The 116699-nt window shown below is 39.1% G+C and overlaps 18 protein-coding genes across 27 annotated transcripts; 10 read left to right on the top strand and 8 right to left on the bottom strand.

Moving 5' to 3' along the window:
* Positions 1 to 23111: 23111 nt before the first annotated feature.
* On the top strand, positions 23112 to 24125 carry LOC126617229 (copper-transporting ATPase PAA2, chloroplastic-like). The gene has a single exon (XM_050285258.1). It carries the CDS (start codon positions 23112 to 23114, stop codon positions 24123 to 24125), a length of 1014 nt encoding a protein of 337 aa, XP_050141215.1.
* A 5493-nt stretch (positions 24126 to 29618) lies between these two features.
* LOC126614849 (uncharacterized protein OsI_027940-like) lies at positions 29619 to 31934 on the top strand. Of its 2 annotated transcripts, none has more exons than XM_050282521.1 (6): positions 29619 to 29759; positions 30225 to 30411; positions 30521 to 30677; positions 30785 to 30828; positions 30918 to 30981; positions 31449 to 31934. In XM_050282521.1, exons 1-6 carry the CDS (start codon positions 29755 to 29757, stop codon positions 31565 to 31567), a joined length of 576 nt encoding a protein of 191 aa, XP_050138478.1. In that variant the 5' UTR covers positions 29619 to 29754; the 3' UTR covers positions 31568 to 31934. The 2 variants fall into 2 exon arrangements, with proteins under 2 accessions (XP_050138478.1, XP_050138477.1); XM_050282520.1 differs by having other exon boundaries at positions 30782 to 30828.
* Positions 31935 to 34118: 2184 nt separating this feature from the next.
* Positions 34119 to 36843, top strand: LOC126614840 (WD repeat-containing protein GTS1-like). Its single transcript, XM_050282508.1, has 8 exons — positions 34119 to 34373; positions 34583 to 34790; positions 34892 to 34987; positions 35313 to 35387; positions 35538 to 35648; positions 35723 to 35814; positions 36051 to 36132; positions 36338 to 36843. Exons 1-8 carry the CDS (start codon positions 34246 to 34248, stop codon positions 36701 to 36703), a joined length of 1158 nt encoding a protein of 385 aa, XP_050138465.1. The 5' UTR covers positions 34119 to 34245; the 3' UTR covers positions 36704 to 36843.
* Positions 36844 to 36982: 139 nt separating this feature from the next.
* Positions 36983 to 39055, bottom strand: LOC126614854 (probable U6 snRNA-associated Sm-like protein LSm4). 2 transcript variants are annotated; one of them, XM_050282532.1, is made up of 8 exons: positions 38897 to 39055; positions 38707 to 38751; positions 38494 to 38535; positions 38263 to 38361; positions 38082 to 38159; positions 37715 to 37754; positions 37348 to 37512; positions 36983 to 37226 (listed from the first exon to the last, which is right to left on the bottom strand). In XM_050282532.1, the coding sequence occupies exons 2-8, from the start codon at positions 38707 to 38709 to the stop codon at positions 37204 to 37206; spliced, it is 450 nt and encodes a 149-aa protein (XP_050138489.1). In that variant the 5' UTR covers positions 38710 to 38751; positions 38897 to 39055; the 3' UTR covers positions 36983 to 37203. The 2 variants fall into 2 exon arrangements, with proteins under 2 accessions (XP_050138489.1, XP_050138488.1); XM_050282531.1 differs by having other exon boundaries at positions 38844 to 39047.
* Positions 39056 to 40733: 1678 nt separating this feature from the next.
* On the bottom strand, positions 40734 to 43342 carry LOC126615118 (thiamine pyrophosphokinase 1-like). 2 transcript variants are annotated; one of them, XM_050282867.1, is made up of 6 exons: positions 43082 to 43342; positions 42882 to 42978; positions 42334 to 42406; positions 42004 to 42105; positions 41513 to 41762; positions 40734 to 41110 (listed from the first exon to the last, which is right to left on the bottom strand). In XM_050282867.1, exons 1-6 carry the CDS (start codon positions 43212 to 43214, stop codon positions 40992 to 40994), a joined length of 774 nt encoding a protein of 257 aa, XP_050138824.1. In that variant the 5' UTR covers positions 43215 to 43342; the 3' UTR covers positions 40734 to 40991. The 2 variants fall into 2 exon arrangements, with proteins under 2 accessions (XP_050138824.1, XP_050138825.1); XM_050282868.1 differs by having other exon boundaries at positions 42882 to 42983; positions 43082 to 43218.
* Positions 43343 to 45011: 1669 nt separating this feature from the next.
* LOC126615117 (uncharacterized) lies at positions 45012 to 55126 on the bottom strand. 3 transcript variants are annotated; one of them, XM_050282864.1, is made up of 27 exons: positions 54706 to 55126; positions 54309 to 54537; positions 54040 to 54149; positions 52244 to 52360; positions 51977 to 52123; positions 51170 to 51843; positions 50908 to 51029; positions 50682 to 50773; positions 50275 to 50494; positions 50086 to 50155; positions 49265 to 49413; positions 49094 to 49167; positions 48827 to 49000; positions 48671 to 48742; positions 48132 to 48236; positions 47959 to 48048; positions 47641 to 47716; positions 47458 to 47554; positions 47306 to 47375; positions 46993 to 47172; positions 46748 to 46870; positions 46576 to 46659; positions 46139 to 46323; positions 45901 to 46039; positions 45713 to 45772; positions 45528 to 45632; positions 45012 to 45422 (listed from the first exon to the last, which is right to left on the bottom strand). In XM_050282864.1, the coding sequence occupies exons 1-27, from the start codon at positions 54781 to 54783 to the stop codon at positions 45309 to 45311; spliced, it is 3756 nt and encodes a 1251-aa protein (XP_050138821.1). In that variant the 5' UTR covers positions 54784 to 55126; the 3' UTR covers positions 45012 to 45308. The 3 variants fall into 3 exon arrangements, with proteins under 3 accessions (XP_050138821.1, XP_050138820.1, XP_050138822.1); XM_050282863.1 differs by having other exon boundaries at positions 50275 to 50500; positions 54706 to 55125; XM_050282865.1 differs by lacking the exon at positions 52244 to 52360 and having other exon boundaries at positions 50275 to 50500; positions 54706 to 55125.
* A 6071-nt stretch (positions 55127 to 61197) lies between these two features.
* On the top strand, positions 61198 to 66076 carry LOC126614974 (translocase of chloroplast 159, chloroplastic-like). 2 transcript variants are annotated; one of them, XM_050282684.1, is made up of 2 exons: positions 61198 to 62301; positions 62623 to 66076. In XM_050282684.1, exons 1-2 carry the CDS (start codon positions 61413 to 61415, stop codon positions 65853 to 65855), a joined length of 4122 nt encoding a protein of 1373 aa, XP_050138641.1. In that variant the 5' UTR covers positions 61198 to 61412; the 3' UTR covers positions 65856 to 66076. The 2 variants fall into 2 exon arrangements, with proteins under 2 accessions (XP_050138641.1, XP_050138640.1); XM_050282683.1 differs by having other exon boundaries at positions 61199 to 66076.
* A 755-nt stretch (positions 66077 to 66831) lies between these two features.
* LOC126614975 (stress-related protein-like) lies at positions 66832 to 68090 on the bottom strand. The gene is made up of 3 exons (XM_050282686.1): positions 67930 to 68090; positions 67450 to 67674; positions 66832 to 67361 (listed from the first exon to the last, which is right to left on the bottom strand). Exons 1-3 carry the CDS (start codon positions 67963 to 67965, stop codon positions 66945 to 66947), a joined length of 678 nt encoding a protein of 225 aa, XP_050138643.1. The 5' UTR covers positions 67966 to 68090; the 3' UTR covers positions 66832 to 66944.
* Positions 68091 to 69071: 981 nt separating this feature from the next.
* Positions 69072 to 71645, bottom strand: LOC126617228 (uncharacterized). The gene is made up of 7 exons (XM_050285257.1): positions 71378 to 71645; positions 71199 to 71273; positions 71008 to 71055; positions 70660 to 70745; positions 69870 to 69917; positions 69641 to 69753; positions 69072 to 69159 (listed from the first exon to the last, which is right to left on the bottom strand). Exons 1-7 carry the CDS (start codon positions 71643 to 71645, stop codon positions 69072 to 69074), a joined length of 726 nt encoding a protein of 241 aa, XP_050141214.1.
* Positions 71646 to 71995: 350 nt separating this feature from the next.
* On the top strand, positions 71996 to 74307 carry LOC126617227 (uncharacterized). Its single transcript, XM_050285256.1, has 8 exons — positions 71996 to 72125; positions 72246 to 72317; positions 72396 to 72458; positions 72708 to 72761; positions 72847 to 72932; positions 73070 to 73120; positions 73605 to 73699; positions 74073 to 74307. The coding sequence occupies exons 1-8, from the start codon at positions 71996 to 71998 to the stop codon at positions 74305 to 74307; spliced, it is 786 nt and encodes a 261-aa protein (XP_050141213.1).
* Positions 74308 to 77244: 2937 nt separating this feature from the next.
* On the top strand, positions 77245 to 81001 carry LOC126617226 (uncharacterized). Its single transcript, XM_050285255.1, has 4 exons — positions 77245 to 77286; positions 77766 to 77887; positions 80438 to 80538; positions 80698 to 81001. The coding sequence occupies exons 1-4, from the start codon at positions 77245 to 77247 to the stop codon at positions 80838 to 80840; spliced, it is 408 nt and encodes a 135-aa protein (XP_050141212.1). The 3' UTR covers positions 80841 to 81001.
* Positions 81002 to 82731: 1730 nt separating this feature from the next.
* LOC126616519 (xyloglucan 6-xylosyltransferase 2) lies at positions 82732 to 84421 on the top strand. Its single transcript, XM_050284593.1, has one exon. The coding sequence runs from the start codon at positions 82903 to 82905 to the stop codon at positions 84247 to 84249; it is 1347 nt and encodes a 448-aa protein (XP_050140550.1). The 5' UTR covers positions 82732 to 82902; the 3' UTR covers positions 84250 to 84421.
* A 926-nt stretch (positions 84422 to 85347) lies between these two features.
* On the bottom strand, positions 85348 to 86065 carry LOC126616520 (translocator protein homolog). Its single transcript, XM_050284594.1, has one exon. It carries the CDS (start codon positions 85997 to 85999, stop codon positions 85421 to 85423), a length of 579 nt encoding a protein of 192 aa, XP_050140551.1. The 5' UTR covers positions 86000 to 86065; the 3' UTR covers positions 85348 to 85420.
* A 2586-nt stretch (positions 86066 to 88651) lies between these two features.
* On the top strand, positions 88652 to 91927 carry LOC126614327 (dol-P-Man:Man(5)GlcNAc(2)-PP-Dol alpha-1,3-mannosyltransferase-like). 2 transcript variants are annotated; one of them, XM_050281920.1, is made up of 12 exons: positions 88652 to 88867; positions 88946 to 88980; positions 89074 to 89211; positions 89313 to 89381; positions 89713 to 89870; positions 89950 to 90016; positions 90096 to 90199; positions 90383 to 90517; positions 90670 to 90786; positions 91134 to 91267; positions 91353 to 91727; positions 91836 to 91927. In XM_050281920.1, exons 1-11 carry the CDS (start codon positions 88702 to 88704, stop codon positions 91421 to 91423), a joined length of 1194 nt encoding a protein of 397 aa, XP_050137877.1. In that variant the 5' UTR covers positions 88652 to 88701; the 3' UTR covers positions 91424 to 91727; positions 91836 to 91927. The 2 variants fall into 2 exon arrangements, with proteins under 2 accessions (XP_050137877.1, XP_050137878.1); XM_050281921.1 differs by having other exon boundaries at positions 88653 to 88867; positions 90096 to 90149; positions 90429 to 90517.
* A 2530-nt stretch (positions 91928 to 94457) lies between these two features.
* Positions 94458 to 95926, top strand: LOC126617480 (heat shock factor-binding protein-like). The gene is made up of 5 exons (XM_050285571.1): positions 94458 to 94615; positions 94939 to 94992; positions 95127 to 95150; positions 95227 to 95269; positions 95555 to 95926. The coding sequence occupies exons 1-5, from the start codon at positions 94613 to 94615 to the stop codon at positions 95698 to 95700; spliced, it is 270 nt and encodes an 89-aa protein (XP_050141528.1). The 5' UTR covers positions 94458 to 94612; the 3' UTR covers positions 95701 to 95926.
* A 334-nt stretch (positions 95927 to 96260) lies between these two features.
* LOC126617479 (rapid alkalinization factor-like) lies at positions 96261 to 96747 on the bottom strand. The gene has a single exon (XM_050285570.1). The coding sequence runs from the start codon at positions 96729 to 96731 to the stop codon at positions 96390 to 96392; it is 342 nt and encodes a 113-aa protein (XP_050141527.1). The 5' UTR covers positions 96732 to 96747; the 3' UTR covers positions 96261 to 96389.
* Positions 96748 to 97721: 974 nt separating this feature from the next.
* LOC126617391 (protein LOW PSII ACCUMULATION 1, chloroplastic-like) lies at positions 97722 to 101160 on the bottom strand. 2 transcript variants are annotated; one of them, XM_050285442.1, is made up of 9 exons: positions 100824 to 101158; positions 100372 to 100475; positions 100087 to 100222; positions 99652 to 99883; positions 99027 to 99184; positions 98709 to 98897; positions 98504 to 98604; positions 98269 to 98365; positions 97722 to 98017 (listed from the first exon to the last, which is right to left on the bottom strand). In XM_050285442.1, exons 1-9 carry the CDS (start codon positions 101064 to 101066, stop codon positions 97943 to 97945), a joined length of 1335 nt encoding a protein of 444 aa, XP_050141399.1. In that variant the 5' UTR covers positions 101067 to 101158; the 3' UTR covers positions 97722 to 97942. The 2 variants fall into 2 exon arrangements, 1 of the variants encoding a protein (XP_050141399.1); XR_007621350.1 differs by lacking the exon at positions 97722 to 98017 and having other exon boundaries at positions 98504 to 98600; positions 100824 to 101160.
* A 5218-nt stretch (positions 101161 to 106378) lies between these two features.
* LOC126614661 (putative indole-3-acetic acid-amido synthetase GH3.9) lies at positions 106379 to 108926 on the top strand. 2 transcript variants are annotated; one of them, XM_050282309.1, is made up of 4 exons: positions 106379 to 106685; positions 106772 to 106873; positions 107150 to 107973; positions 108233 to 108926. In XM_050282309.1, exons 1-4 carry the CDS (start codon positions 106396 to 106398, stop codon positions 108805 to 108807), a joined length of 1791 nt encoding a protein of 596 aa, XP_050138266.1. In that variant the 5' UTR covers positions 106379 to 106395; the 3' UTR covers positions 108808 to 108926. The 2 variants fall into 2 exon arrangements, with proteins under 2 accessions (XP_050138266.1, XP_050138267.1); XM_050282310.1 differs by lacking the exon at positions 106772 to 106873 and having other exon boundaries at positions 106442 to 106531.
* The last annotated feature ends 7773 nt before the right edge of the window (positions 108927 to 116699 follow it).

The raw sequence follows: 116699 nt of genomic DNA, 5'->3' as shown, positions 1-116699 counted from the left end.
TTTGTGCATACGAGGATTTTTCTTTTTGGATGGCTGGGGCATTAGGTCATAACTAACACTTTTCTCCACTAATGCACACGTAAGACACTAAACACGATGTCAGGGTGAAACTCATTGGTCCGCTTCACTTAACACCCATAGAAAAGTCGACACGTCTTGTGGATGCAAATTTCTTCCTCCTCGATCTTGGACGATTTTGCACCTACAAAACAATTAACACCTTAGGTTAAGGCCAAGAGCCTCACGCGCCCACAATGAATGGGGGGGCTTTGGCCGAAGAACCTCCGATGCCAAAGTTAGAATTTAGAGAGAAAGAGTGTTTAGAGAATTTTGGGATTTTTGCCAAAGTGTTGGAATTGATTTTTTGATGAGAATAGGTGTCTATTTATAGAGTTAGGAGGTGGCTAGGGTTTTTAGGTTTAATTTAGGTTTAATTAGCCAATTTATTTGGCTATTTAAACATAAAATGAATGTTTTGGTGGTTTTTGGAATTAATTGGCTAGTTAATTAGGGTAATTAAAAAGGGAAAATGGTGGAAAAGGTAGAGAATATGATAGGCTCTTTTTGGATGGGAATGGCCGGACCTTGGTGTGATTTTGGGGTGATTTGGTGATGTAAATAGCCTTTAATATATTGATTATATTAATTGGTTGATGATGTTATGGAATGTTTGAAATAAATGGCTAATTGAATAAGGAAAAAATGAGGTAAAAACATATATGAAATAGGTTTTGAATTGTTACCCATTTTGGGTACTTCTGACTTGGTTGATGGATGATTCTCCACTGCTCGCGTGTAGGAGACCCGGTATGCCTCGAGGGTATTTTTGTCTTTTTTGTCCAAAAAACCCACGTGTCGCCTTGTGAATATTTTTGGCTCCACAAATGCCCCCACACCTGTTGGGCTGCTCGCAGAAAAAGGCGGCAGGTGTAGAGATTTTCTTGCTTTAGGAAACTTAGGATTGCTTCCTATTTTGATGTAGATTCTCTCTTTAATAGGAAATTAGATCCTTCTAGGAAAGGGAAATAAATTTCTCTCAAAGCCTATTTAAGTCCACCTTAAGTGGGTTATTAAATCAACTTTGGAGAGCGATTTATTCTACCCTACAAGAGAGAGATAGCTTAGAGGATATTTGTTCCCCCTCCTCTAGCAATCTTATACATCTTGCCCGTGCAAAGGACCGTCTTTCGTTGCTTTCTTCGTCTTCTTCGTGCCGCACCAATGTAAGAAAAATTTAATTTTTCTTGCCTTATTCTTGGATAGTGCTATTGCGGGGTAGCCGTCGGGGTGGTGCGGCACGTCGGCTGGCAGGGGCCAGGAGCTGGCTCGGCATGAACTGAGGAGATGTCGTGGCAGGGACCACTGCTTGGGCAGCTTGGCTTGAGCCAAGGGCAGCTTGTGCAGCTGGGGTCGAGGATTGTGGCGCTAGGGCACAGTGTTAGGCGAGCCGCATGGCTCATGTCCTTTGGGCTCTTGGACCTGACTCGGGCCAGGCTGGCGATTAAGAGAAATAAGGAGATTGCGGGTCTCATGGGCTGCTGGAATGTTGGGCATGCATGCCTTCTGCCTGATGGAATGCTGGGTTGAGCTCCCATGCTGAGTACCATGAATGTCGTTGGCTGCTTAGTCTTCTTTGCTGAAAGAAAGGTGGGCTGCTCCAGAAAGATGAGGTAAAGAGGATCAAGGCGGATGCATTGGCTCGTCTGATCGCTATCGTGGAGCTTACTATGAATGAAGATGGAAAGAAGAGATCTTCCCCGCCTGCTCATGAGATGCCTAGTTAAGAAAAAACTGAAGACTTCTTCTGCTGCTCATGAGGGTCCGCTTGCTACCGAGAGGTATGTGATTGACATGACTTCTTCTAATGGGAAGACAAATAAGGCTGCTAGATCTGAGCATGTGGCGTCTTCCATGTTGAGAATGGCTAGTACAATTGTGGATAAGATTGCTCAGCGTAAAGGTTTTATCATGCCCCCAGTGCCGAAGTCTGTACCAGGACGTTCTTTGGGAGCCAAGTCCGGTTCACCTTTGTAGAGACTTGCTATTATGAAGAGTGGTAAGGTGGACTCTGCTGCTAAAGTGGCGCCAAAGCCTGCTCCCTTTGCTGTTGAGATTGATTCGCCTCAGATTCAAGATCTTAAGCTTGCAATTTCTGAGCTTCGTTTCGCTGCTTATGCTAAGAAGGGAGTGGATGAGCTGCAGCGCGTCTGCGTTAGTCTGCTTAAGAAGAATGAGCAGCTGAAGGGTGAGAATGATGGGCTTGAGGTTTTAAGACCTTCTCTATTTCTCCGAAAGACTTGCTTGCTTTTACTTTTAAGGCTTCCATTGGTGAAGTAGTTGGAGAAGTTAGTGCCCAGACTGGGGCAGCCGGGGGTGAAGCGCCGGATGATGCCGTTGCTAAGAGTGTTACGGCTGTTGAAGGTGTGGCGACCGAGTAGTCGTGGGATGTCCAAGCTGCTGTAGTGTAGTATTTTAGGTAGCCTTTAGGATTTTCTTTGTTTTTCCTTGTAGCTCTTGTTTTGCTTGAACTCCTTCGGCCTTTGCTAGTTGTTTATAAACATGTTTTCCTCCCTTTTTCTTCATCTTCACTTCTTTTGTTCATGCCCTAACCTTTAGACTTGATAGACCAGTGGCAGGCATGCTACTTTTTTATAAGCAGACAAGCTCGCGTAGCCTATGCAGCTGTAGGTGTTGGTGTAGAACTTTGCAAAGTTGTTAGCCATAAGGTTGGCAGCCGGATGCCTTACTTACAGAAGAAGACAAGTCCGCGTAACCACTAGGCTGTTAACCTTGACTTTCTTCAATTCCGTAGGTTGCGTAGCAAGTATCACAACACTTTAGGACTTGGTGTAGGTTGTTCCGCGCTTGGCAGAGGTGAAGCTTATCGACTACATAGCATGTCGGCAGTGGATAAAACTTCGTATATGCGCGCTAGCTTGTTTAACCTTTCACAAGAATGTGCGGTTGTGTAAGTCTAGCGCGGCTTTACTGCTCGAAGGGCAAGCCGTAGGCAGTCTTCCGAAATTCGTAGGCTACCTTAGTGCACTCGGTAACAGCTTTAGGATTCCAGGGCAGCCGTCCATCGGATGTACTGCGTAATGTGCCCTCTCCGTCTCTAGGGCCCGGTTCCCCACGGATTAGGCCAAGAGACCCAAAATCCTTCAGTTAGCTAAGCCTTGAAAAAGACCATTGCGGCTACTTCTAGGAATCCCGGCGCAAGCCATCGTGCATCTAGTTATACTAGGGCAGCCAGGCTCATCCACGTCTGGATATTCGGAGTGTAAAGTTTATCCTCCCGTCTTGGAGAGCTGACCCATATGGGTGTCGGGGAATTGGTTTACCCTCTCGCACTGGAGAGCAATTAGTTTACCCTCTCGCACTGGATAGCATGGTTGGTCCATCGGGGGGCGCAATTCCTGCGATGGGTCCCTAAGAAGGGCACAGTCTTCTTTTGAAGTGCTGGAGTGATCACTTGTTGTAAGCATGCAGCCGAGCCAAGTTGTGATTACTTCTGAATTCCTCATTGAAAAACGAGTGAAACGAACGAGAACTTAGCTGTAAGGTAGGAACTGCATAACAACTAGATAATCCTCGACTTGTGAGGTGGTGCCCGTCGAGCTTCTTAAGTCTTCGGGCTTTGATGTAGTCGGAGGTCACACATGGTACTTCTTCAGATTGTAGGCGCTCCACTACTTTTCGATCTTTTTATCGTTTCATGGTAGCGGGGGTATAATTACTTTTACCGCCTATTCTGCTGAGCTTGTACGGACCTTCCCAGATGAGATCCATCTTTTTGGATGTCTCGGCCTGTCTATTGCCTTGAGGATTTCTCGGCATGGACATATGCTGCTTGATGCCATATTTTTTGAAGAACTTCGCCAAATCTTTGCCCACGAATTGCAGGCCGTTGTTGGTGACGATGGATTAAGGGATGCCAAATCGGTACATGATGTTCCTCCATATGAAGCGCTATATGTCCGTCTGAATCGTGGTCGTCATGGGCTCTGCTTCCACCTATTTGGTGAAGTAGTCGGTTGCCACGAACCACGGCTGCTCGCGAGCCTTTGTAGTTGGATGCGTCGTTGACATGCGAATGCCAGAAATCTTCATTGAGGGAATATGTGCGGCTAAAGTGTGATCGACTGCCTTCGGGGCATCGTTGGGCCGAGTTGTTACGTTCGTCAGAAAACTTTGCATCTGCCAGGGTCTACGCCTTTATCGTCGCCGGTTTGGATTCGGCGGAATAGTGCGTCATGATGATGACTGTAGGTAACTGTAGAATACAGGTAGTCGGGCCCCCAACTCTTCTCGCATGATGGTAGAGCTTATTGCTACTTTAGATACCGTGAAACATGCGAATAAGTCCTCCGCTGCTTCTAGGGAGGTGATGTCGGGTACTTCTTCAAGTCCTTGAATGTGCATTGGCGAGCCTCATCCCAAAGTGCATGCTTCTCTGCTAAAGCAAAAGAGTCTGCCAGAGTTAGATCTTCTTTCATGATCAATTTTCCGAATAGCGGGTGGTCTGCTGGAAGTCCTTTTTGGAAGGCTGCTTTAGCTATCGAGTCGTTGCATCTGACTATTTTTGCCTTCTCTACTTTGAACCTCCTCACATAGTCGCGAAGCGACTCCTTTGGGTTCTTCTTGACGTCGAACAAATGGTCAGACTTCTTTTTGATCGAGCGATAGGATGAATATTCTTTGGTGAAAACCAAAGAAAGTTCGTAGAAATTCCGGATGGATTGTGGCGGCAGGGTGTAGAACCAATCTTGTGCCTCGCCTTGTAGAGTGGTGGCGAATATCTTGCACATGAGATCATCGTTGTTTCGATAAAGGATCATTGCACTTTGGTAACGTTTTAAGTGTCTCTCCGGGTCTTCATCCCCTTTGAAAGATGTGAAATGTGGCATGCTGAACTCGCGTGGAGGCTCTGCCTGCTCAATCTCCTCCGTGAAGGGTGACCTGCTTATTTTGGTTATGTTCCGTCGTAGTGCCTCGTCGGTGACCTCGTTGCGTTGGAAATCATGCAATCGTTTGGTCAAGAGTCTCTCTACTTCTTCCTGAATTTGCCTTTGTTGGGGTAGCGGAGCTCTCGGCTGCCCCCAGTCATGACTTGCTGGTCTAGGCTGCTTTTCCATGTGTTTGGCTTGTCTATGCCGCGGATGCAGTGCATGTGATGCGTTCCTAGTAGGCGAGCGAGTTCTTCGCATGCTGCTGGTTGAACTTGAGCTGGATTGAGTGACTGCTTCTCTCCGTCCGTCGTGCTGCCTACTCTGATGTGAGGTGGAGGACGCTCCTTGTGGGCTTAGCTGCGAATAGACACTTTGCCCGGAAGGTTGTTCATGTTGACTATCGGAGTATAACCCCAACCGTGAATGTATGCTCCTCCGTGGGCCTAGTCGAGAGTGCATGCTCCTTCGCGCTCTAAGAAGGGAATGTACACTGCCCAAACGTTCGGCTCGTGGCTGCTTGCCGGGACGCTGCTGGAAATGTCCGTCTGCCCTTGTCCTACTTCGGGATACCTCGTCCGGGGCACGTTGGATCCCAATGTGTTGCAAAAGTTGATTCACCAAGGTTGTCTGTTGTGCAAGGGCGCTCGTCAACTCTATGACTTGTCGAGACAAGTGTTATTCGCCATTTGGATTGGAAGAGCTTGGAAGGAATGCGCCTCCTTGGGCAGTGAAAGGGTGGTAGACTTCGGGCGCGAGATTTGAGTTGGGAAATGTCAAACCCGCGAAAAAATGTGGTGAGAATGCCCCCGGTTCGATGGTAGGTCCGGATGGTTGAGATAGTCTTGGGCCGACTTGGGCTGCTTGGAAAGCCACTGGAGCAGGATAGGCAGTGAGAGTGGGCTGCTCATCGGGAGCAGGCTGGGTCATGAAAGCAGGCTGCTTGGCAGGAGCAGGCTGGGCCACGGGAATGGGCTGCTCGACGGAAGCAGGTTGGGCCATAGGAGTCAGCTGCTTGACGGAAGCAAGCTGGACCACGAGAGTGGGCTGCTCGTCGGGAGCAGGTTGGGTCACGAGAACAGGCTACTTGGCAGGAGCAGGCTGGGCCACGGGAGTGGGCTGCTTGATGGAAACAGGCTGGACCACGGGAGTGGGCTGCTCGTCGGGAGCAGGCTGGGTCACGAGAGCAAGCTGCTTGGCAGGAGCAGGCTGGGCCACGGGAGTGGGCTGCTTGATGGAAACAGGCTGGACCACGGGAGTGGGCTGCTCGTCGGGAGCAGGCTGGGTCACGAGAGCAAGCTGCTTGGCAGGAGCACGCTGGGCTGCGAGAACAAGTTGCTTGGCGGGAGCAGGCTGGGCCGCGAGAGCAAGTTGCTTGGCGGGAGCAGGCTGGGCCACGTGATTGGGCTGCTCGACGGAAGCAGGCTGGACCACGAGAGTGGGCTGTTCGTCGAGAGCAGGCTGGACCACGGGAGTGGGCTGTTCGTCGGGAGCAGGCTGGACCACGGGAGTGGGCTGCTCGTCGGGAGCAGGCTGGGTCACGAGAGCAGGCTGGGCCACGGGAGTGGGCTGCTCAATGAAAGCAGGCTGCTCAATGCGCGGTGCATGTGAATGCGAGGCTTGGGCTTGGGTCCACGTAAACTTGGATGGCACGGCTTGGATTGTGGTCTTGGTACCGTGAGCCTTGGATGGCACGGCTCGGGTCGTGGTGAAGGCTCCATGGACCTCGCCACGAGTGGCTACCGAAGTAGCCACCGCGGTGGTTCCCATGGTGGAAACTCGTGGTGGTGATGCCGCTCCCCTTATTGTCGCATTTTGCCTCACGGATCTCCGGGCCGTGGTGAAGGCTCCATGGACCTCGCCACGAGTGGCTACCGAAGTAGCCACCGCGGTGGTTCCCATGGTGGCCGTGGTGAAGGCACCATGGACCTCGCCGCGGGTGGCTACCGAGGTAGCCACCACGGTGGTTCCCATGGTGGAAGCTCGTGATGATGATGCCGCTCCCCTTATTGTCGCATTTAGCCTCACGGATCTCCGCAATCCCATTTCTTGAACATTAGAATTTTCACTTGTGGAATTTTCTAAATTTCTAGCCATTATATTTTGCTTATACGTTTTATCAAAGAACCTTTGCAAGTAAAAAATTCTAATAATAAGAACGTATGAAAAATATTCAAATGGACTAGAAAATAAAGAAAAAACCTTTTTGTGCGAGAGTCTTCTACGAGTATGGATTTCAGCTCTCAATGAAAGCACCAATTTGTGGATGCAAATTTCTTCCTCCTCGATCTTGGACGATTTTGCACCTACAAAACAATTAACACCTTAGGTTAAGGCCAAGAGCCTCACGCGCCCACAATGAATGGGGGGGGCTTTGGCCGAAGAACCTCCGATGCCAAAGTTAGAATTTAGAGAGAAAGAGTGTTTAGAGAATTTTGGGATTTTTGCCAAAGTGTTGGAATTGATTTTTTGATGAGAATAGGTGTCTATTTATAGAGTTAGGAGGTGGCTAGGGTTTTTAGGTTTAATTTAGGTTTAATTAGCCAATTTATTTGGCTATTTAAACATAAAATGAATGTTTTGGTGGTTTTTGGAATTAATTGGCTAGTTAATTAGGGTAATTAAAAAGGGAAAATGGTGGAAAAGGTAGAGAATATGATAGGCTCTTTTTGGATGGGAATGGCCGGACCTTGGTGTGATTTTGGGGTGATTTGGTGATGTAAATAGCCTTTAATATATTGATTATATTAATTGGTTGATGATGTTATGGAATGTTTGAAATAAATGGCTAATTGAATAAGGAAAAAATGAGGTAAAAACATATATGAAATAGGTTTTGAATTGTTACCCATTTTGGGTACTTCTGACTTGGTTGATGGATGATTCTCCACTGCTCGCGTGTAGGAGACCCGGTATGCCTCGAGGGTATTTTTGTCTTTTTTGTCCAAAAAACCCACGTGTCGCCTTGTGAATATTTTTGGCTCCACACGTCTCATTACTTGCGATGGAAATAGAACTTGTTTGATAAGTATTTTTAAATGACTAAAAGTACTAAAAAATATATTTTTGGATTTCAAAAGTTTGAAGTGTTTTATGCAAGAAGCGTTAGTTATGTGTTTATTACACGAAACACTTCAAATGTTTTTCCATAATTAGCTTACATTTTTACTAGAAATTGATTTTAAAAATAATTTTTTTTCTAAAAATGGTTTCAGTTGTTTAAAAATATTTGCTAAATGAGCTCATATACTTGATGAGCAAGTGTGAGTCTAGACGCGTTAGAAATTGCGTGGACCTAAACCCAAACTTTTCATTTTTCTCTTGTTTTTTCGATTTCAGATTTGTTTTGTTGTACATGATATATTGACTCACCGCAATGCATAAAGGCGTTGATCCAAAAAAAAAAAAATGTATACGGAAAGATTTGAGCAGCCAAACTAATTCCAAATCTAAACGACAATGAGTTCCTTTGTCTATTAGTTTTGGCTTATTTTTCCACTCGAGACGTTTTTGTTTGCGACTTTGCAACTTGCAACGATGCCAATCTATATGTTTTGATTTGGAAATTAATTTAATTTTCCCAAATTAATTAAAAAGTTGGAAATTAGTAATTATTAAAGAGCCCTTCCTAAATTACATGTCGGGTCGTTATCGGATAACCCGTTAAAAATTCGTTAACGTGTCGGGTTGGTATCAGGTCACTCGTTAAGAACCCGATATGACATCGTTCGCCAGATATAGATATGACAATTACTTGCATGATTCGTTAACTCGACACGAAACGATACGACTCATTAACGAATCAAGTCGTTATTGGATCACCTGTTAAGAGCTCGTTATTTCAACATGTTTGATATGACATGACTCATTATAATAACTGGTATAACACAAAAATGACACAAACACGACATGTTTGACAAGCTTGCTATACACCATGATAGAGTTAGACTCTCACTAATCTTTTCTCCTTTTAACTAACAATTTAGTCTACCAACGCCTTTCTTTGTCAAAAGAAAAACTTCCAAATTAGAGCATATTTAGCACAGCTCAGTACATATAAAAAAATATCAACAAAAGCAGAAATACCCACCTAACAGTCAACAATTCATCCATTTTGGTTGGTGAGTAAGACCTAATTATATTTGACAATTAGGTTTGAAATAGTTCATTATATTATAGCCTCCATCGACCTTGTGACAACACGTGATACCTACCCTCATATGCTTAATCATAGCAATACTCCTAGTCAATTCAAAATAATGATATATTTGTTAATTTATTTATTTTTACTTAATTTCTTGACTTATTTATTTGTTTATTTACCCGATAAGGACCGAGGGCCTTCATCGTGGTGGAGGATTCTTTACCCTTTTATGTCTTTCTATTTGAACGGTCACGGTTAAATCACGTCAACATCTTATATTGATTTTTTTGTAGAGATAATAAGACAAAAAAACAATGTTTGAGAAGAGAGGATGGAAGATGATGAGAATACGAGGGTAGAGAATCCTCATTCCTTGATTGTAGCTTGCAGATAAGTTGTTGGTATGTATACAATACATGTACTTGTACCTTGTTGTAGGGAATATATATATATATGTGTGTGTGTGTGCGTGCGTGTGTGTGTGTGTTTGTTTTGAGAAATATTAAAGAGACCCTCTTATAAGTAAGACTATACATGTACTTGTACCTTGTTGTAGGGAATATATATATATATATATATGTGTGTGTGTTGAGAAATATTAAAGAGACTCTCTTATAAGTAAGACTCTTCATAGATTATCTACCATTTCATGTTTTGACATAATATTTTATAATATTAGCATAAGAATTAACATTAAAATGTGAGGTGACATAAAGTTTATGAAGAGTCTAACTTTTAAATAATCTCCTTAGTATTTCTCACGTTATATACGGGGACGTATAAACGAAAGAGTAGTGCAATTCTTATCACGTTTTTCATTAGATATTTATATTACTTCTTTAATAAAGATAAAACTCACCAACATATATGAATTTCATATTTATTAAAAATATGGTACAAATATGATAGGAAAAATATGAAGGTATCATTTTTGTTGTCGTTTTATGCCGTTCTGTGATTGGACATTTTGCTTGGGTTTAGCAAGAAAAAAACAGCTCGATCATCATTATCAATAATTCGCCACCTTTCATTTGCTTTCCACTGTCATTGCATGCAAAATTGGCAAATAGTACATGTTGATTTTCGCAACAAGATCCTTAATTTTCTTAAAAAAGATTTCTTGCCGATTTTTTTTTCTAAGGATTTTATGATCGTGATCGTTCAACGTATATTATGTGATCAGTTTTCGTTAGGTACTATTTATATTTAATTTTAAATTTTAATTTCAAATGATTTTTTATTGTACAATGTACAATGAACAATCACGATCATAAAATTCATGGGATCCCCAGAAAATGAATCCGGCAAGGATCCTTTTCGAAAAGGACAAGAATTGTCTGCTCTTATGTGCCCTCTTATTTGGGTGGTCACAGTTAAGCCACGTCAACATTTTATATTGTTTTTTTATAGAGATAATAAGACAGAATGAATAGTAATATAAAATGTTGATGTGGCTTAACTGTGACCACACAAACAGGAGGGCACGGGAGGGCACCGGAAGTGGGAGGGCAGACAATCCTTGTCCAATTTTCTTTTATATAGATGTCATAGGTGCATTTACCATATAATATAAAATATATATGTGCCGCAAAAAGTAAAGCTGCAAGGGACATGAATTATGAATATCCATATAAAATAGGAAAGAGATCCGAATCTCTTTCACTAAGGCCATTGGATCAAGTGATTCAGGTCTTTAAAATTTGATCAAACATGTAAAAACAGGAGTCCCTTTAAAAGTTATAATAACTTTAGTTGTTTGATCAAATTTCAAGGGTTCAATTCATTTGATTCGACGACCTTGGTGGAAGAGATCCGGAGAGGATTTCTTTCCCATATAAAATATAGGGTAAATCTCACTTTAATACCCTTAATTTTTGTGGTTTTCAACATTTAGTACATGAAGTTTTTTTCGTCCCAGAGTCATACCTAAAGTTTTAATTTTAGAACAGTCTCATACATCCATTAGTCTGACTGCTAAGTCTCTCATTAACTGATGACGTGGCACCCATGTGGACAATAACTAGGCACAACGTGTCATTAAGGGGTCCACGTGGAAATTATTTAAAAAAAAAAAAAAAAACCCTTCGTCTTCCCCACCCTTCCATCCCCTCCACCCCCTCCATCCCATCCCTCCCTCCGTCACCCCTTCCTTCATCCTTCAGTCGTAGCTCCCTATAGTCTAACCCCCATTGCAAGGCCACAACATCGACACTCCTTCAATTCTTTCCATAACCCGACCCCCAATTTTCAAAAAAAGGTTGCCCCCTTAGCCTAAAACACCACAAGGGACACAACTTGGCACCCTCAAATTCTTTTTCTCAAATTCTCAAAAGAGTTTTGAAAATTTCTCTCAAAATTTGGAATTTGGAATTTTCTGCAAAATTTGGGATAGTTTAGTACCAATAGGTAGGAAATTAGGGATTAGAAATGGTGCTCTAAATTTGGAAGTGTAGAAAGGGGTGCCCTGCGATGCAGCGACCAGCCAGCTATTTTTGCAGTAACTCAATATGGTGAAATTGAGGCAGATTTCTGCATAAATAAATACGGTGAAATCGAGGCAAATTCGAGCCTCCTATGCTTAAATCCTAACCCCAGGACGAAAGGGAAGTGATTCATGGTCCTTTCTCCCATTTATCTTTCTCCTTCATTCCGTCAGAAGCTGCAAAAACACTTGGACCTTGAAGTCTACAGGCAACCCCGGAATAAAGCAGTTAAGAATTGGTGGTCTTTCTGGTATAACAGACAATAACAGTTCGAAGAGTTGAAATTCTTGCTTGCCACATATAACCATATCCAGCCTAGAGCCCCGAAACCTTGATTTTTTAATGGTGGGTGGTCGATGGCTCTTGTGATGATGATTGTCCCATCGACATCGAAGCATGCCCTAGGTGCCAGAGAGAGGGAGAAGGTGAGTCGGGGAGGTGAAAAAGGAGGAATGGATCGGAGAAATGGTGGCTCGGGTGGGCAAGGGGTGGGTGATGGGGGATGGGAGAAGGGGTGCTCGAGTGGAGAAGACGAAGGGGGTGGAGGGGTGCTCGGGTGGAGGGGATGAAGGGATGGAGAAGTGGAGGGGTGGAGTTGTGGAGGGGGTGGATGGGATGAAGGGGTGTCAGGTGGGGAAGACAACGGGAGTTCTGGATTTTTTTTTTTATTTATATTTATTAATTTTTTTTTTAAATACTTTTCACGTGGACCCTTAATGACACGTGGAGCTTAGTCATTGTCCATATAAGCGCCACGTCATCAGTTAACGGGAGATTTAACAACCAAACTAACGGATGTATAAGACTATCCCAAAATTAACATTTTAGGTATGACTCTGGGATAAAAAAAAATTCATATACTAAATGTTGAAAACCAAAAAACTTGAAGGTAATAAACTGAGATTTACCCTAAAATATACATGTGCCACTAAAAGTAAAGCTGTACGGGGCATGAATAATGAATATGAGAAATGTTAAGGATGCTTTCTTAAAGTGAATCTATGAATTCTCTATTATTTTACAGTTTATCATTAATTTTTGTATCAATATTACAAATATTGTACTAAAAACATAAGTAGTAGAGAGTCTATAAACTCTCACTTTTGACAGAGCCTCCTTAGCATTTCTCATATTCATAAGAAAAATGCTAAGAAGGCTCTTTTAAAGTAAGATTCCTTATGAACTCTCTATCACTTCACAATTTAATATTAATTTCCTTACCAGCATTATAAAAAGAGTGTTATTTCCCACCGTCCGATTTTTCTACCCACATCATAATTTCACCCACTATAAAAACTTAAAGAATGTAAAATCTTATTTCCCAACCACTATTATTCCTAAAATAACCTTTAAATCACAACACCATACCTCCATTGTCCTGTTTCAACCACTAGTCCCTCCTGATCTTCCCTTAGCTGCAAAATGTGTTAATTGGTATGTTTCCGTTTTAATTCTCCCTCGCTTTCGCATCAACCAAACACAACTTAGATTGAACTTTTCTATTCAGTAGATGTTATTCACTGTAAAGATTGTGTCTAAGCAAAAGTGTTAAATTGTTTTCTCCAAACTCCAACAGTAAAGTGCTAAAATGGTTCAGTGTGGTTGAATTGAGTTTGTGGTTTTATGCAGAAACAATAACTTTTTTGGTTGTGATAGTCGGTGGAGAAGCCGAGAAGAGAGATGAAATAGGAGAGAGAGAAGCACAGGGGAGGGGAAGAGAGAATGGGGGACAAAGAGAGAAGGTGGGGAGAGAAACATGATAGGGTTTAAAAGTCTTTTTCAAAAATAATAAATATGTCACTAATATTTTTATTAAAACGTGAGTGGGAAAATAAGACAACGAAATGAGTTTAACAATACTTTATAAAATTATGCTAAAAACAAGTTCCTTTAAAATTTTGGAATATTATTTACCAACTATGCAGGAGGAGCATATTTTTAGTTTTTACAATCTGAATTTTGGAATGTGAAATTATTAGTTTTACTCTTTTGACAAACAAAAAAAAAATATTAGTTTTACCGACATTATTTACCAACAATATGTTGTTAAAGAAATTATTAGTTTTACTGACAATCTTGAAAAACCGAGCCTTTTAGGGTTTTAGGATAGCTAAGAAGAGAATTTGGCGTTTTTTTTTTTAAGTTTTCGAAAACGCAGCCTCTCATGCAGCATCCCTAAAGGAAAAATTCTAGATCTGCAACCCACCTCAGTCGTTGGCTCCTTGCTCCGGCTTAGAGCCGGTGACAGCTTCTCCTCACTCCTTCCATCCTCTCCACCCTTTCTCCTAGCCCCTCCACTTCCTCGACTGCTCCCTTTCGCTTTACCCTTTTCGCGTTCTCTCCCTCACAAGTGTTATTCAACGCCACTTCTTCCCCTTGTGGGGTGTCGGTGTATTTCATTAATATATATATATATATATATATATATATAGACACTTTAGATGTGATCCCTAACTATCAATATTATTTGATTGAAACCTTGTTAGTTTTTAGTTTTTTATTGAGGTCCCTGGCATTTATATAATAATGTAAGTTACTATATTTTTTAATTAAAAATTAAAAATTGAAATTTGTAATTGTTTATATTAATGAGATTTTAAATAAAACCCATAATTTATGGGATTAAAAATAATAAAATATAAATTATACTCTCTATTATATTGTGTGTGTGTGTATATACATATATGTATGGATACATTAACCAAAATTAACAAAAAAAGTTATTGTACCAAAACATGGATACATTCTCAAATCAACGAAAACATGGATTAAAAAATTTGAATGGATTTTATATTAAAAAATGGTACATTTTACGTACAACAAATTGATATATTTGAGAATGGGTACATTTAAGATTAAAAAATTTGAAAAATTATATGAATGGGTACATTTAAGATTAAAAAATTGAGCATCTTTTTATATATATATATAAAAACTAATAGGTACAAACTTAATTTAATTTAATTTTTTATTATTTTGGAAATGTTTGAATTATAAATTAATTAGAAGTTTAATAGAGGTGTGAGTATTAAACCCTAAATTAATTACTAAGTTTTATATTAAAAAAATTATATAATAAACATGTAAATTCATTATCACATTAGTGCTAGGGACTTGAATCAAAATTTGAGAACTAATAAGGTCTTAGTCAATGAACAGTGAAAACTAGAGACCGGATACTAATTTTTCCATATATATATATATATATATATATATATGTAGGAGTATGATTATATTCCCTCTTTTTTCCCCTCTCATTCTCTCCCCTCCTGTTTGAACAGTCACGGTTAAGCCACGTCAACATCTTATATTAATTTTTTTATAGAAAGAGAAAGACAAAATAAAGAATGTGAGAGGATGAGATGAAAGGGAATGGAATGAAGAGGGGAGAAAATCCTAGTCCATATACACACACACATGAAATATGGTGTTGCATGCATGATGAGAGAAAGACTGGAGTGCCTTGTGCGAAGAAGCACAACTAAAGGCTGCAGTGCCTTGTCTTTTGGTAAAAGGCACATGTATGAAATGACTTCATACTTTCATCCATTCGGTGCAAATGAAAGAATGCTGGAAATATGAATTTGATCTTTACACACTTTCAGTCGAAGGATGTGACTTTTCTATGCACATTTTGAAATAAGTTCAACGGGTACCATATAATCTATAAATAGTCCAAGTTGGTTGCATATTCAGATATACAATTCTTCAAACAATAATTTCTTATCCTCTTTCTCTTCATCAAAATCATACAGTTTCCTTTTAGAAGATTTTAAGGGAATTTCAGTTCTTGCTAAACTAAAATTTCAAACTTTGTTGTATCATGGAAGTGATTTGCTTTAGACCCGTTAGCAAACTCATATTAGAGTGGTGGCAAATATCACTTTTAAAAAAACGTATTAACGTGCCTTAAAGTGATTTTTCTGTCTAATTCTAAACCTTATTCTTACAGTGGGCAACCTATTTTCAGATGTCCGAAAAAAGGAGACCAAATAATCCTGTTACATCAGTGAAACTAATACCTCATTTAATTAGTTGAAATGGAAGAAATTGGAACACAAAAGATAAGTACAGTAAAATATGTGAGACTGATTAAAATATAAAAAGTGGAATTTAAATAATAACAAAAATTAAACCTTTATCTGACATTTCTACCTTTTAACACAAGTAAAAATTTCTTCGTATTAGTTATATATAGCATGTAATTTTGTCTATATAAATTTATCTTACGATGCTAATCTTTAGTTCAAAAAAAAAAATGTGTCAAATAGATAGCCGACACTTTGTTCTTCACATTGAATTGCCAATAATTAGTTGGATAGCATGTTCTTCACCCAACAGATGCATTCGGTGCAATAATTCAACACGACACATTCATTGTAATTGTATAGCAACTTCGCATGCGAACATTTCTTTCCTCATATTTGAAATATTTTATCTTGTGACCATATGCATGAATATTTATATATAAATTATATGATCTTATATATTTCGGTGGTGTTATCCATGCATTCTTTTTTACCTTTCAAATACCTTATGTAAATTATTGACCTTTGATCTTCTTATTTTTATTCGATCCAATAATCACAAATTAAGAAAGGTGTGTAAAAGATAAAAAATGATATACGGATAGCACACCATATAATTTACTCAAACAACATTTTTTATCTAGGAATATGGTCCAGATTTCAGGTTCGCAAGTATCCTCCTTTCATTACAAATATTAATTACGTCACAGCTGACATTATATGATGGAGAGAGTTGAGGAAACCCTAATCTGGACGTATAGATAGACGCCCAAGTTGAAAAGATGAACACTATTTTTATTTGTTAACATTTGATTGAAGCATCCAGGAAACCAAACAAGCAAAACAACGTAGACGTAAATTTCTGTTGTGTCTTCTCTCAAGGACTGATCGAAGGGTGGACTAATCTAGTCCCCATCAGGGCCTCACTCTATATTGTCCCTGCCTTTGATAGTCCTGCGTATGGTTGGAGTTGAATGGATGATTGCACAAACACAGTTCAGACGAATTTTCAAGCTAAACATGTAAATTACAAACACATAATAATGAAAGTGGTACCGTAGTCAAAGCCCCACATGTCGTATTATTGTCTTAAAGTGTCTTTACATTGGATTCACACACTGAGCTTTCCTTTCCTTTCAATTATCTCACACTGTTCTGATGCTAGTATGTAAACAAGATTCGATGGGATTGAGACTTAGTCAAGTAGGTATCCTTTGGTTTCGAATGAATTGGTTAGGTCCTTTGATTCAATGTATCTTGAATGAGCAGATGTTAACCTCAAGTTTGTGTCCTTGTTAAAAACATAAGATGGATTAGGCATGACGAACACTTCTCCATTCTAGATGATCATCCCCCTCAAAATGGCAGTTTCGGAAAGGATAAATTTTCTTCATGGTTAATCCATTTTTAATTTACTTAACTAGGATATAAAATCGAAATTGAAGTCCACTTCTCATTCAAGATATACGTCAGATCTAGGAAGTCATTTAATTGTTCTAATCGTAGACACCAAATAAGACCACAGAGTCTTAATTCTCTAGATAGAAATTTGTAAGCTTTAGTAGGTGGACGATTGTCCAATTTCACTCGAGTCTCGCATTTATAAGTTCATCAAAATTAAATGAAACACCGTCGTAATAGTTGGACCAATTTATCGATCATGTTGGATCAGAATTAAATGCATTGTTGGACCAAATTAAATGGCTTTGGCGAAAGCTACGTTTTAAGTACAAACAATCAAAAGAGGTAGAAGAGAAAACGGTACGATGATCTGCGTTCTGAACTGCTTGTTGCAACCACTGTGTATTTTTCTTCATAAATACTTGCATTTTAGCAGATTCTTTCTTTTCCAAATAAGGATTAGAAACCCTAATATCCTATGTCCACGCGCTTTATCTGAGCATGGACCTTGGCCGAAGTTAAGCCGTCCAGTTTACCAAACACCTAATGGAGCTGACATATCAACCGTACCTGGATTCTCCCTGATATTATTCCATGCTGCCTTCAAAAGGATCCGGATTCTCTTTATCTGATATGATGCTATCAGGATTCTTTTTTTTTTGAGGATTTCGAGAATCATATGTCCGATCATCGATTATTCTGCAATTAGAAATTATGTTGAATATTTATATTTAAAATTGAACACAAATGATACCTAATAAAAACTGCATGCACGTACAATGAACAGACGTAATAAGGTGATTTTTCGAAATCCTTACAAAAAGGATCCGGGAGAATATCATCCTGAACAATGTGTGTATTTGCGGTTGTTTGTGCCAATTTTGTCTATTAGTATTTTGTTAATCTGAGCTCGTTTTTCTCTCTATTGACGTTAGTGCTTTTGTTGTCTTATGCATGTTTTTGCTATGTTGTTGAAATTAATCTAATAAATTTGTTATTTTGAGAAAATTTATCTTAAGAGTTCAGATCTCTCCAGATCTCGCAGTCCTAAACTAATTGATTGAGATATCTAAACCGTCCAAAAGAGAGGTAGAGAGAGATCTGGTTTCCTAGTTTGTGTAAGATGGGCTAGTGAAATAAACTAATGAGAGTCATATGAAAATAAGTGATCCAGATTTCTCGATCTGTTCGCACCAGACTGCAAGATCCAGAAAGATTCTCGATTCCTAAAAGTGTTCGTGAATACCATTTCGTCATTCAAAAGTCATTTTGACTCTCATCAGCCATGCCTACAAAATTTTCCGTTCAAAATGCTATGCGAAGGTGATATTTCTTTTCTTATGTCGATGTCATGCAGGCGTTACGTGCGCAAAGAAAACTTAGCCCATGCATATACCCTCGTGTTATATACATATACATATACTGTAGACATCGAAATTTCGGTAAATAAATGTTGACCGATAAATCAAAGTGTCAACGCTCATGTATTACATAAATTTTACACGTAGCGTGTGACTCAACGAAAATTGAAATGAGTTGGAAAAGTCATCAAATAGGACACGTGTCAACACCTGGCAGAAACGACTTATTTCATCTGGAATATTATATTCAAAATTAGGCCTTGGAAATTTCTATAAATACAAGCCCATTTCATTCATTTGGGGGGACCAATTCATATTACACCTTGAAGCTCTGAAGCTCTGAAACTCCGAAGCTCTCAAGCATCCAGGTGCCCGAAGAATCAAGAAAGCTCTCTTCGTTCTTCGTTCATCGTTCATCCAAGATCAAGCCCCAACGGCCCTTTGGATCAACAATCATCCACCAATTCAAGATCAAGCCCCGACGGCCCTTGAAGAAAGCACCATCGTTCATCATCCGTTCATCCAAGATCAAGCCCCAACGGCCCTTTGGATCAACAACGTCGACAAATCCACACACATCCAACCGTTCTTCAAGATTAAGCCCAAAAGCCCTTGAAGATCTGTTCATCACTGTTTCTTCAAGATCAAGCCCAAAAGCCCTTGAAGATCCGCTCATCACCGTTATTCAAGATCAAGCCTCAAACGGCCCTTGAAGAAACATTCATCCTCAAGATCAAGCCCCAACGGCTCCTTGAAGATCCGCTCAAATCCACCTTCAAAGATCAAGCCCACGGCCCTTTGAAGAAACTTCCAAACAGTTCATCCAAGATCAAGCCCCGACGGCCCTTGGATCAACGAAACACCCACCAATCAACACCTTACGGAGATCGAATCAGAGGATCAAAATAGAGAGAGATTGTAACCCAAAATCATCAAACACTTAATATTTGTTTGTGCGCGTTGTTCTTGTCTCTTTCGTTTCAGGAATTTTCCGCGTTCACAAATTGGCACGCCCAGTGGGACAATCTCTACCTCTCATCTCTTTCTCCGTTCAAGGAATCCAAGCACACCTCAAAGTCAATGGCATCAAGCAAGGGACAAGCCGTTCTTGCAACCACTGATGGAAGGATCCTAAGCACTTCTGCCGCAAACGGACAATCCATTGGCGCCACAACCGCTCCTCAACATGCCACTTCAAAATTGGTGCTGCTAAAAGAGCAAGGGGAGCATCCAAGGTGTGAGTATGTCATCAACCTGACCTCATTGGGGGCACCGAAGCACGATGTTGGGGCGCACAAGATGACATCCCAAAGCAGCCAACGACGTTCTTCATCAGCATCCTGGATGTCTAAAGGAAAGTCACGTCTATTGGTCGCACAAGTCATGACTATCGGCGTTACCTCCGTTGAAGAACAACTGGCTCAAATGAATGAAGCAATCGCAAGGCTAACCCGAACTGTGGAAGAAAAAGACTTGCAAATTGCAGCACTCGTCAATCGACTAGAGGCGCAGGACAGCGATAAACCCGACCCAGAGAATGATCCACTAAAGAGAAGAGAGGATGAAGAAGAGGAGCCTCAGGTGGAGAAAAACGACGCGAAGCCGGAGCCAGACCAAGCAGCGGCACTCATGGGATCTCTTTCTATCCAGCAGCTGCAGGAGATGATCACCAACACCATCAAGGCACAGTACGAAGGGAGCTCAAATACCTCCGGGTTGTACTCAAAGCCGTATTCAAAGAATATCGACGCCTTAAGGATGCCGAGGGGTTATCAACCACTAAAGTTCATGCAATTTGATGGAAAGGGAAACCCAAAACAGCACGTTGCCCACTTCGTTGAAACTTGCAACAACGCAGGAACCGAAGGGGATTACCTCGCCAAGCAGTTTGTGCGCTCGCTGAAAGGAAACGCCTTTGAGTGGTACACAGACCTAGAGCCTGAGTCCATCAACAGCTGGGAACAATTAGAGCGGGAATTCCTCAACCGCTTCTATAGCACCCGCCGCACTGTGAGCATGCTAGAGCTAACGAGCACAAAGCAGTGGAAGGACGAGCCAGTCATTGACTACATCAACAGATGGCGCACTCTAAGCCTCGACTGTAAAGACAGGCTCTCGGAAACCTCTTCAATCGAGATGTGCATCCAAGGCATGCAATGGGGTTTGCAATACATCCTTCAAGGCATTAAACCACGGACCTTCGAGGAATTGGCCACTCGCGCCCATGACATGGAGTTGAGCATCGCCCATCATGGGAAGAAAGAACCGATCGCCGACTACAAGAACGACAAAGTTCTTGGGACAAAGGTGGAAAAGGCTGCATGGAAACCCACCAAGGAAGCGATGACGGTCAACACAGCTCCCGTCAAAATCTCCACACGAGGCAAGGCGATTCAAACCGAAGCTTTTCGTGATCAAGAGATGCGTAGACGCACTTTGAAGGAGCTTGAGGAGAAGATTTATCCATTCCCCGACTCTGATGTAGTTGCCATGCTGGATGACCTGTTGAACAAGAAGGTGATCAGTTTGCCTGAGTGCAGATGGCCGGAAGAGATGAATCGTACCGACAACCCAAGATACTGTAAATTCCACCGCTTCATCAGTCATCCAACGGAAAAGTGCTTCGTACTAAAAGATCTCATCATGAAGCTGGCTCAGAAAGGAATCATCGAGCTAGATCTTGACGATGTGGTGAAGTCAAACTATACCACCTTCACTTCTGGCTCTTCCGACTCAAAGTTTTCACCTCAACCGCTGGGGGCATACTCCAAGACAAGCAAAGTTGAAGGATGGACTCAAGTCACTCCTAAGAAATTGCACAAGAAGCATACGTCTCCTCCAAAAGTCCGCCAATCGAAAAGGGGGCAAAACAGCTCTTGTCAACCTTCAAAGCAACGTGAACGTGTTGAAGATGATGAAATTTCGACACGTAGATCGTCCGTCCCCATCACGATGCGCGATTTCTTGCCCGAAGACTTCTTCAATCACTCGGTCAAGGCTCCTTGCTATGAAGATTGTGAGGAACGCCTCTCCAAAATTGCTTGACAAATTCACCAATGCTCCTTGTTCGCACGAGCCTAAAACTGCACGAACCAAAGCTCCTTGTCTGCAAGAGCCTAAACTGCAAGACACAAGGCTCCTCGCCTGCACAAGCCTAAACTGCACGACACCAACACTCCTTGCCTGCATGAGCTGAAACTGCAAACGGCACAACAAAAAAAAAGAAAATAAAAAAAAAATATGTATTTGAACTACGACTTGATCTCTTCTTTGGAGGGGTACGTAGGCAGCTCGAATATTCAAAATTTGAGTTCAATCACACCGAAATAAGGAATAAAGATTTAATTAAAAGTTTTGATGCTATTACAATTTCTTTGTACGGTTTCTTCGAAAAAAAATCATGAAAAAGAAAAAAAAAATATACAATTTCTTCAAAAGAAAAAAAAAAGGGAAATAAGGAAAAGGAAACATATATATATATGTATGTCTCGGTCCAGCACCAACAATGGTCCCATCCTCATTCAGCTCCTAAACCCAAGACATATGGGCCCATCAATCCCTCTCCCACCAGGCCTTAATCCCCGGACGACAAGTCGTCTTCTCTCAGCGCGCTCACCATCTCCGTCTCTCTCCGTCGTCTCCTCGATCCAGCCTGCAAGTACCGACCTCTGGTTCCCACGCAATCGATTCGACTGGCCATTTTTTTTCTTTCTGTAAGAAATGTTTGAGAGAGAGAGATTCAATTTCTATCCACCGTGTATCTATATGTATATGTGTGATATACATCCTGTATGATTTGATTTGGGAATTAGGGCTTTGAAAATCGATTGCGTGGAGGAAAGAGTGGTAGTCGGAAATGGAAGAAGGCAGCAGGTTCCGTCGTCATCATCGACATCAAGCACGAGCTTTCGATTTGAAGAAGAGGAAAACATGTCGCCACCGTTTTGGCTCCAAGCCTCTAATTCTTTCCGGCAGTCCAACCATCGCAGCAGCCGCCTCGGCCGCTCTGCCTCCTCCGTTTTCTTCAGCTCCGGTGCCTTCGTTTTCGCCTTGATCGTCATAGCTCTGCAGAAATTTGAGAAGTCAAACCCATCAACCCCACGTCAGTGGTACAATCAGTATCCAGATCGGAGTCGGACGGTCGATAATCAGAGCAGTGGTGCTACTAGCACGATGGACAGAGGAGTGAGGACCAGCAGCTTGTACCCGGATCTGCGTCAACAGGAACCTTCATGGAATGTGGTTGGGGACGAACGGTGGCGATCCCACGACGATACCCATGTGGCCGGTTATCGGATTCCGGGTTCGGATCCGCAGCATCAGCTCCACCGCCGTCACCAGTCGTGGAATGAAGAACCGGCAGAGGTTGTAGCACGAGTAGGATGTGTACTACGGACCAAGAATATACCAGTAAACACTTTTGTGATCCCTGCGGAGCAAGTTAGTTCTTCACACGCACAGATTCAGGTTATTCAATCCTATTCTCCGCCACCATCGCCGCCGAGGACAAAATCTCCGTCGTCTCCCCCGACGAGGAAGCACCGGCCATGGGCTCAACTCAAAGACCAAGAAAAGTGGCGGGTATGGTTCTCTACACTTTTCCGGTGGAGGGATTACTACAGTCGGTCACTTCACTTGCTGCTTCAGAAATCGGTCTTTTCCCAGGATTCAAAAAAGAGCTTCGTCAATCGTCACTTGAGATTTAACAGTACTTAGGCGATGTTGCCCACCAACCACGGGATCGGAGCATGGCAGTCAGAATCTGGGTCAAGAATCTGAAAGACGTAGCTCATGATGCCGATGACGTCTTGGAGGACATCAACTACGAAGTTCTCCGGCGTACAGTAGAAATTCAAAACCACATGAAGAAGAAGGAGGAGATGCTGGTGAAGAGCAGGAACAGAGTGATTTTAGCTTGGACTTTAGTGGCATTATGCTGCGGATCGCCTGCTTCTCACATTTTGCATTCTCTAGGAATTCATGCTGCTCATGGATCGTTTTGGGAGTTGCTGCATAATTCGTATGTGAAGGCGGGTTTAGCTACCGGAGCTTTGTTGGGACCTGGCCGTGACTTGCTTTTTGATGGTCTGAGAGCCTTCAAGAAAGGACCACCAAACGTGAATTCTCTTGTGGGATTTGGATCCCTCGCAGCTTTTACAATTAGTGCGGTCTCGCTTCTCAACCCTGGGCTTCAATGGGATGCAGCGTTCTTCGATGAGCCGGTCATGCTTCTTGGTTTTGTGCTCCTAGGACGTTCTCTCGAGGAAAGGGCAAGGATCAAGGCATCTAGTGATATGAATGAACTCTTGTCACTGATAAACACACAAGCAATACTTGTAATTGGTTCCCCGGAAAATGATTCCTCCAGCAACAGTGTACTTTTCTCTGATGCAATATGCGTTGAAGTCCCAACTGACGAGGTTCGGGTTGGAGACTCTGTGTTGGTTTTGCCAGGAGAAACCATACCTGTGGATGGAAGAGTTGTGGCTAGAAGAAGTGTTGTCGACGAATCCATGCTCACAGGAGAATCACTTCCTGTATTCAAGGAAAAAGACCTTACTGTCTCAGCTGGAACAATAAACTGGGATGGTCCTCTGCGGGTTGAAGCATCTTCAACTGGCTCCAATTCAATGATATTCAAGATCGTTCGCATGGTTGAGGATGCTCAAGGACATGAAGCACCCATACAAAGGCTTGCTGATTCAATAGCTGGACCTTTTGTATACAGTATAATGACTCTATCAGATCTCTCTCTCCTCTGACCCCAGGCTCCTCTTCAGCTACACCACCAACTCCTCCAGTGTTGACCACTTCACCAACCTCGCACTCATCACCTTCGGCCTCGGCGCCGACGCCAACTTCAATTGATCCTCCTCAGATCCGAGAGCCGTGAGCACACCACTATCGACACCCAACCATGGTTGTACCTCCATTTCCACCAGCCCCGTGGTCCCTACTTCCACTCCATCTACTGACTCCGCCAACTCTTCCTCTCCCCCAATCTGCGAGCGGACCAAGCAGGTTTTGGCTGATGATGTCGTGACAGATCCCGAAAAGATGGCAGATTGGTGTTTTGGCATGGATGGATCTTGGTTTTTCTTCTGTTTTGTGATAAACCGAGATGGAATGTTTAACAATTCTGGACGGTTAATTGTGTGAAGCACGTCGGCATAGCATGGCAAATAGGGCAGCATCTCCGCCGTTAAACATAAATCCTTTGCAGCGATTGGCAGTGCAACGGATGCGCAGTGGCGGTGCTCGGTGGCAGTACAACGAGTGTGCAGCAGCTGTGCTCAGTGGTTGGGCTCAGTGGCTGTGCTCTGGGTTCTAGCTGGACCCGACATCAAGGTCACCTCCACCTCCTCCGTCTCTTGCCTCGCAGCTGCCAACAACTTCAAAGACCGCTGTCAAACGACTAGCCGGCCGAGAAGCTCTTCCTCAAGCTCTAGCTCTGAGTTCGCCTTCATCCTTCCCTGCAAATTCCCCAGCCCATCATCGAAATTTATAAAAAAAAAAATAATAATAGAAAATGGGATGGTGGATCAAAGATGGGGAACAGCCCCATGCCCATGGCAATCAAAAGTTTCTGGTGGTGCATGGGCACCATGTGCAGAAAGAAGAAAAAAAAAAAAAAAAAAAAAAAAATGATGATGGAACTTGGTGCATCCAGCACCAAAAGAAAAAGGAAAAAGAAAAAAAAAACAAATGCATAGAGAGAAATAGAAGGTCCATTTTATTTATTTTTTAGGAAATTTTTACATAAATTTGCATTATACATACCTTAAAAAAATAAATAAAAAAATAAAAATAAAAATCAAAAAATCAAAAATAAAAAAATCAAATCAAATCAAATCAAATTTACAAGAGGGTATCTTCAAGGACGATTAGATGCCGCATCACCACTTGGTAGAGCTCCAGAAATGAGAGGCGCCGGAGGTTGACTGTTTGAAGCCACATCACTCGGCGGAACTCCAGGAAGAGGAGGCACCAAAGGTTGATCATTTGGAGCTTCATTACGCGGAACAGCCCCAGAAGACGAAGGCAAATGTTGTTGGAACAAACCCACAAACCTCCGATGATCAAGTAAAATCTGACCATCAGATTCCTGCATCTGGTCAATTTTCCTCTTCATATTTGTGGCATAGTTGTGTGCAAGCTTGTGCAACTGTTTATTCTCATGCTTGAGCCCTTTGATATCCTGTTTGAGACTCATCACTTCAGCCGCCAACGATTCAACTTGACGGGTTCGAGCAAATAGGCGTTGGGCCATGTTGGACACAGAACCCGCACACTGCACACTAAGAGCCAGGGACTCCTTAACAGCCAACTCATCAGACCGCCTGGAAAGTAGTCTGTTATCTTTGGGAGTGACAAGGTTCCGGGCCACCACCGCAGCGGTCATATCATTCTTCATCACCGAATCCCCAACAATAAGAGGACCAGTAGGGGATATGAAGGATGGGCGCCATATGTTATCTGGAGAAGACGGGACTACCTCTTCACCAAGGTTCAAATCAAAACGACGGTCGGAGGGTCCAGACATTTTCAAAGTGTTGAAGGAAGAAGAGATCGGACAAATCAAGATCTTAGAAGTACAAGAGGGGAGTTTTCACAAGCGAAAATTCAAGTGTGCTTTGAAACGAACTGCATGCCTCTATAAAAATCAGCACTCGACGGGATTTCAGAGATCGAAGAGGCGAGCTCAGAATTCGAAGAGGCCATTCAAAAATCGAAGAGGCAAGCTCAGAAATCGGAGAAGCATCTTGCTTTTCCAGACGTGTCGGCACCCGTCACACGCAAACTCAGCTTTAATCACGGGTAATTTGTCGAAGCGCCAATCCCAGATATCGAAGAGGCGCCAGTCTTTTTCAGCCGCGTCATCACCTGTCATATGCACACTCAACTTTGCGCAAATCATGGGCAATTTGTCGAAGATTTTCGGTGAAGGAGAAAGCACGTTAAGTTTACTGTTCAATCACGCGTTAGTTGCCGACACGAGTGAAAGAATAGTACCTCTACAGGTATTAAGGGACCTCCTATAACTGTCCACCTTCACCTTCCATAGCAAGGCAGACACACAGAGTTTTTTTTTCATCTCCAAAGATGTTTTCCCAACGAAGCCTCTCGAGTCATTCAGTGTTCCTTATTCCTTGGGGTACCTCTGCAAGCCAATGACTCCAAAGCAAAAGTATCTCATATCACCAGGGTAGAAAGCAAGAGTATCTCATATCATGTGTTCTCCCTGTCCTTTCCTTTGTCCTTGTTCTTACCTACAAAGACAAGGATAAAGAAAACAATATGCCGGAACTTCCACTCAAACTCGGGTAAGGAACCGACTGCTTGGAATCCTTCCCTGATTGCCTACCTAGCACTGCTCTCGAGTACTCACCTTCCACTGCTGCTGTACTTTTAAAGAAGCTGCCACATCTGCCTGGAGGACAGATAAGGCAAGTGAAAATGATACCTTGCAGCATGTGGAGACAAGGTGCAGAAGGAACAAGCAGAGAAGAATGCGGTCTGCACGGTTAACTCAGCAGAAGGAGTCCGAACTGAGGAACTCGAGAAGCTGCCACATCTGCCTGAAGAAACAAGTAGAGAAGAATGCAGCATGCACAGTCAACTTAGCAGAAAGAGTCTGAGATGAAGAACTCAAGAAGATGCCGCATCTGCCTGAGGACGGTGAACTCGTTTTGACCCTCAAATTCTTGGGTCGACTTACTAGGCGTTGTGGGCTGTACGTGCCGATTCACCACCCTTGAATCAAATCCTTAAAGATCAAGTCACCAACTGGAAGAAGAGCCCATCAATCTTGAAGATCATACCGTTGACCAAACTGCTCAGGTGTGAATTAGAAAGATTGAACAAAGCAACAAGTCGTCACCTTCACCTCGTGCCTGCTTGCCATGTGTTCGAGTCAGCCTTCGAGAATCAAGCCTCAACGGCCCTTGAAGAAGCTTCCAGCCAAATTCAAAATCAAGCCTCGACGGCCCTGGAAGAAATCACAAGTCCGATTCAAGATTAAGTGTCTACCACCCTTGAATCAAAACCTAGTTCAAGAATAAGCTGTGGAAAATCAACAATTGGAGGAATCCAGAAAATCCTTCAACCCAGTTCAAGATCAAAGCTGTGGAAAGTCAACAAGCGCAACAAAATACGTGTCGATTCACTCACTACCAAAGCCAAAGATCATCTGCCACATGAAGCTCCTTGTGGTCCAATTTCAACCTTCAAGATCAAGCCTCGACGGCCCTTGAAGAAATTTCAAACAAAAGTTCAAGAACAAGCCTCAACGGCCCTTGAAGAAATCTCAAGCCCAATTCAAGATCAAGCCTCAACGGCCCTTGAAGAAATCTCCAGCCCAATTCAAGATCAAGCCTCGACGGCCCTTGGATCGACATCTACAGTAAGGGACTTCAAAACGCATCTCATACACGCGACAAGCACATGTACACGACGCGACTTGAAGTGGGGGCATTTGTAGACATCGAAATTTCGGTAAATAAATGTTGACCGATAAATCAAAGTGTCAACGCTCATGTATTACATAAATTTTACACGTAGCGTGTGACTCAACGAAAATTGAAATGAGTTGGAAAAGTCATCAAATAGGACACGTGTCAACACCTGGCAGAAACGACTTATTTCATCTGGAATATTATATTCAAAATTAGGCCTTGGAAATTTCTATAAATACAAGCCCATTTCATTCATTTGGGGGGACCAATTCATATTACACCTTGAAGCTCTGAAGCTCTGAAACTCCGAAGCTCTCAAGCATCCAGGTGCCCGAAGAATCAAGAAAGCTCTCTTCGTTCTTCGTTCATCGTTCATCCAAGATCAAGCCCCAACGGCCCTTTGGATCAACAATCATCCACCAATTCAAGATCAAGCCCCGACGGCCCTTGAAGAAAGCACCATCGTTCATCATCCGTTCATCCAAGATCAAGCCCCAACGGCCCTTTGGATCAACAACGTCGACAAATCCACACACATCCAACCGTTCTTCAAGATTAAGCCCAAAAGCCCTTGAAGATCTGTTCATCACTGTTTCTTCAAGATCAAGCCCAAAAGCCCTTGAAGATCCGCTCATCACCGTTATTCAAGATCAAGCCTCAAACGGCCCTTGAAGAAACATTCATCCTCAAGATCAAGCCCCAACGGCTCCTTGAAGATCCGCTCAAATCCACCTTCAAAGATCAAGCCCACGGCCCTTTGAAGAAACTTCCAAACAGTTCATCCAAGATCAAGCCCCGACGGCCCTTGGATCAACGAAACACCCACCAATCAACACCTTACGGAGATCGAATCAGAGGATCAAAATAGAGAGAGATTGTAACCCAAAATCATCAAACACTTAATATTTGTTTGTGCGCGTTGTTCTTGTCTCTTTCGTTTCAGGAATTTTCCGCGTTCACATATACATATACATATACATACATACATACATATATATATATATATATATATTATGCATGTTTTGACAAATTTTGGGAGGGAGAGTTGCTTTGAATTCCTTCGTGTCGATGCCACGTAGGCATCACGTGTGCATAAAAATTTCATAACTTAGTATATATAGTACTGGTTTGGTATTGATGTGCTTTTATAAAAAGTGGGTACAAAAAAAAACTGAGCTAAAAAAGGTGTTTGGTAAATACTTAAAAACAGCTTATTTTCACAATTTTGGATGAAAAAAAGCTGAAACGTGAAGCGGCAAAAATAAACTTATTCTCACAGCACAACAGAAGCAGTTTTTTATTTCAAAACACAACAACACCAAACTACCCTCATGTTATGATCCATGTAAATTTTGGGAGGCATCAGATGTGCAAAAAAATGTCGTTACTTGAGCTATAAGCCCCTCCCAACATGAGGGTATATGTGCAAAGCAAAAATTAAAGTGATGCCTGCAAAAAAATGTCGTTACTTGAGCTATAAGCCCCTCCCAACATGAGGGTATATGTGCAAAGCAAAAATTAAAGTGATGCCTACGTGCCCGTTCGGCTGGGGGTTATTAAAACATACATAATAACATGAAAGATTTATTTACTCATGCACTCGAGATCCTGTGCTCAACTCACTCATTTCTCTAAACATCGTTTTGTATATTAAAAAAAATAAAAATTAACACATAATGGGCCTAGGAAAATGAGTTAATGGGCCACTTCATTTTACTGTGACTGATTTCACAGAGTTTGGGCCTTGTACGAAAGCCCAGAAAGCCTACAAGTCTAGAAGCATCGCGTAATCTCTCTTACTCTCCTTTCTTTATTGCTATTGCGTAGGCTTCCCGCAAGGCCGTAAAACTCAAGCTCTGCTCTCTCTGCTTTCTTTCCAGCTTCTAGGGTTTTACATACACTCTCTCTCTCTCTCTCTCTCCTTACCTGCAAAAACATGAGGTAAAAATCTCATCTTTCTCTCTTCAATTTTATTCAATTCTTCTGCTTTCGCCCTCTGATTTCTTCGTCTTTACATTCCTGCCATTGTTTTCTTTGGTATGCAATTTTTGTATGTTTTTTCTGATACCGATTGCTCTCTGTAGACTTGTAAACTCTGTAATTTATGGTTAAATTCAATTTTATTCGTGTTTCTATGTTTAATATTGTTCGAGAAATTGAATTAATATATGGGAATCTTTTTGCTTTATTGGGTATTTTTTATCTGTTGGATTGAACAATTGTTATAGTGATTTAAGTATACTTATTTGTCCCTAATTCTCTGTTGATATTTGGGTTCGAAATTTATAGAAAACAGAAAGAAATCACGGAGAGAATTTGATTTTAGTTTTTGTATGGGTGATATTCACTTGATTTTGATGCATGTTTGGGGCTTGTTTTTGGCTAAACGTGCTGCGAATTTCGCAGTCGTCATCCGGAGGTGAAGTGGGCTCAAAGGGTGGATAAGGTTTTCATTACTGTGCTTTTGCCTGATGCGAAGGACGCCAAGGTTAAGCTTGAACCCGAGGGAGTGTTCAGCTTCTCGGCTAGTGCTGGTGCGGAGAATCACCAGTATGAACTCAAACTGGATCTTTTTGATAAGGTTAATGTGGAGGTGAGGATTTGTATATGCAATCACAAATGCTCTTACGTTATTACGAGATGTTGTTGTTTATGCTGGTTCTTATTTTGTTGTATGACATGTATGTTGCGTTGTGTTGTAGGAAAGCAAAATTAATGTTGGCGTGAGGAGTATCTTTTGTATTGTGGAGAAGGCGGAGCCAGCATGGTGGAATAAGCTATTGAGTGGAGATGGAAAGACGCCGCATTATGTCAAAGTAGATTGGGACAAATGGGTAGATGAGGATGATGACACTGCCGGTATGCAGCTCGCATATTCTGTTGCATTTCCTCAGAATGTTTAATTTGACGAAAACAGCATGTTTGTTGTACTTTGTGATTAAACTGCCACTTCTTGTTTTCAGCAGGATCAGGTCTTGGTGACATGGATTTGGGAGGAATGGATTTCTCGGTTAGTAAATATTAAGTTATGGTGTTTTCCCTTGCCTGGATTGTTTTGATGTTTCTATATTTTGTTCTGACTCTAATTATACTATGCAGAAATTCGGTGGCATGGGAGGTGATGATATGGGAGGAATGGGTGACTTCGATGATAGTGACGAAGGTAAGAAGACTATTCGCTTAATCTTTAGTGGCATGCCGAGTATGGATAAACATCTCACTAGGAAGTGTAGGTCTAGAATTCAAAACACCAAGATATAGGATTAAACATTCCACGATATTAAAAGTTATTTCCACATTTTTAAATGTACGAATGGTGCTGGGACATAACTCTACCTAGACAGTCTCAGTCCTGAGGTTTCGGGTGCCTAGGAGGAGTTTACGTTGTGGTTTTGATGCAGACCATTGCATTGGGGTAATGCTCCTGCTCTCTAATCTTAGGGTCAAATTCTCTGTCTTAAATATTTCTACCTCGAATAAGCTCTTGCTTTGGATTTTTTGCCTGCTTATCGTTGCATGTAAAATTACTTTAATCTGTTCATTTGTTGGATGATAAGTAATATAAAGATTGCTAAAGCAATCGTCGCATGTTCTGTCTTGGTTACCAATAATGTTTGCTTTTTAATGTAGACCTAGAACTGTCAAAGCCAGAAGATGAGGCCACCGACAAGGAAGCCGAAGAGCAGGATGCTGGTAAGGACGGAGCTGGTACTTCAGAAGAGAAAAAGGAAGCTACCACGAACGCATAATTTTGTGTTACTGACCCTTGCCGATAGGGTCAGCCAAGCTCTTGCATGGCTATGGAGTGTTTTCTTCTCTTTTTTTCACCTCAGTTACTAAAGGTGTGTTTTTATCTAACCGTGCGAATCAATCCTCGCCCGTCATTCGTGTTAGCTAAATGATGAGTTCTTCTGGGTTTAGAGAAGTTGCGGTACGCAGCGTGTTGTACTTTTAGTTATTTGTTTCTCGGATCTGGATTTTAAGGATTTTAATCCTCCTACTAGTGTCCTTTTTAAGGCACCCAGGCCCTCTGAGTGATGGATATTTGATTTGTTTGCCTGCTTATGGGTTAACCCTTTTACACTATGAGTTACATTGTGTCCTCTTACCCTCTGAGTTATGTTGTGTTTGTTATAGACGTATCTTTAAATTGGAAAATTAAAAATTAATAAAAATAAAAATCGTGGGTTCAAAGCTTGGACTGAACGTTGTTTTTGATAAATTTTTAGTTATGTAAGTTGTTTATTCAGTATTTAAGCCAAAAAGAGGAAAATTCAATAGTATTACTACGGATGCTCAAGTTCTAAAAGGCGCTAGTCGGACGGGCTGTTGGAGTCTAGTGGAGTCTAGTGCATGGCGTCCGGGCTAGGCGGGATCAAGGTGACTTTTTAATTGAATGAAATTTATTTATATTTTATAATTACAGAAATATTTTGAGATATATAAATTTCATTATAGGATTATAAACTATGAAATACTAGAACATATTGAAAACGTAGGGGAACTAGCATATAATGAATGTTCCTCTAAGTATTTAACAAGTTTCTTAAAACTTTTTGAAAAAATAAAATATATGATAAAAGTTACTAATTTTTTGTCTAAGTCATGAAGCAAGTCATTTTCTTAAATAAAAACAAATAAAGCAAAAAGTCACTAAACCACCCAGCTCGCCTAAACTGTGTAGGTGGGTTGGGTGGGAGGTTAGGTAGGTATAAGTTTCTTTCTTTATGTACGCTTATAGATTAATCAGGACGGTGATTTGCTTTCAGCGTTTACACATGATCTTTTAGAATACTGCTTATGCCTAAAACGTTGCATACGAAGTTTTGTGTGTTGGTACATTTTTCGAACACACTGCATGAATTTTAAGGTTACAATGTGGCGAAAATGACACATAAGTTTATGATAGATTGGTTGCATATGACGCTTTATTGTAGTTGAGTGCTTATGTACATTAGTGCGGGTTCGACTCTATCCGATTTTCTTCTCTCTTAACAATTAAGTATCATACAATCTAATGTCATCGCTCTTCAAACAAACTAAAAATTAGAAGAGGTTTTTTTATTTTATGTATTTTTTAACAAACAATAGTATATGCACTAAGGTGTCATGGAGTGGGCTAAGCTTCACAATGAATTAGCCATAATAATGTGGTTCAAATTTCCCATAAACGAGAATCAAACCTAAGACCTCTCACTTATAAGTGAATAAGAATATTGTAGTAGTACCAAGTGGCTAAAAACTAAGAGAGTTAGGCCATTTTCAACCGAAGGATGACTAAAGGGCTCCCTTTAGCCTTATAGCCCTGCAAGAAATTATATTTTAATGAACATTGCTATGTCATATTTTATATCATCTCCAACCGATGTGGCCAAAGGGCGATAAGTCATACATAGCTCTTTGACAAAAAACCATCTCCAACCGAATGGGCCAAAGAGTTATAGGCCAAATATAATATAAATAAATGTTTATTTTGAGATATATAAATTTTATTATAGAATTATAAATTATGAAATACTAGAACATATTGAAAATGTAGGGGAATTAGGATATAATGGATGTTCTTCTAAGTATCTAACAAGTCTCTTAAAACTTCTTGAAAAATAAAATGTGAAACGGAAGTTACTAATTTTTTGTCTAAGCGAGAGTCGCAAAGTAAGTTATTTTCTTAAATAAAAGCAAAAAAAGCAACAAGTCACTAAACCGCCCAACTAGCCTAAACTGTCTAGGCGGTTGCCTAGGCAGGTCTAGGTGGGTTGGGTGGGAAGTTAGGCGGGTATAGGTTTCTTTTTTTATTTTTTTAACGTTTCGAGATTAATCGGGGCAATGACTCACTTCCAGTGTTTACGCAGGATCTTTTAGAATACTGCTTATGCCTAAAACGTTGCACACGAAGTTTTGTGTGTTGGTACATTTTTCGAACACACTGCATGAATTTTAAGGTTACAATGTGGCGAAAATGACACATTAAGTTTATGATAGATTGGTTGCATATGACGTTTTATTGTAGTTGAATGCTTATGCATATTAGTACAGGTTCAATTTTATCCGATTTTCTTCTCTCTTAACAATTAAATATCTAACAATCTAATGTTATTAGCTCTTCAAACCAACTAAAAATTAGAAGTGTTTTTTTTTTAATGTATTTTTTAACCAACAATAGTATCTACACTAAAGTTTTGCAAAGTAGACTAAATCTCACAATGAACTAGTCATAATAATATGATTTAAATTTCTCATAAACAAGAATCAAACTTTAAAACCTCGCACTTGTAACTATTCATGTCGTAGTGCTACCAAGTGGCTAAAATCTTCGAGAGTTAGCTGACCTCTACCGTAGCGGAACTAAAACCCTAAACCCCAAATTACGTTCATTTGTCCAGCCGGACTGCCGGAAAGGGAGAGACAGAGACAGAGACAGACAGAGATGGAAGCCACGGACATGGAGGTGGAGGAACGACCACCGTCCAATCCTGATCCTTTCAAGCGTATCTCCCTCAAAAACTCCATCCAAACAAACTTCGGCGACGACTATGTCTTCCAAATCGTCCCCAAGTATGTCCCTTTTCGAACTTTTACTCTGTTTGTTTCCCAGGAAAATTCTGAGATTTGAACAACTCCACCTTTGGGTTGCGTTCGTCAGCTCGCACTTTACCTCAATCTCTTCGTTTTTGTAAATTTGTTCTGAAACCAGAAGGATTGTGCTTATTTGGGTTTTATGATTATTCATTGGGTGTTGAATTTTTGTGGGGTTTTGGTGGAAGGGATGATTGGACGGCAATGGCAGTTTCGCTTTCGACCAACGCCGTGAAGGTGTACTCGCCCGTGACGGGCCAGTACTACGGAGAATGCAAGGGCCACTCTGCAACTATCAACCAAATTGCATTCTCTGGTCCATCAACTCCACATATCCTGCACTCTTGCTCATCTGATGGAACTATTCGAGCTTGGGACACGCGCACATTCCAACAGGTTCGCTTCTCGAGTTGCAGTTGCAGACATAAACAAACAATGTTTTGCATACATAAACATATGTTTCTTAACTTGTTTTTGTTTGATTGTTAATGCTGCAGGTTTCATCTTTCCATTCCGGCTCTTCTCAAGAGATTTTCAGCTTTTCGTTCGGAGGATCAGGGAACAATCTTCTAGCCGCAGGGTGTGATACTCAGGTGCTGCATTTATTGTAACAGCTTTAATTGTGTTTTGCGGCTCTGGTCATTAGTTAGTCAAGATTGTCATGTAGCTCGTTATTTTTCTAGTTTTATGTTTGTGTTATCAATAACTCGATGTTCCACATTAGTGAAGATCGTGTCAGTTATAGGCTAAAATTTCAGAGGATAGCGCGCTCAACATTCCACATTTACTCTTTAGTCTGCTAGACCTCATTGGATGCAAAACTATTTTAAGTTTTTATGCTTATGATTCTTCACTTATTTCGACAGATAATATCTCATTTGTTTTCCCCATTCTTGCTATTTGACTTGTTATACTCAGATACTATTCTGGGATTGGAGGAACGATAAACAAGTAGCATGTCTCGAGGACTCTCATGTAGAAGATGTTACCCAGGTTCGTTCTAATCCATCTTCTTCTTGTTTAACATATGGATTTGACAGTTTAGGTTAGCTATGTGAAAAATTTTCTTCCGCCAAATTGCATTATGAAGGTTGTGCAACTTGATAAAACTAGGCGGCATATATAACTTCATGTTTTCAATAGGTTCACTTCATCCCTGATCATCAAAACAAGCTTCTTTCTGCTTCCATTGATGGATTGATGTGTATATTTGATACCGAAGGAGATATCAATGAAGACAATCATCTAGATTCAGTAAGTTCAAGTTGAAGAGGTTTAAAGTTTATAGTGTTGCATAGTCATGACATTTTACCTTCTAAAATATGTAGGTACTAAATGTTGGCACTTCGATTGGGAAGGTTGGGTTTTTTGGAGAGACATATCAAAAGCTTTGGTGTTTAACCCATATTGAGACCTTAAGGTATCTCTTTCTATCAATTGATCATGAATTTACACCCGTCATACTATGCACCACTTTTATTCTATAGTCTCATAAACATGTATTGGGTTGGTTAGTGATTTGCATCTTTTACCCCAAGTGGAGTAACTCGCGAAACAGGATCGAAGTTAAGACAGATGGCTTGGCTTTTGAGTACAAACATGTACTTGTGCTTCTTATATTTCCCCTGACTTATAACCTGATAACCGCTCATGTAGTATCTGGGACTGGAAAGATGCAAGCGAAACGAGCTTCCAGGATGCTCGTTCTCTGGCTTCTAAAGGCTGGACACTCGACGATGTAAGTCATTCTTTAACAGATTCTGCTCTTTTAGTCTACTAGTTATTGATTAGCCTTAATTGAAAATTTCATATTATTCGTTTGATATGCATCTTGTATGCTGTTACATTGGAGGATATCGATAAACTTCGTATGCATGCCATCATTTTAGCGTAGGAAAGTGCTTTTCTTTTTAGCCAAGCCAAGTAAAAACTCCGTTTGGCAGGTCGATTATTTTGTTGATTGCCACTACTCAAGAGAAGCAGAAAAGTTATGGGTAATTGGTGGCACTGATACTGGCACTTTAGGTTACTTCCCTGTAAGTTATGAAGGAAACAAAGCTATAGGGTCCGCTGAAGCAGTTCTTGGAGGTGGGCATACAGGTGTTGTTCGAAGCGTGTTGCCAATGTCGAGCACGCCCAGCGGATCCAGCCAAGGTCACGGCATTTTTGGATGGACTGGCGGTGAAGATGGCCGGTTATGTTGCTGGTTATCAGATAATGCACCCGAGATAAACCGATCATGGATTTCAAGCGCGCTGGTTTCAAGATCACCTAGGACCCGAAACACAACACGGCACCAACCCTACTAGAAAAAAAGGATGTTTTGAACTCTTGAATTTCTGTTTCGGTAAGGATAGTGGTCGCCTGTACCATATTTGTATGATTTATTCACCATTTACAATGTTCTAAAGTTTCAATGGAAACAGATGAGAGATTGATCCAAAGAAAATTGAATTCATGTCACTTGTTTAATTTTCCAACTATGTACCACCCTGACCGATCGAGAGGTGGAGTTGTAAACCTCCTCGTACTGCTAATTAAAGTTTACCATCTCACACTGGAGATACTACCACCAAGACAGATTGTAATAAGAGTGAAAAGATGAATATATATCGTCAACGTCAAATTTTCAAACATTTCTTACAGAACAGAAACACATCGGCTACGTTTTTACTGAAAGAACCATTCCATATAAATTGCATTACCATGATAAGAAGCCTTCCTTACAACGACAAAAACCCAGCAGTTGACACAAGCGTTGGGCTAAATAAATGCCTTTAAAAGTAGCAAATTGCCCATCTAAGCTGAATCAAGCTCGGCCTCGACCCCCACCTGACAGAAAAACAAAGAATAAACCTTGAGTCCAGTATATGGATTCATAATGATATGACTTATAAGCTATGAACTTATCAGGGTGTCTGTTGAAAGGGGCGGATGAGAAACAAGTGTTTACCTCTGCTTCCTCCGGCCTTCCCACCAGGTCCACCTCTGCCTCGGCCTCCACCAGCACCTTTAGCACCATCATCCAAGCCACGTCCAATGCCTTTAGCCTGTCGTCCACCAGGACCATCCTCCCTACCTCTTCCTCTTCCACGACCTACTCCAGGTGGTTTCCTATCTGGGGAAGTTTATCAAAGTACACAACGTTAGAGACCAATTTCTCAATGGATAAAGCTATATCATGCAGATAATATAGATAGTTGTCTAATGTCGAAGGCATTCGTATAAAGAATGGTCCAAGAAGTCTCCTTTACCCATTTTGGATGCAGGGAGAGAAAATAAAAAGATCTACACTACCAAATGAGATAACAATATCATACCTGAACGATTCTTGGTTTCTTCCTGGACTTTGTCAATCACCTGAAATACAAAAGGCAACAGAACTAGATCAATTCAATAAGCTTCTAAAGTATTCGAACAAAATCAGAGCAAATAAAGCAGGATGAAATCAAAACTCCTATTGCATGTGTTATCCTTGTACACTATACAGAAGTAATTGATCAAAACGTAACAAGGTTGTGTCAGTGTATTTTTATAACGTTACACATGGCTCCCCTTAAACCATAATCAAACTTTTGTTCGGACTTTTTGTCCTTAACCAGCACGAACCATACTCCAGGTCTGATGACAGAAAACGAATGCTGGGAATAGTAAAGACAAAAAGTTTATAGCAAGCACAAAGCATACCTCATCGGGAACCCTAAGATACTTAATAGTATTCCCACGGATGTAGCATTCAGGCATTCTCCAAAACCTATCTCCATCCTACACAGTATTCGAACAAAAATTTAATGAAATTCTTCGTAACATCATAATATAACAATTCAAGTCCACCAAAACTTAACAATATGAGTGAAACGACCCTTACTTTGGAGGTACAAATAACTTCTCGAAGATGGATGTTCATCCAAGTATCACAGTTGACCAAATGCCCATTGTAAGTCTCCCCATTTTTTAGTTCTACCAACTGGAACAGCACACGAAAACCCACAAATTACAATTCTCAGTAGACAACAAATTGAAAAAATGGGGTTATGTCAAATTGTGATATTAACTCCAGAATCATCACAAACAACAAAGGCACAATACAAGATCTTACCATAGGGTGCCCTTGGGCAGTCTTGAGCAAAGAAAGAGGAAGCTGCAATAGTAAAAATTAACAAAGTGAAGCAAAAATATCCAAAATTTCAAGCTCAAAAGGGGAAAAAGCCCTAAGATTTGTGTGGTTTCATATAATTTCAGCTCAATTCCCTCCGTTTTCCGAGAAACCAAACAAAAATCACAAAACAAGAAATCAGGGAGAGTAAGGTACCATTTTTTAGGGCTCAGAAATCGAACCTAGAGAAAATCAAGAGGCCTGGAAACAAATTAGGGAGAGAAATTAAGCAAAAAAGCAATAAAATAAAACCCTAAAAAAATTGAAAATTATGAAAAGGTCAGAGTTCTTAGGTAGAAGACGATGATGCGGTACAAAACCCTAGCTGAAGAATGTAGAAGATTACCAGTACACAGGCTTGGATCGCGAAGAAGGACCGAGCTTTTCGCGGCTGGCTTCTGCTTCCACTTGCCCTCTCTCTCTGAGCTGAGCGGTTATCGAGCGGGTTTTTACAAGTCAAAACAAAAAGAGTCGGCCCCTTTCACCAAACTCAACTCTTCAAATACAAATACAAATTTGTTAACTTAAGTAACAATTTGAAGACCAAATTTTGCCACTTTACAATCACGCTCCAACCGACTCCACAATATTTTTAGTATTTTATTAATTTTCATCATTTAATAATAAGAATCGAGTTGAGAAAAATAGGGTTGGGCACGGTTTGAGTGAAACCGAAATCAAAACTGAAACTTTTTACGGTTTGGTTCGATGAGGTTTTGAAACCAAAACCGAAATGAAACCAAATCGTTTGGTCCAGTTCGGTGCTGTTTCAGTTCGGTTTTTAAGAAAGAAATGTACATTTTAAAATACACACCTATCTACCCATAAGACGGTATCATTTTCTACACAATACATTAATTAATGAACGCATGTGTGAGGATGTTTTGATAATCTATTTCTGTTTGAAATTAGGACAATATATGCACAAACAAACCTCCAGCAACTATATATGCAGCAAGCAAACATGCAGTAAATGATGAATGATGATATTCTAATGTTGTTGAGTAGACACTAAGGGGGGTGTATTCAATTGAAAATGTGAGAGATTTTAATGGATTTATAAATCCATGGATTTTTATAGAGTTTAATTGATTTGTAGAGATTCCATATAAAATTTTGATTCAATTCCCTTGAAATCTCATGGGAAGAGGTGAGATTTGTAGATGCTTAAAATACACTACGAAATCTCTCTAATTCTCTCTAATTCCTCAACTTTCTCAAATTCTTTAAAATCAATTTCTAATTGAATACACCTGGAATGTTATAAACTTCTTTAAAATTCTAATTGAATACACCCAGATTTCTAAGGATTTTAATAAACTATCTTAAAATTCTAATTGAATACACCTAAAATTTCAGAGAATCACTTGAAATCCTGATTGAATACCCCTAGATTCATTAAAAGAATTAAAATCCCTTAAAATCCCAATTGAATACACCCCCCTAAATGTTGAAACTCTAACAAAAAACCAATTAAAACATGACATCTCATATGGACATCTAATTAAATGTTTTTTAGTATTTGCGGTGCGGTTCGATTTTGATGTTGTTTTCAAAAGCCAAAATTGAAACCCAACCGATCCCTACAATGCGGTTTGGTTTCAAAACCGCAACCAAACTGTTTGGTGCAATTCGATTTGGTTCGTATTTCGGTTCCAAGTGACAATCTCTAGACAAAAATTATTTTGTGTAGGAACAAGTTGACATGGCATCTTTTAATAACTGAAAAAAAATTCTTCGTCAGATAGTGAGTCTCTAAATTTAGAGAGTGGGCAAAAACTTTAAACTTCTAGAGTGAGTTTCTCAATTCTATTAGAGCAGGAAAAATCTTACGTGGCACTTCAGATCTAACAAACAGTTACATTTGTAGTGATTAGAATAGAGAAAATTGTAGCAATGGTCTCTCAACTTTAACTCAATTAATGTAATGATCCATCAACTAAAAATCATTAACCATTGATCTCTTAACTCATCAAAACATACAGCTATGAACTTTTTCGTCAACTCCCTAAGAAATTCCGTCAAAACCTTGCCCCCGGTGCCTACACACTATTTTAGGCTCTTGGTCAATGTTGATGCCACTGGGGGCAAGAAGAAAAGGAAATGTGACAACAAAATTTAAGCCGAAATTGAGAAAAGAACACAAATTTGCAAAAGATTGTGTGCAGAAGGACTCCAACATCTTCTTCTACATAGTAAATATGACTTTTATTTAGAATAGTTACAAAAATACAATATGATATGGATGGAGTTTAAACAACGTTACAGAATTCAAAAGAGGGGAGCGAAAACATGATGCAACGTTCTTCGTATAAGGATCGCCAAAAACCAATGAAAATTGAACCCGAAAACAAACTTACACAGCTAAGTGAAAGGAACCTTGGAAACGGAAGGAATAGATTGTGGGATCTGCAGCTTTGCCCACCTCATCTCCAAATGCACTACATCTTTTTAATGCTTATAGTCCAAAGAAGATCTGAATCTGACTGCACTGTTATTTTCTCTCCATTGACGATATTTGATGTACTTATCAGACCACCAAACCTCATCTCCGTTTCAGCTGGAAAAGAAAAGTAAAGCGCGAGTTAGGCTCCGGTAATAAATTGCACAGCTACGAACAGATCAAATGTTTTCACCATGTCATCCCAATGATACCACACTGTAAAAGAAAGCCCTCAACCCAAGTCTCAATGCAGTTCCCACCAACAAACCATATGTGACTTGCACATACGTTTCCCACTCAAATTAGATAGAATATGTGACCAGTGTCTTGCCGTACACGGGCTGTTAGATAACTCGAAACATGAACAATGAAATCAATATTAGACACACCTTTACCCTTTTTGGTCACATTTAAGCAGGTCAGAACTGGAAGAGGTGACCAGAAAAGTATATGCTAAGTGAACCCCTAATACAATAAAAGTAAGCATTAACTAGCCTTACGCTCTTAAGAGATACTCACCGAGATCCCATTGAAGTCCAGTGGTTGTAGTACTTCCAGATGGCATCCCAATGGGTATGAGTCCACAATGAGGGCCTTCAACAGAAGACTGAATATGGATCTCATGGCGGTGTGTTCTTGGAAGAAGATGGATGAGGCAATCATCAGATATGAGAATTATTCGAATGTTTGAGAATCGACATAACACGTTGATGTTTCCAATCTCGTGGTCAAACCGTCCACCAAGTGCCCCAGCAACCAGAATGCATAGCTGGCAATACATCGGGAAGAAACTCAGTTCATGTATAGAGGTGAAAAACAAACTAGCAGTCTATTTAGCAAAGTGTCAAAATCTGTAATCAACAAATTTGACTACCCAACTCACAATAAGTTGCAAGGAGTAAGGACACAGTTTTAGTTACCGAAAGTTATACGAAAGCACCTACAAAATCAGACTAAATTCCAGTAGAAAAACAAAACGAATGTTGGAAAGATAATAATACACAACATACATTAGACTTATCTAGGTTTGGTGCCGAGTCACATATGTATGTTATACACTTATGCAAATCGGTTGTGTCCTGATCCTCAGATTCATTAATAATTTGAGTTCCCTGCATTCAAATAGCAAAAGAGACATCCTGAGAAAACTCCAGAGCACCGCATGTATGCAAATCAATTAGCAATTTAGCAACAGTACCACCGCGACATCAAATGCAACATAACTCCAAGGATGACAACATTAACAAACAATTCCACAAGTTTGGTAGATATGACAAGGAATGACAGCTAAACATACTAAGAATTACACAGAAGATCCGTGTTCAAACAAGCTCACTTACCATACTAGCATAAAATTCCAAGACATCCTTTCGGATTGAATCCATGTCGCCTTTAATAACATCGGGCTTGTACCTGGCACAAACATCAGCACTTAGTATCAAAAAGCGGAAATTCGTCATCATAAACACAAGGGAAAATTACACTCCACCATATGCCTTCCAAACAGCACCCCACTTAAGTTTCAAAACTTCAACAGATAGCTAAAGAAACATAAAATTTCGAGAAAAATCGAGCAAGTAGAAATTGCTTCAAACAACAAAAAGCGGTCTGGAAAAAGCAACGGATTTGAACAGCTTCAAAAAGCAATCAACTTCAAAAAAAATTCGAGAAAAATCGAGCAAGTAAGCAGAAATTGCTTCAAACAACAAAAAGCGGTCTGGAAAAAGCAACGGATTTAAACAGCTTAAAAAAGCAATCAACTTTTACAATTAAGCTAACACAGTTAAAGAATCGAATCAATCAAAAGCCATACTTTACAATTTACTTACAGTAAAAATCCCCCAAAAAAATAATTTAAAAAATCAAGGAAAACAATAAAAAAAAAAACCTTTTCCGAACATCTACGGCGTTTTCGTGCGGCAGCAGAAGGGGCATGTCGTCGTAAACGCGATTGGCACCGCCATCGGCACACATACGTAGTTGTGCTGCTCTACACAAACACGCACCACAAAAAAGCTCAGAGAAACAAAATCGAAAGCTGAAAATTTGAAAAACGAAGAGGAAAATGGAGAGGTGGAGGATAAGTACCGTGGTTCCAGAGCAAAGGAGCGAATCTCGGGAGGCTCTGGTTGAGCAAGACGAGCGCGTAGGTGGGAGACGGCGTTTGGTTGGGCGGGATCGTAGGGAGGAGGAAGGTGGAGGAATGAGACATGAGGTCCATGGATTCGGAGGTCCTTGGGCGGCGACGTCGCGCTTTGGTTGCGTGATTTGTTTTTCTGGTAGTTTGGATTTGCGCGGTGGACGAAATGCAAATGCGAATCGTCACGTTACGCAGTCTGAGTCAGCTATCTGCACAACCGCACACCCTTTGTCTATTTATTAGTGCTACGTGCTGACGTGGATTTTTAAAATATTTTTTTTGGTTTTATTCACATATAAGTGAAATATCTTATATGAGTATAAAAGTTCGATACTAACTTATACTTCTGAGGGGTGGAGACCGACACACTGCTCGTGTCAACTTGACCCACGGCATGAATAATCATGTTGATGTTAGAACTTATTTTTGTTCGTTTGGATTCTATTGATTGAACACAAATTTGAAATTTGAATCCTCTTTGAACTTTAATGTCCGGAGCCTAAAAACAAAAAATCCGAGCCCTTGACCCCGTGTAAATGAGAAATCGGTCGAAACCCTTAGTTTGTGTAAAGTTGGAACCCAACTAAAGCTTCCATGCAAATTGTAGAGAGCAAAGTTGTGGCTACTATGGCAAACCTGTTCCGAAGGAGATCTGCCCCATCTCCGTTGTGCCCTATTTGTCTAAAACAGGATGAAACAATTGTGCATCTATTTTTGCAATGCCCGTGGGTGGAGGCTGTTTGGTTCAGGGGAAGCTTGGGTATGAGGATTAACCAGACGGATACTTCGTCTTGGGCGGGCTGGCTGCTCCAGAGGTTTGATTCAGCGAGGGGGGCGAGTGAGGTGAGGAAAAATATGCTATCGTATATTGCATTCACTTGTTGGAATATTTGGAAAGCCCGATGTAATTTGCTTTTCAACCAGCAACCAATTCATCCTAGGCAGGTTATTTTGGTCATTTCCTTATCGGTCACCTCATTTAAAAATGCCAGGGATGGTCCTAGGATTACGCCTCATCCTCGGGGACAAGTGCAGTTGGTTGAAGCTTGTTGGTCTCCTCCGTGTCAGGGCTTCGTTAAGATAAATGTGGATGCTAGTTGGGGTTCATGTGATGGAAGGGGATTCACGGGAATTGTTGCACGGGATGAGGCAGGGAGGTTTCTTGCTGCCAGTAGATCAGGTGTATTGGCTACTAGTGTGGCTATGGGTGAGGCCTTGGCAATCTTGCACGGGTGTATGCTTGGCAAGAGGATGGGTTGGAGGAGGATTAGTATTGAGTCCGACTCGTTGGAATCGATTTCTTGCCTGAGGGACATGGCTAAGAAAGGCAGTTGGGATGTCTTCCCTGTTCTTCTGAAGTGTGTTAGATTGGGGAAGGAATTTCTTGATTGCCGCTGGTCTTGGGTTCCAAGACTAGCCAACTCGGCGGCGGACCTAATGGCGTCGCGAAGTAGTAGGGAAGTATGTGATCATGTGTGGGTAGATAGACCCCCATCTTCCTTGATTCATGTATTATGTAATGATGGTTTACCTTGTCCACCTTAATGGTTTTTGGTTTTGCGTGGAGGGGACGCTCTAGCATTGGTTGCGGCGTCGTGTTTTCTCTGTAACCTCTGCGCTCTACCCTTTCCTAGTAGTTGGTGGCTGTTTGCCTCGGTGTAGGCTCTCTTTGTTCTGTTTGGCATCTTTGCCCGGTTATTGTTGATTCTGATTTCCTAAAAAAAAAAAGAGCAAGCGAAGGCCATTCACCCACCCGACTTGCCGGCTTCTTCCGCCGCCGATTCAAGCGTTCAGATTGTTCATAATTTTCGCTACATTTGGTTAACAAAAGCAGGACCTATTCAAGCACTCTAAACATCACCGTTCCGTACACCGATCGACAAAAATACAGATATTAGAACATTGCAAAATGTTTTCCACTTATCAGTTAGTATGTACAGGCAAAAGGAGGACCCATAACAAATAAAAAAGGCATTCGGAACGACATTCCTAACTGATAAGTTAAAATTTATATCGAAACGGGCGAAAATGAAGAAGAGAAAACCTATATATATCGTACAAATGGGGGCGTGACCTTCGCCGGGAATTTCCATGGATATCTCTTGCTACGCCTTATAAGCTCGATAAGGAAGAATAAACCGAACAAAGAACTATACGCCGAAAAAAATACCTACTCTACATAAAATAACTGAGAGACGTCTTCTTTCTTGATCCGCCTTCGCCATATAGGTCATTCCATTGGAGGAGCTCGTTCATATTTGTCGACTCTGATGACACACTTGCACATACCTGCATTGAGTTCGATATTAGACCGGCAGAGCCCCGAAACACAACTGAACGCTTCCGACCAACACAGAATACTACAAGAAGTAGTAATATTAGATCGCAAAGTACCTGCTCATGCGCATGTTTAAAGTCCTCCATCTTCAAAGGACGAATGTCGGTACTACAGTACAACTCGGGTACAGGTCTGTTCTCCGCCAAAGCTAAACTTCTCTCCTGCGATGTGCGGAGAAAGAACTACTTAGTTGTAACACAACACTTCGAATTCAAAAACCAAAAGTACAGTGCAAACCAACCTTTTTCTCTTTCTCTAAAATTTCCCTGATGGGGAGGTGAGCTGCAGCAACACACAGATTCTGCAAGCACAACAAAATGGGGACACAACCGATTACACAAATATTCAAAACTACATAGAATATAACCATTAAAATAAAACTACGTTCGTAAGCAGCATGGATAGGTTTCAGAAAAATTAGTAGGCAACCTTTAAGTCACTTCCTGAATACCCATCCGTAAGATTTGCAACTGCTTCCAAATCAACGTCAGCTTCCAAATCTTCCTTGGCTAATATAACTCTCAGTATTTTCTCTCTGTTCTGGGCATCTGGCAAGTTCACCATCAATCTGCACATAAGATTAATTTTGTACACAGGAAGTCAATGATACTTGCACTGACATATAACAGACGCGGTAGCTGCAGAACAATCAAACAAGCGATTTTACCTCCTTGGAAGCCGCCTAATAACGGCCTCATCAAGGTCAAAAGGCCTATTAGTAGCAGCAAGTACCAATACACGTTCTTTATCCTTTGTACGCAAACCATCCCAGTTCACCATGAACTCATTTTTCATTTTACGCATAGCTTCATGCTCCCCAGGATTTTCACGTCTTCCTAACATGCTGTCAACCTACAATGGTAACCATAAAAAATTAATTTGCACGGGAATAAAATTGAGTGAAACCACATGAACAAAGGATTCTATAAAAAACTCTCATAAACTGACATGGTCTCTTGCATAGCCCATCATGTCAGCTTGTAAAACAGTTCCAGAAAACTCTTTGTATAAATATTGTTTTCCGATTTGAGAAAACTCAAAGGGAAGAGAAGAAATAAGAAGTTCCCTGAACATAGCACAAATATATGGATGTATTGAACCAACCTCATCAACAAAAATGACGCTAGGGGCAATTTTACTAGCTAAGGAGAACACAGCTTTAACGTACTTCTCTCCTTCCCCAAACCACTGCAACAAAAAGTTAAAAGGTGTCAATATGGATTCAAGAGATGTCACAAAATAAACATCCAACCACCACGATAATATGCAAAAATACCTTTGAAGTAATACTTGACATTGAAATGTTAATAAAGTTTGCACCAGCTTCAGTTGCAACAGCCTTTGCAAGCATAGTTTTTCCAGTACCCGGAGGACCAAATAGCAAGATTCCTTTGCAAGGCTGTAGAAGAAGTAACGGTAATCAGAAGGGAAACATGAAAGAGAAGCACCAACATAGTACTGTTTCACTTTCCACAGGGGAGAATGAAAGACAGAGAAGCGAAAAGTATGTCATGTTTCTACCTTAGTCAATTGTCCTTTGCTAAACAATTCAGGCCTCTGAAGAGGAAGCATCACCAACTCCTTTAGGGTGTCCTTCACATTTTCCAAGGCCCCGATGTCATCAAAACTAACCCCAATATCGCTTGGTGGAATAACATCAACAAGAAGTTTTTTCTCAAATTCGTTTCCGGTAACCACATCCTGAAAAATCATGTTGTTAAATCCAATACAATATACACTTAAGTTCTTGATCATAGAAAAACTAGTTTACGTTTCATCTTCAGAAAGTCGGAAGCAAGGCATTTATGGTATGCCCCCAGAATAATCAACATACCTTAAGTGATTTCTTCATGCTCTTGTTTTCATTTTGAATGCCGTGTAGAATGTTTAGTCCATCCTTAAGGCTGTAAGCATAGAATCATAAAATATGATTAGAAAACATAATAGACGGTATGTTTAAACTACTGTCCTAAGAAATAGTACAACCTTTCAGTAGAAATAACAAGTTTGTCATCTTTAACTAAAGCGTCCGAACAATGCATAAGATGGTGACTAATAGCCCAGCCTGCTACTTTCTCAACACCTGTTAAAGAAAAGATTATACAATGAACCGCATAAGTGAATATTTAAGTCAACATTCCCTGCAAATTTGAGTTCAAGAAAACACACTTTCAGTTGTAAGCGCTAGATCATTAATGCAGAGACTTTCAAGGTCAGGGCAATCCACAGCAACTCGGTTAAAAACCTGAAAGCATCAGCCTTATGTAAATATACAGCAATAGCATCGAAAGCAGTAAACACTACATTAGCCACTAAGATGCAGATGTGATCACGCTGCATATGCTGTTAGCAAGCACATGTGCATCAATCTTCAATTCCTTGTAATTTAATAAGTTCACAAGAGGGTGTAAGAACAGTATACATGAGAAACATATTTAAGAGAAAGAACAATAGGAACAAATAGCAGATGTGATCAGATGTACTTACTGAGCGAATGGTAACGATATTTGACTGGGCTTTCAAAGTTTCACCATCACGCTCCAACTGCTGCTTCCAGTCCGATAGTAAAGCTTCATCCTGCCAAAATAGCCGACAAATATTAACGCTTTCAATCAATAACAAGTAGCACAATGACCATACAAGAAAAAAAGGCTGATTACCTGGGGCAGCTGTATGGTCACTTTGTTGGGGAAAATCCGAGAGAGTTGCTTCATAGTTTTAGGAGTTTCCTTGCTCCTATCATGCAGCCTACCACCAAGGTTATCCTGAACACAACCAATAAATGTGTCATTTTAAGAAGGAAAGTACCATCTATGAACAAGAGGGTAACAACTAGTGATAAACATTGACGACAAATTCCAGACTCCCTGCTGGAAAAATATTTGCACCGATACAGATGTGATCCTAATTGATGAGAAAATATGGTTGAATTTATATTTCAATGTGAACAAAGCCCCCTCATCACCGTTTCAATTGACCTTGGGGAATTTGTGTACAGTTGCAAGAGAAAGAGAAAGGACGAGACAGAATTCAATATAAATCAAACAAGAAACAGATTTTAAGAATTAAATTAATCAGATAAGAATATAGTTACAGAATCAGCATGATTATAGATGCAGATATGAGTGGTTAAAACTTGCATTAGCATTACATGCCACCAAGAAAAACAAAATGGAAAATATAATGGCAACTTACATACCGGAAAAGCAAGATCAAGCAAAGCCGTTTGGTTGAAGCCAAATTTTGTGAACAGAAGGCTACCAGGATGGGACTGCAAACATAAAATAATGCTTTAATGTCAAACTACAATAGTGAGTTCAAAATCAGCTAACTGATAAAATCCTCAGCCTTTTACCTTCTCCTTGCGAGTGTCCAACTGGGTATGAGAGCCGATCACAACAACATTCTCTGGCAAGTTTTCAAGCTTACTCTTCAAGACACTATATGCATCTGGGTTACCTGCCATAACCTTTTCTATATCTTTCAAAAACACTATCAAAGGAAGACTTTTACTCTCATGGGATGCAACCTGCACAAGTTTGGTGCAGATATTAATACCAGATTAACTGCAACTATATTGGTATAGTAAAGGGCAATCTTGCTATAGTACAGGCGATTGTACCTCAAGAAGTTCACCAATAGCGAGCTTGTCAATATCATCACCTCCAGAAACATCCAAGGGAAGTAAATGACTAGCTGCATAGTAAATATTAATTATTAACAGAAAAATACAGAAAGTAAAATAAAGCAAAATCATGCACTAACAGGAAGAACTCATGACATCAGAAATCACCAGAGCAAAAAAAGCCATGATCTTCTTCACATAGCCCACCAAGATCATTGCCATCTGGTATTGATTTATCAAATCTAACCCCAATTTTTGCAGCCTCATTTTCTTCAAAAGCAAGAACAACTTTGCCTCGACAACCATATGATGGTCCCCTGCAAAATTTAGAACCAAAATCACTTTCCAATCAATGATCCATGAAATTCATACAGCATGCTTACTGTTGTTTTTCCCATGCACTATTTTTCCTCTTCCGTTTCAAACTCATTAGAAAGTTTATATAGTGGCAATTATATTAAAGAAATTTGTAAAAATTTCCAAATAAAAGAAAGAAACCCTTCATCCAACAAATTCAAAATTCTGAAGTGCAAGGAGTTTTGTGGAAGACATACTTTTATAAATCCAAGTAAAACAACTGTTAAAGGACTATTTGAACAAGGACTGCTACGAAAACTTGCCACAAACTGGCACGGGAGCTGAGAATCAATTTCATATGTACCAACTTATCACATATCAAGTGCCTTTGGCAGCTCGTAATTACTTGCCAAGGCATTGCCATGGAAGAATATTTTTAACTGGTGTTCCACCAGCATCATTTCTCTCAACTTAGGTGCCACAATGAACTAGTAATAAATTCTGCAGTTACACAATTAAGTAAAGATGAAATAAAAGGAAGAGAAAAGATGGAAGTTACAAAGAGATGCCACATCAAACATTGAGGCACCAAACCCTCTTCTTAATTCAGAAAATGATATATACAAATGCCACTTACGAATATCAAATTACTCAGAAATGTAACATTTTATACCATCATGCAAATCGAGTACCTTAGAAGAGGACAACTCTGCAACTGCAGAGGACCAGAAGATATGGCACCCACAAATTTGACCTTGTCACCTGGATAGATCGATAAGGGTCAGCACATCAAAGACAGATAGTGTTAAGTTATAATTCTGGATCAATAAACTAATAAGAAATCCACTGAACATTCGACACTCTAAGAACAAATATCATGCCTTGTTTAAATGTAATGCCTCTGGATGATGCAGTAGAAGTCTCCTGCTTTGGCAGTGCCTGAGAACTCACAGTGGATCCACCAGTAATTTCAGCCTCAACACTAGAGGTTGGTTTCTTGTGCTTGAACCCAGCAGCATGAGCTGCTCGTTTCGCAAAAATGGAAACTCTTTCAGGCCTTGGTACTTCTTTAACAGAATCAGAATCCTTGGGCGGTGGTGCCTGAACCTATTAAGAAGTATATTTCAAGAAATATTTAAAAGAAAAATCCACAATTCTAAACTTGAATTCCTAAAATGACAAAGAAAATCAGCTAGAAAAATGAAGACCAGAAACAACAAATATATGCTTGTAAGCAAAGAAGATTAAAGTTAAAAAAGGGATCAAATGGGGAAATTAAGGAACATACACCAGGCAGGAGAAGAGAATCTACAATTAGTAATCTAGCACCAAAATGTTTCGTAAGTGCCTTTGCCAAGGTCTCCTGATATATCTCAGAACCTACAAAAGAATAATTAAAATAAAAACATAATGAATTAATAAGGAAAGGAAAAGCAAATATAAAATTTCAGAATTTACAAGCATCATCAACCACAGAATTATAAGCATCACCAACCATAAAATGGTAGAAATACCTGCTGGACCAGATAATAATATGCGCGGGCTCCCAGTAGGTAGTGATGAAAAGTACTTTCCAAACTTACTACATTTCAAATTTGGGTGGGTGGATGCAATCAAAACCTTCTTTGTTGTTTCACTGTAAAAATGCAAAATGAGTAAAGGTCTGAGTGCAGAATTTACCAATAAGAGTCCAACTAAATATGGACAAATCACAATTAGGGAAGTTAATTCAGTATTATATGATGATCTAATCGACATAAAAGGCAAATGCTGCACCTTAGGTAATATGGGAAACTTTCAAAGGAGACATCAATATCATCAGGACTTAGAATTCCTTGTTGTAGTTTTTCTTTAAATGCTTGTCGCCTAGTTGATATCAACATTGGAGGGTCAAGATTGTGGAGAAGCTCTCTGATTTCCCTTTGCTCGTCAAACATTTTAGAAATGCTGCCAGTTAAGTCAAAATTGGTACTAGAAGAACCGCCAAACATACGGAGGAGTGGCCTTAGTTGATGAGTTGCCCCAGAGACCTTCCTGGTTTCAGTATCCATATCCAATGCAACGCTATCAAGATTGGGGTTTTCTTTCGCAATGTCAGGGTACTGAACAATATCTTTATCACCTGAAACCTGATCATTAATGTTAGTACTCTCCTTCATCACAATGTCTAGAGTATGGTCATCTGAACCTCGACATGCAGAAGGAAGAGAAGTCATCTCTGCATCTTGTTGCAGCTCGTCACCAGCTTTAGCAGGTTCTGGAAGTAGTGACAAGTCATTTGGCACATTTGACATTGACGCTAATATTGATGCCCCATCAACAGCAGAGGGGTCCCCTGATCTTGCCTCCATATGCATCCCATTAACTGGAGCATTCCGGGTTTCTATAATGCTAATTGAAGGAATGCCCTGAGCAGCTATATTATTGTCATTTGTCAGCTGCTGGAAAATCTGATTCAAGGTTAAGGAATCAATTGAACAATACAAGACATAGCATTAGGTTAAGGGAAGGGCTGAAGTCCAACAGAGAACATTATATGTCATAATTACTATACTCTAGATGGTACTACAGCGAAAAGGATACATATGCATGTCTTCCAGATGAGCTGAATACAACCTCATCGCCTCCATTAAGAATTACCTTCGTATCCTTTTGATAAGTCTTCTCATTCACCTGAACATCACCGTTACCGCCTATAATTTCTAGTTCTGCAGTGGACAAACCTTCACGCTATTCAAAAACAAATTGTTTGAAAGGAAAATAATATCAGTCAAGAGCAGCTTTTCACAAACCCCAGTTCAACAAATATAACCAGTCAAGATTTATGTAGAAGCTATATGAAAGAAATACCTTAACATGTTTCAGTTTACACAAAGTAGTACTAATGGATGGGTCTTTAATACATAAATGGCACTCACGACTTTGACCAACAGTGAAAACAGTATCACAAATGAACAGGTGCGGGTTCTGGAAAGGCATTAGAAACAAACATATAATTAGATTAAAATAACAAGAGGACACCTTGACCAAGTAAGAATCATTCCTCAATAAAAATATATAAAAAAAATCAGTAACTTGCTACTTGATAACATTCAAAGCACACAATGAGCCACAGAAAATGCAAAAGAAACACTTCTTTGGCACCTAGCTATTTTATACGATGTCTTTCTATAAATAAAAAGGCATAGAGATGAAAGATATGGGAGAAATGAGGGATGACAAAGGGTGGTAGAAAAGAGATGGAAGAAATGAATGTATATTGAATGGTACATTCTCTTTCATATTTCCTCCTCCCTCACACCATCCACATTCACCCTTCTCCCTCCTTTCTCCCACACATTGTTCCTCTACCGGTAACAAAGTAAAAAGGTGCTGAAAAACCAAAAACATAAAGATCACCAGACATGCCCTAAATAATCCAATATAATCATCAACTATTTTTACTGAATGCACTCCAACAACAATGTTAATGAGATCCTCACAACTATAAAGTTACCTTTAAGGAACCACTGAAGAGTACTATGGTCCACGTTGAAGGCATGCAAAAGCAATGTATGACATCGTCATATTGACAAATGGAGACTGGTACTTCATATTCTTTCCTACAATCCTACTTCATATTGAACTTAGGTATGCTAAACTGCCTTCGTTCACAAAAGTATAAAAGAGAGATATCTAAGCTCAAATATGAAGTCGGGAAGAATAAGAGAGATATCTTGAACCATCAATATCTACCCTAACAGTGAATATAACAACCGGATTTCTATTGTGAGGACTGATGGACACAATATGACTGCTTGTAGGTGTTGACGGAGGCATAGTACTCAATCAATTACACATTCTTGGTTGTCATACCCTAAACACTGTTTTGGCCCTCTCCTAAGACAATTTAATCCATCATTCCATCACTCTTGAGGAAAACTTGCCCACTCACCCAGCTACTCTATGTCATGTTGTACTGCATTTAACAAAACCTAACACTAGCTAAGATATCTGTCCAACTGATTGAAAGGATATACCCGAAATAAGATCTTTATTGAGTGCTATCATTACCTCAATATAAGAATTTGATAAAGTCATCTCTTTTAGCAAAACAAAGAGTATCAAGCATAACATAATCAAGTTTTATATCTTCTACAGGCTTTATATTTAAAATAACCAACAAATTCTGTTTTGTGGATCAAAGAAATCAACAACAACAACAACAAAGCCTTTTCCCACTAAGTGGGGTAGTACTCAATCAATTACACATTCTTGGTTGTCATACCCTAAACACTGTTTTGGCCCTCTCCTAAGACAATTTAATCCATCATTCCATCACTCTTGAGGAAAACTTGCCCACTCACCCAGCTACTCTGTGTCATGTTGTACTGCATTTAACAAAACCTAACACTAGCTAAGATATCTGTCCAACTGATTGAAAGGATATACCGGAAATAAGATCTTTATTGAGTGCTATCATTACCTCGATATAAGAATTCGATAAAGTCATCTCTTTTAGCAAAACAAAGAGTATCAAGCATAACATAATCAAGTTTTATATCTTCTACAGGCTTTATATTTAAAATAACCAACAAATTCTGTTTTGTGGATCAAAGAAACCAATGATAACAAATGACATGGAGAAAATAAGCAACAAAACACACCTTTGAGCACTGCGAAATAAGCATTCCCCAAGCAGATTTCGAATTCAACTTTGCAGTCTTCTTTGGAAGCTTCTTAGCCCGCTTCAAACCCGCACGGACTGCAGTTTCCCCTGAGAACCCCCAACAACCGAAATTCGAAATCAAACCCAAAACCCCAAAACAAACCAAAATTCAAACCCTAAACCCAACGTATCCATGCAATTAAAACCCACATACAAATACAAAAAAAAAAAAAGACATGCAAGGAGATAGAGAGCAAAGATTGGTACCCAAAGGCTGCGGCGAAACCAAGGCCTCGCCTTCCGGTATGGCATCGGGGGATCTCTCCAGCGCGGTGGCATCAGAGCCGTTACTTGCCTTCAACGAATCAGTGGTCGGCGGATCAGAGGGTCGGAGCTCAAGTTCCGGAGATTGGGACCCAGATTCCTTAATCGGACCCAAAGGCTCCGCCGGCGGCCCACTCCTAACTCCGTTGTTCGACGACGAAGCATCAGACGCCTAGGATTTCAATATTAACCGATCAATCAAGCAATTGGGAATCCCCAAATGAACAAAAAGATCAAATCTTTCACCCCGAAATCCCACATGCAACGCAAAATTCAAATACCCAGAAAACCCATTTCTGCAAAAAGGAATTGAATTGAATTGAAATGGAAAAGAACGAACCTTTGAGCGTTTGGGGTTGGGAGGAGGGGAGGCCGATAGGGCGCGTTTGGAAGAGGAGCTGCGCCTGGTTTCTACCATGGTGAAGTTGGCGCTTTTCGTTCGAGTTGGAGCTGGGTCTTCGTCTCTGATCCAAACAAGGTAGAGAGATGAAGTAGAAAGAATGAATGATTGAAGGGATTATTATTATTAGTTATCAGAAAAGAAATTTGAGCTTTTTAATTTGTTTATTTTTCAATTCTCTCTCCCTGGTTTTATAAGGTTTCTAGAGAGAGAGTAGAGAGAGAGAGAGGAGGACAAATGGGGGAAAGTAATGAAAGCGGTGGTGGAAGCGATGAGCCTTTTGTGTTTTGGTTCCGGTTTGAAAAATGTTTGTAATTTTATTTGTATTTAGAAAGCTTAACTAGCTAGATACAGAGAGAGAGAGAGAGAGAGAGAGCTGCTAACACAAGTTTCTGACTCTCGATTCCGAAACGTTTCATAATTATTCAAGATATCGGCTTTTGGAGTTGGAGAGATTCGCATTTCGGATTATGTATTAACTAGCCTTCGTACTCACGTTCGTGCCGTAGATATTTTTTAAATTACGATGTATTATGCACGATTTATATGTTTTAAATGTATTTATACGTGTGAATTGACAAAATCAAATCAAATATTTGAAGTAAATAATAATCTTAGATCATGCTAGAAAAAACTCCTCACAAACCAATCAAATCAGCTGAATTTAAATAATAAAATCGGTTTTTCAATTTTCTATTTACATTTTATTGAATTTACATTAAGAATAGATAAAATAATATTTAATAACCTGATTGAATCACATTATTGCTAGTCTATTATAAGGCTAAGCCCACCCTCCTACCCTTAGTGTAGATAATATCGTTTGTTAAAACAAAAATCATTTGACAACTAATTTAATCACATTATTATGCACATGTGAAAGATCTTTTTTATAACCGGCATTACACACTTCTAAAAATGTTTTGAACGTGTTTAAAAATAGAGAAAATAGTATTTAATGAACAACTAATTGAATCACATTATTAGCCTATTGTGAGATATTAATTAAAAAAATTGTACAAAAAGAATTTATTATTAAAAAAATACTATTAAAATAACGAAAATACCCCCTACATTATTTGGTGCATTATTTTGGGTTGCTTTTGAAATTTTTTGCTTTGAGAGCATTTTTGTTCAAAAAAATTTAGTGAAGCTTGTGACCCCAAAAGAGGTTGCTGGCTTTATATATATAAATGAAAATTCCAATTACCAAAAAAAAAAGATGAAAATTCCATAACAAAGCATGGGATTTTCAAGTGAAAGTAAAAATATCATTTTCCATTTATCGGTAAGATGCATTACTATTTACTATTTCGAATTGGAAGCCTAATTATTCACAATTCAACACCATAGATTGTCCAGTGATTATGGACAAATTTCTAACTCATACTTTACAAGTTACATCATGTGTTCGATTTCTGGCACTTATAAATCATACAATGAATTTATAGATGACCTTTTACTGTTGTTTTGTTGATGCAGAATTGGCGTAATTTTGTACTTGCCAAATTGCAGTTTATGTCGACAAGATCACATGCAGAATGCCAAATACTCATAGTGTTTTAACTATTAAATTTTTATTTACAAATTCAAAATCTAAATTTAACAATTAAAATACCGAAAATACTGAATACTCCAAAGCATCCAAATATTTTCATCATTAAAAAACTCCAAGTGATAAGTTATGTGCATGCAACTAGCTCCAACCATGTACAATCCAACATCCCACACCAAACACCAACTGATTAAATTGATCAACCAAACTGCATGAATTTTGCACAGATCAACAGTGTTTTGTACATGATTCGGATAGCCTTCCATTTAATTTCTCACCTTCTTTTTGTACATGATTCGGAGAACCTTCCCATTTAATTTCTCCCCTTTTTTATTTTGTTTTATTTGGTTTGGCTAGTGGGTTTTAGGGGGACGAGGGGCGTTTCATGTGGAAATTTTGGGGCATGTAAGGAATATGAATTGAAATAATTTGGTTCTTGAGTTTCTTGCGTTTACTAAAATATAAGTATGAGAATCATTTCAATTCTTAATTTTTCCATGTGTTTACTTACAAGTAAGAAATCGAAAAAGTGTAAGTTTCTCTCATTTTTAGTTTTCCGATTCCTTCATTTTTTTTAAGTAAACATGCTTCGGTTCCTTCCAACTGCTATGAGTGGAAGGAAGGGAGACTTCACTGCTAAAACCCGCATGTATAGTCTTGCTCGCCTAATTCTTGATTGCCTTGGCGTGAAACACAAGGAACCCAACTCTCTTTAGTTTTAGGAATCCTTTCATAGTTGTATTTCTTGTGTATTAAGTTATTGTCTCTTGTACGTCAAGTATACACGTGTATATAATCGCACCTTGTGCTATCAATAATATTATTCATTCAGTTTTACAAATCTTCATGAATAAAATTGAAGTTCAACCATAAAATCAATTGGCAATATAAGAAATAGCTCAATTACTTATAAGTTCATGCAAGGTCTCTTATTTTCCCAATGTGGGATCAATACTCTCAATACACCATCTCACGTGTCGCAAATTGTCAAGCCTACCACATAGATAATACAAATCGGGCAACATGAAGTACGATGGTCGTTGGGCTTCACACATAAACAACTTGCTCTAATACCATGAAGAAAAAAAATTGAGGAAGTTCCACAATATGAAAATATGCAGGCAACTTGGTTTCTTGTCATACCAAGTTACCAACTAGTGCAAGGCTGTAAATACTAAATAGAAGAAGAATATGCGCACTCGCCCGCAAGATTTTAAGGTCATATGGCCACGATTCTATGTCTTGTCTCCTTGTATGTTAGGCTAGTTCATGATTTTCGAACGAAATTTTTTCTTTATGTGCTTTTAATTCATCGACTCCATGTACATATAGGTTATTTAATTATAAGGAGTCGAGCAGTGTTCCATATGCATTCATGGTGTTGATGGAAATGTGGAAGTGCGTCGTAGTTACTCAAACTTTGGTCATTCCCGTTTCCATATTGTTGTGCATTTTAAATAGCAATTCCAAGGTTGATCTAGTTATTATGATATGCGAATTACATATTCATGTGTTGAGTTTATACTCATGTACTCATGTGTTTTGAGTTCAAAACTTTTTTTATCTTAAATTATTGTAATAATTTAGAATTCTCCCACCCCTAATAGTAATAATTAACATAGAATACATGGACCTTAGAAAGTGGATAAGGATCACGCAGATTTGATCATGAATTTAGGGTTTTGTTTTTGATGATTAGCTTTAATCATTTGCACATGTGCCTCACCAAATATCTAATTGTTAATTGTCTCCACACTAGTTGAATCTTACCCTCCATTTTCAAGCTTTTTCGGACATAATCGAACTACATCGTGAAATGTAAGACTCGTTTCATAATTATTTTTATCAAAAAAAAAAGTATACAGCGAAAAAGGTTAATGAAAGAGTAAATGATAACAAAATATTGAATGAAGTGATATTAAATTGGATCCTACTATTTATATTCTATATCCCTCGTTTCTCACATGTACATCCCCTCCATTTCTAACACAAGAACAAAATCCAAAAATTATAAACGATATATTTATCAAAAGAAATTTAATGAGTTAGTTGGTATTACGATGTGCAATTGGAACAAGCATAGCCAATTAACATATAAGTCATAATTGTATTTTATATAACAATGTTCTATTTCATGGTGTCTATGGTTGACATACAATTGACCAACAATAATAGATTGCATATCAAACTCGTTATCCATATGATTCGGACTCAAAACTTTTCAACTTATAAGTGTAGAGAAATATACTAGACTGTAGTTAGTTACTAGTGGCAATAAATTAGGTGAACTTTTGAGTCGAACTAATAGTATATACCATAGGCGAATAGATGATACACATATACACATACTTTTAGTATGTTCGTTACATTGTCACTTAGTGTTACTAGCGTGTTTAGGTTATAACATGCATATTTATTTATTGATAATGTATCTTAAATTTATAACATATCCATGCATATTGTTAGACATTCGGCAAACTTTGGGTTCGTTTGGACGTACTTTTAATACAACTGAAAGCGCTTTTAGTGAAAGTGTTTTTGGATTCCAAAAGAACTTTAAGTATTTTTCCAAGATTTACTTTTATTTTTACTAAGGACTGATTCTAAAAGCAATATCATAAAAAACGTTTGCAGTCATTTTAAAAACACTTTTAAACGAACCTTTTGTCGTTTGCATGCATGCATGCATGAATGATGAACCTACTCTTAAGATGGGACATGAGATTGGGTCTGAACTCAAGCTTAGTTGTTCTTGTCCGTCCACACTCAACCAATGTCGGCCACCAACTTTGTACCCTAACCCAATCAACTCATGGACTCACATGCCCCGTACCTATAACTGAAAATGAAATGGTTCTCTAGCTAATACATTGAATTCAATTTGATATAACAAGTAATTTTTCGATATGAATATCACTATAATATCATTTTGTTACATATGTGCATTGATTGTTAATGTTTGGGCATCAGTCATTCGTTAATACCGTCACATCATGTTACATACGGTATTGACTTGACCTTTGGTAGTATATAAACTAAGCATTGGATCAATGTAGAAGGTGGAATAGACCTTTGGTGGATATATCAAAACCCTAACCCTAACCCTAAACCTAGAAGGAACTGAGTCATGGCCATCCATTTGCAGATGAGGAATAAGAGGGAGCAAATGATAACACGTAGAGACCAAGAAACAACAAAACTCTGCTCTCTGCCAACAACCCAATCTTATTCTTTCACTCCCAAACGTTATCTTTCAAATGCAAACAAACAAGGGGCAGTCCAACTGCTACCGACAGAAACAAGAAAGAAACAAAAAAACCCTAATCCTGACAATTACTTGTTACCTTTCGATCGAGTTATCTTTCAATCCTTTGGGGAGGGGATGGAAATGTTGAGGGTTTTCTAATCTTTGAGGATTTTGATTGCTCTTGGATGAATCAACTGTATGTCGAGTGAGCGACTGATTGTACCAATTATTACTAATCAAATGGTTGTGGCAAATCATTTGCTCAATCTCAAACCTAGGTAGGTCGGGTGTTCCTTGTAGGTTTAAAACAACACTCAACCGTTTTATACAATCAATCACGTTCATGTTATGTTTAGTTTAATTACAAGCTCTCGCTATTGGGCTTGGCAAGCATTTGGTTAATCATATTTTTTGTAATTACATAAACCTAATACCTATGTGAACTAAAATTCTTAAGGAAAATATTTCACATGGGAACCAAATATCTTTTGTGCATAGTGCTTAGCAAGCACTCATGTACTAAGATGAAATACATATAATTATACCTGGCATTTAAAAACAAATTACTATTATTCAAGAAGAGGGAAGATTCGAAATTTTACAATAATTTAGGAGGGAGGAGAATTTCGGAGCCCACCATTTTTACTTCCCACACACCTCCTCAATTTTCGACGGTCTAATTACATGAACTGAACAAGATTAAAAGACATAAATTAACAATGAGTGTGTGAGTAACACAATCATCACTTAACGTGTATGAATTTTTATTTTATTTTATGGAAAAATAAATTTATCCAAAGAGAGAAACTTCAAGTACAACTACTTCAAGTACAATCAAAGAGAAACATTTATAGGATAAGGATCTATCTTATATATAAGTATCATGAAAGGAGTGCCCAACTCTATTAATAACATCAACTAGAATATTCGTCCATCCAGAAAAACCTGGGCCCAAGTTATAAATGAAAAAGATAATGCAAGTAATTTGATGTCCTCAATCACCAAGGCGGTCAGCACTTGTTAAAACGTATGAATCGACTTATAATATCAAATCAATTAGGGCAATGTTAGGCAGATCAAATTTTAAAATAATTGTAGATTGAATGATGTATTACTAATAAGAAATAAATTCGTTAACCAACACTTAAGTAATAATCCAATAATCAACAACAATATTATTTAATTTATTAGATTTAGTTTAAAAATTTAGTTTCCGTAACATCACTTCATCAATTAATTTTCTCATAAAATTAAGGGTTGTTTCATCAATTTCAAGGACGAAAATAACAAAATTTGATAAAATTTGACTGTTAAAGTCAAATAATAAAAAAGAAAACTAATGAAAAGGGCTTGAAAACTTTGAGTTTTAATGATAAGGACAAAATAAAGGGTAAAGTGAATAGTATTAGGATTGACTTTTTAGTGTAAAAATGTGGTTTTTCGTTAAAGTGAACAGTACCGGGTGCTTTTCGTTAAAGTTCCCATAATAAAAATGCAGCAAATGAAGATAAAAAAAAAGAAAAGAAAAAGAAAAAAAGAGTAAAGGCAACAAATAAAATAAAAAACCTTTGGAGAAAGGGCAATCCAGTAAATTCACGAATGGTGCGAACATCGGATGGAACTCCCACGCCCAGTCCTCTCTCTACAAACAAGAAACTTGGAGGAGAACCCGTGACGCCGTCTCCTCCCATCTCTCCTAAAACCTTATCTCTCCCACTCGACGCAGTCCCACAGTCCCTTCCACAAAACCCAAATCCCGAAAACCACTCTCTCTCTCTCTCTCTCTCTCTCTCCAGAGGGTGCAGCAAAACCCTTCAATTTTCACCTCACAGCCAGCAGCCTCCGATGGAGTCCAAGCTTTTTGCTTCAGAGGAGGAGGCGCAGCACCTCTCAAACGCACCAGGTTCTTCATTTCTTTCTTCTCAGTACTCTGTTATCGATGATTCATCGAAAACCCATGTTTCCAAAATTGATAATGACGAGAAATTTAGCGGGGTTGGTGGCGGTAGTGACGGTGGTGGGTCCGAGACGGAGGAGGGGTTTGTAAGCGGGGAGGAGGAGGATTTTGATTCCGAGAGGGCGTTTGTGAGAGGCGGAGATACCGTGGTGGTTGGAGGGGTGCAGGAGGATTCCGGTGTGAAGTTTGTTAACCCGTCGGAATTCTTCTATCCGACGAGTACGAGTGGTCTGCGGCCGATTGCCAAGGTATCGGTGGATGATGACGACGGCGAGGAGGATGCTGGGGAGGAAGTGTTTATGGATTCGAAGAGTTTAGAGGGTGGGAGTCCTAAAGGTGTTGTTTTGGGGGATAGTGGGTTGGGGAAGAGTGAAAATTTGGGTGAAGTGGTCAAGGAAAATGGTGTTAGTGGTGAAGAAGAAGATAAGGTAGTTGAGAATTCGAAATTGGTAGAGGGTTTGGGCTCGGTGGTGGAGAAGCCGGTGGAGGTGGCTGAAGTAGATGATAAGAAGGCTGTAGAGCAGCCGAAGGAGGAGCATGCTTTCAATGGCGAAACGGAAGTTGTGACAGAGAGTAAAGAAAATTGTGTGGTGGTGGATGGGCCAGCTGATGAGAAGTTGGTTGAGGTTGAAGAGAACGGAGTGGAAATTACAAGTGGAGGTGACTCAGTTGTGCGGGATATACATGCCAATTTGTCTCAGACAGGAGCAGCTGTTGTCGTTGGTGATGTAGAGACGATTGAGGAATCTGAAATAAAAGGCTTGGAGGTTGATGAAGGTGTGAGTTTGGATAATGGTTTTGATCAAATTAGCCCTGAGACTGAAGAACCAAATGACTTGGAATCTGTGGCTGTGGATTCTGAGGGTTTAGGGTTTAGGGAAGTTGTGAGAGAGAGTAAAGAAAATGTTGTGGCGGTGGATGCGCCAGCTGATGATAAGTTGGTTGAGGTTGAAGAGAATGGTGTGGAAATTACTAGTGGAGGTGACTCAGTTGTGCAGGATATACATGCCAATTTGTCACAGACAGGAGCAGCTGTTGTGGTTGGCGATGTAGAGACGATCGAGGAATCTGAAATAAAAGGCTTGGAGGTTGATGAAGGTGTGAGTTTGGATAATGGTTTTGATCAAATTAGCTCTGAGACAGAAGAACCAAATGACTCGGAGTCCGTGGCTGTGGATTCTGAGCGTGACAGAGCGGTTGTTCCCAAGTCTGGGAATGTAGAACTTGATGGAGAGAAAGCTGCTATTGTTGCTGGTGCTGATGAAGTTGATCTTGAGAAGAGGCCAGAAAGGAAGGATGAACTGAAATCTAATTCCGAAACCAGAGAGAAAGGGCTGGCAACGGAATCAGGTGCTGATGTGATGTCAGATGACAAACCATCGGTAGGGGATGGAGCTGAAACAGAAACTGTAAACTTATCAGAACATGAACCGCAGATAGAGGCAAAACCGGAGAACGGTGACTTGAATGCACATGATGAAGTGCATGAATTGGAAGCGGCTGTCTGCGGAAAATATGTGGCACCTGAATTTCTGGATTCAAGTTCTGATAGCCACAAAGTAAAGCTAGTTGAGGAAGTTGAGGAGAAGCATATCCCAGATGAAATTGGCATTGGATCTGTGGATGCAAATTCCATTTCAAACAGAGAGATAAGAGTTGAAACTGACGATGACGGTGATAATGATCTTCAATATGATGATAAGGATCTTCAAGACGATGAAGGTGAGAATGAAGGTTCAGTTACAGATGCGAACAATGAAGGTATGATTTTTGGAAGCTCTGAGGCTGCTAAACAGTTTTTGGAACAGTTGGAGCGAGGATCCCGTGCTGGTTCTTACTCAGGTGCTGACAGTTATCATGATCATTCACAGAGAATTGATGGCCAGGTTGCCACGGATTCAGATGAAGAAGTGGACACTGATGAGGAAGGGGGCGGAAAAGAGTTATTTGATTCTGATGCACTGGCAGCGCTTCTGAAAGCAGCAACAGGTGCTTCCTCAGATGGTGGCAATGTTACATTCACCACCCCAGATGGATCCAGGCTTTTCTCTGTTGAGCGTCCTGCTGGGTTGGGATCATCAGTCCGGTCGTTGAAACCTGCTTCCCGACCAAACAACTCGAACCTTTTTTCATCTTCCAATGTCACAGTTGGGGGCAGTTCTGAGAACTTGAGTGAAGAAGAGAAAGCGAAGCTCGAAAAGTTTCAGCAAATAAGGGTTAAGTTCTTGAGGCTCGTGCAGAGATTAGGTGTTTCTACAGAAGAGTCAGTACCAAGGCAGGTTCTATACCGCCTAGCTCTTGTGTCAGGGAGGCAAAACAGTCAAGAATTTAGCCTTGAAGCTGCAAAGATGACCGCTCTTCAGCTTGAAGCAGAGGAGAAGGATGATTTGGACTTCTCCTTGAACATACTGGTTCTTGGGAAGACAGGTGTTGGGAAAAGTGCCACTATAAATTCGATTTTCGGTGCAGAAGTGACCCCAATTAATGCTTTTGGACCTGGAACAACTGCTGTGAAAGAAATTGTTGGAGTGGTGGATGGAGTCAAGATTAAGGTTTTTGATACACCGGGTCTGAAATCTGCTGCAATGGAACAGGGCATCAATCGCAAAATCTTATCTTCTGTGCAGAGGCGCATGAAAAAATCCCCCCCAGATATTGTCCTCTATGTGGATCGGATGGACTCCCGAAGTAGGGATCTAAGTGATGTGCCATTGTTAAGATCAATCACTAATGCCTTTGGTCCTTCAATTTGGCGAAGCACCATAGTTACTCTGACTCACAGCTCTTCTGCTCCTCCTGATGGACCATCAGGTTCCCCTCTGAATTATGAGATGTTTCGTAATCAGCGGGAACAAATAATGCAGCAGACCATTGGACAAGCTGTTGGCGATCTAAGGTTCATGAATCCGAGTATGATGAGTCCAATATCTCTTGTAGAGAACCACCCATCTTGTCGGAAGAGAGATAATCAGAAAGTTCTCCCTAATGGTGTAGCTTGGAGATCCCATCTATTGCTCTTATGCTACTCTATGAAGATCTTGTCTGATGCGTCTAATCTCTCCAAACCTCCGGAATCATTTGATCACCGTAAGCTCTTTGGTTTGCGTTCCCGTTCGGCTCCTCTTCCATACTTATTGTCTTGGCTGTTGCAATCTCGTCCGCACCCAAAACTTGCTACCGATCAAGGTGGTGAGAATGCTGATTCAGACATTGACTTGGCTGACTTGTCTGATTCTGATCAAGAGGAAGAGGAGGATGAGTATGATCAGCTTCCGTCATTTAAGCCTCTCAAGAAGGCTCAGATTGCTAAGCTTAGCAGAGAGCAGAGGAAGGCGTACGCTGAGGAGTACGATTATAGGTTTAAGCTCCTCCAGAAGAAGATGTGGAAAGAGGAGTTGAGAAGGATGAAAGAAATGAAGAAGAAGGGCAAGGTCAGTGAAGAGGAGTACGGTTATTTGGGTGAAGAAGATCCAGAAAATGGTGCTCCAGCAGCTGTGCCGGTGGCATTACCTGATATGGTTTTGCCGCCTTCTTTTGATGGTGAAAATCCAGCTTACAGGTACCGGTTCTTGGAGCCGACTTCTCAGTTCACGGCAAGGCCAGTGTTGGACGCGCAAGGCTGGGACCATGACTGTGGGTATGACGGTGTCAACCTTGAACATACTCTGGCCATTGCTAATTCTTTTCCCGCAGCTGTTGCTGTTCAGCTTACAAAGGATAAGAAAGAGTTCAATATTCATTTAGATTCCTCGGTTGGTGCTAAGCACGGGGAGAAGTGGTCGAGTATGCTAGGGTTTGACATTCAGAACATCGGAAAGCAACTTGCATACATTGTCCGAGGAGACACCAAAGTCAAAACTTCCAAGAGGTTCAAGAATGCTGCCGGAGTATCTGTGACATTCTTGGGTGAAAATGTGTCCACTGGATTCAAACTCGAACAGGAGTATGCGGTTGGCAAGCGCCTGGTATTGGTGGGTACTACTGGTACTGTCCGATCTCAGGGCGACTCAGCATATGGAGCAAATTTGGAGGTGCGGCTGAGGGAGGCAGATTTTCCGATTGGCCAGGATCAATCCTCATTGGGTCTGTCTCTCGTGCGGTGGAGGGGTGACTTGGCCCTGGGGGCAAATCTCCAGTCCCAGTTTTCCCTCGGCCGCAACTACAAGATGGCTGTTCGTGCAGGGTTGAACAACAAGCGCAGCGGACAGATCTCGATCAGAACAAGCAGCTCCGAACAACTCCAACTTGCGCTCATTGCCGTGATTCCGGTTGTCAAGGCTATCTACAACAGCATCTGGCCCAGAGCCAGCGAGAACTACTCCATCTACTAAGATACGTTCTATTCATTTTGTCATCTGTTTCCGTTCTGTTATGTTTACGACGTCGATGTTTTGATATTTTGTCAAATAAAGCTGAGATTGCGCGATTAGTTGTATCGAAAACGAGATGGAACCTAGAGAGCGAGTTTATTCAACGAGATGGTGCTGTAATAATCTCGGATTATGTATTAATCATTCCTAGTTAATGACAAGTTTTGAGTTTATTCAGTTAATACTTTTTCTCTCCCATTGATGCCCTAAATCTTTGTGATATCTTTCCACTTATATTTGCTTCCCTGACTGCTGGTAATGGAGTAATTGTAAGAGCCAAAATTTTCTGTGCAAGATATCCGTTCTTTAGGTACCGTTTGGTATGGGACGGAATAGAGTGGGACGAAGCGTTCCGTCCCACATTTTGTGCGCCTAAAATGGGAGGAACGAGCTGTTCCACGAAACGAATTTTGGATGAATTTTCGTTCCGCCTCACCTCCTGCAACGACTCGTTCCACATCCGTGGAACATAAAATTATAACCTGACCGTCTCTTTCTTCTTCCTCCTTGTTTCCATCCGAGGGCATATTTGCTCCCTCTCCGTCTCATTCCGTTTCGTACCGTATGCATACCAAACGATACCTTAAGATGCTTCGAGAATATGACATTTCTAGTTTATGCGGCTTTGGTACGATGAGGTTGATTGATCCCATTTAGGGTTCAAAGATCGCAATTTAGAGCTTAAATTTTAGAAATTATACTCTCATATTCGTTAATCCCTTAGAAGCTCTAAAGAGCAATTCTACATTAATAAATCGATTCTATTGTTAAAAGATTAGTGCTATTCACACATTTTTGTTAGTTTCTATTATTTTGATCTTCTTTAATTTGTTCGATTCTTTAATTTGTTCGATTTAATAGTTAAAAATTAAAAACGATGTAAAAATAAATAAGTATGTGAATAGCACCGCCCTCTCTGAAATCGATAAAAACGCAATAGAGGCACCACTTCAACTCTTTCTTTCAAAACGAGCCCAAAATAAACTTCACATTCGGAAAATAAAGAAAAAGCTAAAAGACAATAAAGCCCCCAGCCAGGATCAACGGTAATCACTGCTCCACTGCAACAGAGCCACCGTTCGTCGGAACGGCAACCACGTTCTCCGCTTCAAACACCTTGGCAATCCTCTCCGTCGGAATCAACGGCAGATACGCCGCCACGGAGTAGCCTCTGTTGGCAGTGTACCCGACGGCCCGATTGTACTTGCCGGACCAGTACGACACGGTTGGGACTATTATCTGAGCCACCAATGGAAACAGCGGTAGCCGGTTTAGCGCTCGCCAAGCCGACACGGCGTACTGCTCCGCCACCGGCTCGTACTTGTAGTACACGCTCACAGTAATATTCTTAGCCGTGCTCACCAAGCCGCCTTGCTCCACCTCTCTCGCCACCGATAGCGCCTGGCTCGACGCCTGCTTCACCAGAACTGGCACGTGACGGTCCACCTCGCTCAATGACTCATCCACCTGCAAATCACGTGACCGTGATCGAGAAACTATCAACTGTTTACAGTGTAAAATCAAGGGGCGGCGGAACGTAGGGTTTTAGACTGACCTTGCGATCGACGAATTTGAGGAATTGGAAGGGAAGGCCGTGTAACTTCTCGTAGACCGGTCCGATTACGGTTCGGACGGTGCCTTCCACCGTCTGAACCCCTGGTTTAAGCGGACCGGAGTTCTCCTTTGCGTACTCGTACAGGCTCGAGAAGCACACCACCACGTAAATCGCCGCCACCTGAACGAATTCCAAATACTTGAGCTTCTTCGCGTCCACTCGCACCTACAAATCAAGATCCGAAAGGAAAAAAATTAGAAACTTTCCGTCACTTTCTCGGCAACCAAACAGAAAGTTTCCAAATCAAAATCAACAGAGCATAAATTCAAAAAAAGAAAAAGAAAAAAGGCTTTTCTGTCACTTTCTCGGCAACCAAACATAACAGTATCAAAACCAACAGTTTCATAATTCCGAAAAGAAAAATAATCGAACTTTTCTATCACTTTCTCGGGAACCAAACAGAACGAAGAGAGAGTTTACCGTTTCTGTAGACTGCGATGCTTCAGAATCTGCCATTTTTGCTCTGCTTTCAAAACCTTCGATGCCTTTCGACTCTTTCGAAATAAAACGGACTCCTTCAAATTTATAGGGATTCCAAAGTGGGCGACAGTCTCCAAAAATCAACAGCTGGAATCAGATGTTCCGCACCACGTGGCGCTTCGGAAACGGTGGATGTGGTCAAATGCGTCAACGGGAGGCTTTCCAGGCTTGGTTTGTAATTTGTAGTGGTGGTAGGAATAATTCGACGGGTGCGACGAAGTGCGGGGGAAGCATGGGGACGTCTTACGCGATGACGACACGTGGACCTCTAAGGATGACACTGCGACGTTACGTGTCGGCTTTCGGCGAGAGGAAGAGGATATATTCTCTGCATGGGCTCGAAAGGCCAAGCGAATGCCCATCCCTTGGCGCGGCACGGCGGCCGAGGCGTCTATTTGGTTGCACTCAATCATAATCGTCTACGACGACGCTGCTCATACGGCGGTGCACTGCGCTGACCAATGGGAATTTTTTTAGAAAAATTTATGAAAATGATTTGAAAATTTTGAATTTTAACGAAAAAGCAAAAGGGTTGCAAGTGAATAGTATAAGAATTGATTTTTTAAAGTAAAAATGTGATTTTTCGTTAAAATGAATAGTACCGATAACTTTTCGTTAAAGCTCCCGAATATTTTTTTGGATAATGTTTTTGTTGGAAAATAAAGTACCCATTTTACAGCTGTCAAAAAAGTGATTAAAAGAAAAAGAGAGTATATTTGCGCACCATCATCTAGTGTGATGTATGCTCATCACTTTATTTATCATCGTTAGATAAGTTTGAATTTTCAGATTCATGTAATAAATAAGAACAAATCTCAAAATTTAAACTTATCTAACAGTAATAAATAAAGTGGTAAACATAGATCATACTAAATGGTGGTGAGCAAAAATGTACTCAAAAAGAAAATTTGACATTTTCATCCAATTAACGCAAAGTAAAAAGATCGGAGCTTATAACAATGGATGCTGATAACCAAAGAAATTCTCCGGCCGGCAAGTGTTCGGCGATTCGTCGGACAGCAAGGACTTGGAACGGGGCGATGGATCCGATTCCGAACCCACCCATTCAGCTCCTTCTCTCCTTATTGCCAGGTGATCTTTCTGTACCTCAACGTATCTTCAACTCTACTCCTATCCTCCTTATCAGATGATCTTTCTGTAGGTTGAGGACTGCAAGATGAGAAAATTCAACAACTATTTTCTATAATTCAATCAATATATCATAAGAAGAAGAAAAATAAAAGTAAAAATCACGTTCACAAATTCACAAAAGCACGTAAAATGTGAAGAAAGTTGAGATTACTTCTACCATAAAACTAACTGATAATATAAGAGTAGCCTTACTTAATTACCTATGGGCTTATGCAAGGTCCTTGCTTCTATTAATGTAAGATTCATTCTCAACACGCTTCCTCACGTGTGATCAATTTTCAAGTCAAACACGAGGATAACACAAACAGAGTGACGTAGAACACATGTGGCCCTTGGACTTTACATGTAGGATAATCTACTCGGATATTATGAAGAAAGTTAAGGTTCTAACATAAAATTAATTTACAATATGAGGAATAGCCCTACTTATAAATCATGCAAAGTTCAATTTTGTGATATTCATTCGCAACAAATATAAGATAATCTAAAAAATACTTACACGTAGAGTTTCACAAGAGTCTTTTTCAAGGAGATCTCGTAAGCTTCGCTCTCCCAGCTTTTACGGGTTATCTCAGCAACCTTTTTCCCATTTTGATAGAAATGAAACGTTGGCTACAAAAGGTATATGAATTGTATATTAAAAACAAATTAAGGATAAAGGATAAAGATATGAGCAACTAAATCGTGGAGCTAAATTAAGAACATTCTTAGCCCCTCAAATAATTTACCGTACGGGGAATATTAAGATTTTCCAGTATGCTTTTGTAGTTGTCTTCCTACATATAGAGACTAAACAATGTTAGATTAATTAACTAAATGATCAGGCATAATAAGATATCATATTTGTTCTTTAAGCAGGCTCACATATGCAGATGGCAATTACAGCATGGTACATGACCTAGCTAACAAACACATTTTAACTTATACAACCGATCGGCAATATGAGGAATGTTTCAATTACTTATAAGCTTATGCAAGGTCCATCTTTACATCAGTGTGAGTTTCATTCTCAACCGTTGCTACTGGGAACATTCAAAAATCAATCAGATACAACACTAATATTAGCCTTATATAGTTCCAGGAATCAAATTCTAATTTGAGGGGTCTGGAGCAGATTTATCAAAGGGTGGTGGTATCCGCACATTATTTTTTACCTCTTACATATCCTCTTAATTTTCAGCCGTTAGATTGAATGAATTAAAGAAAATCAAATGACAAAAATTAACAAGATATGGTAAAAATGGGGGTATATATGGATAACACCACCCTTATCAAACATGTGGTAAACTATTTTTTCCATTCTCAGACCTATATGAAACAAACAAGAGCCTCTTTAAATTGTTACATTCGTCATTTTAAACTGTAAATTACTTTCAGTTTAAATACTAAACAACCCCCTATGTTGTTTTGACCTTATTATTAATTCTTTAGTTTGGATTAAAAAACTTAGCAGAAACTCAATAGCTTCCCGAAGGTAAAAAAAATGGGATAATAGAAAACTGGATTACAGTGGCACACCTCAGGATCAAGGAGGAACTCATATGCTATTACATGTGGGAAAGGCTCACACATTTCCATAAACATATCAGAAGTGACATGAGACACTGCACAAGAAGAGTACATCAAACACTGAGTTGGAAAAGGAGCGCAGTTTAGTTTAGGGCAACGATAATCACACACATTAGTTTTCTTCCCACACTTCTCTTTATTTACATGCGTCAGATTGAACAAATCAAATCGAAGCAACACAAATGATTAAGAGGGTTGTGTAGGGGAAGAAACAAGGTGTGTGATTATCGTCTCCCGATTATATCACAAAGAGAAGCAGCTAGCTTGATTAAACAAAGTAAATTCATTTGAACTTACTGGCCTCGTAATAGGTCGTGAATAATATAATTGCCGGCAAAGATTGGTCTGTTCCAATGAATTAAAAAAACTAATAAAACAAACTGCATGAAACTTATATTTTCTTATATTAAACGTACACAGTTTCATCTAAAAAAATCTTCAAGCAAACATTTAATTCAAAAATAAAATAAAAAACTATAAAACACTACCTTGAATTGTTTTAACTGCGCTGACATACTGATCGTAATGATTGTGGAGCAAAATGAGAGGAATGTCTGAGTAACCTGAAAATAAGAAAATTGTGAAAAGAGTTAAGTCAGCGGCGGCAAGGCAACAACAAAGGCAGAAGATTTGGGGAAAGAGTTTTGAAGAGAGTCAAGTCACCGACCCTTGTAGTTGATAGACCAGCGGCTATAGGACCCAATAATAATTTCCTTTTTTGAGCTGGAATCAAGGGTACAGAAGGGTTTTGAAGAGGAAGGAATTGCCGGTGGGGGTGGTCGTGGTGGCAAAGATGGTGTGATTGAAACTGAAACTGGTAGGGTTTTGATGAAACTAAGAGGATGCTTATGGTTATGGTGATGAAGAAGAGCTGCGCAGGAGTTTAGGGGATTGCCAAGTAACTGTCGTACTAAAACCCTAGAATTCCTAGCCATTCTCTTCTCTCTAGCAATTCGCTTCCAAATCCCTTGAATTCCTCGCTTTATTCACCAAAATTCGGGTTTTATAGGGAAATATAGGTATAGTTTACGCTTTATTGACCAAAATACCAAAAATAAAAATATCTAAAATTCGGCTTTACTGACCAAAATACCCAAATTCTAAACCCTAGCTAAACACTAGATAAACCAATAACGAAACCTATATATGTGTGTGTGCCTTCGCACTAAACTTGTCAAAATTAACGTACTCGATCTCATAAAATCATTGTAGAAGAAATCCCGAGGAGGATCCTCGTCACCCAAGAATGAGGAATTCAAGGGTTTTGGGGCGACAATTGCTTCGAATGGGCAATTGTAAATCTACCCAAACCCTAAGTCTAACTTCAATAGCAGCTGAACTGTCTTCACCACCACCAAACCTTGATTTTCTGCAACACAGAAGTCGCATCAAGGGCTTTTCCTCCTCCGCTTCAGGCACGTAACCCGGCCTCTTTCTCTTCAAGGGCTTTTCTTCTTGCCTTGCCAACGCCTTAGAATTTTTTATCAAATTTTTGTTTTCAAGCCCCTCAATCTCAGACGTTGAATGTATTGTAGAATATCCTGACTGGAAGTGGAACAAATTTTGGTCCATGCACGTTCCATGGGAAGACCGGCGCCTCTTCGTAGGTACTCCCTCTCTCCTTTACTTTCTGTTTCCGATGTTCCTACTAACTTTGATGTAACTACAAAGATTCAATATTTCAGTTCCGCCAGAAATTTACTTGTATAAAAAGGATGAGTATGATTTGGAGCTTAAAAGAGTTCAAGGTAATATCTCTTACTTCTTCGGGATTATACACACACACGGGGTAAAGTATTGTGCCCTGGCCGGCATTCTATCAGTGTACCTGATGTGGCATGGTCTGCGTATTGTCTATTTTGATATGTATTTATGGTGAAACTTACTTTAACCCTAAATTCATTTGAAATTTGTTTGAATTCATTTGTATTGTTTTGAGAAAAAATTGAGTATAATGCAGTTTTACTTATGTGTTTCTTTAATTCATTGGTATATAGATAAATCTTTATCAGCAATCTTCTGCTTCTATGAATATGACGCTCAGACACATGGTAAGTTCTTATGAATTTACTCTTAACTGACTTGGCTACCAAGTTTTCTTTTTCAACTCATGCTTGATTTACACTTCTCCTGCAGACTACTTTTTCACACATTCAGTCATCAGTAGGTTGGCTAAGGAATTCCCACATGTAGCATTGTATCAAATTATCATTGATCATAGGGTATGGCTTTAGAAGATGATCTTTGGTTCACTTTAATCAAATTATTTGTCAATCATTTTAATTCTTAATAATTATGATATGATTTCTTATTTTGCCTCAAGATAAGTTGACTTAAGGTTTGTTTATTCTCTCTGCAGTACGTAGAAGACCTTAATAATGTAATGCAAGAGTATAATATCAACTGTACGGTAAATGATCCATTCTTACTTCGTGTAATTTGTACCATGTGTTTAACCTTTGTTTTGAAAATAAAATTCACTAATTAGGTTTGTAATTTGTTCAATATCCTAATTAACAATCGTGTAAAGATGATCATGTTATACATTACATAGTTTGGGAATTGGACTAAGCAATTTGGTCCCTTCATATATTATGGCTTTCTTTTGTCTTAAGTAGAAAGTAAAGTTAATGGGTCATTTAAATAAAACCTCACAAATATAAAGTCGATTTTAAATTGGCATATGATGTTTGAAGATCCTACAAACTCATACTCAAAACTCACTGAAATTTTATCCTTATATATTTGATTGCATCCTTTAATCATACCGTTTATAAATTTTTAGGGTCTTCAAAGATCTGCTCCCAACTTAAAATCAACCATATAGTTGGGAGATTTTATGCAGCAGACACAAAATAATTTACTTTGTTAATGTGTGTGCATTTCTTTTCCAGCCAACGTTTCGTTTCTTTCAAAATGGGAAAAAGGTACATGATGTAGCAGGTGGATCTACCGTACTCCTGGAAAAGACTCTTGAAAAAATCTATGGGTAATCATTTTCTTGGTTTACTTAATTTACATTTGTGTGCTTTGACGTAGTTCTGGCCAAGTTTACACAACTCATTTATATAACAAAAACACAACGTAAATTCTTGATTTTTTTTCGTACCGTGCTGGTATTGTGTGGACATGATAAGGATTAAGTACCCATTATGTTAATTGGTGTTTATGTGTCTGTGCTCTAACTTGTTAGTCACCCGTTCATACCCGTTAAGAAAAATAATAGTCACTGAGGGTTAAATTACAGGTTGTTTAACCTTTCGTAACTTGTAGTTTAACCTTTAGTAACTATTTTCTATCTTCATTAGAGGTTAAATTACATAAAATAGTTACTAAAGGCTATTGTTAAATCTTTCATCTAGGGGGGAGGAAAAGAGTAGAACTCAAGGGTTTGACACACAAGTAAAGAAAGATAAGAATGGGGAAGAAGTTTATTCAGTATTTGAAGTGGAAGCAGCGGCAGGTGACAAATCTGATACAAGTTACGAATTGAAATACTATTCCAAATGCCCTTGCGATTTGTGCCATGGTATGAGGCGCCTGCGACAATGGTTGTCACAACAGAGTGAAACTCAGATTGCAAAGGATGAGAAATAAAGTGTGGATGGTCATTTTCGTTCATTTCTACACTTTCATTCATTTTGGATGTGGAAAGCATTTGAGCACATGATTGTTAAATTGCACAAGATATTGCTGCAAACGGTAAATTAAGCCACTCCACATATATAATTAGAAGAGAGAACGAGGCCGGTTTGGCTTGAGGTGCAGGCCAGTTGATCCACTCCTCGACTCGAATAATATTTTGAAGGCTTATAGTTGATGCATGCTTCTGAAAATCTTGATCAGTCGTCCTCTAAATGGTTTTATCATCAAAGGATGCTATTATTTATGGAACAATTTCATTATTATTTTAGTTGGTATTTTTTGTATTTGGTCTCAGCTGTTAAAACAGGGCAAATGCAACATTGCACAAATAAAAAAGGAAAAAAAACTGCACTGTGAATACAGATCTTCAGACCGCAAGGCTTGAAGATACCAAAGCAACACTTAAATCTAACTGAATTTTTATTTAATACATATAGAAAATTTGACAACACAGATGAAAAATAAAACATATTCGAAATCACAGAGAGAAATAGAAAAATAATGAGCTAGAAGATCAATAAGGTGACACAGCTTTTATCCCTTCCCTGAAGTACGTAGAAAGCTTTCCACCCGCTTCCACAGCTTCCAGAAACCCCCCATGCTTCTAAGTGTAGTTTTGTCCCAAAATCTCGTCTTCCCATCCAAGCATACCTACAAAATCTTGTAGTAAGGATATATTTAATAAAAAATGTAACTCTAAATTTTTTTGTTTTGTTTTCAGCAATAACTTCACTGCAGGCACAAGATTGCTCGAAAAATGAGGACGAAGCTAGGAAATCAAGTAAAAATAGCGTTCACAAGATACACAAAAGCATGCAAATGTAAAGTAATATAGAAAAGTACTTACCCGTAGAGTTTTCTATTTGACCAATAATATGTTCGAAAGGCACCCAAGGGATTTCCTTCGGATACCAACTTGGAGGTGTGCCCTTCTGAGCTGAAACAATCAATAATTCAAACATCTTGTCTAAAAACTCAGGCCAAATCGTAGTGAGCATGACATCAATCTCAATGGCTAATATTTGTTCAGACATTGTCATTTTCTTTGGGTTGATTGCCGATTGATATTGCACCTAGATCGAAAGAAGAAAGACATAAATTAGAATTCAATTTATACATGGGAAAATATGGTAATAACACATGAATATTAAATTTCACATTACCTGATGAAGTGTATGTTTTATGATGTTGGCCGAGCATCCGAGGAAATCCATTGGAACATTATCGTAATCACTCATATTCTTTGGGTAAAACCGCACGTCAATTTTTGACATCCATTTTTGTTGAGGATAACCAGGATAGCAAAAGCCTTTATTGTAAAAATACGTATCCAATTCCCTTGTATACATTTTGTTCGATTTGTCGTTTGAGTCTTTGGCTTCACCTAACTTGGAATAAAGCCACATACGTACTATGTTCCTAAGCACTGATGGCAAAGTCGCATGATGCAATAGTGCAACACCTATGTCTTTGGTTCGAACCAACACATATGTCACACTTTCCAGCTCCTTAGGGACACCACTAGTGAATATTTGACTGTTAAAGAGGTACATTTGTGTGAAGTCGAACATTTTGCCGCAATGCACCTTCCCCTTCTTCAGTTCTATGTCGAATGTTCCGTTGTGGCAAATAATGTCAAAGGAATCAATGTCTAGGTCAAAACTGAATCCACGTGATTCAGCATCCTTCATTTTCTCAAAAAGTTTCCTATAAAATAGTTTATAGGCAGGTGGAAGTATGTCCATAAGGTTATGAAGTGGAGGGTTTTGGTGAGTTTCACTTAAAAATATTTTATAGACGTGCGGAAATATGTCCTTCAGGTGCCGATCTGGAGTATTTTGGTTTACAAATTCACGAAGAGAAATTTTCGTTGGACCTGCATTGTATTGATATGTAAATTTATATTGATATATGAAATATGGAAAAATAAAACAGTAAAAATATGCTAGGACATACAAAGACAAAACATAAATATTATGGAAGAGAGGTAGAGAGATCTACTTGAAAAAGATGAGGGCAACCACTTGTGTATTTGGCCGATGATGTGTTCAAAAGGTACCCAAGTGACTTCCTTTGGGAACCAAGTTGGAGGTGTACCCTTCTGAGCCGATAGGATCAATTCAAACAGCTCGTCTAAAAACTCTGGCCAAATTGTAGTGAGCATGACATCAATTTCAATGGCTAATTTTTGTTCAGATGTGGTCCTTTGTTTTGGGTCAATCACTGACTTATATTGTGCCTAAATCAATATGAGAAAAACACAAATTAGATTTCAACGTATACATGACCAAAATATAAATAACAACACATGTATATTTAATTTTGCATTACCTGATGAAGCGCATGTTTTATGATGTTGGCCGAGCATCGGAGGAATTCCATTGGAATATTAAGATATTTACTCATATTCTCTGGGTAAAACCGCATATCAATTTTTGACATCCAATTATCTTGAGGATAATAGTAAAAGCCTTTATTTCTGAAGTAATCATCCAACCCCATTGTGTACATCCTGTCCCATTGGTCGTTTGAGTCTTTGGCTTCACCTACCTTGGAATAAACCCACATGCGTACTTGGTTCCTAAGCACTGATGGCAAGGTGGCATGATGCAATAGTGCAACACCTATGTCTTTTGTCTGAATCAACGCTTTTGTCATACTTTCCAACTCCTTAGGGACACCATTAGTGAATATTTGACTGTTTAAGGCGTGCATTTGATTGAATTCAAACTTTTTGTCATAGTGCTCCTTCCCTGTTTTCAGTTCTATGTACATTGTTCCGTTTAGCAAGATAATGTCAAAAGAATCAATGTCAAGGTCGAAACTGAATCCATGTGATTCAGCATCCTCCATTTTCTCCAAAAACTTCCTATAAAATATTTTATAGACATGTGGAAGTATGTCCATAAGGTTCCGAACTGGAGGGTTTTGGTGAGTTTTACTACAAAATATTTCATGGAGATGTGGAAGTAAGTTTATATAGTACTGATCTGGAGGGTTTTGCTTTACAAACTCACGAAGGGAAATTTTCGTTGGACCTCCTGAAGACGACGAAGACAGCCACCTCTCTTGTAATTGCAGAAAATTCAGATTAGAAGAGTGAGAGAAGGGTTTGAAAGAGAAGGGATTGGAAGAAGAGGGCCTGGGAGCAGAAGAAGTAATAGTCGGTGAAGGGGGTGATAGTGGTGATGGTGGTGAAGGGGATGAACATTGCTCATGAAGATGATAAAGAAAACCATAACGCCGCATCGCGAGAAACAAGAATCCTTCACACGAATTTTGTCCCAAAAGCTCCAAGAAGATTAGCAGAATGTTCTTCGTATGTTCAAGGGATGGTTTGCTACATCCTTTATATAAAGATCATTCCATCAAAATCCTTTTGAACTAGGGAAAATAAAAGAGAAAGTTAGTTTCCGTTCACCCAAAAGAGGAAGGAAGGGAAAAAAAAGGATAGCTCTTTCGTTCACTCAAAGAAAAAAAAAAAGGAAAGCTCATTCCGGCGCTGCTATAGTGCTTTGGCTTCTGAAATCAGGTAAATTTTCTCCTTTCCTGCTTCTGAATTCGCATGTTCAGTTTTACGGTAAAAGTGTAATCTACATACAACTTATGGAGAGAACGCCTTTTGTCAACAAAAAATTATGGAAATACTGTCATGTCGTTCTATGTATAATTGAAAAAACAAAATTATCAAGAAAAAAAATGAGCATGAAAGTAATTTTGTACAAAAAAAATGTTTGCTGTTTTTTTCTTTTTTTCCAAAACCCACATGTCATCTATCGAGGAAATGAAAAGACTTTTTCATTCCACTCTCACGTTCACCTCCCTCTGGTACAAGAAAAAAAAAAACAAATATAAAATTATTCCACTCTCACGTTCACCTCCCTCTGGTACAAGAAAAATGGGCTAAGAACACAATTGATTTGTGCCCTTTTCATTGTCATTCAGCACAAATATGTGTTTGTGCTTTTTAAATTGCATTGAACACATAACTATCTCAAACGTGCCCTTTGAACAAAAGAGTGCATTAGTTTGTGTTCAAAAAGAAAAACAGAAAAGTGTATTTGTGCCTACTAGAATTTGAGCACAAATGCCACTTGGTACTATGGTGTAGTACTATTCCTCTTCAATTGTAAGTGAGAGGTCTTAGGTTCGATTCTTGGCAAAGGCAAATTGTGAGGCTTAGCCACTCCATCACCCCTTTAGTGTAGATACTATCGTTTGTTAAAAATAAAAATAAAAATTGAACACAAATATTGGTGTCACTAGTTATAGATATCATTAATTATAATTTTTTATTAATTTACAAACACATACAAAACATTTTCGTGGGACTTGGATCCTCTCCGGACTTTTCAGTACGGATCCAACGACCAATAGCTTATTATGGCTGTTAGATTCAAGGGAACTTTAACGAAAAGCTCCCGGTACTGTCCACTTTAACGAAAAACCACATTTTTTACATTAAAAAGTCAATCATGGTACTATTCACTTTACCATTTATTTTGTAGTTAATTAGAATTAGATGCCTCATTTTAGATTTTTCTAAATTAAACATCTGTTACTTTTCAACTTTTGATTAAAGTGCTTTTACTTTTAATTAAACTTTACATTTCAGGTATATTCTTAATTTAAGTATTTTATAAATTCTTTTAAATCCATTTCTATGTAAAAAAAAATGCACTCAATAATATTCATTAATTTATTGCTATTTTTATGGAATCTCATCCCTTCCTCAATTTAAGGATTCAATTATATCTACTGGGTTCAAGATTAATTGGATGAAATATAGTTTTTCCAATTTCCAACTCAACATTTTATATAGATTATAAAAAAAAAAGAGTTCGTTTATAATTAAAATTGAGATGTAGATTAGACTGCCTAATTTCATGCAACTGAAAATAAATGTGAATTTTTAACAACTACTTATAGTAGAAACGTGAACTAAGAGTTTTCACATTTTTATTTTTATTTAAAATGAGTCCTTATTCCAATAATTAATTATTAAGAGTTGACAAAATATTTGTTAGTGCAATGTTTTAATGTGAAAAGTTATCCCTTTTTTGGGTTACACAACTTACACATAACGTACCATAAGTTTTGTACGTATCAAAATAAGGATAATACAACGTACTAATAACTTGGTAGGTACTAAATAAAGAATTGCATAACGTACCCAAAGCAATATTTTATAAGTACCAAAATACTAATACGTACCCAGATTAAATTTATATAACATACCAATAACGTACCAAATGATTGGTACGTTATATTTAATATATATGTTTGGTATGTTATATTTAATATAAGTGCATGTTATATTTCATAATTGTATGTTAATAGGATGTTTATGTGTTTTTAGAATTTAAAACAACAAATTATTTGAATAAGAAAAATTCATTTTGAATGAATTATGATAAGATAAGATAGGAAGTTGGTGGTGATTTTAAAATATTTGTGATATTATTTTCTGAACTAGTTGGTTAATTAAATACAATAAAAATCATAATTTTTAATTAAAAATTAGTAGTGTTTGATCAAAAGTTTAAAAGTTATAGATGTTTGATTAAAAAAATTCAAATTTGAGGCATCTATATCAAAATGCCTCTTTATTTTGTCCTTATCGTTAAAACTCAAAGTTTTCAAGTCATTTTCATTAGTTTTCCTTAGATTCAATCCTACGGTTAATAATTAAAATGGGAAAAAAGGTAGATTACGTAGCAGGTGGATGTGGATCTACCGTTCCCTTTGAAAAAACTCTTAACAAAATATACGGATAATAATTTTCTTGGTTTGCTTTAGATTTGTGTGCTTTGATGTAGTTTTGGCGAAGTTTACATAACTCATTTACATAACATAAACACAACGTAAATTCTTGGTTTTCTTATCGTGTTAGTATTGTGTGATCACAAGGGCGTGTTTATACTATAACTTGATAGTCATCCGTTCATACTCGTTACGAAAAATAATAGTTACTAAAGGCTAAATTACAAGTTGGTTAACCTTTAGTAACTATTTTCTATCTTCTTTTAAAGGTTATATTACATAAATAGTTGCTAAAGGCTGTTGTTGAATCTTTATCTAGGAGGGAGGAAAAGAGTAGAGCTCAAGGGTTTGACACACAAGCAAAGAAAGATAGGAAGGGTGAACAAGTTTATTCATTATTTGAAGTGGAAGCAGCGGCAGGTAACAATTCGGAGGGAGATCAAGAATCCTCTCCGGATCTTCTTCTTTCTTTTCTGCAGTTTTGCTTCTTTTTCTTCTTCTTCATCAATTCTTCTTCTTCAACAATCAACCTTCTTCAATTCTGCATCTTCTTCTTCACTTTTTTTTGTCTGTTTATAGAGAAACTTCTACATGCTCAGTTTTATAGAACCACGATCGTCGACAACTATTACATCGACGTTGCCGGTAACCAGCGCCGGGGAGGCACAATGCCAACTCTGGGGAAGCATGACGCCGACATCCAGAGGATCCGCAGAGTTTGAGTTCGGAGAGGATCGTCTCCCACCTGCGACAATGGTTGTTACAACAGAGTGAAACTCAGATTGAAAATGATTAGAAATAAAGTTAGATATGCATTATACTATGAAAACTAGCGAAGTCTTTAAGGGAAAAAAATGGGGATTCGATATGGATCCACACTACATCGAACTTCAACGATCTGAATCGTTTATTTTTCAAGTTGTTCCTCATTGCAAAATATTAGTCAAATCAGAAATATTTGAAGCATCTAATTGAGTTTAAAGAAATTGACGAACACTGTATTCTAAGAAACATTAAAATTTTATAGTGACAATTAAACAGGCAAATGGTTTCGAATTGAATTGAATTTTTGCATACATGATCCATTAATCGAGACTTTCATTTGTGCATACCTTTGTTTGAACATACGTTCCCGATTCATCTCTGGAGTTTGGTTATTGCTCCCATATATATATATATATATATATATATATATATATATATATATATATATATATATCAAATTGTGATTAACATTTCACGAGAAATAATTCATTACATATAAAGAATCAAGCAATATTTTTTAAGGAAAACTAATGAAAATAGCTTCAAAACTTTGAATTTTAACAAAAAAATCATCTATAAACTTTATTTAATGGTAAGGACAACAAAAAGAAAAAAGGGAAGAAAAAAAAACCACTAAAGGAAGCGTGTGCATATATGTGAATTTGATCAATTCCTAACCAAATCCTCCTATGATTTTAATCACTCACTCACTCCCTAAGTATTAATATAATCTTATTGATTTGTGTAAATATATTATTGACTACATTCATTTTAAATTTCAATTGCCTACAGAATTGCTTCATGCATGTGAAAAGGATGAGGGTCGAGTTGTAATGGAGTATTTTTTTATTAAAAAAACCCGAAAAATGCTTAAAATTTTCGTGCTCTTTGTACTCAAGACAAGGGGATTGGATTATCAGGGAAGCCGATGCACTTTAAGGGTTCCACATTTCATCGCATTATTCCTATCTAATTTCATGTATCAGGGTGAAGATTTCTCAAGAGGCAATGGGACTAGAGGAGAGTCGATTTATGGGGCGAAATTCGCAGATGAGAGCTTCAACTTGGAAGCATATCGGCCCTGGAATATTGTCCATGGCAAATTCTAGACCTAATACTAATGGTTCACAGTTCTTCATGGGGTGTGATATCCACACACCCTATTTTACTTCTCACACACCTTTTTAAATTTCGGCTGTCAGATCGGATGAATTGAAGAAGATCAACAGACAGAAATTAGCAAAAGGTGTGTGTGAGAAGTAAAATAGGGTGTGTGGATAGCACACCCCTTCTTCATTTGCACTGCAATGACCCCGTGGCTTGAAGGAAAGCATGTTGTGTTTCGAAACAGTTGTTGATGGATACAATGTTGTTGAGCAAATGAAGGTGGGTTCGAAAAGTGGGACTAAGTTTTCATAAACAATGTACTGTGAGTCCACGCGTCAGATTTTTTGTTATTTTTATTAAAATTATGTATTTTTCATTAAAATTTAAGTTCTTTTGTCATTTTTATTAAAATTTGAGAGTTTTTCATTAAAATTTAAGTATTTTTAATTAAATAAAATTATAGCATGATTTTTTATTAAAATAAATTTAACCCAAACTCTTTTTATGAAAGATCCATATTTTTTAATCACTCAATTATACGAAAAAAGAGAAGAAACTTTGAGTGTAAAGTAGGCCTCTATTCTTCCTCTCAAGTGGGTCCAAATTCCAAAGGCCCAAACCAAAAAACATTCTTTTGTTGTTTTTTGTTTGGTCTTTTTCTTTCAACTTCCGTACTGTTTTATAAAAAGAAACGCTTATTAAGTTTTTTTTTTTTTTTTTGAAAGGAAGAAACGCTTATTAAGTTAAAAAACATTTCTAACATCGACCAAACCTCCGACATTGGCTTACAAAATCTTTGTCCCAAATCCATTTCTGTCAAAATTGTGGGTTCTAGGGTTTCCACTCCCCACCCACCAAAATTTGCCAAATTCCCCAATTTATTTATGTTCAATTGAGGTTCAAATTTCAGCTATGATATTAGAGAAATGCTTGGGAGCTCAACGATCGCGACGGATCCAGCGAGCTCTCCGGCACAGCAAGGTCACGATCCTCTGCCTCGTCCTCACGGTGGTCGTCCTCCGCGGCACGATCGGAGCCGGCAAGTTCGGAACCCCTGAGCAGGACTTCCTCGAGATTCGGGACCACTTCTACTCCCGCAAGCGGGCGGAGCCCCACCGCGTCCTGGAGGAGGTCCACTCGACGCCGTCCGACCCCAACAACTACAACGCCTTCGATTTTAACAAGATCGTGGTCGACGAAGGGGAGGACCGGCCCGACCCGAATAAACCCTACACTCTTGGACCCAAGATTTCGAATTGGGACGAGCAGAGGTCGAAATGGCTCCGGGAAAATCCTAATTTCCCAAATTTCGTCGGGCCTGGTAAGCCCCGGGTGCTTCTGGTGACTGGGTCGTCGCCAAAACCCTGCGAAAACCCGGTAGGTGATCATTACTTGTTGAAGTCGATTAAGAACAAAATTGATTATTGTAGATTACATGGGATTGAGGTGTTTTACAATATGGCCCTGTTGGATGCCGAAATGGCGGGTTTTTGGGCCAAGCTTCCGTTGATTCGGAAGCTCCTGTTGTCTCACCCGGAGGTTGAGTTTCTATGGTGGATGGATAGTGATGCAATGTTTACAGATATGGCTTTTGAATTGCCGTGGGAGAGGTACAAAGATTCCAACTTTGTGATGCACGGGTGGAACGAGATGGTGTATGATGAGAAAAGTTGGATTGGGTTGAATACCGGGAGCTTTTTGTTGAGGAATACGCAGTGGTCGTTGGATATGCTCGATGCTTGGGCTCCGATGGGACCGAAAGGGAAGATTAGGGAGGAGGCAGGGAAGGTGCTCACTAGGGAATTGAAAGGTAGGCCGGTTTTCGAAGCTGATGATCAGTCAGCCATGGTTTATATATTGGCCACTCAAAGAGAGAAGTGGGGTGATAAGGTTTATCTTGAGAGTGGATATTATTTGCATGGATATTGGGGTATTTTGGTTGATAAATACGAGGAAATGATTGAGAATTATCGACCTGGTTTGGGCGACCACCGGTGGCCGCTGGTGACGCATTTTGTGGGTTGCAAGCCGTGTGGGAAGTTCGGAGATTACTCGGTTAAGAGATGCTTCGAGCAGATGGATAGAGCTTTTAACTTTGGAGACAATCAGATTCTTCAAATCTACGGATTCACGCACCGGTCACTGGGTAGTCGAAGAGTTAAGAGAGTTAGGAACGAAACAAACAATCCGCTCGAGGTTAAAGATGAACTTGGATTGCTTCATCCTGCGTTCAAGGCCGCCAAGGTATCGTCTTCTTAGTTCACTCGTGTTACTTGATGTAGGATTTGTTAGAATCCGTATGCTATTTATTTGTCTCGTGCTAGATTTGGAGATAGTATTCTTTTGTACATTATAAATCTGTGTGCCACTTCCCGAACGAAAATCAGAGAGATTATTTATTGTTTCCAAAAATTCCGATCAGTTTTGTAGACATTATTGTGTTCATATTCATACTGTGGTGAGACTCGTTCAGGCTCGTGTTTGTGGATTATGCATGTATTACCCCCGAGTTTATACTGTAGCGGAGATAATTTCTTATCCCGGGAAACATAGTCCCGGGTGTATACCCCATCAAGAGGTATACACCCCGGACCCGGATAGGAACGTCCCTCGCATATTATTGTAAGTCCAGGCTCGTTGAATCTGCAATGGTTAATGGTTGGTTTTATGCATTAGGTTCAGAGATACTTGGTCTGTTATGTTCCATTCTCTCCTACCAAGCTAGTTCAATTTCTTAGTAGTTTGCCATCTCGATCTAGAGACTGGAGTTCTTTCACACTCTGGCTGTTTATGCTTCATTGGTGTCCCTGTATCTTCAACTAAATACAATTGCTCTACCACGTAGTACAAATCTTACAACTTTTCGGGTCTAAGCCCACACTGACCAACTAGGCTTAACTCACATCTGAAAAATAAGGACGACTTCAAACCAATAAGACTTCCCTCATTGCAAGGTAAGAGAGAATGTCAACCGTACACAAGGCTACCTTGCTTAGCGAGAGTCGGAAAAAAACGCCTATTGGATGCCATTTTACCCTTATTTTGTAAAAAGACTACATGAACCTGTGACCTTTCTTTACAAAGTTTAAGCGAACTCCGAAATATATGTGGATCATCTTAATAATGCTTTAAAATAAAAAAATTTAACAAAAAAATTTCGTTACTATTCATTTTAACAAAAAATCACATTTTTATATCCAAAAAAAACCCTTGTACTATTCATTTTAACTTTTATTTTATCTTTATCGTTAAAATTCAAAATTTTCAAGTCATTATAATTAGTTTTTCTTTAAAATAAAGTGTGTTTCGAATGCGATATAAGGGTTTCATAAGAAACATTTCTAAGGAGACTTTGCAAGACACAAAAGCTTATAGCAATTACATTGAGAAATGCATGCATACATAACATAAGCTGCTGTACACTGAAACTTCAGTGGAATACAAGCTTAAGATTTACGACGGCCAAAAACGCAACCCACGCCAAACTCGGCTTCGTAAGATCGGCAGCGACCGGATTCACACCCTTAAACACCCGAGAACATCCGATCATCGTCCCGAACATCCCCATGCACACGATCAACCCGACCCACGGAGCCCCCGCCCCGAACACAATCGGATCCCAAATCAAACTCAACCCTAGCTGGGCCAAGTAAATGGGCAGAGCCATCGGATTCTTGTGGAACCCACCTTCCGCCCACACGAGCCAAGCAGCCAGGCCCATGAGAAGGCTGGAGGCTATGCAGGTTAACCGCAGGGCCCACAGGGGAGGGATCCAGAAGGGCTTGGTTCCGATGCGATATGGGTCGGATGAGCCCGCGTAGATAGCCAGGAGATGGAGAGAGACGGGGATTGCGACTGCCACGGATAGGGACCTAAGGCCGCGTTTGGCCATGTCCATTTTCATGTCCTTTTTGCTTCTGTGACCGCTCTTGTTCGTGGCGGTGGCCACGGCGGCGGTCGTAGGATCATCTGCCCTGCGTTGCTTGAGGTGGTCGGAAAAATTATCCATTTTTTAGAGAGAGACAAAAGGAGTGTGTTTTTTATTTTGTTTCTTTCTTTGTTTTGGTTTTGTTGGAGGAATTTCAGGTGGGAGATATATAGACGAGAGCGAGTTTGCAGGGAGGACACGTGGGCGGTGGTGGAGGCAAGGAGTGGAGGGGGTGGAAGACGTACACGTGGCTAATGGAGATTGTACTTGTACGTACGTAGTAGCAGATCCAGATGATTAACGGTGGAAGCTGAGTGTAGCCACACGTGGCCTGAGGGTTGGCTTTTAGAACCAAAAACTCGTTATGTTGAAAAATTTTTAGTTATGATGAGAATAAAGATTGTACATTACGTGTTTTTATGCAAGTGGTGGAAAATTTTAATTTTTAAGTTATTAACCTTTTAACACACATAACCCACCATTTATATAAGAATACCTAATGTACCATATCGTGTAACGATCACATTGAAAAATCTCTTATTCGGTCGGTATTATAATGCATGGACGCATGCACGCACGTCAGGGATAAGATTTGCAAAAGTGCGATAAGATAGTCTTTGTCAAACTTGTATTCATCCAAATACACAACTCAGCTCAATAGTGCAACTTATACAAGTATGCTGACATACCGAACATGTTTTTGTCAAAAGATTAAATGATCCGAGTCACTGATTCTCGAAAAATCTAGGTGAAGATTTCCATGTAGGATCACTCCTAGCCTCCTACTACTACCCTTCACACAATCATCTATATACATTCAACACAAAATGTACAAAGTTGATAGTGTGAAAAAGTTGATGAAGTGAAACATTTGCATTTGTGGGTTTGAGCAGTATTTTTTGTTAAACGATAAATTTTGTTAGATTAGTCACCGACATGATTCGAACTCACGCCGTCATGCAATCAACTCATTTTCACCACTGTGGTAAAATGTCACTTGCGTGGGTCAAAGCAATTGACTAAAGTAGTGTGCCCGCCTCATCCATCTTGCGCCCAAGTTCAAATCCTCGTCCACGTCAATCAGGGACAACTAGTGATTGTTATTAGTATAGTCTGTATGGTGAACTCCAGCTTATTGAGAACCGTAGTTTGTTTACTAACTACTCATACGAGATTTGAAGCTTATCCAAGTTTTGGTTTGTCCGGTGCACCATTTTCAAGTGGCAGGAACGACATTGAAGGTTACAGGTATCACCGGGTACAACCATACAAGGAACTTCAAGATAGAATCCATTTAGATTGTATTTTACTGGAGTTCTAAATGTAGCTTGATTTTCATATATGTTATATTATTAAATCTGAAAAATATCACAAATAATTTGAGAGAGAGAGAGAGAGAGAGAGAGAGAGAGAGAGAGAGAGAGAGTTGGGAACTTGGGAGAGAGGGTAGGAGGAGGCTTCGGTTGAAGACGATCAGGCGGTGAGTTGAACATTTGACGCAGAGGAGCTTTCCGAGCTAGATGCTGGCACCAGTAGAATATTTCGTCGACGATGAGAGTACAACGGAGCAGTGGCGGAGCCAATGTGGAGCATTGGCCGTTGCTGACTCCAATAACATATATAATACCCTCTTTGAAATTTCGTTTGACCCTTATACTAGCTAGATAGATGAAATGAAGAGACCTTTAATCAATATTCTTTAAATTGACACAAATCAAAGCTATGTCATTTGTGTTATGTTTCATTTAAAAAAAGTTTAGCATGTTAATTCTCAAACAAGATGAAGACTGATCAAATACGCAAACACCTTCTTCTCCCAAACTTTATATCTCCTAATTCAAAGCTTCTCTAGTGTTCAAATTCGGTCAGACACACTCATCACACTTGGTTGTGCCACAGAATCCCAATCATAAATTGACAATTATAAGTAAAAGAAGTATGATCAATTTTTGCAACCTTATATTTTATGCCCATATCGTTGTAAATTTTCAACTCTCCGACACTGTGCCTGTGGAAGAGAAACAAATGGAATAGCACACAGAGAGTGGTATGTGAGTTTCTCTCGCAGATTTTTTTTAATCAAAGAACAACGTGCCTAGTCACCACCACAGAACACGGGGGCCATATTTTGGGCTAGCCCGTACATAAATATACGAGTAAATTGTAACAATGATCTCTTAACTAAAAACTAAAATTCATCCTCATGAGTCCCTCAACTCATTAAAATGTGCAGTTATGGTTCATCAACTAAAAGTTCATTACCATTGGTCCCTCAATTTTAATCCAACTGGAGAAATAGTCCTTCAACTTTAACTCAATTAGAGCAATGACCCTCAACTTTAACCCCATTGTAGCAAGGTCATTCCAACATAACTCATTTTGACAAAATTTTAACGAAGTTGACGAAAATGACCAAAATTACGCGTCTTGATGAGTTGAGGGATCCTAATTGTGGTCATTCCAACATAACTTATTTTGACAAAATTCGGATAAAGTTGACAAAAATGACCATAGCTACACATTTTGATGAGTTGAAAGACCAATGGTAATGGATTTTTAGTTGAGGGACCATTGCTCAAATTTGATTAAAGTTGAGGGATCATTGCTACAATTTACTCTAAATATAAAGATTATATTGGGCCTATGTTTCTGTTTACCATCAACCCGGCCCGATTTCAAGCAAAGGTCAGATCATGGACTCTAGTATTCAAATCCAACGGTCAGGTCCTTTTTTAAATTTTTGGTACGTTTGAGCCTTGGGGTCCAAAGACGACGACTCAACCATGGCGGGCAGATCGACGGCGGCGACGCGGCCGAAACCCCCGCAACGGCGGCGGATTTCCAACTCCTCGAACCCCAAATTTCTCAAAGACCCTAAATTACTCTTCTCTTCCGCCTTGCTCCTTTGCGATGCGATCCTAGTCGCCCTTATCATCGCCTATGTCCCCTGTAATCTATCCCTCTCTCCCTCTCTCCCTCTTGTATATATGAATTCGGATTGGTGATATTGTGACTGTTGGGTTGCAGATACGAAGATAGATTGGGACGCGTACATGTCACAAGTGAGTGATCTTCCCCAAGTTTATATCTTTTTTCTTTTGACTGTTTGGTCACTAAGAAAATATGCCGAGAAAATGACAGTATTTGATTGACAGGTTAGTGGGTTTCTTGGTGGAGAGAGAGACTATGCTAACTTAAAAGGCGACACAGGGCCGCTGGTTTATCCTGCTGGTTTCCTCTACTTTTATTCTGCTATTAAGTATGTTACAGGAGGCCAAGTTCATCCAGCTCAGGTGATCATTTTTTTTCGAATACGGAAGTTTTTCCATTGATGTTTTTAGTTTTTACTCGTAGTTTTTGTCCGATGGTTTCAGTTTCTATTTCATGTTTGCAGATTTTGTTCGGGATTTTGTACATTATAAACTTGGGGATCATATTGTTCATCTATGGGAAGACAGATGTGGTATGACAAATTTCAGTCTTTTTGTGAATATGAAGTGTTGATTCTGCTTTAGCGCCTTTTGCCCACCGGTTTTGATGTTGCAAAGTTGTGATGGTTTAATGAACTATCTATTGTACATGCTAATTGATGACAAAATAAATGGAAGGTTTTTCCATGGAATTCGTAGTCAAACTAACTGTATTACATATTTGGATGTTTAACATAAGTGTTACCGGATATTGAAGATAACAGCGTATTGTTTCTCAGCTGACAACTTTGGTTTAAACTTGATTCTCCTCCCTTGTGTGTCAGCTCTGATTTTGGCTTCCAATTCCCTTTTGTTATTTTGCAGGTTCCATGGTGGGCTTTCATCTTGCTTTGTCTATCGAAAAGGGTTCATTCTATTTTTGTGCTTCGTCTTTTTAATGACTGTTTGGCCATGATGCTCCTGTATGCTTCATTGGCCTCACTTCTTTACCAAAAGTGGCATCTGGGACTGATCATTTTCAGGTAGCATTCTTACATCCTTGATGAACTTTTGTGAAGATAAACTATGATTGTTTAACTTTGCCTTTTGTGATCTGTCAAGTGGAGCTGTTTCCATAAAGATGAATGTGCTTCTCTATGCTCCACCTCTACTACTCCTCATGTTAAAGGTAATTTAATTACATTTCTATAAGATTCGTGCATGAGTTAGTTGCTAAAATTTCTCAACCAGCAGCACATCTTTTACAGGCTATGAGTATCGGTGGAGTGATATCAGCGTTATCTGGTGCGGCGCTTGTACAGGTGCTTACCTCTTCCTTTTGTTTTCAACGGACTAATGTTTGCATAGGCTTGTAAGCTTTCATTTGATTTAGCCTTGCAGCCTTGATGTACATTCTATTATTTTTCTTTAACCATTTTTAGAATTCAGAGTAAGCAACTCTGGTAGTGCAGAAGTTGACTGTATGTGTTTTATTCCAACATCGTTAGGTGAGCTAAACTTCAAGATCCTCATTTCAAGAGCATTATCCTGTCAGGTGTTCATTTGTTGACAGCTATTTGCTGAATGGTATGGTTCTGCAGATACTGTTGGGGATGCCTTTCATCATGTCTCATCTGTTTGCATACATCTCAAGAGCCTTTAATCTCGGTCGTGTTTTTATTCTCTTCTGGTACATTCTTTGAACAATAATTTATGATCTTTAAGAGAAATTTCTCCATTCGAATTTCTGTGCTCATTCAGCAATACATGGTCTATTTTTCATTTGAAATTCCCTTCATTAGTGCACTTCGTTGTTGAAAAATAACATGCAATTCTTTTCAGGTCTGTTAATTTCAAGTTTGTTCCTGAGCCAATATTTGTATCGAAGGCATTTGCAATATCTTTGCTGATTGCTCACCTTGGTTTACTCACTGCTTTTGCTCATTATAGATGGTGCATGTAAGTATAACTGTACAATTCTTTTTAATAAGCGTTGTTGGGGAAGTGGCGTGGAGAATGTGTTAGGTGTATGGATCGTTCTATTTTTATGGCAGTAAAAATTTTTTAGGAAGTTATAAAGTTGAAGTTATGAAAGTTGTTCCCGCCAAAAGAAAACATTTGTCCTGATCTCAACATATTTCGACATTTGACAATCACAACCTCCTGATACCACTCTACTGGCACTAAGATACTCTTGTCTACAATAACATGCAATCCTCTAGTATCTTGACAAGTGATTGGAATTTATAGATGGCCAAATAATTATGTATTTTTGCCGAATATGTTTTGGTAATCGTCTTGTGCAGGCATGAAGGTGGACTCTTCAAATTTTTGTATTCTAGACTTGATCGTATAAAACTCAAATTTGCTCTTACAAGTTCATTCCCTTTGAAGAAGTCCTTCAATATCCATTCATCCAACAGGGTCCTTAGGAAAGAATGTAAGTAACAGGCCTCTGTAATAAGGTTTTTTTTCCTTACTACTTCTCCTTTTAACTGATACTAACGTGGGCATGGTGATTTCAGATATTGTGACGACTATGTTTGTTGGGAATTTCATCGGTATTGTATGTGCTCGATCATTGCATGGTAGCTAATTTACAATATTGGATCTGTAAAAGTTGTATTCTCAAATGAGATGGAAAGCTGATCGCCTGAATGCACCTATTTTCTCTGATCCCGATGTCAATGCATAACCTGTGCTAATATGGCCACTACTTTAGAATTACAGGGATTTCTTTTTATGGTGCTCCCCTACTCATGAAGTGGTATGGCGCGGTTCAATATTTATATTCATTAATTTTGTTCATAGCACTCAAAAGATCTTTATGTCTCTGACTGCAGGTATTTCCATAGCTTACCTTATCTATTGTGGAAAACGCCTTTCCCCACAGTACTCCGGTAGGCTGCTTTATCATTGAAATCCTTAGGCTACATAGTCTTCACTAATTCATGTATGATTACTACTTTGATCTGTTTTGTTGATTGAACTTATTTTATTCTGGACAGTATACTGTTGTTTATTGGGGTGGAGTTCTGCTGGAATGTATTTCCTTCAAGCCTGTACTCATCGGCAATGCTTCTTTTTCTCCACCTAGTAATACTGGTCGGTCTATGGTCTGCCCCGTCTGAATATCCTTATGTGGACAACAAAGCATCGACAGAGAACAAAGATAAATGATGCTGCATTTACTGGATCTTCATAAACAACGCTTACAGACGATATAGATCTGCTAATGAAGAGGTTTTGCTTCTTCTCTTGGAAAAAGCATCAGGGTTTTGTTTCTTCTCTTGAAATTGTTGTTCCAGTGTGTATCAGTTATGATTTATACAATTGGAATAGTCCTCTTCTTACTTCTTTTGAGAACACAGTCCGGTGTCGGAATCATTTTTAGTTGATGGATGATATCAGAAAGAAGGCAGCGAGTTTCCGTTGTTTAGCTTGTAGTTTTTCAAGAATTTGAAAGTATTACACGATTGGCGAACTAGCTCTTGATCTAGTATTACTTCTCTTTTAAAATTTGAATGAGGTTTGGATTTGATCAAGGAAGATGGTGCATGTTAATTCAATTTGGTGGGCAAGAAATCAGTGAATATCTCCCAACGGATAGATTGTTGATTTTATTTTGTTTTGTTTTGTTTTGTTTCCGCGGTTTCATTTCTTTTTTTCTTTCTTTGTAATATATAAATTTCAGTTAATAAAATATTCCAAAACTATATCCTTCTGACACGAGTACAAAAATAGTGCAATTGATTAATGTAGTCTCTAAAAATTCTCTCCTTGGTAAGAGTTCTTTCCCTTTTCCTTGAGAGTATTTCTCACTACCTGTGAGCCTTTCATTCTTGGATTTTTCCGGTGGCATCGGGCCTAGCTTCGGTTTGGGTCAATCGTCGTGTCTTTTCTTTTTTCTTTTCCTTCTTCTCTCCCTGCCTCTACAGTTATCTCTTCCCAATTCTCTCTTTGGTCTCCCCTGTTCCTCTACTCTTGAAGGTATACCTCTTTCCTGCCTATCTTCGATTCAATCGTCAGCCACGTTTCTTCTTGAGCTTGTGTGTCTAGTTCTGACGGTTGATCCAACTTGGATGGTACAACCACCACCACTTTCTCATTGTAATCTGTCGGTTTAGACAGAGTTGTTCGTGGGTATTCACGAACTTCATTCTGACAGTCGGCTTTGCTCACTTGGCTGCCACTCATCCCTTGTTTATGGCTGTGCTCTTGTAGCAACTTGTGGTTGGAGGTGACATCTGTGGAGGTGTTACTGGACGGAGGAGGGGAATCAACTGTTGGACCTGTTTCAGAGGGTGGAGATGGTTGTGGAAGCTTTTTTCTGTTTTACTTTAGTTTTAGGTCTTTTTTTGTTGTATTTCAAGTGTGTGTTGGGCCTTTGTTGTAAAGTGTATTTTTTGTAATAAAATTCCCTTTGACCGAAAATAGTGCAATTGATTGGATAATGGAATACCCTTTTTGTTCATTGACATTGGAGAAATTAATTATACTCGGGCCGAAAATGACATATATTCAAAATCAAACACTAACTATCGAATGACGAATGCAGGATTAAACGCTCTTAGTCATTTAAGTTGGAATCACTCGAATGCAAACCTATCACACTTCTTTGCCAACGACGTATCAATGTGCTAGGTTTAGCCTCATCAGAATGAATTGTAGTACATGAAACATACGTTCGCAATCAAAATGAATTATAGTACAAGAAAAATACGTACGCTCGGCGTGTACAAGATTAAAACATCAATTGTAGCTTTGGCCCAATTGGCCAAAGAGAAGACTCGTAAAGAGAGTATTAATTCTCAGGTGAAAACGTGCATGCTATTCTAACATGACGTGGGAGGATTAAAATTGTTAGATTATATGAATAGTCAAGATTTGTCTAAATGCATGTAACTGCACGAATGATAAATGTAGAGAATCGAGATCCTTTATCTTTATCTCTATTAGCAGAGAGCAGACACTTTGTGTGTGTGAACAACCGCCCACCTCCTCTCACGTTCTCCTCAAGCGCAACCGCTTCAGTTCATTCAAACAATCTAAAAAACATCATGATTTTACTTGTATGAAAAAATGATGCTGGGATAATTTCTTTTAATAAGTGCATATTTTTATCTTATGTAAATATTTTGATACAAAATTACTATTTTACCCTCCTTTTGTAAATATTGTGTATCAAAAGTGAGGGTAAAATAGAAAAAATGGGGATATGATTGTTATTTTGTCAAAAGATACAAAATTACTATTTTGCCCTCCTCATGTCAACGCTGTGTATTCAAAAGTGAGGGCGAAATTGAAAAAAAATGGGGCAAAAAGTTGACAAGCCCTCTTCTCTTAATAGAATAGAAGAATATATTTATTCGATGCCAAAAAACACTTAGGAAATCTACAATTTTTTGGATTTCATATTTACTAGTAAAATCAGGTGAAGAAAGACTTTTAACTTGTGCCTATTTATTACCGTTAAATGTACTAATTTTTTGGTCAATTGAAGTTATTTTCGTTCATTTTGTAATAGAAATTTGAAATTCCAGTGGCGCTCAGCTTCTCAACTTCCAAGTCATTGACTTTCCAAAAATACCCATCATCACCTTGGTCCAGAAAAAGAAAATTTGAATTCAAAAAGAGGGGCATAGAAGTAATTTCGTGTCCAAACGAATCACCGGAACTATAAACCAGAGGCCACACCGCACCCAAAGGCCCCAACGCATCGCCATTGCAGCTACTGTACGGACGGAAGAAGGAGCAAGAAGAACACTTCCAAAAGTTGCAGAGAATGGTAATTTCAATTCTTCGTGCTTTATTTCGTTATTTTTCTGGAAATAAATCGTTCAATTTCGTCTAGTTTTGCCGTTAGGGTTCCTGAATTTTTCAACTCCGATTCGGTTCAATTCAAAATTTTGAATTTTCTAGCTACAATTTGAATGCCCAAATTCGTTTACTTTTGATATCACCGCAAAAGCTTCTGTCTTTCTCTCTGATCGTTGCAATTCGCCCAAATGTGCGTCGGTTTTGGCGATTGTTGCTCGTACGACGTGTCGTTAGGGCCACTCTGTGGAGCACTTTGGCTGTGTTTTGCTCTGAATTTGTTTTTCTCTGCAGGACGGGCATGATTCGGAGGATCCGAAGCAGAGCACTGCCGACATGTCTGCTTTTGTGAGTGCCTAATTGTTCTCATAGCTTTCTGAGTTTCGATTTTTGTTCGAAAAATGAAGAATTTTGAGATTATTGGATCATTTTTACAAGAATGTTTGTGTTGGTAATGATTTTTCGGTGTTTGTTTTTCGCAGGTGCAAAATCTTCTTCAACAAATGGTGAGTTTTTCTCGAGTTGAGGTGATGTTGGTTGAATCAAATAATTGACTGTTATTGATAAAATTTCTGTTTGCAGCAATCTAGGTTCCAAACAATGTCCGACTCCATTGTTACGAAGAATATCCTTTTCCCGTTTTCTTTAACTTTGAAAGCGTTTATCTGTCCGCGTTAGGGTTATGTCATATTCGGTTCTCAATTAGTTATAGATTCCTCCTATAGCCACAACTACCAGTATGTCTGATTAGTTTGAAGGAATTAGTCTGTGTATACTTTTTGATTTTCGGTTTTCATTTGGTTTCTGGTTTTGCCTGCAAGTTTTGATAGTTGGATCTTGACGGGTTTGAAACCTTACTATCCGTGTGCTATCAGTGAAATATCTGTTATGTTTCCTTAACTATGATCACTTGACGAGATGGGCTCTCGCATAAATGAGTTGGAGAGCAGCATCAACGACCTAAAAACAGAGATGGGAATGGAGGGCTCTCCGTCTCCAATGCAGCAGTCCAAGCCAGCATCAGATGAAGTGAAGCAAGATGAAGGTTCCGCATAAATTTAGTTACAATTCATGTTCTTGATGATAAACATAGTGCTCATCCTACATTCGATAAGGTTTTCGGTTTTTGTGCTATCTTTTCTTTGTCTGCGATTGTGTATTTGTGCTTGACCGATTGAAGCTGATGTTTCTATGAGATTATAAACACTCGTTGTGCTCTTGTAGCTAATGATGTTCGCGGTCTATCATTTGAAAGTCATTAATATGAGATGATATCTTATCATGCGTTGTTTCTTATCAGAATTTAACAGTTCACTGCTGTTTGTTTATTTTTGAGTGTTTGGCTGCTGGGAAAACTTTGACATTCCGTAGCATCTTTATATTTCATAAAATTATACTAGTCGGGAACATCCTAGAACGATGATTCTCGAACTCGTTTACCTACTTAGACTGTGGTTGGCCCAGGTCAGACTTCTTCGTGCAGGGACTCACCTTTCAGAATAGCCCCAACCGAGTTGGCTCTGGTTAATCCAGGCATACACAAGTAGGATGACTCGAACACTGCTCTAGCCAGGTACTTCCCGGTTTGGGATAGATTGTTAAGTTAAATAACAAGGTTGATCAAGAAAATTTCGACTACAGTATTGTCGGGATAAAAACAGAAAGATAAGGCAATAGTATGAGCATTACAATTCACAGCATGATCTGTTACTTAAATCCATAACATAAAACAGCTACACCGGTGATCAACTCCGGCAACGGGCAATAGCAGTGCATCCGCGTTTGTAGGGGTTGCTCTGAGCACCTGACTTGCAGTTGTAGTAGGAAGCACCTCTGTGAGAGCAAGGCACGGTGTTTCTCTGCAGAGCTCCATAGCTTATGTACTGTGAGGTGGCCAAGATGCGCCTGCTGATCTCTGAGTCCATGCCAAACTCAACATCATGATCATCCATGCACTCTGCTACCGAACCCTCGCAGCCGGGTCTCAGCGGAACCCAGCTCACCCTGTGATCGCCCCCTGCATCAGCGGAGATGATCAGAGCGGCGACGAGGGCCAAGGAAAAGATAATGGTGGAGGAATTGGCCATAGTTTTTTGTATGGTGTGTTTTTGGCTGCCAACTTGTATTTATAGCTGCTGAGTTGTTATAAATACTATGAACAAGAGAAGAAGATAACCTAGGAAGGGACGAAAGGTTCAGTAAATGGAAAATTGGATGCTGATTTCTTCAAGGAGGTGATTACTTTGTTGACTTGCATTAATTCAACCTCGTTCCAATTGCTACAAAGAAAACTGAAATTGGAACAATCCATGACTTGTTCAAAACCTACCAAGAAAATGAAATCAACCACTACCGGAAAATATGCTGGTAGAGATTTCATAAGGGCCGTTTTCGGACTGTTTCCGCTCGTAAGTGCTTTTGTTAGAAGTGCTTTTTATCATAATCACGTTGTGACTTTAATTGAAAAAAACTAGGTGTTTCTTGAAAAAGCAATTGGAATTTGGAAATGCTCACCCTCTCCAGAAATCGCTTATTTGACCTGGAAGTGCCTTTTGAGTTTTTTCTATCAAACGTTATTACAGAATTATTAGTTAGCAGAGAGCTATTTTAGCCGTTCTTGAAGCAATCTCAAACGAGCCACATCAAAACCAAAGCACACTCTTTTAGCGATTCTTAAAGCAATTTCAAATAAGCCGCATCAAAACCGAAGCAAAAGCACACTGCTTGTTGAAATATGTAAAATGATTTTATTATATTCAAACGACAAGTCGGTGTGTAACTACTCATTGAAATTGATATAGTTTTTTTAATTTGCGCCAGCAGGCACTACAACAACTTCGAGCCACTTAAGCGGACTTTGATTAAACTTCTTCCTACGTCAAGAGATTCAGACTATTCTTTTTGAAAACAACAGCTAAACCAGCCGTTCTATATTATACTCGGTCAGTTAGGTATAACGGTGGTTAGGGACGAGAACGAGAGTGTGTGAGAGTAAAACGCTTGACTACTTAAGCTACAAGCCCCCACAGAGTTATGTAACGGCATTCTAGAAAGGACGATCCAACCAAGAAACTGCGTTGTATATAATAAAAAATCGAAATATATTTCCACCCGTCTAAAATTCACTGTTCGTGGTAAAATTTACAATACATCAGTGGAATGTACATGAATTGTGCTTCTGCAGACGTATTAGTAATACAAAATGACCCGTAAGGGATGGAGTTGAAGGAAATCTTATGGGGGTTGGGAAGTGTAAGAACCAGATGATTGCCTAACAGAGGCATCCATAAAAACTCTCCTATCTTTCGAGTTTACTAAGTAATGCTTCTATTGGTGGCAGCTCCTGCACAATTTGTTGCCAGTCCGGCATGCCCTGCAAAGACATCGGAGTATATTACAGATGTATTCAACAACAAAACAATAAAAAGGGAAACGAAAAGGAGAGGATGACACTCGGAGTTAAGTTTTCCTTGGGTCGAACCAGTTTAAACGTTTGTAGGGTGTATGGAAATAAATGGAGCAAAAGAAATGCGTATATTTGAAATGAAATGCAGGAGATTAAATCTGCTATTTCAGAAACTCAAATCCAGAACTTAAGTAGCCATAAATGCAGTATGCACTTACTTTCCCTGATCTTCGAACTCGACCATCTAGGCGCAGTATAATGTAGACATCCTCTCCAGGAGTAACTCCTTCGGACTTTTGCTGATCCTTTATCCACCTAAACAAGCATATCAACACAATAATGCATATAAACCATACAAACCGAATAATGCATACAAACACAAAACATTTTGTTATTTAGAGTAATAAATTGATGGTCAAACAAGTGTGTAGACAATAAAGAGTAGCACGTAACCTTTCCCATTCTCCAGGGGATTCAACCTCAGCCCTGAATCGGATTTCAGCTTTTAACTTTGACTTTGCAGTTATAGACTGAGTTCGTTTCTCGAAATCTTCCTACCATTGGAGCCAACAGATATGGTGGGAAGAATGAAATAACTTATCGAAGTCTATCTCAGAACATGCATTGAGAACTATAGATGAAAGTCTTTGCATCTTACCCCAATAGAAGGAAGAGCAGCCACTGCCTTTGAAGGTGTACCGAAGCCTTTCTTCTCTATTTGAGGTACCTTAACTTCATCCCAGATGACAGGAACTAAAAGAACACCTCTTCTCAGGAGCTCGGTTCGAAATCTTGCTGCCTGCTGGATACTTAAGGCAACAGTCTCCTTCTTCCCTGCTAAAATAACCTAAATTCTAGACTTTATCAGACCAATGGCATTGATCCAGATAATGAAAACAGAAAATAGATGTAGAATTACAAGAACTGCACGAACGTATAACCTACATAGAGATAATGAAGAAAGAGTGGTACTCACAGGCCTAACAGTGTCTCGCAACTGCACAAGCTCAACAACCCGGTTGGTGGAGAGGCGCAATGGCAATCTCGATAGATTTTCATCGCGAGATATTTGTGAAAGTTGTTCCTCCTCCCTCTTGTTTTCCCATAAAAACAACGCCACAAGAACAATAAGACCTGTAGATTACTGATTCAAAAGCTTAGTCATATTAAATAGCAAGTTACAATGTTCACTCAGTATCATATTCAATCCCTTGATCTCCCAAGAAATTGAAAGACATGACCGCCAATGAACAGTGAACACACAACCCAAAAGCTTACACTCTTGAAAGTTGGATCTTTTGGTTTTTTTATTTTTTTTATTTATTTTTTATTATTTTTTTTCTGCTACTCCCAATTTCTATGAGATACTCATTGAATGAATGATAACTCATACGTCTCCAGATATTCTATAAGATTATTACGTTCTGTTTTCGATGAAACAAAGTATCTTACAAAGAACCATATCTGACAAACGTAGTATTGTTATTTATAACAACGTTATCTCATCAAAGACACTCTATATGGATTAACTCAATACTTTTATACATAGAAAAGAGGGAGAACAGTACTTTTTATATGCAAGTAAAAGCACTTGATTTTACCTCCAACATTAACGGCAACATTGCCAGCAGTTTCCCAGAGATCAGGGGCATCATCACCACCTTGAAATGCACGGAACAGCCGGGGTACAGTAAAGAACGTTGAGATTCCTGCAGCTGCAGAGAATGCTACATAAAAGAATCTCCTAATCCCACGGAATGGTGCTTGGACTTCACTAATGAGTTTGAGATCTCTCCTAAAACTGTAGCCTATATCTTCCCCACCTAGTCTAGCCTGCATAAATAAGAAATAATTGTCATAAAAGATGTCCAAAGACAGAAGAAAACGTGGCAAGGTTTCAACAATAAATAACAGCTATTCATATGATTCCATCGCTTACAAACCCCAACCGGTTGAAACAACCAGAGGATGAGATGCACTCTCAAAATTACAGGACAAAACAATTTACAGTTAACAGTTTGAGTTTAGTAACAAACCTCTTCCTGCAATTCCTTAAATTCAGGCAAAGCTCTGAAAGAGGCCAAGTCGGGATCATTCAAAATTGTGCCAAATTTGAGGTCATATTCTCTCAAGGCGGTACGTAGACAATCAGCAGCTTTCCTTCCTTCCCCTCTTCCTCAAAATGTGAAGAAAAAAAACACCTATCAGCCTAGCTAAGAATTAGTTGGACGTAAATTCAGATAGAAAATATAAACTTCGGGCATATTTTCAATAGTCTGAGATGCATAAGGAAAACCAACACAATAACCCGAAATCCCTACTTGTAGGCGTGACAGCAGGCTTTGTTATACAGTGCAGCCTGGGCCTCGATTGGGTTGGGATCCAAACTCAGTGCTGTTTCAAACTGAACTAAAGCATCTTTAACCTGAAAACTCCAGGATCATAGAGACACGATATCAAATATTTCATACAGCACAAATGAGAGCTTCTTATTCACCAAAATCCAAATTTCTAAACGTATGCAAATTGAAACAATGCGCAAAGATACAATATTTCTGCTTTCCCAACCTCAAAGTTCAACACATTAAACTAAAGATACGGTATTTCCTACTTAGGAAACCGAAAACATTAATATCGACACATTATCAATAACATATAGACAGTACGTTCTTGATAGAAAACTAAAACTCAACACACCCATCTCACAAAAACGTAAAATTTGCTCAAAGAAATCGAAAGTTGCGATGATTAGTAGGGAAATAAGGGAAATTACCCGTCCTTTGGAGAAGAGCTGGAGACCCAAATTCACACAAGACTCGGGGGTGTCTGTATTGGCTTCAGTGGACTGAGAAGTTGAAGAGCAGGAGATGAGAGAGATGCGGGCTGAGTTCTGGTGAATTTGCAAATGGGTGAGGAAGGCGGTTGCTCCGCCGGGAAGAGACGGCCTTTTTCGTGTTATTGGGTTCGAGAAGCGGAGCCGTAGGTGGTGATGCAGAGCCGGAGCAGCCACAGCCATTAGAGCGAGTTTTATCAACTCGCACCGTAAACCTTTAACACTCTGTTATCGACAGAGAGAAGCGGATCCAGTGTCATTAGTGCACCAACAACAGAAGATCCACACCGCCCATAACTTACCCTTCACTATATTTGGGTGGAGATAAACCTTTACATTTACCGTCACTAATGTAATATCCTATTATATTCGAGAAACGTTTTTCTAAATTTATTTTGATCTCACTTTACTTCTGAAATTTGCATAAATGTATTCTCTGAAACTCAATTTTGCTTCACTTTGTCATATCCGTTAATTTTATTAAAAATTATGTTAAGTCTGCTTATGTGGCATAATCAAGCGCACTTATTTGCCATATGTGTAAAATAATGTTAATTTTTTTTCTAGATATTTTGAAAAGTAAAAGAAAAATAAATTGGAACTTGGGGTCACTTTTTAATCAATAGGCATTGTGAAAAATGAAATAATATGACCTGATGAGCGAAGGGTCTCGAAGGGACAGGAATATATAATATGGAGTTCATTCAATCAGGAGCAACGAAACTCATTCGATGTTGTTACTTGCGGATTGACTCGTACAGCCAAGTTAAACGCTTAATTTAGAGAGGAGACTCATTCAATTACACAAAACAAATGTATATGGAGTCCTACATACATATAGTACAATACATTAATAGGATAGATACTTAATACTAAGATTATAGTTGCTAAACACCTAATAATACATAGCTTTGAAAGATGAGAAGTTACAAACAATGAAATTTAATATAGAAACTATATTTATTGTCGTGCACTACATCATACTCCTGTTCTTGAAAAGAAAAAAACTCGTCCTTGAGTTTCCTTGTTTTTTTCTCGATCTTTTGGATGACCTTTCAAATCTTTCCACAGCAGCCACATCAAAAGAAATTCAGAATTGTTAAAGTTTTCAAACCCACAAAATAAGTACATTCCACTTCCACGCTATTCCTAAGCAAGTACACCTTTGTTCCTTGTTAATAGAAATTGACTTCAAATCAAGCACATAAGATTTCCAAATTTGTTTCTTGTAAGGAGTAGGGTCGGAGGGATATTGAGGAACCACAATCAAATTCGCCGATTCTTTTCTTCAAAAATTTCCTCTCTAGATTGTGAGTAACGAAATCTTCCCAAACGCAATCATTATGCAAATGCAATGTTTTGACCTCTTTATGAAGCTATATATAAAATGTTTCCACCATTGTATTCATATTATGTGGATAACCCCAATCCACAAAGCATTTATCTCCTAGCAGCAGCAGTATACTCGTCGTCATTATCATATACTTGTCGTAAATTGGTGGAGAATTCCAATTGATGAAACTAATCTCTTCAACGACTTGATCTTGAAACGGCTTTATAATCATAGCCATGACCTTTAACCGCAACGGAAAACCTGCTCTGATACCATGCCCGATCTAGTTATGAAAGTGAACCAAAGTTAGATAACCACTTGCACATGACTAGACACAAAAGGAATGGATTCCATTGACACCAAAACTTAGCCCCCAACAAGCTAAAGTTGAAAGTTGAAACAGAAACAACTGGATCTGTCTGTCATATTATATAACCACAATGCTTTCTCTGATATAGGAAAAGAGAGAGTTCAATTTAGTGAGTCACACCACCTATAAGGCTACAACATATATGAATAAATAGACCATATATTATATGCCTGATGCGGAAACAGTACCGCATTATCGCCGCGTCCGCACTCTCAAAAGTAAAAATCATCACAAAATTAATGCTGGTTTTTTAGTCTCGTTACATTAATTTGGCACACCTTCTCTTTTTCTTTTGTCCATCACTACGCAAAAGGCTGCACCAATTGTGCTGCCAAAGCTACAAATTAATGCTCAACCACAAACTCACAAACCCTTTGAGCAAAGATGTTTTTGTCGGTCCTTTTTGTCCTACTGTAAATTGTAATAGCACTTTCACATGTAAATGTTTTGATCTTGAGTGTAGGGCTGGCTTGCTAGTTGCTCATGAGAAAGTGGATGCTTTGGTGGAGTATATATGTTTAGAACCTGAAGATGGGACCATGCAATGCCCTTTCGATCGGCATATATTCGGCTGCTTTACAAAGATTATATACCAGTTCAACATTTCTGTTCTCTTTCTGAATTATAAATGATTTAATGAAGAACCCATCCCCATGTTACCTCAATCTTAACAGTTGTGTGAGTAAGGAAGTTCCCATGTTATGCAGTTATACGATAGAAATAAAATTCTTATATCAAATTCATCAATTTTATTTCAGCTAATTACTTTTAAAAGAGATTGCATGACAGTAAATTCAATCTTTTAAATCGGAAAACCCTAAAACCTATAGACAAAAGAAAACCCCTGAGAATAAAAGAAATCTGATCGATATGTTAACTCAGTCTTATCATTTGCTTAGTTCAGAAAGTTCTGTGCTATTGAGTGAGGATAGAAATAAGAATGATTCTCATGTCAAATTCATCAATGTATTTGAGCTAATTACTTTTAAACGAAAGACTGTGGGACGTAAACCCTAATACAATCATTAAAAAGGGAAAACCCTATAAAACCCTTAAGGTCGTACCCAGTGCACAAGGCTCCCGCTTTATGCAGGGTCTGGGAGAGGTGAATGTCGGCTAGCCTTACCCCCATTTTATGGAGAGGCTGCTCCCAAAAACCCTATAAAACCCTAAAGACAAAAAACCCTAATAAAGAAATCTCGTCAGATTGTGTTCGAAAACTAAGGATAGATAATCACATGCTAACCGTAAATAGATAGTCACATGCTCTTGATCTGTTTGGCCTAGCTAGCTGACGAATTTGTTACCTGATCAGTTATCACAAAAACGATACTGCACACTGGCATGATTGTGTTCGAAAACTAAGGATATCCGAAGTGGATTTGGATGGATATATATCACGAAACCAATGCACCCAAGAGTACATATGGGACTAATAATTTTTTAGTTTGGTGAGTGTGCTGAATATTATACTTAGAATTCTTCCAACCCAAAAACAGATATATTGGAGGCCACCATGATTTCAGTGGAGGTCCAGTACTCCCCCCTGGTCATGGAATTTTGATCAAAATCTAGGTCCAGTATAGTTTACTTTCTTCTACACCATCAACAACCTAGCCAGCTATGGAAAAAAGATTTCAATGTCAATATACAGCCATGTCTTGCTAGAATTATCATGCAAAGGAAAAAAAAGGTAATTATTGTGTGTGTAAAGATGCTTGCTTTGATGTAAGGAGCTTGTAGCTTGGTTCATTAAGAGCATTCACCATTCACCTGAAGTCTCGAGTTTGAATTCCACAACCCCCGGAATATCGCTCTGTAAAAAAAAAATTCTGGCTGTGATACCTGCTAATTGGACGTCCATTTTGGATAAAGATGTGTCATTATTTTTTCTGCTGGGCGGTCGGCAGTCAGCTTAAGCATCTTGATCAACTCAATGAATAGTTGAGATTGTTTGTTTGCCACAAGAAAAGAAATGGCCTATCGATCAAATCCCATCATAAAAGAGAAGCTGCAAGAAATTCCTTGTAATCCAATCCAATGTCCTAAATGTGATACTTAGGAATAACTTTAATTTAATGTCGGGTTTTGAATGACCTGACCTCTTGATGCCTGCTGCAACTTCCAACTTGGCCAACTTGGCTTTGTTGTTTTCGAGTGGCCTTTCTAGTGCAGGTGCAGCTTGTTAACTACCAAAGATGGTAGAAATTTTTTAGTGTGATGCCGAGTTATGTTTTAACATGGGTGAACGACAAGGATGATAAAAGAGCTCATAACTACATGATTGCATTGGTAAAACAGTGAAGGTGTGATCATCACACCTGAAAAATTACTCGAGCGATTATTGATGAGAATTCAATGCAAATACTTCTTTTTTTATTTGTGTTTTACACGTCGCATTTTGTTCTGAGAGATAGAGGGGAACAGAAACTGAGAGAAAGTTGGTGATTTTAAGCTTTCTTCACACTTTAATTGACGCAGGAAAGGAGCAAAAAGCTCTATATATCTAGCATGTGGACAATACATGATGTAGAACCAGATAAATAAAATCAATGAGCATTTGAAAACCCACGTCACGTTGTCCTGTTATCAAAGTTACAAGTATAGACATGATTATATATACTTCTAATCACCATCAATTAGTATGGAGGAGTTTAAAGGAAATTTGACTGAAATGATCGATATACAAATCTCGATTGGTGAAATAATCGAATCCACAAATCTCAGTTGTTGAAATTATCACTTTTTAATATCTGATCGAAATGTCGTTAATATTTCATATATTACTCGATCAAATAAGGAAGGGGTCATTTAAACGATTGGAATTTGTAAATCGATCATTTCAACCAATTTTTGAGTTTAATTTACATGCCTACATATCTGCCCTCCTGTTGCGTTTTCCAAAAATGGAGATGATCTCCAATCAAGCATGTTATGGTGCAATTAGCAAGAAAAATATCCCAACTTTCTGATTCTCGTAATGTTAGGGACAATATATCAGTGGTAGAACACCATCCTAGTCTTGATGTAACATAATTGTGGTTACAATGACCCCTTAATTTATCTAGCATACGTGTGCTTTAAAACTTTCTCGACCAATAGTGTATCACAACATATATAACATAAGAAAATTGGTTTAGATGAGGATTTTACAAATTTCAATTGTCGAAATAATCAAAATCTAACAACGATAACATATTAATCAAATATTGACGACATTATCAATTAAATATTGACGACATATCAATAAAATTCCAAAAAGTGGTCATTTACGCAACTGGAATTTATATTTTCCTCATTTCAACTAGCTTCCCTATTATAATTAAAGATGGACACTAATCAATAGTTGACCATAGTTGTGTGTTAGTTCCGAGCCGCACTATTTATGTTCTCCAATTAAGAATCTTTAGATGTGAAAATCATGCATGTAGTGAAAAACAAAACTATGAAATTGTTTAATATAAATATCATGCATTCCATGTAGAATTGCTAGTTGTTAGTGGTAATTGGTGTAGGGGACAGAATAAATCTGAAATGTTTAAATAAACTTTTAGTGAACAATTTTGATGCGTATAGCTCATTGTTATAGTTCGCAGTTTGCACTCATGATCGTAGGGGCCAAATTGTTATAGTTTCTACAAATCATATGTAGGGGCCACATTATGGATGGCGTCAGCACCAACTGTTCCCAATCAGGTTGCAGTGATGTGGAAATGCAAAAAAGAATTAAAAGGCAAACTCATTATATATAGACCTATTGGGTTCTAAAACTATATATTGAGCAAGAAGAAGAGCTGTAAACTAAAAACATGGACGGGAAGAAACTGGAGTACAAAGGCGAGGAGGCATTGAAGGAGATTGAGAGGCTCACAGCCAAGGCTGGTAGAGTTCAGTTGGACATTTTGAAAGAGATCTTAACACGAAATTCGAAAACCGAGTATTTGAGTAAGTATATGAAGGGATCAAAAGATGTATCAGATTTTAAGCTATGTGTTCCTGTCATTAATTACAAGGCCATTCAGCCTTACATCAAAAGGATTACTAATGGTGAAGACTCGTCTCTCATTACTGGCCACCCCATAACTGAAATATTGTGCAGGTAGCTCTGCCTTTTCCTTTGTTTACTTGTTTTTCTATTTCTTTTTTATCAATTTTTTTTACTCACTTGGCTTATTGCATTTGCAGTTCAGGAACTTCAGGAAGAGAGCCCAAGATGATGCCGTCGATCGCAGAAGATCTGGATCGTAGAACCTTTCTATATAATCTCATTATGCCAATTATGAACCAGTTAAATATCATAACTACTCTGTCCATTAATTTATTGACCTAAGATTGTAACTATAGTATAAGGAACTGTTATCGGCACTTAAAAAATATGTAGTCCCTATGAACTTGTCTAAGGGAAATATCTCTCTTGTGTTTTTATTAACAAAAAAAGGCTAGAAGGACCTTTTTGGGGTGCCAATAAGTTTACGGAACCCAGTAGGATGTATATGTATCTATCTTGATATGCAAAAGTATATATATACAGTTATACCCACGTGTTTGATATTCTAACTGCAGGTATGTCCCTGGACTGGATGAGGGCAAGGCTATGTTCCTCTACTTTGTGAAGGCAGAAATGTCAACACCTTGCGGCTTACCAGCTCGAACGGTACTTACCAGCTACTACAAGAGCAGCCACTTCAAGTGTCGTAGCCCTGACCCTTTCAACAATTGCACAAGTCCCGACCAGACAATTTTTTGCAATGACAGCAACCAAAGCATGTATTGCCAACTCCTATCCGGTATAGTCCACCGCCACCAAGTCCTGAGGCTTGGCGCCGTCTTTGCATCCGCCTTTCTCCGAGCCATTTCGTTCCTAGAACGAAATTGGATCAACTTTTGCAATGACATCCGTACCGGCCAATTAGACCCTTTGATCACAGACCCAGAATGCCGGTCATCAATGGCTCCCTTAATTTCTGTCCCTAACCCTAGTCTAGCCGATGAGATCAATGAAATTTGTAGCCTTCCATCATGGAAGGGAATTTTATGCCAGCTTTGGCCTAAAGCGAAGTACATTGAGGCTGTTGTCACGGGGTCTATGGCACAATATATCCCAGCTCTAGAGTACTATAGTGATGGAAAACTTCCCTTGGTTTGCACCATGTATGCTTCCTCAGAGTGCTACTTTGGCGTTAACTTGAAGCCCTTGTCTGACCCCGCTGACGTGTCGTTTACCCTTTTGCCGAATATGGGGTATTTTGAATTCATACCTTTGAGAGAGAATGGGACTCGGCTCATGAACATAGATGATGATGAGGAGGTGCGTAATGACAAACTTGTTGATTTGGTGCAAGTGAGCCTTGGCTGCTATTATGAACTGGTGGTTACCACCTTTGCTGGTAAACTTATATTAATTTTGTTTCAGCACTACTTCATTAATTTCTTTTTCTCCTAATTAAAGTGCTCGTTTAGGAGTGCTTTTAGAGTGGCGAAAGACGCTTTTGGGAAACCAAGAATGCTTATAGTAGAACAATTTTATGTGTTTTTGAGTTACAAAACCAATATTTCTGATTCTTACAAAAGCACTCACAAACATACCCTAAGATTGTTTAGTACCTACTTAGTTAATTGTTTTGAGTCTGATGAACCATTAATCAGGACTGTATCGTCATCGAGTCGGTGATGTGCTCCAAGTGACTGGATTTCACAATAAAGCACCACAATTTCGGTTCATCTGTCGGAGGAATGTTGTTCTCAGCATTGATACTGACAAAACTAATGAGGAGGACTTGCACAAGAGCGTTTCTGTAGCAAAAAAGTTGTTAAAACCCTTCAATGCTCTTCTTGTGGAATACACTAGCTACGCGGATACGTCACGTCTACCCGGCCACTACGTAATGTATTGGGAAATTATATACCATGGATCAATGGTGGACTCAACAGCCCCACTTGATGATAAGGTGATGCAAGAATGCTGCATTGCTGTCGAAGAGGAACTTGACTACATCTATCGCCGGTGCCGCGCGTATGACAAGTCCGTAGGGCCGCTTGAGATTCGGGTGGTGGAGCCTGGGTCATTCGACGCGTTGATGGACTATTTCATCAGCCAAGGGGGTTCGATCAATCAATATAAAACGCCGAGGTGCATCAAGTCGAATAAGGCGCTTAAGCTGCTTGATTCTAATGTGAAGGCATGTTTCTTTAGTCCAAGAGATCCTAAGTGGATCCCTTAGACTCAGAGTGTGTTAATGATCATAGTCAAGATTAGGACTCTTTTTGTTAGTCTTCATTTTCCTGCTACTGAACCAATAAAGATTCTGCACCTATAAGCTGTTGGTGCAATAAGTTTAAATATGCATTTGCAGCCCATATGATACGCACCTTAATTTGATTATGTATTCATCATTTTTTCACATTAAATCATGTAATGGGTACAGAAAAAACGTGTATAAAGTTAAATAGGTAAAAAGAAAAGATTGATTAATTGAAATAATAAACATATAAACATAGGCTGACTCATCATCATCTGATGTGAAAAAATGGTCAATGGTTATAAATTGAAAATTCCCCAAAAAAAAGGTTTAATAATAAAATATGCTTATGGTTTTGGTTTTGGTTTTGGGTTGAAACCAATTTTTCTAAAAAAATAAAATATTGGATAATGTTTGTGTCTATCCTCTCACTTATGATTAATATATTTTCACCGTATAAAATAATCCGAACTATTTATTCTTTTTTATCATCATCTAAAGATCATATCTGCTAAAACTTATTCAACTTGAAGATCATTTAGAGGATATTTTCATATTATTTTGCACATAAGTTTTGATACAATATCGTATTTTTTTTTTATCTTCTTGTAGATCCTTTGAATAATTTTTTGGTTGTGCAAACCAAAGAGAATGATGACCTTGATGTCCATCTGTGTCAAACCAATTGATGGATAACAAGTAGCATTCTCATAGTGAACCATTCATTCATTTGGTCCATATGAAGGGTTGAACGATCTCCGAATCAAAGGAAGAAGTAAGCGCTATAAGACCGACATAGGCCTAGGCCTACCCTCACTCTTTCAGCCTTTTTTTCTTACTATTTTATATATATATATATATTGTAAACTTAGTATTATACCTTTTTTTTGGTAAACTTAGTACTATACTTCTTTTTACAAAACTCTTAAATTCTATTCACCAATAGTTAAAACAAAAGGACTCTTTTTCTTTTCAATTCCAACAACAGTCATCCTAAAACTAAATTTAACATCTTAACATCTTATTTAATAAAAGAATCAATCTCTTAAAATTAAAACTTAAAGTCTAGTTTAGTTTTATAAAAAAAATATCTCACATTGTCCAATTGAAGAATAATAAACTTTGAGCTCTTCCTCACCCCCTTCTTGAAATTTCATATATTTTGTCCTCCCACTCCCAATCCCAACCCAGAACAATATATATTAAAGTTTGTAAATCTCTATGTTCTCTTTTAATTTTTTACAAAATTTTTAAAAGTTCATACATTTGTTCTCCAAATTCCAAATCCATTCTTTTTATTTTTTTGTTCGAAAATTCTCAATTCCTTCTATATTGAGTCAGGGTGATACCAGAGAGACTACTTGAACCATAATTTCATATGACATGATGGTCTCCAAAATTTGGTCGAAAAACAGTCTCCTAATATTTTTTTTTAAAATGGGACAATTGATGGCAAACCACGATTATCCACCCCTTCAGGAGGCCAAGAAGACTCACAAAGGCATTTTAGCCTCCCCCAATCTCTTAACATTTTTCATTGACTTGATATTGGAAGTTAATTTCAATGTGGAAAAAGCATTTAGCGCCTCAGAAAATTAATTATCTTACAACTCCAAGCATGTATTATACTCTTGTAAGTACGATCCATTTATTATGTGAGGTCCCTTCTCACGTAAAATCCTGTCTCCACCACTGCTCCAAATTGAATAATTTTTCCTATATACAATTTTAGATGTTAATAAAGAAAATAAACGGCGAATATAACGGAATCCTGTTAAGAAGCTACTCTTATATAATTCCCCAACTTTGGCCACAACAATATTGGATACCCTGAGGCAGCAACTGATGGATCACGTAGACACAAAAACGGTCTCCGACAACTGTACTAACTAGTACGCATTTGCATGTGCTTGTCATGATCGATCATTTTGGTCTCAGGATAATATGGCACTCGATCGGTTAAGACACGACTCAGTCCACAATAATGCCACAATTGTGCACGTTGCATGTTCAAATTATATATGTGGTTGAACTAGTTCCACAAGATTTTCAGGTGCTGTGTCCCACACTGTTTGCAATTTGAGCGTAGTCATGGAGATAATCAATCGTTATAAAGTGTGTGTAGAATCCGTACATATACCGATCTGACACCATGTTCAGGTCTGCACAAGCATGCGCATGCAAAAGGAAAACTCTTTTGGACTTGGGCGATTAGGGTTGGAGGAACATGAAGGATCTCAATTTTTCTGTTTACTACTTTTACCCTAAAGTTTGGGCTTTACAAGAGACGGACGTGCGCCACTATAGAGAGACAGAAAGCGAGTCACCATGCACTAGCTGTACCTTGAAAACGTTGAAATCATGTAGGAGGAAATCAAAAGACAAATAAAATTCAGAAATCATTCCTACAAAAAAATCATTCAAGTCTCAAATTGTTTACTCATCTGAATGTATTAAAGAAATGGACAGTTCATTATGAATATGTTATTTGGTACTTACACCATCGATTGATTCTATATATTTGAATGCATAAACAATCTCTAATTCAAATAATTTTTTGTAGAGATAGTCTTCAAATGATGATTGAAAAAATGAGCTATTCTAATTATAAAACTTATAAGGTAAAAATATATTATTTGCGAGAGGTGAAATATGTGCATTCCCACCTTGGGAACGCAATTATTAATCATATATGTTTACATGGATCATGTAACAAACAAATAGGAAGGGAAAGATCTCCTTAGGCAAAGACCATATATCTTTCTCTTTGACAAACATGGTTTTAGTCCTTTCTTCCCTTCGCCACATAGAGTGGTGTCAAATACCCACTTCTCAAGCATCTTTACAGGCCAAAGACGATAAAGAAAAGGCAAAAGCAACTAATTAAATGCTCGAGCAGATAATGCAAATACGCACTATTATATGCTTATGATCACCAACAAATCATCAATGGATATTGGGGTGGACTTGGATGTGATTTGGCATCTAATTATGAGAAACATCAAAGTGTGATTGCGTTATCCACCTGCATAATTTAACCAGTATTGCTGTTTTTTAAGTTGCCTATTAGAGCTAATTTGAAAGTGTTTTCAAAATGACTGAAAGTGTTTTTGAAACCAATCATTCGTAAAAATTTAAGTGGATCCTGAAAAACACTAGTGTTTTTAAAATCCAAAATTAATTTCACCAAAAGTGCTTTCAGTTATTTTAAAAGCATTTCAAAACGAGCTCTATATTATTGTGTTAGGCTGAAAGATAATCAAAATCGGCCTTATTTCCTTTTTTTTATTAATAGTTTAATTATAAGATTCTTGGTGGCATACATATGATTATTAAATTCTAATCAAGCATAAGGTGTAAGTTAGCAGAATACTTCTAACCTGCAATTGCACGCAGCTACACAAATCAGCGTTTGTATTATTCAGCACAAATAAATCCATAGCTTAAATTAGAGGCTTAATGTGCTTTTGCTTATCGGAATCTCCAGCAATGACAAGACAGATCTTTGCAACTTGGCCATTTGCTCCTTAGGGAAAAATCCGCCATACAATCCTTCATATCCAGTCCCATACAAAATCCTCAAGATCTCACATGGCGTCCTTGCATGCACCAGCGAATTTACATCTGCTGACAGGACGTTAGTGACTGTCCGATTCTCATCCCCAAGTGTGATGGGTATAGAAAGAACAGCATAACAATTCTCTAATTGATTAGTTCACAGGTACGTGCCCTGCGAGAAGCAAGGGTGGTGAGGGTTGGAGTGGGGGCAACATAACCCACTAGGTCATCATAAGTGAGTACATGCGATGCTAACAGATAATTGGCTGTATATTAGCATAACGGTCAAATGGAGGGATAAGTGGCTGTGTTAGCACAAGGGTCGATTAGTGAAAAATTGTAAGAAATAAATCTGACCTTTAACAAACGATGAAGATGAAGTCATAACTTCAACAGTAAGCTTTTTCTCTCTTGAGAAACAATATAATTGGCTTACAATAGGTCTAATTCCATAATAAGCGGTTGTTTTATGAGAACATTACCACTATTTATGTTGAAACAATCATAGTGATTTTCCTACTAAAATCAGCGTAGAAAATTGACACACAATTCCAATCCAACTATGAGTGTCAAGTATCAGAATTTAATTAAAGGTTCATATCCCAAATAAATTAGGACAACTTTACACTCTTCAACAAAACATTTCCATACCAATTTGAAACACTATGACTGGTTTTAAGAGTAAATTGTAGCAATGGTCTCTCAACTTTAATCAAATTGGAGCAATGATCCCTCAACTCATCAAAACGTGTAACTATGGTCATTTTCGTCAACTTCATTAGAATTTTTCAAAATAAGTTATGTTGGAAGGATCACTGCTACAATTGGGTTAAAGCTAAGAGATCATTTCTCCAATTGGGTCAAAGTTGATGGACTGTTTCTCCAGTTGGATTAAAGTTGATGGACCATTGATAATAGATTTTTAGTTGACGGATCATAACTGCACTTTTTGATGAGTTAAGGGACGAATGGTAATGAATTTTTAGTTGAAGGATCATTCCTATAATTTACTCCTGGTTCTAACTCCCACTATCATACTCATTATCTAACAAAAATCACACGGGTGAGGTTTATAAGAGGCCTTGGGAATCCTTATGTCGCCTTAGTGATGCTCTGGCAATTAATCAATACATACAATAATATAGGGTTGTTAGTAAAAAATAAATAAGCAGTAACTTATGTACACGAAGTTATACATTTTCGTTACATAAAACTTTTAAAAAAATTATGATCACATACGTGGTAACTGGTAAGTCATATATACATATCACGTTAATTAACAAATCTATCTTATTTGATAATGACTGTATACATCACTTGTCACATGAGATAGTACATCAATGTGGTTTAAAAATGTGGTTTCCCAGCTTTACTCAATTGCATAATGACTATTTTAAGATGCTAATAACAATTGTTAAATGATAATGGATGGACCTGATATGACTAACGTGTTCATGAGCGAATCCCCGATGTTCGAGCAACAAGCGGATCGAGATTGGCCTTCCGACCACCAATGGGATGCAGACGTCCCTGGGACAAAGTTTGGGGCGATCGCAGCGAGGCCTTTGCCAAAACCGTATGAGAAAACTCACCGTCCAAGTATTCCAAGTTCAAGTTATAGTTTTGGCAAAAGTACTCACTCTTTGCCTAGCTAAATTAAAATACTCAGGTTTTTGAAATTCAATCAAACATAATCATTTTGGCATAGGGTTGTATGAAACTTGACTCCTTTTTAGATAGGTTTTATTCACCCCTTGTTCCGCCTCTCTCACACACTCTGCAACCCATCTTCACGCATCTCTCACTCTCTCCAATTGGATATTGAAAGCCAAGGTTAAAGGGAGTTGTCACCGGGAAATACTTAACAATACTTGCAAATGTGTTGTCACTTTGCAACCATCCTCCTGCCTATGCAATCCTGTCTAATTTGGTGTGGTTCCAAATTAAACACATCGTCATTATCAGTCCATTAACCCTCATCCGCGGATCCAAAATTTGAAACTAGCAATTCAGGTTCATCAATTAGGGTTCTTATTTTACAGCCACTGCTCCAATCAAGAGGAACCTTTTGTCCTGTTGGAATTTTTGGATTGCCGAGCCCACCCCACTCTAACGACACCGATACTGTCCCCACCTTTACCACCTGACAGAGGGTTCTTATTTTACAGCCAAGCCCACCCCACTCTAACGACACCGATACTGTCCCCACCTTTACCACCTGACAGAGGGTTCTTATTTTACAGCCACTGCTCCAATCAAGAGGAACCTTTTGTCCTGTTGGAATTTTTGGATTGCCGAGCCCACCCCACTCTAACGACACCGATACTGTCCCCACCTTTACCACCTGCCCAATCTGTCAGGTGTGAGGTTTTATCACAAAAGGCATTGGTATTAATTAGAGTGGGGTAAACATATTTAAACCCCTTGGTTTCCTTTACCACCACCGATGTGGGACTTTAACACTCCCCCTCACGTGTAACCTCATTTGGTGGTTCATATGTGAAGATCCATATCAATAATTGAAACTCAGAGGTTGGCTCACGTTGGGCCTGCTTGTTTTCAATTGAAACTCAGCAGTCGTCTCTATGTTAAGAGCTCAAACTTGTTTCCTTCCCGGTGGTGACAAACTCATTGGCTTGCACACAAGCTCGTTGGCTTGCACGAGCCCACAATCGTGGACTCTGATACTATGTTTGAATTGTTGGATCGCCGGGCCCGCCCCACTTTAACGACATCGATATTGTCCCCAACTTTGCCACCTACCCAATCCGTCGGGTGTGGGGTTTTATCACAAAATGTCTCAGTATTAGTTAGAGTAGGATAATACTATTTAAACCCATTGGGTTTCTTTGAACCCACCGATGTGGGATTCTTAACACTCCCCCTCAAGTGTAACCTCATGTTTGAATTTTTTGATCGCCGGGCCTGCCCCACTTTAACGACATTGATATTGTCCCCACTTTTATCACCTACCCAATCCGCAAGTGTGGAGTTTTACCACAAAAGGCCTTGGTATTAGTTAGAGTATGGTAATCATATTTTAAACCCATTTGGTTTTCTTCACCCCACTGATGTGGGACTTTAACACTCCCCCTCACGTGTAACCTCATTTAGTGGTTCCGTCAGGTGTAGGGTTTTACCACAAAAGACCTCAGTATTAGTTATAGTAGGGTAATCATATTTAAACCCATTTGGTTTTCTTCACTCCCCCTCACGTGTAACCTCATTTAGTGGTTCACACGTGGAGATCCACATCGGTAATTGAAACTCAGAGGTCAGCTCACGTTGGGCCCACTTGTTTTCAATGGAACTCAACGATCGTCTCTATATTAAGAGTTCAGACTTGTTTTCTTTTGGGTGATAAGCTCGTTGGCTTGCACGGGCCCAAAATCGTGGGCTCTACTACCATGTTGGAATTTTTGGATAACCGGGTCCGCCCCCACTTTAACGACACAGATACTGTCCCCACTTTTACCACCTGCCCAATCTGTCAGGTGTGAGGTTTTACCACAAAAGTCTTCGGTATTCGTTAGAGTAAGGTAAACATATTTAAACCCCTCGGCTTCCTTTCCCACCACCGATGTGGGACTTTAACACCCCCCTTATGTGTAACCTCATTTAGTAGTTCATACGTGGAGATCCACTTCGGTAATTGAAACTCAGAGGTCGGCTCACGTTGGGCCCACTTGTTTTCAATTGAAACTCAACGATCGTCTCTATGTTAAGAGCTCAGACTTGTTTCCTTCCCGGTGGTGACAAGCTCATTGGCTTGCACACAAGCTCGTTAGCTTGCACGGGCTCGCAACCGTGGGCTCTGATACCATGTTAGAATTTTTGGATCGCTGGGCCCACCCCACTCTAATGACACCAATACTGTCCCCACCTTTACCACCTACCCAATCTGTCAGGTGTGAGGTTTTAAGACAAAAGGTCTCGATATTAGTTAGAGTGGGGTAAACATATTTAAACTCCTTGGTTTCCTTTCTCACCACCGATGTGGGACTTTAACAGTTCCTAATCTATAACCACTGCTTGATAATGTTGATATGGTGGCGTCAATATTGTTAATTTGGTGTTAATAATGTCAATATAACATCGATAATATATATTGGTATGGCGTCATTGATACTAATAGAGTCAATATTAATTTGGTCGTTATATCGTCTTTCAAGTAGTGGAAGTTTTTACTTGTAAAATGGGTGAATTATCTCTATAAAGGGCAAATATAGTAGTACAAGGAATATGATTATGTTTGATTGAATTTCAAAACCTGAGTGCTCTTTTATTGAGGTAGACAAATAGCGAGCACTTTTGCC

Source organism: Malus sylvestris, chromosome 3 (genome assembly GCF_916048215.2).
Source record: "Malus sylvestris chromosome 3, drMalSylv7.2, whole genome shotgun sequence".
Classification (NCBI taxonomy): domain Eukaryota; kingdom Viridiplantae; phylum Streptophyta; class Magnoliopsida; order Rosales; family Rosaceae; genus Malus; species Malus sylvestris.
This window is presented reverse-complemented; position numbering and strand designations above follow the sequence as displayed.

Coding starts and splice junctions, on each gene's coding strand:
- LOC126617229 (XM_050285258.1), top strand. CDS start 23,112: ATGGCAGTCAGAATCTGGGTCAAGAATCTGAAAGACGTAGCTCATGAT.
- LOC126614849 (XM_050282520.1), top strand. Junction 30,678..30,781: donor TGAGGATGATGACACTGCCG/GTATGCAGCTCG, acceptor TCTTGTTTTCAG/CAGGATCAGGTCTTGGTGAC. Junction 30,829..30,917: donor TGGGAGGAATGGATTTCTCG/GTTAGTAAATAT, acceptor TATACTATGCAG/AAATTCGGTGGCATGGGAGG.
- LOC126614840 (XM_050282508.1), top strand. CDS start 34,246: ATGGAAGCCACGGACATGGAGGTGGAGGAACGACCACCGTCCAATCCT. Junction 35,388..35,537: donor ATGTAGAAGATGTTACCCAG/GTTCGTTCTAAT, acceptor TGTTTTCAATAG/GTTCACTTCATCCCTGATCA. Junction 36,133..36,337: donor AAGGCTGGACACTCGACGAT/GTAAGTCATTCT, acceptor TCCGTTTGGCAG/GTCGATTATTTTGTTGATTG.
- LOC126614854 (XM_050282532.1), bottom strand. Junction 38,362..38,493: donor CTGCCCAAGGGCACCCTATG/GTAAGATCTTGT, acceptor GTGCTGTTCCAG/TTGGTAGAACTAAAAAATGG. Junction 37,227..37,347: donor GAAGGCCGGAGGAAGCAGAG/GTAAACACTTGT, acceptor TTTTTCTGTCAG/GTGGGGGTCGAGGCCGAGCT.
- LOC126615118 (XM_050282867.1), bottom strand. CDS start 43,214: ATGGACCTCATGTCTCATTCCTCCACCTTCCTCCTCCCTACGATCCCG. Junction 42,106..42,333: donor TGGAATTTTATGCTAGTATG/GTAAGTGAGCTT, acceptor ATTTGAATGCAG/GGAACTCAAATTATTAATGA. Junction 41,111..41,512: donor TGGACTTCAATGGGATCTCG/GTGAGTATCTCT, acceptor TTTCTTTTCCAG/CTGAAACGGAGATGAGGTTT.
- LOC126615117 (XM_050282863.1), bottom strand. CDS start 54,783: ATGGTAGAAACCAGGCGCAGCTCCTCTTCCAAACGCGCCCTATCGGCC. Junction 51,030..51,169: donor AGTTTCCCATATTACCTAAG/GTGCAGCATTTG, acceptor GCATTTTTACAG/TGAAACAACAAAGAAGGTTT. Junction 48,049..48,131: donor TGACCATACAGCTGCCCCAG/GTAATCAGCCTT, acceptor CTATTTTGGCAG/GATGAAGCTTTACTATCGGA.
- LOC126614974 (XM_050282683.1), top strand. CDS start 61,413: ATGGAGTCCAAGCTTTTTGCTTCAGAGGAGGAGGCGCAGCACCTCTCA.
- LOC126614975 (XM_050282686.1), bottom strand. CDS start 67,965: ATGGCAGATTCTGAAGCATCGCAGTCTACAGAAACG. Junction 67,675..67,929: donor CATCGCAGTCTACAGAAACG/GTAAACTCTCTC, acceptor CTTGATTTGTAG/GTGCGAGTGGACGCGAAGAA. Junction 67,362..67,449: donor TCAAATTCGTCGATCGCAAG/GTCAGTCTAAAA, acceptor CGTGATTTGCAG/GTGGATGAGTCATTGAGCGA.
- LOC126617228 (XM_050285257.1), bottom strand. CDS start 71,645: ATGGCTAGGAATTCTAGGGTTTTAGTACGACAGTTACTTGGCAATCCC. Junction 70,746..71,007: donor CACGACCTATTACGAGGCCA/GTAAGTTCAAAT, acceptor CTTCTTGTGCAG/TGTCTCATGTCACTTCTGAT. Junction 69,160..69,640: donor ACTCTTGTGAAACTCTACGT/GTAAGTATTTTT, acceptor CTCATCTTGCAG/TCCTCAACCTACAGAAAGAT.
- LOC126617227 (XM_050285256.1), top strand. CDS start 71,996: ATGGGCAATTGTAAATCTACCCAAACCCTAAGTCTAACTTCAATAGCA. Junction 72,762..72,846: donor ATATGACGCTCAGACACATG/GTAAGTTCTTAT, acceptor CTTCTCCTGCAG/ACTACTTTTTCACACATTCA. Junction 72,933..73,069: donor AAATTATCATTGATCATAGG/GTATGGCTTTAG, acceptor TTCTCTCTGCAG/TACGTAGAAGACCTTAATAA.
- LOC126617226 (XM_050285255.1), top strand. CDS start 77,245: ATGTGGAAGTATGTCCATAAGGTTCCGAACTGGAGGGTTTTG. Junction 77,888..80,437: donor GCTTTGGCTTCTGAAATCAG/GTAAATTTTCTC, acceptor ATCTTTATCTAG/GAGGGAGGAAAAGAGTAGAG. Junction 80,539..80,697: donor TGAAGTGGAAGCAGCGGCAG/GTAACAATTCGG, acceptor GTCTGTTTATAG/AGAAACTTCTACATGCTCAG.
- LOC126616519 (XM_050284593.1), top strand. CDS start 82,903: ATGATATTAGAGAAATGCTTGGGAGCTCAACGATCGCGACGGATCCAG.
- LOC126616520 (XM_050284594.1), bottom strand. CDS start 85,999: ATGGATAATTTTTCCGACCACCTCAAGCAACGCAGGGCAGATGATCCT.
- LOC126614327 (XM_050281920.1), top strand. CDS start 88,702: ATGGCGGGCAGATCGACGGCGGCGACGCGGCCGAAACCCCCGCAACGG. Junction 88,868..88,945: donor TATCATCGCCTATGTCCCCT/GTAATCTATCCC, acceptor GTTGGGTTGCAG/ATACGAAGATAGATTGGGAC. Junction 91,268..91,352: donor CAGGGTCCTTAGGAAAGAAT/GTAAGTAACAGG, acceptor TGGTGATTTCAG/ATATTGTGACGACTATGTTT.
- LOC126617480 (XM_050285571.1), top strand. Junction 94,993..95,126: donor CTGCCGACATGTCTGCTTTT/GTGAGTGCCTAA, acceptor TGTTTTTCGCAG/GTGCAAAATCTTCTTCAACA. Junction 95,270..95,554: donor CGACTCCATTGTTACGAAGA/ATATCCTTTTCC, acceptor AACTATGATCAC/TTGACGAGATGGGCTCTCGC.
- LOC126617479 (XM_050285570.1), bottom strand. CDS start 96,731: ATGGCCAATTCCTCCACCATTATCTTTTCCTTGGCCCTCGTCGCCGCT.
- LOC126617391 (XM_050285442.1), bottom strand. CDS start 101,066: ATGGCTGTGGCTGCTCCGGCTCTGCATCACCACCTACGGCTCCGCTTC. Junction 99,884..100,086: donor TTAAGGAATTGCAGGAAGAG/GTTTGTTACTAA, acceptor TTATTTATGCAG/GCTAGACTAGGTGGGGAAGA. Junction 98,605..98,708: donor CTGCTCTTCCTTCTATTGGG/GTAAGATGCAAA, acceptor CTCCAATGGTAG/GAAGATTTCGAGAAACGAAC.
- LOC126614661 (XM_050282309.1), top strand. CDS start 106,396: ATGGACGGGAAGAAACTGGAGTACAAAGGCGAGGAGGCATTGAAGGAG. Junction 106,686..106,771: donor ATAACTGAAATATTGTGCAG/GTAGCTCTGCCT, acceptor TTGCATTTGCAG/TTCAGGAACTTCAGGAAGAG. Junction 106,874..107,149: donor ATTATGCCAATTATGAACCA/GTTAAATATCAT, acceptor TTCTAACTGCAG/GTATGTCCCTGGACTGGATG.